A 143,606-nucleotide genomic window follows, 5' to 3' on the forward strand; every position below is an offset into this window, starting at 1 on the left:
TAATTGGTCCTGATTCACTGCAGGTCGTGGATTCAACAATGTTAAGGAGACTGCCACCCCAGCAGTTCTATTAATGCTTCCATTTGTACACATTAGTGTATCCCAGTTACCAGTTTTCCAAGTATGTGTCTCCTTTATGGGGGTGTTATTTTGAAGAAAGCACTTCTTCATCTGCAGTGGAGGCCCTATCCCTTTGATTGCACAACATTTTAAGGCAACATTCGTTATCACAGTGACATTTGTCAAATTTGAACATAATACAAAGGTCATTCCATGCCATCCCGTCAATTTATCACTCCTAGTATAGGGTTCCCACAAAGAGCAGTTTTCAGCAAACTGAACTAACGTATTGGTGTTATTTCCCCAAATCCACCAGAGACTATCAACAGATTCGCTTCTTTTCTTCAGGGGCCAACTGGGAGTAAATGTACTTATTAATTCAAGACAACAACATAGCAATATTAATGTTAGTTTCGGGTCAGCCTTATAGACGTGGGTCCTACGGGTTGGGACTTCCATGGTCCTTCAGGTGCCTTTTTAATTCTGGAATAGTGGATCCAAGCAGCGTGCTTCTCAAGCTTGACCGCAGTGTAAGTCGTAGGCAGAACTTGAAAAGGGCCGCTCCACTTCTCTTCGAGAGGATCACCTGGGTGGGATCTTGTCCTTGATATATAGTCTGAAAGGGTCTCCCATATAGAATTTCAAAAGGACTCAGTTTTTCCTTAGTTCTTGGCTTGACTCGGAGCCTTAGTAACGCAATAGGGAGGGCTTGATCCCACCTTAAATTCATCTCCTGGCAGATTTTGCTCAATTGTGTCTTTATTAAATGATTCATCTTTTCTACTTGCCCACTTGCTTGCGGGCGATAAGTTGTGTGTAATTTCCAATTAATTTCTAAAAATTTACTAACTTGTTGAACTACTTGTGCCACAAAGTGTGGTCCCCTATCAGAGGAGATCACTTCTGGCACGCCGAATCTGGGAACAATTTCTCTCAATAAGGCTTTTGTTACTTCTCGGGCTTTATTTGTTCTGCAGGGGAAAGCTTCAGGCCATCCGGAAAAGCTATCAGTTAATACTAATAGATATCTGTACCCCCCTTTTCTAGGGAGTTCCGTGAAGTCTATCTGCCAGTTCTGGCCTGGAACATTCCCTTTACCAATACTTCCAAATTTCACCCGATTCTCTACCTTTGGGTTATTCTTTAAGCATATTTCGCATCTATCAACTATAGTTTTTATAGTTTGAAACAAATTTCTAGCTATCATCTGCTTGGTGAGGGAATTGTACAAAGCTTCAGTTCCCCAATGAGTTTTATCATGTTCTGTTTTTATTAATTTCCATAATATTCTGAAGGGAACTACTATTTTGTTATCTTTTAACATTGCCCATCCTGTCGGGCCAATTTCAGCCTTTAAATCAGTAGTTAACTTCTGATCCTTTTTATCATATTCAACTATCTCAGGTAGTGGCAAAGATTTTTCAGGAATTATGCCTCATACCTCACCTTGTTCCGCAGCTTGCCTTGCCTCATGATCAGCTAATTTATTTCCCACTTCCCTGTCAGTGTTACCTTTCTGATGTCCTTTGCAGTGCATAATTGCTACTGCCGACGGAAGTTGTACAGCATCTAGAAGTCGCAAAATTATATCAGCATGTTTTATGTCTTTCCCTTGAGCGGTTAAAAGTCCTCGCTCTTTCCAAATTGCCCCATGGGCATGAACTACACCAAAGGCATATTTTGAGTCTGTCCAGATATTTACTCGCAAACCTTCAGCAAGCTCTAATGCTCTTACTAAAGCGATTATTTCGGCCCGTTGTGCAGATGTGCCCTTAGGGAGTGACTTTGCTTCCACTACTTGGTCTGTGGTGGTCACCGCATATCCTGCCATTCGAACTCCATTCCTTACAAAACTGCTCCCATCAATATACCAAGTGTGGTCAGCCTCCTCCAGCGGCTCCTCCTTCAAGTCGGGCCTACTCGCATACACAGTCTCAATGGTTTCTATGCAGTCATGCACGACAGTCTCCATTTCCTGTTTATCAGTTAAAAAGGAAGCAGGATTGATAATAGTGGATGTGACAATTTCTATATCATCCTGTTCCATCAAAACTGATTGATATTTCAAGAATCTTGATGGCGAGAGCCAGTGTCCCCCTTTTTGTTCTAAAACGGAGGTTACAGTGTGGGAAGTGTGCACAATCATCTTCTGTCCCAATGTGAATTTTCGGGCTTCTTGGATAATCAAGACCACGGCAGCTACTGCCCGAAGGCATCCTGGCCATCCTTTGCTTACTTCATCCAATTGTTTGGAGAAGTATGCAACAGCTCGTTTATAAGGACCCAATTTCTGGGCCAAAATTCCCAAAGCCACTCCTTGTCTTTCATACAAGAACAGCCAAAAGGCCTTAGTTACATCGGGCAGGCCCAAAGCTGGAGCCCTCATTAGTTCCAATTTCAGTTCTTTGAATGCCCGCCTGGCTTCATCTGTCCATATTAATTGTGTCAAGCTATTTTTCAACAGTTCATACAAAGGTTTAACCAGAAGTCCATAATTATAGATCCATAATCGGCACCAACCTGTCATTCCCAGAAAGGTTCGAAGTTCTTTTACCGTGGTTGGTTCTGGAGTCCTGCAAATGGCTTCTTTCCAGTCATTCCCGAGCTGTCTCTGTCCCTTAGAAATCACGAATCCCAAGTATATTACTTCTTTCTTCAAGATCTGGGCTTTCTGTAATGAGACTCGGTAGCCACTTAGTCCAAGAAAGTTTAGCAAACTCACAGTCCATTCTTTACATTCTTCATCCTTTTCTGTGGCTATCAAAATATCATCTACATACTGTAAAAGAGTACCATTTCCTGGAGGTCTTTCCCAGGCCTCTAATTCTTTAGCTAATTGATTTCCAAAGATCGTGGGGCTGTTTTTAAATCCTTGAGGTAACACTGTCCAGGTTAGTTGGGTTTTTCGTCCCGAGTCAGGGTTTTCCCATTCAAAGGCAAATAAATTGCGGCTTTCAGGGGCCAAGGTGAGGCAAAAGAATGCATCTTTCAGATCTAATACTGTGAACCATTCATAAGTTTCTTTTAAATTAGTTAGTAAGGTGTATGGGTTTGCCACTACCGGATATAGATCTTCAACTATCTTATTTATTGCCCGCAGGTCTTGTACCAATCGGTATGTTTTGCCATCAGGCTTTTTGATAGGCAAAATAGGAGTGTTATACTCTGAAGAGCATTCAATCAATAATCCAAATCTTATGAATTCCTCTATAATACTTTTCACTCCTCGCCTGTCCTCTAATTTCAGGGGATATTGCCTTACTTTGACAGGCTGTGCCCCCACTTTGAGTTTAACAACAACCAATTCTGCATTTTTGGCCTTTCCAGGGATTCCTGATGCCCATACTCCTGGATATACCTGGTCTTTTATTTCCTGTATAATTTCCTGTCCCCTAACCTGTGGTTCAGTGAGGGTCAAACTTAAAATTTCAATGTGGTTTTCTTCTGGTATTTTAAATTCAATTTCCCCTTCATTAAATTTTATTTCAGCATTCAATTGTTCTAATAAGTCTCTTCCCAAAAGTGGTCTAGGAGCTTCAGGCAGGTAGAGAAATTTGTGAATCCCTACACTTTTCCCAATTTTGAATTTCAAGGGTTTCAAAAAGAAAGCTTTCTCGACCTGTCCGGTTGCTCCCACAATATTAACATTTTGTTTACTTATGGGCAGTAACTCCTGATTTAATACTGAAAATGTGGCACCTGTATCTACTAGAAATTCTACAGGTTTTTCTTCTTTCCCTAGCTGTATTTTTACCAAGGGTTCCGCTAGGGAAGATTCCCCTGGTCTCCATCAACTTTCTTCCGTGCTGGCAACTGTCACTGGTTTGCTCAATCTTGGGCAATCCTTCTTCCAATGCCCCATTTGCTTACAATAAGAGCATTGATCTCTCAAGAGGGGTTGATTTCTTCTGGGTGGGGCACTTACACCACTTCTTACAACTCCTCTCCCCTCATTAGTGTTGTTTATCTGACCCCCTGTGGTGCGCAAGGCAGCCACTGTAGCATTAGCAATTGTTCTGCCCATCATTCTCTCCTTCTGACTGTCTCTGTTCCGATACACTTGCCAAGCAGTCTCCAGCAATTTTTCTAAATCTCTTGCATCTGTTCCTTGCACTTTCTGTAACTTTCTCCTGATATCATCCGCCGACTGTCCCAAAAACAGGAATATCAACTGACCCTTTCCCTCCTGGGAGGTAGGGTCTAAAGGAGTATATTTCTGCATTCCTTCTTTTAACCGATTCAAAAAATCAGTAGGAGATTCCTTTTTATCTTGTTTTATTTCGTACAATTTAGACCAATTTACTGGTTTTGGGACAGCATTTCTTATTCCATAAGCAATCCATTCCCTGTACCTCACTAATAATTCCCTGGCTCCTGTTTGGTTGGGGTCCCAGCCAGGATTGGTAACTGGAACATGATTATCCACCGTTCCTGGCAGGGTTCCAGCCAAAACCAGAGCCTGTACCTGGGCTCTGGCTGCTCTCACAACCATCTGCTTCTCCGACTCACTAAACACCACATCCAACATTGCATCCACATCCTCCCAATCAGGGTCCTGAGTTTTCACAATCAATTCAAATCCTTTAGCAACCTTTTCAGGATCGTCCCGATAATTCCCTGCAGTAATTCGCCAGCCGTCCAAGTCTGCTAAAGTAAAAGGCACTTTGATTCTAACAGGTCCTCCCACTCCCATCGCCTGCCTTAGAGGGGCCTATATAATAGGTCCCATTTTACTCCGAGTTCTGGCAGTGATGGGAGAAAATCCGATATCAGTTTCTTCCCTGACTCCTGCCTCCGATTCTTTAACCCCGACTGCACCAGCATCTCCTTCCCTATCACCTTCTTTCTCTGGCGGAGGCAAATAATCCTCCAGCCTTTCATTCTGTGAGCCAACTTTTAAACATCTCTGTCCAATGCTACACGCCGAACAACACCTCTTTAATTTTGTCTTTTGCTTATTTTTCTCTTTTTCTATCGCCAGAACCATAGGGTCCTGGGGTGTTAGATTGATTCCACATTCTTTCTGCCATTCAGGGTGATTTCGCAGGGTGGAAAACATATCGGCATAACCCACTTCATCCCATTTTCCTTCACGGCGTAGAAATAAAATGAGTTGTAACAAAGTATTATACTTTAAAGTTCCATTAAAAGGCCATTTTTCTCCTTCATCTAGCTTATATAAAGGCCACCACTGATTACAATATTTTATCAAGGTTTTACGATCCACACTACCTCCAGGTGTTCCCCGATATCTTTCCAGTGGGCCAAAATGCAGCCCAAAGGGCTCTTTTTCAGAACTCCACCCTGTTGGTTCCCCATTCTTAAACTTATACTACCCAAAGACAAAGACAAAGACAAAGGCTAGGGTATAAACACCACACACAATTAACAATTACAGCACAGACACAATAACCACTACTACCTCCCACTGATAACAAATGCCAGCATAAGCTGGTCAGAAACTTGCAAATACGCGTATACCAAACATATAGCGTATATCACATACGCATATGTAAACCAAAATCAAATACAAATGCACAAACAAACGACCATACCAATCAATTGATCAATACAACCATGCAACGTAGTAACCAAGTGATTAATACAAATCGTACATGCAATTGTATGCTACCCTGTGGGGTTCTCACGAACTGTGACTGATGGGTAGCTTCAAATGACCGGTCCCCAAAACCAAAAAGAATGTCTTATTCTTACCAGAGGTCCTTGTCTGCCCCCGCACGGATCCGCCGAATCGGAGAGTCCCTCCAGAGAATTCTCCGGGGCCGGCCAAGGGAGTCTCCGACTCAGGGGGTCCTGCAGCCAGACAGAGATGGTCCCATCTGGGTCGCCAAACTGATACAAAAATTCGCGGATACTATCTTTCAAAGTCCGAACCTCCCCGTAAGAGGAAGCGGAGTATCCAGAAAGTTCCCGAAATAAAACTCAATAGTAACAAAGTCACTATTAAGCAGGCATCCTTTATTACAGCGCTGGGCAGCACTGGGGATTGATCCACCACGAGTGCTCCAGTGATTCAGTAAACTTCTAAAGATTATATACTATAAAGTCATACATATTAATGAGATTCACGAGGATTCATTAACATATGTAAAAGCTCAAGCTGCATGCATAGTTGTCCTTTTAGTGGTCTTTGGGAGTCCTCCAGTGGTCTCTGATGGTCTTCCTCACCTATCCGCTGGCTGAACTTTGGGTTTCCTTTGCCCATATATAGTCATTGAATGAGCTCCTCGGTCCTTTAGCCTTGGACTGTCACAAGGGGTTGATTTAAACTAGTTCCTCGAGTGCTTATCTCGGCACTGATGTCCTGAGTCTCTGTTATCAATGAATTTACGAGCTTATTCACTATCTTTTTAATCCTGTCTGGCACCAAGTTGCATTCTTCAAAACCCTGAAACTATCTTTGCAAGGGAGGAAACCACAAGAGAACAAGGATGCTTACAATAAGGACTAAGTCAAGGACTGTCAGGGGTTTAGTTCTTTCAATACACCGGTTACTATTGAAAGCTCGGGATGATCAGGAGACGTGGCGGCAGGCGCGGCTGTGCCTGCACGGTGCTACAGGCGACAGTAGCCCGGAAATAGACCCAGGATCGGCAGTGGGGACGCAGACAGGGGCAAGCATCGCGGGGGATGCGGAAGAAGCGGAGAGTTCGGACGGAGTAGCCTGGCCAACTACTCAGTCTGAGGCTCCCAAAGAGGTGGATCGGGAAGCGGCGGTGTTCCCTGTTGAGCCAGCAGGACCTTTGGAATGCCCCCCGCCCCCCGCATACCCCTGGGACGATTTGGCACAGGCGCGGGGAGGGTGACGTGCCAGCGGACGCAGCGGGAGTGACGGAGCGGAAGCAGAAAGATGACCAGCGCCGGAAGCAGCGCCGGCAGCGGCACCGCCCTCTGCCCGACCCTCGAGACTGGCTGCCGGGGCAACCCTTGAGATGGGAGTCGGACGAGGAGGAGGATTGGGGTGCCTGGAGGGGAGGACAGGGGGGGTATAGATCAACCTCGAGTAGCAGCGAATGAGAAGTTGGGGGAGAAACCGATGCCCACATGTGGGAAGACGGGGCAGATCGCCTGCAGCGCGCAAAAAAGAGGCATAAGGCAGCGGGGCCTCGGAGGACCAATCAGAAGGAGGGAAGAGAGGGACCGCCAAAAGGGGAGGTCCGGAGCGCTGCAGCTCCGGAGGGGTCCGCGGAGGACGTGCTGCGGCCGCTGCAGCAGGCTATGCGCGCACTAGGGGAAGTAACTGGGAGGCAGACAGGACTCTTAACGAAGGGGGCGCCCCAGCGACAGTCGAGTTACCTAACTGGCGGCTGATAGCCAGAGATTGTAGCCTCGATGGAGTAAGGATAGAGATGCCCGGGATATTCCCTGTCCGGATAGCTCCTGGAGGAGGGGCAGGGAGCTGCAAGCGGTAACGGAGAGTTCCCGCAGAGCGTATAGCAAAGTGGGCAGGTATGAAAAAAAGCGGAACCTTGGCAAAAGATACAGCAAGGACTAGCAGAGCCGTTTACAACGTTTTGTGACAGGTTGCAGAAGGCTATTATAGAATCAGAATTGCCACAAGCAGCCAAGGAGGCAGTCCTTATGGATTGCCTCCGAAATCAAGCAAATCCGCAAACACAAGATGTCCTCCGCACCCTGGCGGTGGGGGCATCATTGGGTCAAACCATCAGGCATGTCTTGCGCCAGGAGGCGTTGAATCAGCATGGCGGTGTGGGAGCGCACATCTGCCAGAACCCTGACTGTGGAAGCGAATAAAGGGTGATGGTGCAAGCGGCCGGGGTGGGGCCGAGATGTCACTTGTGTGGACAGCAAGGGCACTTTAAAGCTGGGTGCCTGCTAGCGGAAAGGGGGGGACGTAATGGAGGAGGAGCGCGCCCAGTAGGGAGGTGCTGGGTGTGTGGGAAGCCAGGACATCTGGCAAGAGATTGTCCAACTACAAAGCCGGGAAACGGCCAAAGGAGGGCGAAGCGAGGGGGATTCGCGCCTCCTGTGAGTCAAATGGCCCCCATCATGGTGCCAGTGCCAGGAGCTTGGCCCACCATAGCGGGCCAAGGGGGAGTGAACCTTCAGGCAGGGGAGCAGAACCAGCAAGATTTGCAGGTTACAGCCCCCGCGTGGCCTTGGTCATAGGCTGTGACGAGAGACCCATGGCGGCGGTGATGATTACCCCGCAAGAGCCGAGTTGCCCGGCACGGATATGCCTGGGAATGTTAATGGATACCGGGGCAGATGTCACAGTGATGCCACTCGAACGGTGGCCACCAACTTGGCCCCTTGCCATGGGAAAACGTATAATAGGGGTAGGAGGAAAACAACAGATGAGGACTAGTACTTGCCCTGTAAAATTCGAAGTCATGGACGAGGAGGCAGGGAAGCTCCTCACGGCCGTAGTGACCATACTAGTAGCAGATGGGGTAGCAAGCCCCTTGTTGGGGCAAGACGCCCTTGCCCAGATGGGGATCGGGTTGAAAAATTTAGCATAAGGGCCACTGCCTCAGAGGGGCTTCGTCACCACAGGTTAGTGTGGAAAACCGAACAGCCTGTCTGGGTGGAGCAGTGGCCCCTGACAACAGAGAAAACAGAGGCTGTAAGAGCTATAGTAAAACGAGAGCATGAAGCAGGGCACCTAGAGCCCTCGATGAGCCCATGGAACACCCCTATATTTGCTATAAAAAAGAAAGATAAAAACCAATGGAGGATGCTGCATGACCTTAGAGCAGTAAATCAGCAAATGGAGGACATGGGGCCTCTCCAACCTGGCCTACCAGATCTGAGTGCTGTCCCGAAAGGATGGCGAGTCATTGTTTTAGATCTCAAAGACTGCTTCTTCAGTATTCCACTACATCCAGATGATAGAAAGAGATTTGCCTTTACTCTGCCCATGGTGAACCGCGCAGAACCAGGTAGTAGATGGCAGTGGAGAGTACTTTCGCAGGGGATGAAAAATTCTCCAGCGATCTGCCAGAGGTATGTGGCTTCTGCATTGCAGCAAGTAAGGCAACAGTATCAGGAGAGAATCTACATGATCCACTACATGGATGACGTCCTCATAGCTGTGCCCACCGAGGCATTGTGTGAACAAGTTTTTCAGACACCCAAAGGGGCCTTGCGGGACAGGGCCTCAAGGTAGCTGAGGCAAAGGTACAGCGAGGACCAGTGTGTGGATTTCTGGGTGCTAGAATACAAGGTGATTGCATACAAGCTCAGCCTATTAAACTTACACCTAAGGTTAAAAATTTACACGATGTACAGAAGCTGGTAGGAGCACTGCAGTGGTTGCAGACATTCGTGCGCATCACCGGTGAGGAGATGCAACCTTTCTATGCGTTGCTGAAAGGGACCGACCCATGGGAGCCCAGGAGTTTAGACCCAGAGGCAGTCGAGCAGTTGCAGACGATAGAACGTCGAATGCAAAAGGAAGGAGTATGGCGGTGGGACCCTCAGGAGGAATTAATTGCAGGTTGGATTCTGACCGCCGGTGGAGGATTAGGATTGCTATATCAAATACGGACAGGGGAAGAAAAGCCACTGCGATGGGTATATCAGAAGGTTCCCAAGGATGCGTTCTCCACAAAAGTCAAGGTAGCCGGGGGAATGATTTGGCGTCTGCGACGGGAGAGCAAGGGAATCTTTGGGAAGGAGCCAGATAAGCTCACAGTGCCGTGGAATGGGGAGAAATGGCGGAAGGTGGTAGAGAGTGAAGAGGATATACAATTGGCAGTATACTCATACCCAGGGAAAATCGTCACAGGCACGGTACAGAGGTGGGCCGAGACAGCCAAAGTGGTGGATTTGAGTGTGGATAGTAGAGTTTTGGATACCCCTCACCCAGGACCAACATATTTCACAGCCGCTTCCTCGAAGACGAACAGAGCGGCGGTAGCGTGGAAAGAAGAGAATAGTTGGATGCGCCAGACGTATGAGGAGCAGGGTAAAAGTGTGCAGTGGCTAGAAGCGAAAGCGCTAGAGATGGCCCTGCGAAAGGATATAGATCGGCATATAAATGTGTGCACGGACTCCTTATATGTGTATAAACTATTCATGTCCATGAAACGAGAGGGTGTACCACACACGGAAATTGCCTTGATGCTAGAGGTTGCTTTATCGCAGCGAGGAGCAACTGTGACAGTAATTCACATTCGCAGTCATCAGATGGGGATTGGACCACTGATTGAGGGGAATCGCATGGCTGATGAGGCAGCCGCGGGAGTCTGGACATTGATGGAGGCAAAGAAACTGCATGAAAAACTGCACCTGGGTGCTAAAGCCTTGGCAAAGGAGTGTGGCATCTCAATAAGAGCAGCAAGAGAAGTAGTAGCCACCTGTCCTTACTGTCAGCACTCGCCATTGTGGGAGGCAGGAGTCAACCCTCGTGGACTGGAAGCAAATGCCATCTGGCAGACTGACTTTACTGAATGTCCACAGTTGGCCCCCGGACGGCACCTGGCGATTACAATTGATACATATAGTGGAGTCATCATGGCTACTCAGCATCGGAAGCAGACCGCAACGCAGTTGACTGCGCATTGGACCACGGTAATGGCGTGGCTTGGAAAGCCCACCGAGATAAAAACAGACAATGGACCACGCTTTTGGGCTTGAAGTACCGAAGAATGGTGTAAAGCTTGGAATATTGTATTAAAACACGGCATTGCTTACAATAGCACGGGGCAGGCAATAGTTGAACGCGCTCATCGCACCTTGAAAGCAAAAATAATACAGCTTGGGGAGGGGGAGGGGATTAAGGGAGCTATACCCATAGCAGCTCAGCAAACTATTTTAATGCGTGCATCATGTTCGCTTAATCATTTTATACGCGGGCAGGAGCAAGTTACAGCAGTGGAGAAGCACTTTGGCAAAGGTCAAGCAGGCGAGCGCTATCCGCAGGTACGAGTAAGGTTCCCAGGCAGTGAGCAATGGGAGAGAGGATGGAAACTGAGATGCCTGGGGAGGGGCTACGCCGCGGTTGAGAATGAAGGGCGCATAGAATGGGTGCCTGCAAAGTGTGTGAAAGCAGAACTGTGCAAGGATGTACAATGAATAATCCCTTTCTGAGTTGTCTCTTTGCAGGGTCTGCAGACATGGATCCTCATGCTAGCCGTACCATTGGGAAAAGAAATGAGCTCCTTGACAAGATCGCAAGCAATATTGCAACGAGAGCGACACTGGGAAAGGGCGGCAAAAGAGAGATATGAACTGGGACTGGATAGTAATAATTGGGGGGATCTTGTTATGTGTAGTAACCATGGTTACTTGTGGGCTGCCATTGTTATGCTGTGTTATAAGACAAATCAAAGAGCGCCTGCAAGAGTTACATGAATATAGACCTGACCGCAATATGTATCCGCTTACGCAAGTAGCTCTGTAGAACTTTTAGCAGCATGGGGAGGGGGAGATGTAGGGGAATAGACAGGGATCGGCGACCGGAAGATCACGGGCTGTGACGGAAAGGTAGACTCCTCCCCATAGGAGTGGCAGGAACAGGAAGCTCAAGAGCTATATAAGCGTGTGACGCAGCTAAATAAACGGACATTTTGTATCCATCATATTGATGTCTGTGCATCACTGTCCCCAGGGTGGGTAGAGCCCTGTGTCCCGGAGATATGCGGCCCAAGATAAGTTCTCCCGTAGAAGCGTACAGCTACAGTGGTTATTAGGTGCAGCTCAGAACTTCAGTGAATACCTCCTGCATCTTCTGCTGTGCGGATGCTATTATCCCTGAATTCATGGGCTGTCTTGTGGCAGATGAGCGAGGACAGCAAATCCTGTGCCTGAGACGGGTTCCGTGTTTATCCAGGGTCCTGTGAAGTTGTAACAGAATGGGAAGGGGCGGGGGGACTAGATCACCTCTGCCTCGAAAAATAGAATTTTTAACTAAGTTGTAAGACACAAGTTCTGCTTAAAAGAGAAGTACTTGAGAAAGTAAAGACAGTAAGACTTACTCTGAATGGCCTTTGTCATGGAGAAAAGTTTTAAAAAATATTTAGTATGCTTGTCATGCTGCTTAAAATCTTGCAGAGACCAACTGATTTGACAGCAATTTTTAGACATTAAAGAAGTCATTGAGAAATGTGAAATTTTAAAATACCTTTTAGAAAGCAACAATATACACTTTTGTGTGTATCTTCTGCGCAAGTGTTCTGGCTGGAGCAGAATCGATGACTGCAGTCTGTCCAGACTGAACAGCAGTATGGCAAGCAAATCTGCTCCTAGTACACACCTCTAAAGTATCTGATGGTGGATTGGAGATAAGAAGAAAGTCTGTGAATAAGCTTTAATAGCAATCCGCGTCTGTCCTTTTAACCACACCGATGAAGCAAGGAGGCTCATGTCATAATTCTTTCCCTATTGCTGACACAGGGCAGGGAAACCTAATACCTGTTGCCTAGTTTAGGTTGGAAGCAACATCGCATCTTTCTAAAAAAATTAGTTTAGTGCTTACTATTGCTATTTCTGAGACAATGTAAAATAGGTGCAACTAGATGTTATTTATTAAAAATAACAAAACATTGGCTAGTTAAGAAGTTAGAAACAAAGCCCCTGACTGCGTCATGAGAATGCTCGTGGTTTTTGAGCCTTCAGCCGTTTTAAAAACGATTAGGTGCTGCCACCTCCTGCACATCAGCCCTCCTGCGTTGCTTTGCCCTCTCCTGCTGCGTACTCACACTGTTTTGCTGTTCTTCCCTCCATTTCCCTGCCTGTACTTGAGCACAACTGCTCTAGGAATTGCTCCCATCTACTCTACCAAGTCCTGACATAATGCCAGAAAGGGTACAGTGCTCTCGTAGGTAGCAGTCTGTATGTCAAAACAGCATGCATTGGTTTCATATGTTTTCCTGCGCTATAGTTGCTTGTGTTTGCAATGCCCCATGTTCATTTGTCTGAAGGGTTTTGGAGGAAAATGCTCCCCTGTTCTGCTCATGTAGGACATAAATAAAACAGTGGTTCAATTTTAGCGCATTTCTAGCGGTTGGGATTTAGGTGAGGTAGTTGATTTGGGGGGGGAAAGAAGGCAAAATGAGGAAGTGATCAGAAGTGAAGAAGAGCCTTGTGAGTGGGTGGACCTAAGTAAGCATGCAGGTGAATCTCTGGTGAGGCGGTGGGCAGTGCCTGTGCCTCGGTGTTTTCAGCAGCTGAGAGGCATGTTGGGTACCTCTTCAGCTGAATATTAAAGAAAGGCTTCTTTGAGCCTGGATTAGAAAGAGAAATAGAGAAATGCATAATGGGATTATCAATAGGTGTTGCTTCAACCAGGGAAGGAGCCGCCTTGGTTCCTATGCTACCCTGTAAGCATGAATTCAAGCAGCCACCTGCTACCTGACCCTTAACCTATGCCCTGCTTGTCCTCCCCACCTGCACACTTTGAGGCAAGACTTCAATTCTTGCCTCAGTATGGTATGAACAATTTCTCAACTCAGAAAAAGGAGGAGGTTTTATTGAACTCTTTGGAGGCTAATGGTCCTCCCCTAGCTGCTCCATACAGCAGCAGCAGGATCCAGGTGAATCATGACTAAGAGTAAAGCCAAATATTAGATGGGGAAAAATCAAGATGGTACATTTGTCACAACAACTGGGATAGCCTCTGTGGATCGGGGAGCAAAGGCCAGTCCCACAAAGTCTGGGACTGGAGCATTTATCGTGGTACTTCAGGCCTCTTCTTACAAAGGGTACCTTGAGCTGTCTACATGCTTGCAGGATGGAGGAGGAAAGGCGGCAGCTTGGAAGCGAGCTGTATTTCAGGTAGAGATCAGAGCACGGACTTCTATCAGGAATGTGACGGGAACTCTCTTGCTGAGCATAGTTAAATAACTTACGAGAGTTGAGCGGACAGAAGATTTTTAAGGGCAAGAAGCAATTTTGACGTTATTCTGGTGTTAGCGCCTTGTGTCTTAAACATGGACCATGTCCAAAACATGGTTTGAAATGAGTTCAGCCTATTGACATTTTAAATGTAAGTGTGGGTTCATACTGCTTTGTTGCCTGCTTGCTGCAAAAGACACCCATGTAGTCACAGGTGAATCTCTCTCCTAGAACTGAAGATCTAAACTAGTCCTCTAAACTATGCTCCATTTCACCACCACTCAAAGCAAAGATCACTTAAACAATAGTGGCTGTTAAAGAGAAACCCAAAATTGTGATAAAGATGGTAAAATCACATATAAAATATTGCGCTCTCAGCCTTGAACAGACATGCTTTGAAGTAGCAATAAGGCATGTTGTGTCATGTGTTCCAGTCCCATCCCCTCCACCCGCCAACCTATTAATTTTGGCCCTTGTGCCCAGGTACTTAAAAGAAAAGCTTTTGAAAGTGACTTTGCAGCAACTATGTATTGCAGTAGTGTCATAAGGCAAGTCAAGTGGCCTGCAGGAACCCAACAAGGTAGGTGAGCATGGAAGAGGAAGTTGCTGGCAGAGGAAGCAAGGCACTCTCGTGTTCTCATCTTTGTGAACTCTTGGAGCCTGTGTTACATCAACATGCCTGTTTGATTCCTCTTCCTTAGTGAAATGCTTAATGAACACTAGGGAATCTGTTGCAAACACAAGTAATTCAGAACCCAGGCATTACAAGGATGCAAAAGGTCTCTCTCTGAATTGCCTCTGTAAGCATTGGTGCATGTCACCCTCTTGAGTGTTGCAAATGCTCCCCACATGCTGGCCAACTATTCCTCCTTCCTTGTGGCTAATAACTCCATTCTTCCCCAAAGCGGCAGGGCAGCGCATGGCGTTGTCTGGCTTCACTAGGCTTCTTCTGCTCTGGGTTGCACAGAGAAATATTACACTTGCTTTGCTGGAGGGGAGAACAGGAAGCCAGTGAGGTTTAACCGGCCAGAGGTGTTGTTGAAAGGTTGGGTGGAGGCAGGCAAACACCGCTATGTCGCCTGTTGGTTAGCATTGCCCTCCTCTGAACTATGCACGGATTTCAAGTTTTGGACAGGAAGAATTTGTGGTTTGATGGTCACAGTGGCATCTCGGTGGGCACACTGAGACTGCATGGCTCTCAGATTAATTAAACAAGGTATTCTGGACTTCTGTTAAATGCCGGGAAGACTGACACTCTCCTGGCAGCACAGAAATGAGCAGTTACAAGCTTCTGGAAGATTGCATTGAATTAAAGATTAGGCACTTGCATTTGTTAACTCAGCATGGGCGCAGTTATGCAGGTGGCATGTGTGTCCACAGACCAACTGGAGCCTTTTTCTCTGCCTGAGTGCTTATGCTTGGAGCTGTAATGAAGTTTTTCTCAGCAGAATTCTCTTCTTTGGGTCCTGATGGTTCCTTATGCCCTGATACAGTGCCTCCGCCAGCTCTGCCTGTGCCCAATAGCTCAGCTGAGACCGGCTATTTTATATGGCTTTGCTACAATAAAACACTCACACATTTACCATTTCTAACAGGCTTCATTGAACTTGTGATTATAAAGGTAATTTACAATGAAACAATTAAATAAACAATAAGCTAAAGCACTATACATTTCAAAGGGCTCATATGACTACAACATTCCAACACATTAAAACTTTAAAACAACATTAACACTCAAATTGTACCTACACCTATACTTATCTTTCTAACACGTTTCAAGACTCTCAACAAAGTACCTTTTTGGTTACAGTCCCTGTAAACACACAAGACCGGTGAAACACTCAAGCAATTGTACAACTGAGAAGAACACTACACAAGACAGGAACAAACAATGTGCTGGAAACTGCCTGGGGAATAGGGGGTTTACCTCTAAATTGAACTGACTCTTTGGACAACGAATGGATAACACTAGCATGCTCTCTGGAATACATGTGTGACATCCTTAGCGGGAACAAGCCTCCGTGTCACTCAACACTGTAATTTCACAAAAGCTTTAGGTTAGTGCTGCCTAAAGAAATAGCCCACCTTTCTCTGGCCGTTTGCTCCCGTGCACGTCTCACGCTACTCTTGAGCCAGTGCAAAGTGCTGGTATATTTGCCCAGTGAAGCAGCCAGGGAAACTCATTGAGCTTAACAAACAACAAATTAACATTCAGCAAACAAACATGAAAGAGAACTCACTGTATTCTCCTTGATCTCCCTGGTCATGTTCACTGTGCAGATATGTTGGCACCAGAAAGACACCAGCGCGGTGGGGTGGGGGGGTGGGAACATGGTGACTGGGAGCAGGAGGACTATTTCTGTAGGCAGCAGTACTCTCAAAAAACACCAGTTACAAACATCCTGTAGAAAGGCTTTACCTTTTCCATTCTGAAACAAGTAACATGTTTTCAAACCGATTTATAGGGCAAATCAAATAGTCAAGAGCAAAACGGTGGACTAGGACAGAACTGCAAAACAACGCTCTAGTACTGTAAATGAGATCTGTTCCTGCTCCATGAGTACTGAAAGGCCGCATGATAGTTGGTACAACAGGGGCTGCTACAGCCAGATCGCTGGCGAGTCTGCTGCTCCAGTATCTCTTCTTTATTCCTGTCTGAGAAACAGTATTGACGTACCCAAAGACTTCATCATCATGAGGTTCTGTAAAATCAAGTTCTTCCACAAAATGGTTTTCATTAACTCCGTGCTCCACCTTCCTGCATGGAGGTGTCACAGGAGACAAAAGGATGGTCGAGTTTGGCTCACCTGGAGTTAAGTCCACTACGATACCAGAATCACTGAGGCTTTCGAGAGAAATTGACCCAATTCCTTCAGTGAAGAAGGCGGGCTTAGAGGACAGGCATCTTGAGCTCTGAGCTCTGAACATGTTTTGAATGAACTGCTCCCCTTCTAGGCTATATGGCACCACATCAGTCTGGGTGGTCTGCTCCACCATCATGTTTCTGACTTTCTCCTCCTCCTCCTGGGAAAAAGTTAGTTTTTCATCCAGAACATTTTCAAGCATCTCTTGATTCACAGTAGAATTGGAGGGAGCTGGCTCACTCAACTCAGAGGTTGTGGTGGTCAAACTCTCTTCAAATAAATCAGTCCCGTTAGCTGTGTCCTCATGAAGAAACAGCCCACTATCTGCCAGCTCCTCCAGAGCTTGGTCCTCTGTGGTGGGGCTGTCTGGCATCGTGGTACACAACGGCTTGCCCTCAGAGTCACACGTGTACTCCGGGCGCTGCTCATCTCTCACAGAGCTCTTCAGGGCCATCTCCATGCTCGACACCAAAGATTCCAGTTTCTTGTTTTCAATGCTTATTTCTAGGAAGTATTTCTGAAATTTTTTGTCTTTCTCAGCCAAGCTGTTCTTCATGCTCTCAATAACTTGCTTGAGTTCTTTAATTTCCCTCCTTGCTTCCAAGAGGCTCAGCTCCATCTCCACATGATTACACTCATCTTCGATCCAGTCTTCCTTCATACGTTCCACCTGAGCTTTGAGCTTTTCGATTTCTCTTTCCCTGGAGCAAAATAAAAATATCGTAACACTTCTGGTGACTGCCTAGTTAAAGAGTCAACGTGAGGCTCCACCTCACTGGGGTGGCTACGCTGCAAAGATGCTCCAAGGAAGAAGCAAATTCCTCCATGCATCATTTGCTGCCACCTCTGGGAGAACTGGCAGAGATGTCAGCTGGCTGCCAAGACACACTGGCTGATTCCTAGCTGGAGTCACCAACCTTGCCACACAGCCAGCAGCCTTGTGGGCTATGCTGTGGTCCTGGACACTTTGAGGTGAAAGTGGTGGCCTCTGGGTTAGGTCCAACCAGTACAGCGCTTAACATCTCATCTACTGCCTCACCCTGGAGGAAATGACAAACAGCTGCCTGGATGTGTCCCCTGTGCCTGCCAGCAGCTCGTCACGTATAGCCAGAGCCAACAGTGGCCTCAGACAGCAGGATGGCTCAGGGCTGCAGGCACCTGGCTTGCTTTGCACCCGGCTTGCTTTGCACCCCCCCAGCCCAGCATGGATCCAGAGGCTTCTGCCTTCACTTGCAAGCAAGTGGGGAGAAGGGCCCCCTGCGTGAGATCCAGCCCTCACAGGTACAGATGTCAGGCCACCCAAAGCAGACCAAGGGGTCGCTGGGACTCTACCTTGGGGCTCCATTCAAACAACCCTTTGTGCCCGCTTGGGTTGTGTGTGCTGGAAAGCCAGTTCTCAGAGCACAGCTTTAGTAAAAGAGACAACATCTGTTGCTGTGTAACGTACATTGTTGCTTCTTTGCTTAGCATCCATACAAAGTGCTATTGCAAAAAAGTCCATATCTAAGCAACAAAACCACAAGCGGGCACACTAGTTTGTGTCAGAGCTTTTCTTTCATTAGGGGAAAAGGGGGACATTTGTCGTCATATTTTCTGAGTGAGGTGGAACTTTTTTTATGTATAAAAGGTGTCAGTGCTAAAGTAGGCTGGTGAAGAACTATCCTTTGAAAGTCTTCTATCGGGAAAGTTCAAAAAAAGGGAAAAAGAGACAGCCATATTTGTAACGAAAGTGCACGGTACATATTCACTGAGCACACAATGAAACCTTAAATACCTGAAAACAACCTAATCAGCCCGATCATATTTCAAATCTCTTAATGAAAACTTTACATGGTCAAGAAAAGAGTAAAAATGATCAGGACTCCCATCCCTTAATGCTCCTGAATAAATCTTGTCCAGTCTTATTTCTGAAGTGAAATATACCTTTCTGTAACTTTGCACTCGGATTCCTTCAGCTTTTTTTTCAAATGCCGTATTGTAACTTCTTTCTGCTGCAGAGGAGTCAAATACCGCTCCGGATTTTCTGGCTTAGTGCTGCAATTGTGACCACAAGAAATAGATTTCCCTGATCGCCTGAAAAGAAAAAAACCATCACACCATCACATAACATCACTCCTACAGTTCTTCAGTCCTGGCAAAAAGGAACACATCCCATAGACTGATATGGCGCTTGACTCATTTTGGGCTCCTCAGTGTCCACACAAGTGACTCCCTCTGGCAAACCAAAGTACTTGAGAAAATGGCTGATTTGTGGCTATAGTACAAAATTTACTATTTATCATACTTGTTTTCAGTGCCATTACCTCAAATGAGACATTTAACTTTAAAACACCTAGCCATCTCCTCACCCAAAACGGTGCCCAAGAGCAGGCAGCTGGGCCATTGGCAAGGGCACCCAGCTGCAGACACAGCCAGGTAAGGAAGCGTACAGACTGAGTTCAGCTCCACATGTGAGTTAAGAAGCCGAGCACCCTGAAACCTACATTAATCCTGTCTAGCTTTAGGTGTGTATCTGACATGCTTGGCTGTTGAGTTGCCTGGGGTGGGAGGAAAGAGAGAGAAAGGGAGGGAGAGAAACAACAATTTCTTCTCTGCAATACCTGTCGCACGCTCCCGCAGGTATTAGTTTTCTTCCCTGTAGAGGAAACTGCACGCAGAGGTACCTAAGGCCGGGCAGGGTGAATTATTCACCCGAGCATACAATATTTTCTATACAACCCCACCCAACTCTCTCCAAAGGAGAAAGGACCTTTCTGTGAAAGAACCAGGAAAGCCACATGAGAACTGACAGCATAAAACCACGGAAAGGAGCCTGCCTTGGAGTGAAAACCAGCTACAAAGTGCTTTGACTAAAAGTAACCTTGAATTTTACAGTACTGAAACAGTAAAACTTTTACATGGGATAGAGCACACTGTTGATTGTCAAGCCACCAATATGAAGAGTCACACCCATGCTGAGGAGCAACACGACCCCTTTGGCAAGCCAGACAACCAGCTGATGCCGCATTTGAGTGCAGAGAAGGTAAGTCAGTGTGCTGAACACCAGGATGCTGAAATAAAGACTTGCCTCGTCACTTGGCTGCTGTCACTTCCTTTGTTTGAGCCTGAGTTGCTTCTGCTGGCTAAAGAAGCCCCATAATTCTGACGGGTGTTCGCAGGACTCGGCTGGTTTTTGCTCAGTGTTGACAAAGGGGCCTTTTCACGGGAAGCAGGTGGGCTGGGTCTGGACTTGTTGGATAAGGATCCATTATTCTGACCATGAAGGCCACAACTGGAGGAGAACCAACATGGTTAAAGCATACTGGATTATCTTTATCACACAACTCATTATGTGTCTTATTTCACGCACAAAGTTGTCTACACACTAAAACAGGTAGATAACTGTGAGTGGCCGGGAAGAAAGTCCTGAAGTCATCAGCCACTGCACACTCTTTCACTGACTGTGGGGCTCTCAGTCTGAATTATGTGATCTAGGGAAACGGTGGCCATTTTCACGTTTCTCTGTGGCTAGCACGGTTCCCACTGACTCCACCAGATCATCCACCTTCCCTGAACCTCTGACTCCATTAAGTAATGAGAGGACTGCAGCCTGGGCTAGTGCCAAAAGAACCACGCTTCAGCCTTCCCTGGCCAGACCTGCAGAGAGATGCCTGCTCGTGGAGGTTTGCTCTAAGACTGCTTTCATGCTCCTTGGCAAGCAGCCTGAGGGATCACAGTGTGTGATGAAAACAGATTTGTTTGAGCCACTGTTCCTTTCTCTCTTTGGCATAGAGGGTGCTTCAGCTGCCACTGTCAACTATTCATAGAATCATAGAAGAGAACCATAGAATCATTAAGGTTGGAAAAGACCCCTAGGATCATCAAGTCCAACTGTCAACCCAACATCACCAAGTCTCCTAAACCATGCCCTGAGGTGCCACATCTACACATCTTTTAAGTACCTCCAGGAATGGTGACTCTACCACCTCCCTGGGAAGCCTGTTCCAATGCCTGACCATTCATTTGCTTAGATATAGTTCAAAGCCTACTGTGAGCAGGCTGAAATAGTATTAAAATAGACAAAGAAAACCACAGATTTTTTTCTTCCTTCCTTCCTTCCTTCCTTCCTTCCTTCCTTCCTTCCTTCCTTCCTTCCTTCCTTCCTTCCTTCCTTCCTTCCTTCCTTCCTTCCTTCCTTCCTTCCTTCCTTCCTTCCTTCCTTCCTTCCTTCCTTCCTTCCTTCCTTCCTTCCTTCCTTCCTTCCTTCCGTCCTTCCTTCCTTCCTTCCTTCCTTCCTTCCTTCCTTCCTTCCAGTTTCCCTCATACGTATCTACCTTTCTTTTCCCACTCTTTATTAAATAACCTGACTGTCGACTGTGGGCTTGAAAGCAACTGGTATCTGTGCTGCTGGCAACTGCCAAAGGACTGAGGTGCTCTGAGCACAGCTTCCCAAGGTGGGTTCCTCGCTTGCTCACTTGGTTTGTCTTCCTGCACTGCTACACTGCTACCTACATCCTCTCATGGAATTGGTTCTTCTAAACTGTAATGAACGGGCTGGTTTCAGAAAAGAAAAAGGCAAATCCAGCCAACCAAAGAGGCTTGAACATAAAAATTTAAATACCACAGCACTATGAAGCAAGAACTCTTCTCAAGATTCCCTAACTTGGTTTCGTCCCTCCTCTGAAAATGGAACAGTTTATAAGGAAGGTGGCTGCTGCAAACCTTCATCACACTGCTGTGGTTTGGGTGATTTTATAATTATTTTACAATGAAGTGCTGGACTGTGGTTTGTGACAACACTGAGATTTTTCAGAGGAAGTTGAGTCAAACAGTTAAAAGAGAACATATCGCAAAGGAGACCTCTCCTTCCACTTCGTACAGTACAGCATCAACTCTTGGGTGAGGCAGAATTCACATAGACTGTGCGTAACGCAGCAATGCAATTGAAGGAGCATTATTACAGAGGACTTCTGTCTAATTAAGTGGGTCAGGATGCTCTAATTTAAAGTTACATTTAAATGCACAGAAATACATGCAATGATACAGAACCTTACTGCAAGTAAGGTGATTTTAGGGCTTCATATTATACTTAGTATTTTTCACACACACACACACACACACACCCCCGGCCAGTACCTTTACTGGTTAGATTTAATCTGGAGAGTGCTTAGGTAATGTTTATTTTTCTAACAGTCTCATGACACAGATAGGAAACTGCTCATTAAGCATCATTCTGCCAATCTCTGTGCACTGGGGCACACTCCGACCTCAGAGACATCTGTGTGACTTAAGCATAGAGGTATCCCACTGCCAGTCCCGGCCTGGCCTACCTGCCAGCACTTCCACAAAGGGCAGGAAACCCGTCCTGTCAATCTGAACTCTTTCCACCTACTCCAAAAAATGTAACCAGCAGGGATTTTGTGGGTGGAGCACAATGTGTGCTGCTCCACCCAAATGTCCTCACCCTTGCATTCACAAGCTCTCTGGATTTGCACTTCACAAATGATAGGGAGAAATCTTACAGAAATCTTTCTTGAAAGATTTGTTTAGATAGATAACTCATTTATATATTTTTTTTTATTTGCATATAGTTTTAGTTACAGAAAGGTTGGGCAAGGGTGTTGAATACAAAAGCATCAAAGGCAATATTGTCTACTTCTTCCTACAAAAAAATAAGATCATGACCTGGAAAGGGACATGCCAAGCTGACAGTTTATTACAAAGAGAAAACAGTGATAAGACCAAAAGGTTAAGGTTAACTTCTTAGAGGTACTGCTGTTAAGCAACATACACCCAGTTGTCTCCTCCTCCACTCCAGCTGAAGTCTTTTCTGTCTTACCTGAGGGTATCTCCCATTCTTGTTATGAACAAACAACAAAAAAATACCTGTCGGCTGATCTGGCCTACTGACATGTTTTGGTCTCAAAAAATATAGCTTTTTTTTCCCCTTTCTCATATTACAGTTCTCATCAGTGTAAGTGCTGCCCAAGAGCATAGTGTTAGCCAAATTGTTTCAAAACTCACACTAGTGGTATTTTATGTATTAGCTGCAAGGCCTTACATAGTAGTCTCTCTCTGCACTAGCAACTCTCTCACTCTTCAGGAAAAATTGCTTTGCTTACTTGTGAGAAAAACACCTTTTGCTTCCAGCAGCCGACACACGGGCTTCAGGCACTGAGGTACAGCCTGTGTTGCTTGAAGAGCTAAAATTGGTTTTAACCCCTGGAAAAGAAAAGGGACGAGTAAAAACACAGTGGAAATCATAACTCAAAGGCTGTTTTAAAAATGACAATGAACAACAGGCATCATCCCTTTGCCCATCCTGTGTGAATTTTAGCAGTTGCATGAATTTTCCAACATCCCTGATGTCAAGCACATGATTTGTTCTGGATTTGCAACATTTCTTCAGAAGTGGCACTTAAACAAGAGCAGAGAAAAACCATTTGGACACAAACCCCTCACACTAAAGAAGCCCTTTTAGGACACGGCTAGGAACATTTGTTGTGACAACCTGTTTGCTTTCTTACAGCCGTCAATACAAGAATCAGGCTGCTCACACGGCTCCTGCAGCAGCACACAACTGTAACTGTAGATTTCGCTTGCTTTAAACCATATGAAAAGACTACGCGCTGGGGGAAAAGCCGCTTCCATTTTGGTTTCTGAGACGATGTACACATACATGCATATGTACATATAAATGTGTATAGGCTAATAGGGTATATGTGTCTGCGTATGTACACACATATGCAGGTTCTCGTGGCACACAGAAGGACAGTAAAGCAGTTCTAATAGCCTTAAATCAATCCAATAATCACGCGCGGCTCTCAAGTGCTTCTGGGGTGTTAAGCCATCTACCTGATTTCTGACTTTCTATGGATCACAGCTTTTATTTCCCAAGCCCTGGCATGTACAGGGAAAACCGCTTTCATTTTGCTACAAACAGTAGTAGGTAGAGCTACTAAGAAAGTCTTATCACCTGGAAAAATACCCACCCTAAAGTTAGGATTTTTTTCAGTCTGTCACTCAAATGGCAGATGTCCAAAGCCATATCTGGGCCTTACACTGCAAAGCCACAATATTGTACGATGACTTTAATCTGAGGGAATGGAAATAACTTTCCCTCATCCTTTAAACAGCTGGTCGGGGGGAGCATCTCTCACCTGAGAATTTCTGGGCGCCGTCTCACGCACAGACACCCCCAGCCAGCAGCTGCAGACTTACCATGAACCCCATTTTTGCTATATTTTCCATGATGCATCTGCAGATACCATCATCCCCCACTGGGGTGGATAAACCTTCAGCTGCACAGTCTTTCTTAAATCCTTTGCAGAACTGATGGTGATGTGCACGGCTTGTACCCTAGTTGACTAGTTTTGTCGCTGTGACAATGTGATTGCGAAAGCTCACACATCTAAGTCCCAGAACAACCCACCTAAGCAGCATTAACCATGAAAGAGGCTGCCATTTCTCAAAATGCCACGCGTAGTGGCATCCAACACTGAGAGGCCCGTCACTCTGGCCCCAGCCCACCTTGCAGCAGGCTACAAGCAGCAGCACACCCACTCCCTAGGAGCAGAGCTGTGCACCGCTCTGTGCAATGGGAAGAACAACACAGTGATGGCCAGCAAAGTACTGCAACGTTTTCCAGGATTGCTTCTTGCCTGCAAGACAGTGGAGTGAAATAGTGCAGTACCAAGTGCTGTCCCTGCACTTTATTGCTCAGTGGGCAACGGCACTGAGCTAAGAGAGTGCTGCAAACAGCATCATGCTTTCTGCACTGCCTTTTAGCCTCCTTGCTGCCCTGACAGCACCACTACAGTCACCTAGCTCTAGCTGACATGGAGGGGAGAGGGGAGCCTGCAACCCCACGACTGCATGCTGTGCTGCCCATGACGAGGAGTGCAGGCAGTGCCAGCTGGCACAACCCAGGCAGAGGCAGAAAAGGCAGTGACGGTAGGTCAGACGTGTGTGCACATCTGCCCCATGGGTTGGAGGACCACTGCTTAGGGAGCTAACACCGTCCTGCCACAGCACTGCAATTGGCTGGGCAAGGTAGAACAGCTTAGGTATACTTGGTCTGCCAGGACAGTATGCAACCGCATCACATACGTACGTATGTATATGGAGCCAGTATATACATTTCTTACACAAATCCACACAATAACCATACATGCATGCCTGGATTATAGCATCCCAGTCTGCTATTTATAGCCATTACAGATGGTTGGATACCTTGTGGCATGGTCTTCTGGCCTCAAAAGTCAAATTTTGCTTGCACTTGAGCATGTAATATTTTTCCTTCTATAAGAATAAAGCTCAAACTTTCCTGTGTGCATTTGATTGTCCATGTGCTATCTAAATGGTAAGGTTACAACATAGAAAAAAGGAAGAAGTGTCAGTAATACCTGTGACAGGAACACTGACAGCTGAGCAGAACTGGATTCCTAAAACTCAGGATGCACCTGAGTTTAGTAAATCTTTTAAGCTAATTTAGTCTTTTTGTGTAAGTCTTTCTTATTTGCAACTTCACCACTCTTTCATAGCTGCCAAAGTATAGAAACCACAGAACTACCTATCTTCTGACTCCATAAACATGACCTCTTAATATATATCTATGTGTGTGTATATATAGATATAAAAATCATTCTTGATGCTAGGTTTGCATATAGTCACCCAGTGAATCAGAGCTGTAAATGAAACAGCGCTGACAGAGACAGCTTGTCCTCAGAATGTAAAACACTTCAATTTGCTGAGCCTCCGTGCCTTCAAAAGCATCCTGTTACACAGCAAAGAGACGAAAACACAAAATAATATAAGTTCACCACTCCAGTGCAGCTGCTAGAGGAATAAGTAGCATGCTGTCCCTGTAGATAGCTTTATTTAGAGACCCCAAGGGAAGAGAGGGGGCCTGACTGCATAAGAACTTCCAGCAAAGCCATTAGAAACAGCTGGAAAAGTAGAGATAATTCAGTTGTAATGCCCTTTATTGAAAGAATCTGTAGTTTTAAAAGACTAATTTATCTTAAAACTTTTAACTCACAGCTACATCTCCAGTTTCAATCTTTAACAGCATAAGCAGTAATATTTCCAGGAAACATTAATGCTACTTCTTTTCTATTTAATACGGGGTTGTTCCTGCAAGATTGTTTTTGTACACCACAAGCAATCTAGGAAAGAAAACCAGACTGCTCACATGCACGAGCAAATGTAAGAAAAAGAAGCTGCACAGAAGTGATGAAGTCTTGCTTCAGCATTTCCGGCTTTTCTTCAGATAACACCCTTTAAAAAATGACCCATGTTGAGGGCAAAGGCTGCCAGCAGGGAATGTACTCAATTCACAGTGTCAAGCTCAGCTGACAGCGTGTTTTTGTTCCAGTCCCTGGCCTTTGACTTACTATGTGATTTACTATTACTATACATGAGACTCTCGCCTTGCACTTTGCTATAAATTTCACATCCAACAGTAACTGCGTAAATGCAGATATAATCCTGGGAGCAAGGATCAGGACTCTCCTCCACGTAGACTGCTCTATTCTTTGTGTGACAGAGAAGCTGCTCCCATGTGCTCTGCCGCTGCCCATGTCCGACAGATACCCTCTACTACCACGAGGTCTAAAGCCAGTGGAGGAAGCTGATGATGCTCTGTAGGTTGCAGTGGTTGAGAACTCTTGTGAGAGGTGTGGATTTGAACTCCTTTGGTCTAAGGAGGGCACTGAACTCAGATCTTTTCCCCGAGCTCTACTTGCTCAGCTGCCACACAAAACAGGGTGGGTGGTAGCACCAGTGCTGGCCATAGTTCAAAGCAATGAAACGTGCTGGTTGCTGGCACTCACAGAGGTGGTCTGGCTCTGGTACAGAGGTTCAGAGTGAATGTGAGGCACGTGCATGGGCGCAAGCAGGGTACAAGTAGGTGGCCAAATCTGGGAGACGGGCACGCCTCTCTGGCCTCTCCTGTGGACTGGGAGAGGTGCGTTCCTGCCTGGCATGCTCTCTGCTGTGAATCTTGGATTGTAGTACCTAACCACCCCCTCTTATTTTATATGCAGTTTAGTCATCAAGCTCAGACTTGCAAGTTGTGCTCCCAGAATGACAGTGAGAACCTGAGCACAGCAATGCCTGGCATCAGCATCCCCTCCCCTATCCCACTGCGCTGGCCAAAGAAGCTATCACTTATCACTCTTGGGTGGACATCTACCTGACTGCTTGCCTGTGCTCTCTCATCAGACAGCTCTGTTAATCATGTTGCAGCTGATTGCACAGCGCAGTAACAGCTGATAAATTGGCAGCTGGCAAACATGCAGTCAGAGAAGACGTGGAGCAAAACTTTCAGTGTGGGTGACCATCAACTGTTCAAACCTGCTGGGTGAGGGGACTTCCAGCTCAATACCAGGCAGAAGACTTTGGGGAAGAACTTCAACGCAGATCCTGCTTCCCTGCATTTAGATCTAAACTTGATTTTACTTGATCCCCTCAATTCATACTGCTGGTTGTGTGATCTAAACTAATTATGTATCTTGATTTTTGCTCATCTAGTTCACCTACTTTTCTTGCTTTGGAAGAAAGTTTGTTATCAAATAATCAAAATTTATCTCATTAAGCAGTTTTCCAATCTCATCTAAATACTATAGCTTTGGTAGTAATCTGAACTGCATTCATGCAAAGTATAAGCACTGCAGATCTCAAAATAAATATGGAATGTGGCTTGTGTATGCTGTGAAACCACAGTCAGTCAAGCTCATCTCTAAAAACAGTCACTACAAACTAATTACTGAGATTGGCTGAGAGCCATCATGTAGACTCTGCATATCACTGTATCCTGAGCCAGCATTTTTCTTCATTGTTTTTAATTAATGGATTTGCAGAGCAGCCACGAGCAGATGTTGAAACAGACAAAGAGCATTACATAGTGGTTTTTTTTCCTGCTTTATATACCTTACAGAGATTCTTCGTACGGAAATTAGCCTGACCTAATTATTTTTTGTGATTCTATATGCAGTTTGAGCTCTTCTAACACCACTTTAGAACAGCTGCCAGCAATTTTCCCTTCTCATCCTGAAATGACCTTTGTTGGGGGAACACATGTTCACGGAGAAGAGAACAGTCTGGACAACTTATCTTTCTGTTCAAACCAAAAGGCTCTTTCGATCAGAGATGGAAGGATGCTACTTTGCTACTCCAACCTCATTAGAAACATTGAGACTGGAGGTTCAAGAAATACCAATAGATGTATAACATGATACTCAACTTGTATATGACAGTTTTGGAAAAACCTCCGTGATGTGTAAATCCACCTACGGACAAGTCTTTAATAAGGAAGCATGTGGTGTCACCTCAGGAGTTTTCTCATATGCCTGGCAGTACTACCTGGTCTGCTTGAATAGAAATGAATAGGCTGGTCAGAAGTACTTTTAGAAGCTGGAAAACACCATCTTTGGCAGGGATGACTTAACAGGACACAGGAAGGGAGTGAACTCGGTCATAGACTAGGTCAACATCCCAGCCGTCCCGTTATGTTGGTGGCAGAAGTTTAACAAAGGGCTTTCAGAGGCCTCTTCAACACATCTCCTAAATCTGGTTCCAATGCACAAGGAGGAGAGAGGCTGGCTGGTGCACAGCAACAAACCCCGCAGGCATGCATTCACAGCAGCAAATGCTGCAGGTATGTGTCCACAGCATATATGCGAACGCATGAATTCACATGCTAAACCTGATTCAGCTGAAAGCTTTTGCACAATCACCCTTAATATAAGGCACATGGTTTTCATTCTAATGTGCATAAAACATTTTAAATCAGTTTTACATGTTTTCAACAGGGAAGAGAAAACCACCAGAATGAGAAACATATCCGAGAGGTAACTAACTAAGCAGCCCTGCAATCCCAGGATCAAAAGCAAAATTTGTCATAAAGCTAGTCAAACATTTACTGTAACGCACACCTTGAAATTATTACAGAAAACTAATAGAGATCAAGTGCCATCTACTGAAACGAACAGTAAAACCCTACCCAGTATATTGATTGGTTGCCTAAACTATATTTCTATAGTTATAAAGAAAGACAAGGTGGGTCTCAAAGCAATGAATGTCAAGTTACGACTGCTGTCATTTGCTTGTTTTTCCCCCCAGTAGCACTCTTAGCATTAAGGAACACTAAGGACAGACATGAAGCCTGTGCTTTTTCAGCCTATTAATCCTTGAGGGTTTGCGGTCACACCGTATTCTGCCAACTTTAGCAAAGACTCATAGCCTGCCAGGTGCCCAGACTTCGAAAGCCAACAACTTCCTATTACTTAGAGAATTTCAGAAGGGAGGAACAGACGACCTGTAATGAAATGCCTCAACATGGAAGCAAGAGAAGGCTTGTAATCCAAATAAAATACAAAACAAACTCTGCAGAATTTTCATTTCCTTTAAACACAACTTACATAACAGTACACCTAAGATACGGTATTATAAGGTACATCTACTGTTTTGTTACAACACATTAAAAGTAATACATTTCAAGCTCCTTGGGGAAGCGATGTCCACCTTGCAGCGGCTGGAGCAGGATTTATGAAAGGATGCCAGGGCCCCAGCTCCACGGGGGGAATTTTGGAAGTAGCGCTCTTCCTATCTGCCACCTCACTTGAGAAATCCCGCTCTCAATCAGCAGAGTGTCTCAGCTATGTGAAACTCTTGTTTCTGGGCATGCCTAGAAGCAGGTCAGCTTTAAAAGAGCTCGGTGCCTGGCTCCTCTCCAAAGACCAGGCTGGGTGTTTCACACTACACAAAAGACATCAGGGTCCACACAAAAGCAGCCCAAGGAAAGCTCTCTTCTGCTCTCTGCTTTACTGGAGAAAGGATCCACCTGGGATTTGCAGGGCCAGATTTAGCTTTGAACTGGGAGGAGGCTGCACATCATCTCCCCATCACACCACCTGGGACATGCACTGCGTCCAGCTGTAAGAACCAGGGGAGGAGATGGGGTTCCTGTCCTCTCAGCTTATCAGGGCCTTCTCCAGCTCCTCCACAGATTCACCCAGTTTAGGGTGCCTGCACGTCTTTGTCACCCGTTGCTACATACATAGTGGAATCCAAACAGGCCTGAATTTCCCACAGCTCCCCTGCCTCCATCAGGAGACCCTGCCTAACCCCTGCACCCAACACACCTGAGAAAAGTAAGTTCTACAATCTAGAGTTTTGGGCAAAGTTGGGCAACCTCTGTCTAGTTGCTCTATCAGATGCTGGGTTTTATTTTCTTTTCATAATTGTGGTTTATTTATTGGAACAGGGACTGGGCATGCATTTCCCCCTTCTTCCAGGCTCTTCCTAATCTCGGAATCATAACGACAGGTGAGGACCAAAAGAGATTGAAGGCATCTAAAACACAGCTTCCCCAGGATTTATATAGCTAGGTATGTAAAAGCAAGCAAATGTTCAAAATGCCACCGCTATCTGCAAAGTCCTGCTTAGTTGTTTATGGCTGAGTTTCCACTGTTGAGCCCATTAACCACCAACTTCCCCAATGTCCATATACCACAGTGAAACCAAATCAGTCAGATTTGCATGACTAAGATAAAGACGTTCCCTTAGCTTTCTATGCCCGCATACAAATACAGATATATAAACAGAAGGAATACAGAGACATATCCACTCAACACTGCTCAAAAAGGATTAAAAGATGTCACTCTAAAGCACAAAAAAGAAAAATTCTGAGTGATTTGGTCACCAAAAAACAAAGTTCAGAGAGCACTGAAACTATTTCTGATTTTAATTCAAACATGGCCAGATAGTGGAAAAACAGAATTTTCTACTTTCTGTCTGAAATGATGCTTAAATTTTGATAACTGTCAAATTCCTTTCTTCTTTTAAAAAAGGGGTACAAATATTTTGATATTTTTATTGCTTTAATTTAACTAATTCCTAATTAAAACTAAATCCTTTCCGTTTTTTAATTTTTAAAATTTTACATTTAAAAATTAAAATTAAATAAATTGATTTAATTAAATAAATTTAAAATATAAATTTTAAAATTTAAAAATAAATTTAAAATGTATTAAATTAAGTACATTAATTAAAGCCTTAAAATATCTCTAAGCATTCTAAATATTTTAGATTGAAGATTGTCTTTGTTCAGTCTGAGAGAAAGGCTTTCTTTAATGTTTTGATTTGGTCAACAACAATGATGACAGGATTACAGGGCACTGTTTATGAAGGAAGATTAAGGGAATACAATTTGTGTATTCTAATCAGTCTGGCAACACTCTATCATGGGGAGGAGGAATACAGCTGGAAAACTGTAAAGAAAACCATTTAACAGCAACACAGGATTCTGGCTATGATGCATGTTATGTCATGAAAAATTACTTTAAATAAAAACGGATGTTTGGTGGAAGTGCTCATAGTAGAATGTAGCTGGAGGATGTTCAGAATATTTTAACCAGGGCATCAGAAAACTATTTTCAACATTGGCATAAATAATACAGATTGTAAATTACAAGCAGAGCACCAAGAAAAAAAAAAAAATCTCCTAAGAGAAGATTTATAATGGCCTTTCCATAGGCACAGTATTTCCTTCCGTACAGGTGAAGCGGGCTGAAAACCATGGAAAACAGCCAGAAAGAGCAGAACACTTGCTGCAGTAGATACACAAATTGCAAAGCCTGCTCCAGCTTGACCTCACACATATTTTAAAACAAATACTTAAGAGCGTGCAGTGTGTGTAGCATCGGTTTCTCTTATTTGACTCATATTCCATAACGAATGAGCAGAAGAGAGAAAAAAAGCTTCTTAAATATAAAAAAGACTTTTTTTTTTTTTACTAAAGATCACAGCTCTTGCCATCTTCCATACCTGCCTCAACTCTGACCTCTAAACCTCAGTGCCCTTCTTACGCCAGGAGCTCAGCCATCTTTTCCAGATGGAGGAGGAGCATGTCCCCACAGTCCCCAGGAGACCTGCATCTCTATCAAAAGGCATTTGGCACTAAAAGGTGAATTGGCTGGCACAGGTCTCACCTTGTCCAACAGCCCAGCGGCTGAGGTGCTCCCTGCAATAGTCCCATATCTGCATCCTCTACTTACTCAGATTTGCAGTTGGAGCCGTGGCTTTCTCACGGACCACGCGCGAGGCTGAGCTTGAGGTTGCAGGCGTCCTGAGGCGAGAATCTCCCTTTAACAGTTGGCGTCCCACTTTCAGGAGATCTGGAGTGGTATCAGGACAATTAATGGGCCAGAGAGAGAGAGAGAGAGAGAGAGGAGAGTTATGGTGTGCCTGCTAGGTACTTGGCTTCAAACCCCCAGTACAAGAGTAACTAGATTATACAAAGTGGAAGAGCTTCCCTGGGAGCAGACTCCCTGCATCCCCTCAGCCTGCTCAGCGGCCTGCTACTAGGGCACTCGTCTCCTTTGTGCTCAAGTCCAGCCTCCAAAAGAGGCAAACAGATCTAAGTAGAAGTTTCTTTTCCCTTTACTGAACTAAGTAACAGGCACCTCCTTTTAATGTTCTTTTCCTTTGTGAGGAAGGACATAAGCACCTAAGTGCGCAAGATTTGTGCCCGAGACCCTGAATTGTAGGTGGCCTGTGCCACCAGCCCAGAGCTGAGCAGATCATTGCTTAGGACAGATGGGATTCAGGCTTTCGCCTTTTACTTGCCCATTCCTCCTTTGTAACTTGCTGACTTCTTTTCGGGATCCTCTATTATCTCTGTGATGTCTGGGTGCCTGCTGCAGCCCAAGAGTCTTCTGAACAAAAGGAGATATATGTCTTGAGGGGCCTCAGCCCAACCACGTCCCTACTAAGCAACATCAACAATAATTTTTTAGAAAGGGTGGATCATACAATCTGTGACATTTTTCTAGAACACTTTAATTTAACAGGAACTTGCAGATTTGGGTTCAAAAATACAAAACACTTGAAAGCCAAAACAGTCTTTGTAGGTGCTACTTTGTTTATTCTTCTTTGAAAGAAATACGTGGCCCTTTGAATGTGTTATCCACACCAATTCAACTCAATTTGTTGAAATTCAAACTCTAAATCTAAAACATATAAAAATCCTAAATAAAAAAACATAGAGCTATGCTCATAATTTTTCAAAGATGCTTTTTCAGCATCTTTTGCTGAAAATATTTCTCTTCCAATTATATTCCGTTCTTATCTCTTGGAAGTTATACAGCACTTTTTTCACTTCAGTGCAATTCAGTTAGCTTATACCCTAAAAATTCTTCACTCCTGCTAACAAAATTCACGGTGCAACGGGAGATACAGGCTGTCCATGTGCAATGCTAGGTGCCTTGGGCAGCGGTCCTCAGAAACAGGACAAACGGACAGTGCCCAAGCCTATGAGGGATGAACAGGAGAGGAAGAGGCATCTAATTAGACTTACTTGAAGATCCAAGCGTGATCTTCAAACACAAACTTTCTTCCGCAAATGAATGTCTAAGACTGGGTTTCCTTTCTGTTAAACAAAACAAAACAAAACAAAAAAAAAAAAAGAAAAAGAGACAGAAACCGTACTTGGCTTCAGTAAAGGCTAACAGCAGAGCTGTCATAGACCTGATGAGGAACATATGAGATTGGGGTGGGATTCATCTGACTAAGCATGGATGTCTCTAATGTAGACACCCATGTCTGAGCCAGCCTCAGTCCCATATTTAGGCAACCGAGAGTTCGTCAATATAACCAGTGAGTTCAAGGTACTCCCTCACCCCCGAAACAGCTCCCACAACGGCCAGGAGAGAAATGGCAGATTCACCTGTTCAAGCTGTTCCACTTCTGACCAGCAATGGGACCAGTCACTGGAGCAGACAAGGGGGGTGCCCCCCCATCTGCAGCCCACAGCTCCTGAAGGTTGTCTAAGGAGACCCGTAGATTCGGTTTTCACCTCTTCTGAATCACAAATACCGAGGGATTTACCCCAGGCAGAGGAGCCCCAGCGGGATCCGCCGCCTGCGCTGGGTCCGTTGACCCAACTGGCAGGGACCGGTCAAAAACTGCCACAGGGGGGACCCAGGCGTTCCGATGCACGCGGTGGGGGCTGGGCTATGCAAATGAGGGAACCCCCCAGCAGCCGCTTCCCCCCTGCTGCCAGCCGCCAGACCTCACAGCACCAGCTGCTACAACACACCAAGCCTTCACAGGGTGACGCCTCTCTGTGCTCAACTCCGGGATGCAAGCTTCGAGGTTAGCGCGGGCTTCAGCCTGGGCACGGCATCCTCGCTCACGGAGGGCGACATGTGCGTGCTCATTTCCCTCTGAAAGAGTTAAAAATAACATTAGAAACCCTCAAGCTGACACAACAACATCTTCAACTCGTTTAAACTAGACACAGGAGATGTTTCTGTGATCCTAGTTTTTAAGAACAAAAATACATGCTTTTTTGAGCCTTCAGCCGTTTTAAAAACCATTAGGTGCTGCCACCTCCTGCACATCAGCCCTCCTGCATTGCTTTGCCCTCTCCTGCTGTGTTGCTTTGCCCTCTCCTTCCCCTGCTTGCCAGGCACTCACCACAGCAGCAACGTTCTCCTGGTAGACGGTCATCATCACGGCGTTGGCAGGACCAAAGCTGATATAGGTGGAGTAGGCTTCCAACACGGCCATACTGAGGTAGAACAGAGATGCTGTCTCCTGGCAGATGACAGCCTAAGAACCAAGGATGACACAGTCATTCCCAGGAGGGAGCACACTGCAAAGGGGGGAAAAAAGGAACCCACACAAGCAAGCCCCAGCCTGCAATTTGGTGTGCAGTAGCAGCAAAGGAGACCATTGTATACCAGTGGTACCAGGGAGGGGAGAGGCCCTGAGGTTTGTCCCATCCACTTACCAAGGTGACCCAGGAGCTACTGCCCCCATGTGCACCGCAGATGTAGAGGCACAGGAGGGTGATGGACATGACAAAGCAGAACACAGAGACAAACATCACCCAGCCTTGCAGCATGGGTAACTGGACCTTCGAGGATGCCACCAGGATCCAGACAAGGCCCCCAAAGATCTGCAAGTGAAAGTGGGAGAGAAAGCAAGCATGGGGTAAATCGGCTTATCCAGGGCAGAGCCAAAGGCCACGCACACCTCTGGCGCTAGCACTGCACATGGCAATAGCCCAGGGATACCTCTGAGTTCTTCCCAGCCTCCACTTGAAACTGGGTATTTAGCTGGGAGCACCTGCCTCTGATCTTGACCAAAAAAAGCCTGCCTGTGGCCCTGCCTCCTGGTGTCACTGCCATTCATGCCCTCCCCACATCAGTGTGCTCAGGAGGCTGGTTCAGACATTTCTGAAGGCTGGTGTCGATGAACAGGGAAGCTTATCCCAGTAGGGCATGTTTGCTTCACACCCAGTGTGGCAGATACCTGAAAGGAGTGCTGTCAAAGGCAGCTCAGCTGCACAAACAGCACAGACATGGCCTTAATGAAGGCCACGTGAAAATGTTACCCTGAAAGGAGAGAGAACAAGCTGAAGAGAGGTAATACCGCCAGTTTTACTCTCTGGTAGGGGAAATAAGGTTGGGGCTCCCAGCTTCTCCTGGGAAGGAGGACTTGTATTGCTGCTCCAGCTATTTGGGTCTTCCTTCGCTGGCTACACCAGAGCTGCACAATGCACCAGCTGCTGCTCCAGTCGCAGGTGGGACCCCATTCTTCTCACCCAGGCTTGGGAGTTTGCCTTGGGTTTTTTGGTGGGATGGGGAACGCAAGGACAGCTACATCTAGGCTCTACCTTTTCTCCACCAGCAGATTCCTACACCAGAGGATGAGAGCACAATGTCCAATGCTGCAGAGTGTTGAGCTGCAAACGGTGTCTTTGCACTACAACACACTCAGCAGCTTTTCTCTGCCTCAAATCAGCCCAGTTGTTTCTTGAACCTGTGCAAAGTTTAGTCTATGCAGCATCCTGTGATGAGGAGTTTCTCGGCTGAACGCACACTGCGTGGAGACTGGTGCTGCTGTGGGGACCTATCCCTCATCACTGGCTGGTCTTGGGCTCGCAGGCAAATCTCCAGAGGTAAGACAGCCTCACTGACTCTAAGAGCATTCTGATCGCCAGTGTATCCCAGGCCAGCCTTTGCCACCATCCAAGTGCCAACTCATAGAGATCACGGCATTTCCATTTCCTTGGAGGCTTTTTGCAAGTGGAGAAAAACGTTTCTGATTTACAATACTCAGAAAATGTTACATCATTTGTGTCACCCACATTTGTAGGAAAGTTCATTGGTTACATTACACAAATTGATACATTAAATCAAGGATGCGGTTGAGACCTTGCAAATATCTGAGTGCAAATAGGTTGGCCAAAGTGCTGCTGTTTTGCTGCCTCTAATAACAACCAAAGACTGACACTTGAAAACTAATCCAGTCCCTGTAATAAATCGTGCAATGACACCATGAGTGCGTTGCAGCTAAAGATCCTGGAGAAAACCTCACCGCTGCTCCATTCAAATCCAGCACAAGTGGGGTGAGATAAGAGGTTGGGGGAAGAAGTATCACTTCTCATTTCTTACCACTCCCCAACTCTCCTTTCTGCAGGATGCGATTTCTCACTCAGACAAGTATGTTTGCGTGGTTTGATTACTGGCTTTGGTTCAGAAGAGTCATAAAACTGAGGAAAGGGTCAAGAGGCTTCCAATAAACACACAGCAGGTTGGGGACAACAGTCTAAGGAAAAAAAAGTCTTTTAAATAGCCTTTACAAAGCAAACATATCTGCTTTCAGCTCGTTTCAGCTTTTCCACGTAGGCCTGGCTATCCAGATAGGCAGAAGACTCTTCAAATGAAATAGATTACAAGAATGAAACCCAGCCTCACAGAATAAAAATGGTAGCTCTTAATCAGCGCACCCCGATGTGGCAATCGTATGAGCTGCGGGCAGGACCTTCTGGCTTTTTCGCATCTGTCTTAGCAATTGAAATGACAAATATTTTTGTGGTTACCGTATTAGTCCACTGAAGGCAACCTTGGATTCCGCTACGGACTGAGAAACTCTTTGTCCTTCTGAATGCTGTGATATGAGGCAGCTGCCCCTTTTGTACACAGAGATAATACAGCTGGACGACCTAGAGTCATAACGCCTCCAGAGATGGAGAAATCCAGTTATGCAACATTCTTCTTTCCCAGGTGGTTCCTTAGCCTTTAGGATGCACATTTCCAGATCTTACCCAAACCAAAGGATAGGGTGCTTATTTTCGTCTCATTAAGCAAGCTGCCTTGCCAAATCCCCTGGAGAAAGGGATTACAAACAGTGCAAGGCACAGCCACTACTGTAATATGCTGATGCCAACAGCATGTTCAGCACCAGGACCACCGTAACCCAGTGGTAGAGGTGGCTGGCAAGTGTCTGCCCCACCAGAACCTCCACAGGGACTTTGTACCCACCTTCATGCAGCTGCAGGAAACCTAGACCATGCTCTCAGGCCCTGGGCAGAGACCAAGTCCCCAGAGCGTATTTGGAGGAGCTGAGGCAAACTTCTCCTTATACATCAGTAACGCCTGCTTTACTCCAATTCTTCTTTGCTCGACAGCTAGGAGAATGAAGTAAGTGCTGTAAATCCCAGGAGTGTGGACTGACTTGGGTGGCAAGGAAGGATTTGGTCACAAAGGGCAAAGTTGAAGTTTTAGCATTAAGTGATCTGAGTGCCATTCTACAACCCTCAGCCAAGCCCCTCAGTGCTGGATGAAAGTACTCAGGCTTTGGAACAAGCCTCTCAAACTGTTGTGAGAAGAGCAGGCTTCATGGGCAGAAGACACAGGAAAAAGACTTTAGTTGAAACTTTCCATCTTCTAGTCAGTGCTCGCAGCAACTGCTTTTAATCACCTGTGCCAAACCTATTAAGGTTATGATCTTCTCCTGCTTAAGGAAACTACAATATGGGAAGAAGTTATAAGGTGTTTGTTCACTCTTTGCTCACCCACTGTTGCCCACACACCCAGGTCCAGCGCTCTGTGTCTTCAGCTCGGGAACACTGCAGCTGAGCAGAACGGCTTCAGCAGCCTTGAGTCTTTGCTGCTGTGAACAATTACTTCAGCTTGCCTTTAGCCCCTGCTTTAAGCAAACCGTTTATCTTCTGCCTGTTTCAGCTGCTAAAATCATCTTCCAATTAATTAATCGGCTCAAATTGGCAACCTACTTTAAACCTACCAGCAACCCCTTCCATTTTGTTAGGCAGGAGATTACAAAATGTTTACAGATACACCACAAAAATCCCTTGCAGACTAAAGGAGAGCTTCAGAGCTCCCAGCTCAGGGCTTGTGCTTTTCTCTGAGAGTGAGCTAGGCATCAGGGGCTGCCCTCAGACCCGTACGTCTCAGAGACCTGGCACGGGTCCTGAACCACATGCTTTGTATGAGGTCTCATCCCTCAGGCACCTGCAGCATGAAGCGTGCTGGATGCCCTGCAAACAGGATCTGCCCTCCCCAGGAAGAAGCCAGAACTCACGATTTCAGGAATGAAGAGCACATCTGGAAAAGTTGTCAGAACAGCCAGGCCGCTGGGCAAAGAAGTGGTGGAAGTTGCTGAGGACATTGTGAGCCTCTCCCACGGTGACTGTCAGCTGCTCTGGCTCTAGCTGCTGGAGGTAGCTGCCAAATGCAACCTTCTTCCCTCCCTCTTTTCCTTCCTTCTGTCCCTCCCCTTCTTCCTGCTCTTCCTCCTGCCCTCACTCCTTCCTGTTGGCAGATGAAGAAAGCTGTGAATGGCACGGGTGTGGCCAAACCCTGTGACCAGGGGCTACTTGGTGGCTGATGGGAGCCACATGGGAGGTTTTCAGGAGATGTGAGGAGCCCTGAGGCATTTTGAGCACAGCTGTCTGTACACAAGCTGAGCGTGTAGGGCAAGTCCCTGGGTGGTGGTGGGTGGCACTGCCTTATACCTGAGGGCAGTAGGGAAGACCTGTACACATCCAGACAGGCAACCTCTCATCCCCTTTATTTGCACAGTAAATCAGCTTGTCCGCCACCCACATGAGCTGTCCACAGCAGCTGCCACAAGGGCAGCTGGTGGACAGGGCAAGACAGGACATGACAGCTACTGGCAAAGAGCAGGGCTGAGAAACCTCTCACAGATGGACATGCGTCCCAAGTGAAGGGCAGCTGAATTGCAGGATGAACCACTTCTATCATCTCAGAGGGAGATTGGATATGCCAAGGTAAGAAAAATGACATAAAATAATGAGATTTCCCAAGCCATTTGGCTTTTTCCATGACATCAATCCCTTGGCAGCCCTTTCACAGCCACACCAACACTGGAGCTCTGTACTAGCCTAGCCTCCCAGTGGACCCAACGCTCTCTCTCACTCTCACTACAACCCAGCTTTGCAATTAAAATCTTCCAGCGATTCCTCCCACACAAAAGGTGCCCTGAATACCAACTACCGCTGGTCCTCACCTTCCCTTGGCAGCCCTTTCACAACCACACCAACGCTGGGCCTCTGTGCTTGCTTTGCCATGTAAGTGGCAACCTTGCCAGAGCCCAGCAACAAAGTGGACACTCACCTGCTAGGGCTCCAACAAATAAATGACCGGGACTGAAACCTGTTGGCAGTTCATCACTGCGCAACCCTGGAAGCGTGCATTTTAAATCAGCTTCAGTAAAATGTCTCTTAGATTTGTAAATCTTTAGGAAGAACAAACATTGCATAATGCAGGTGAAGTGCTTGGAAATGTTCTGACTTAAATGTTGTTGACATGTAAAATTGTCTGAAACCTCAAAATTGAATGTTACGGTTAAAAAAGGAGGAGAGAATTGTTGGGGTTTTCCTTGCTGAAGAGTAATAGTGCTGTGTTAATTTTTAAGGAGAATTTCATACTGAAGGGGCTAAGATTGTAAACCTTTGAAAAGCCCACTCGTGATTTGCATTTTGGATTTGTTTTGAAATCTAAAAATTATTAATATTTTAGCGCTCTGTGTTTGTTTTTTTCTCTTGAGCTGTGGAGTTGTTTAGGACACTTGATGTAGTATATGTACATAGATCTGTCTTGTTCTTTTGTGTAATTCTTTTTGTAAGGTATTACGCTTACTTGTTACAAGTACAGTAATCAAGTACTCCATACAAAGTCTCAGATGATTTTTTTAGCAAGGTTGATAGGCAATACCTTCTGGGTTTACAGTTTCTCTTGCAGTATATATCTGTGGTGTAATTAACTTCTGACATTTAACATTTTGGCATAGTACACATATGGCTGTAGTTCATCATAGGTGCCTCTTTATTGAGAAACGAAACCTTTTCTGAGCCTGAAAGGTCGTAGCTTTATGTTGAATACGCATAGGAAGTTTGGAATAGAGATCAATGTTTGGAATAATGACCAAGTAAAAGAGCAGTGAAAAGGTAATCACTTTGTGGTTGTATTTATTGCTTGTATTTATTTTTCAGTGACTTCAGTTCCTCTGTCTGAGGTAATGTGAAGGTCTCCTCTCATTTGGATGCTACTGGAGTCCAATAAAATTACTCAGCCAGCGGAGTGCATGGAAACCACCTCTCTGTGCAGAGGAGTTGTGTGTTGTGCAGTTTATAGGGTGGGGCAGAAACATGATCTGCTGTGACTGTCCTCGCTTCAGAATTGCAAATGAATAGCAGCACTGCTTAACGCCTCATGTGGCTTTTTGGAATACCGCTGCCTTTACATGCAGGCTAGCGCGCATATACCGTCTTCCTTTCTGCATCAGTTCAGAGGTGCAGGGAACTTACAAAAATCTGCTACTGTAAAGTGGCAAACATTATTACTCTGCATATGCTAGACTGACAGCACTGTCACCTATCTGGCCTTCTGGTGGAATGTACAACAGTGGGACATCACCTCAAAAACACCGTTGGGAATTCCGTTAACCTGGGAGGTAGATCCTGATGCAAATTACTAATTTCATTCTTCCATGACAGACAGCAGAGCAGCTTAACAGAGCATAGGGAAACTTCTGGCCATTAATAATCAATGAAGGGAAACCGTGAAGGTACTGAATAAGTGCAGTCCTTCTCCTGTCCTGCCCAGTCCAAAGATAACATGAAGCCTTTGTACCTCAAATAGTTCTAAGTTTTGTGTGCCCAGTTTGTCCATAGTTGGCATCTACCAGACACGGCTGCATCCAATGATGACAGCTTTTAATTCTCTGCATTTTACACACTTATGTGGATGCGCACGGGTAGTTTAGGCATGTTGAAAGTTAACTCCTTACGGCCTTGTCAATGAGAATTCTTGATTCTCTTTTAATAAGCACATCTTTATTCTTACCGAATCTGTGTTAAATTTCACCTTTTCAAACTAATGAAGCTTCATTTTTATTTTTAAGTCCTCTTGCAAGCAGCTTGACAGATTTTTCTAATCTAATAAACTGAATGCGAAGCCGGAGCGACCTCCTAACATCATTCTGTTACTACTTATGCAATCGAGGAGAGAGCTGCAACGTGCCACTTGGAGTATGGATCCAGTTGTTGCCCCGGCGCCACTCAGTGATGTGTTCTAGCTGAAGTGGGGAATAAAACAAGTGGATTTGGGGGTTACTTTTTTCCTTTGCTCTAGTCAGCCATGTATTTGTTGAAATTAGAAACCTATTTCTGTCGACAGATTCTCTGAGCTAGCAGATAATGATGTCTGGGGTTTTATAGCAGTGATAAGAAATAATGCTAAAAGGATACACAACTGTAGGCTTTAATTTTTTTTTCCTTAAAGGCTATTGTTTCTATCTGTACTGAGCAATAGAATACAACACGGATGCCGAATACATGAAAAGGAACATTAGAAGTTGTCATCTCATCTGATCATGAAGAAAATGTTTGTAGTACTTGCATTACAAAGAGGATAGCTTCTGATGCCTCTGCTGAGGGGAAGGAGGGACACAAGTCAATGTCCTAGGCAAGTCAAATTGTTTTGGTCTGATTTTGAAAAAGACAGCTAGTATTGTTACTTGAAGCATTAGATTTGTCTAAATAGCTCTGGGCCTTACAACTGTCCTACGTTCTCCCTGACACACTGAATCCTTGAGAACTGAGTGGCTTTTAGATCGTAAAATATTTGGGCAAATTCTTAATTATAACCCATTTCTGACAGGAACGTAAAGTATGCTGAAAATTGGACTCGTGTTCTTTAGCAGTTCACATTTTCTTTAATTGCAGACAACAACAGGTAGCAGAAAGGGAAAAAAAAAGAAGAGAAGCAGCGCAGCAACAAAAGAAAATGGGGGAAGAAGCCCAAAGGCTAATGAAAGAAGAAGAAAACAAAACTGATGTAGAAGTGTCCGGACACAAGCCAGGCATCAGTGGCACAGTGCCAATGAAAAAGAGAATTTCAGCTCTACAACATACATATTGATATTGATTTAAGTATTTCTAGGGCTGCAGCATTTCTAGGACTCCAACTGTTTGGTTTCAGTACATTCTTCAAGGCATCTTGGAAGGCAGGGTTCTCTCCGAATATCTTCAACGACTAGTAGGTGGTTATTAAAGGAGAAAAAAAGCCTACAGAAAATCATGCCTTGATGGAATGAAGTTTCCTGCAATAGTCCTATTCCAGCACCCTTCTTTGCAGCAAAAGTGATTGAGCAAGGATGTTGACTGAAAGACATCCTTAATGAATAGTTCAAGCCTGGAGAAAAGAATGGAAATACCTAAGAGTGTGGTAAATCTCCTGTATTGTCTGTGCTTACCCGAAACATGTAATTAAACAGTTTTAAAGAACCCTTTGCTTCCTGCCTGATCGAGAATGTCTGCTTTTGCCTTTCCATAAAGGTATTTATAAATGTTTCACATTTTTCCATGGGAGATAATATTGACGCGTGAGAAGAAAATTACTTGTTAAAGGTGACCTACGGCTCTCAACGTACTCCTGGTAGAGTACGCTCTGGTAGAGCACAAGTTACAGCTGAACACAAAAGTGGATTTCTTGTCACTTTGTCACTTGCAGCCCCTGTGCTACCTTGCCCCTTTACAACACTACAGTGGTTAACAGCAGGGGCATCGCTACACAGCAGTGGTGCGTGCTGCTCCTTTCTTATGAAGGCTAATGTTGTGAACGTAGGGGAGCAATTCAATTGCTTACTTGTATTGGTAAATTTGTATTTCTAGCAGAAATTCTTCTACTTCCTACATTAAGGGGAAAAAAAAGTCTCACGCTGTATACTTGTTGCATAGGTAGTACAACTGAAAAAAAGGTGTCCTCCTGTGAATACATCTAAGTGTGAAAATTCTCAGTTCAGTTAACAGCACTTCTCAGGTTCCATTTTTGTACGCTTACTGTATGTATTTACAGTGGGATTCCTCTCAGAAAAGCGTGCAAGGTAAATAGGCAGTAGAAGACAACAGTACTTTAATGAAGAAGAAAAGTTAATGTCTGCTGGAGGGCAAGGTGTGTGGGAGGAGGAGGGTCCATGTGGTTATTAGGTGCAGCTCAGAACTTCAGTGAATACCTCCTGCATCTTCTGCTGTGCGGATGCTATTATCCCTGAATTCATGGGCTGTCTTGTGGCAGATGAGTGAGGACAGCAAATCCTGTGCCTGAGACAGGTTCCCTGTGTATCCAGGGTCCTGTGAAGTTGTAACAGAATGGGAAGGGGCAGGGGGACTAGATCACCTCTGCCTCGAAAAATAGAATTTTTAACTAAGTTAACAATGTGAAATAGGTGCAAATAGATGTTATTTATTAAAAATAACAAAACATTGGCTAGTGAAGAAGTTAGAAACAAAGCCCCTGACTGCGTCATGGGAATGCTCGTGTTTTTTGAGCCTTCAGCCGTTTTAAAAACGATTAGGTGCTGCCACCTCCTGCACATCAGCCCTCCTGCGTTGCTTTGCCCTCTCCTGCTGCGTACTCACACTGTTTTGCTGTTCTTCCCTCCATTTCCCTGCCTGTACTTGAGCACAACTGCTCTAGGAATTGCTCCCATCTACTCTACCAAGTCCTGACATAATGCCAGAAAGGGTACAGTGCTCTTGTAGGTAGCAGTCTGTATGTCAAAACAGCATGCATTGGTTTCATATGTTTTCCTGCGCTATAGTTGCTTGTGTTTGCAATGCCCCTTGTTCATTTGTCTGAAGGGTTTTGGAGGAAAATGCTCCCCTGTTCTGCTCATGTAGGACATAAATAAAACAGTGGTTCAATTTTAGCGCATTTCTAGCGGTTGGGATTTAGGTGAGGTAGTTGATTTGGGGGGGGAAAGAAGGCAAAATGAGGAAGTGATCAGAAGTGAAGAGCCTTGTGAGTGGGTGGACCTAAGTAAGCATGCAGGTGAATCTCTGGTGAGGCGGTGGGCAGTGCCTGTGCCTCGGTGTTTTCAGCAGCTGAGAGGCATGTTGGGTACCTCTTCAGCTGAATATTAAAGAAAGGCTTCTTTGAGCCTGGATTAGAAAGAGAAATGCATAATGGGATTATCAATAGGTGTTGCTTCAACCAGGGAAGGAGCCGCCTTGGTTCCTATGCTACCCTGTAAGCATGAATTCAAGCAGCCACCTGCTACCTGACCCTTAACCTATGCCCTGCTTGTCCTCCCCACCTGCACACTTTGAGGCAAGACTTCAATTCTTGCCTCAGTATGGTATGAACAATTTCTCAACTCAGAAAAAGGAGGAGGTTTTATTGAACTCTTTGGAGGCTAATGGTCCTCCCCTAGCTGCTCCATACAGCAGCAGCAGGATCCAGGTGAATCATGACTAAGAGTAAAGCCAAATATTAGATGGGGAAAAATCAAGATGGTACATTTGTCACAACAACTGGGATAGCCTCTGTGGATCGGGGAGCAAAGGCCAGTCCCACAAAGTCTGGGACTGGAGCATTTATCGTGGTACTTCAGGCCTCTTCTTACAAAGGGTACCTTGAGCTGTCTACATGCTTGCAGGATGGAGGAGGAAAGGCGGCAGCTTGGAAGCGAGCTGTATTTCAGGTAGAGATCAGAGCACGGACTTCTATCAGGAATGTGACGGGAACTCTCTTGCTGAGCATAGTTAAATAACTTACGAGAGTTGAGCGGACAGAAGATTTTTAAGGGCAAGAAGCAATTTTGACGTTATTCTGGTGTTAGCGCCTTGTGTCTTAAACATGGACCATGTCCAAAACATGGTTTGAAATGAGTTCAGCCTATTGACATTTTAAATGTAAGTGTGGGTTCATACTGCTTTGTTGCCTGCTTGCTGCAAAAGACACCCATGTAGTCACAGGTGAATCTCTCTCCTAGAACTGAAGATCTAAACTAGTCCTCTAAACTATGCTCCATTTCACCACCACTCAAAGCAAAGATCACTTAAACAATAGTGGCTGTTAAAGAGAAACCCAAAATTGTGATAAAGATGGTAAAATCACATATAAAATATTGCGCTCTCAGCCTTGAACAGACATGCTTTGAAGTAGCAATAAGGCATGTTGTGTCATGTGTTCCAGTCCCATCCCCTCCACCCGCCAACCTATTAATTTTGGCCCTTGTGCCCAGGTACTTAAAAGAAAAGCTTTTGAAAGTGACTTTGCAGCAACTATGTATTGCAGTAGTGTCATAAGGCAAGTCAAGTGGCCTGCAGGAACCCAACAAGGTAGGTGAGCATGGAAGAGGAAGTTGCTGGCAGAGGAAGCAAGGCACTCTCGTGTTCTCATCTTTGTGAACTCTTGGAGCCTGTGTTACATCAACATGCCTGTTTGATTCCTCTTCCTTAGTGAAATGCTTAATGAACACTAGGGAATCTGTTGCAAACACAAGTAATTCAGAACCCAGGCATTACAAGGATGCAAAAGGTCTCTCTCTGAATTGCCTCTGTAAGCATTGGTGCATGTCACCCTCTTGAGTGTTGCAAATGCTCCCCACATGCTGGCCAACTATTCCTCCTTCCTTGTGGCTAATAACTCCATTCTTCCCCAAAGCGGCAGGGCAGTGCATGGCGTTGTCTGGCTTCACTAGGCTTCTTCTGCTCTGGGTTGCACAGAGAAATATTACACTTGCTTTGCTGGAGGGGAGAACAGGAAGTCAGTGAGGTTTAACCGGCCAGAGGTGTTGTTGAAAGGTTGGGTGGAGGCAGGCAAACACCGCTATGTCGCCTGTTGGTTAGCATTGCCCTCCTCTGAACTATGCACGGATTTCAAGTTTTGGACAGGAAGAATTTGTGGTTTGATGGTCACAGTGGCATCTCGGTGGGCACACTGAGACTGCATGGCTCTCAGATTAATTAAACAAGGTATTCTGGACTTCTGTTAAATGCCGGGAAGACTGACACTCTCCTGGCAGCACAGAAATGAGCAGTTACAAGCTTCTGGAAGATTGCATTGAATTAAAGATTAGGCACTTGCATTTGTTAACTCAGCATGGGCGCAGTTATGCAGGTGGCATGTGTGTCCACAGACCAACTGGAGCCTTTTTCTCTGCCTGAGTGCTTATGCTTGGAGCTGTAATGAAGTTTTTCTCAGCAGAATTCTCTTCTTTGGGTCCTGATGGTTCCTTATGCCCTGATACAGTGCCTCCGCCAGCTCTGCCTGTGCCCAATAGCTCAGCTGAGACCGGCTATTTTATATGGCTTTGCTACAATAAAACACTCACACATTTACCATTTCTAACAGGCTTCATTGAACTTGTGATTATAAAGGTAATTTACAATGAAACAATTAAATAAACAATAAGCTAAAGCACAATACATTTCAAAGGGCTCATATGACTACAACATTCCAACACATTAAAACTTTAAAACAACATTAACACTCAAATTGTACCTACACCTATACTTATCTTTCTAACACGTTTCAAGACTCTCAACAAAGTACCTTTTTGGTTACAGTCCCTGTAAACACACAAGACCAGTGAAACACTCAAGCAATTGTACAACTGAGAAGAACACTACACAAGACAGGAACAAACAATGTGCTGGAAACTGCCTGGGGAATAGGGGGTTTACCTCTAAATTGAACTGACTCTTTGGACAACGAATGGATAACACTAGCATGCTCTCTGGAATACATGTGTGACATCCTTAGCGGGAACAAGCCTCCGTGTCACTCAACACTGTAATTTCACAAAAGCTTTAGGTTAGTGCTGCCTAAAGAAATAGCCCACCTTTCTCTGGCCGTTTGCTCCCGTGCACGTCTCACGCTACTCTTGAGCCAGTGCAAAGTGCTGGTATATTTGCCCAGTGAAGCAGCCAGGGAAACTCATTGAGCTTAACAAACAACAAATTAACATTCAGCAAACAAACATGAAAGAGAACTCACTGTATTCTCCTTGATCTCCCTGGTCATGTTCACTGTGCAGATATGTTGGCACCAGAAAGACACCAGCGCGGTGGGGTGGGGGGGTGGGAACATGGTGACTGGGAGCAGGAGGACTATTTCTGTAGGCAGCAGTACTCTCAAAAAACACCAGTTACAAACATCCTGTAGAAAGGCTTTACCTTTTCCATTCTGAAACAAGTAACATGTTTTCAAACCGATTTATAGGGCAAATCAAATAGTCAAGAGCAAAACGGTGGACTAGGACAGAACTGCAAAACAACGCTCTAGTACTGTAAATGAGATCTGTTCCTGCTCCATGAGTACTGAAAGGCCGCATGATAGTTGGTACAACAGGGGCTGCTACAGCCAGATCGCTGGCGAGTCTGCTGCTCCAGTATCTCTTCTTTATTCCTGTCTGAGAAACAGTATTGACGTACCCAAAGACTTCATCATCATGAGGTTCTGTAAAATCAAGTTCTTTCACAAAATGGTTTTCATTAACTCCGTGCTCCACCTTCCTGCATGGAGGTGTCACAGGAGACAAAAGGATGGTCGAGTTTGGCTCACCTGGAGTTAAGTCCACTACGATACCAGAATCACTGAGGCTTTCGAGAGAAATTGACCCAATTCCTTCAGTGAAGAAGGCGGGCTTAGAGGACAGGCATCTTGAGCTCTGAGCTCTGAACATGTTTTGAATAAACTGCTCCCCTTCTAGGCTATATGGCACCACATCAGTCTGGGTGGTCTGCTCCACCATCATGTTTCTGACTTTCTCCTCCTCCTCCTGGGAAAAAGTTAGTTTTTCATCCAGAACATTTTCAAGCATCTCTTGATTCACAGTAGAATTGGAGGGAGCTGGCTCACTCAACTCAGAGGTTGTGGTGGTCAAACTCTCTTCAAATAAATCAGTCCCGTTAGCTGTGTCCTCATGAAGAAACAGCCCACTATCTGCCAGCTCCTCCAGAGCTTGGTCCTCTGTGGTGGGGCTGTCTGGCATCGTGGTACACAACGGCTTGCCCTCAGAGTCACACGTGTACTCCGGGCGCTGCTCATCTCTCACAGAGCTCTTCAGGGCCATCTCCATGCTCGACACCAAAGATTCCAGTTTCTTGTTTTCAATGCTTATTTCTAGGAAGTATTTCTGAAATTTTTTGTCTTTCTCAGCCAAGCTGTTCTTCATGCTCTCAATAACTTGCTTGAGTTCTTTGATTTCCCTCCTTGCTTCCAAGAGGCTCAGCTCCATCTCCACATGATTACACTCATCTTCGATCCAGTCTTCCTTCATACGTTCCACCTGAGCTTTGAGCTTTTCGATTTCTCTTTCCCTGGAGCAAAATAAAAATATCGTAACACTTCTGGTGACTGCCTAGTTAAAGAGTCAACGTGAGGCTCCACCTCACTGGGGTGGCTATGCTGCAAAGATGCTCCAAGGAAGAAGCAAATTCCTCCATGCATCATTTGCTGCCACCTCTGGGAGAACTGGCAGAGATGACAGCTGGCTGCCAAGACACACTGGCTGATTCCTAGCCGGAGTCACCAACCTTGCCACACAGCCAGCAGCCTTGTGGGCTATGCTGTGGTCCTGGACACTTTGAGGTGAAAGTGGTGGCCTCTGGGTTAGGTCCAACCAGTACAGCGCTTGACATCTCATCTACTGCCTCACCCTGGAGGAAATGACAAACAGCTGCCTGGATGTGTCCCCTGTGCCTGCCAGCAGCTCGTCACGTATAGCCAGAGCCAACAGTGGCCTCAGACAGCAGGATGGCTCAGGGCTGCAGGCACCTGGCTTGCTTTGCACCCGGCTTGCTTTGCACCCCCCCAGCCCAGCATGGATCCAGAGGCTTCTGCCTTCACTTGCAAGCAAGTGGGGAGAAGGGCCCCCTGCGTGAGATCCAGCCCTCACAGGTACAGATGTCGGGCCACCCAAAGCAGGACCAAGGGGTCCCTGGGACTCTACCTTGGGGCTCCATTCAAACAACCCTTTGTGCCCGCTTGGGTTGTGTGTGCTGGAAAGCCAGTTCTCAGAGCACAGCTTTAGTAAAAGAGACAACATCTGTTGCTGTGTAACGTACATTGTTGCTTCTTCGCTTAGCATCCATACAAAGTGCTATTGCAAAAAAGTCCATATCTAAGCAACAAAACCACAAGCGGGCACACTAGTTTGTGTCAGAGCTTTTCTTTCATTAGGGGAAAAGGGGGACATTTGTCGTCATATTTTCTGAGTGAGGTGGAACTTTTTTTATGTATAAAAGGTGTCAGTGCTAAAGTAGGCTGGTGAAGAACTATCCTTTGAAAGTCTTCTATCGGGAAAGTTCAAAAAAAGGGAAAAAGAGACAGCCATATTTGTAACGAAAGTGCACGGTACATATTCACTGAGCACACAATGAAACCTTAAATACCTGAAAACAACCTAATCAGCCCGATCATATTTCAAATCTCTTAATGAAAACTTTACATGGTCAAGAAAAGAGTAAAAATGATCAGGACTCCCATCCCTTAATGCTCCTGAATAAATCTTGTCCAGTCTTATTTCTGAAGTGAAATATACCTTTCTGTAACTTTGCACTCGGATTCCTTCAGCTTTTTTTTCAAATGCCGTATTGTAACTTCTTTCTGCTGCAGAGGAGTCAAATACCGCTCCGGATTTTCTGGCTTAGTGCTGCAATTGTGACCACAAGAAATAGATTTCCCTGATCGCCTGAAAAGAAAAAAACCATCACACCATCACATAACATCACTCCTACAGTTCTTCAGTCCTGGCAAAAAGGAACACATCCCATAGACTGATATGGCGCTTGACTCATTTTGGGCTCCTCAGTGTCCACACAAGTGACTCCCTCTGGCAAACCAAAGTACTTGAGAAAATGGCTGATTTGTGGCTATAGTACAAAATTTACTATTTATCATACTTGTTTTCAGTGCCATTACCTCAAATGAGACATTTAACTTTAAAACACCTAGCCATCTCCTCACCCAAAACGGTGCCCAAGAGCAGGCAGCTGGGCCATTGGCAAGGGCACCCAGCTGCAGACACAGCCAGGTAAGGAAGCGTACAGACTGAGTTCAGCTCCACATGTGAGTTAAGAAGCCGAGCACCCTGAAACCTACATTAATCCTGTCTAGCTTTAGGTGTGTATCTGACATGCTTGGCTGTTGAGTTGCCTGGGGTGGGAGGAAAGAGAGAGAAAGGGAGGGAGAGAAACAACAATTTCTTCTCTGCAATACCTGTCGCACGCTCCCGCAGGTATGAGTTTTCTTCCCTGTAGAGGAAACTGCACGCAGAGGTACCTAAGGCCGGGCAGGGTGAATTTTCACCCGAGCATACAATATTTTCTATACAACCCCACCCAACTCTCTCCAAAGGAGAAAGGACCTTTCTGTGAAAGAACCAGGAAAGCCACATGAGAACTGACAGCATAAAACCACGGAAAGGAGCCTGCCTTGGTAAAAGTAACCTTGAATTTTACAGTACTGAAACAGTAAAACTTTTACATGGGATAGAGCACACTGTTGATTGTCGAGCCACCAATATGAAGAGTCACACCCATGCTGAGGAGCAACACGACCCCTTTGGCAAGCCAGACAACCAGCTGATGCCACATTTGAGTGCAGAGAAGGTAAGTCAGTGTGCTGAACACCAGGATGCTGAAATAAAGACTTGCCTCGTCACTTGGCTGCTGTCACTTCCTTTGTTTGAGCCTGAGTTGCTTCTGCTGGCTAAAGAAGCCCCATAATTCTGACGGGTGTTCGCAGGACTCGGCTGGTTTTTGCTCAGTGTTGACAAAGGGGCCTTTTCACGGGAAGCAGGTGGGCTGGGTCTGGACTTGTTGGATAAGGATCCATTATTCTGACCATGAAGGCCACAACTGGAGGAGAACCAACATGGTTAAAGCATACTGGATTATCTTTATCACACAACTCATTATGTGTCTTATTTCACGCACAAAGTTGTCTACACACTAAAACAGGTAGATAACTGTGAGTGGCCGGGAAGAAAGTCCTGAAGTCATCAGCCACTGCACACTCTTTCACTGACTGTGGGGCTCTCAGTCTGAATTATGTGATCTAGGGAAACGGTGGCCATTTTCACGTTTCTCTGTGGCTAGCACGGTTCCCACTGACTCCACCAGATCATCCACATTCCCTGAACCTCTGACTCCATTAAGTAATGAGAGGACTGCAGCCTGGGCTAGTGCCAAAAGAACCACGCTTCAGCCTTCCCTGGCCAGACCTGCAGAGAGATGCCTGCTCCTGGAGGTTTGCTCTAAGACTGCTTTCATGCTCCTTGGCAAGCAGCCTGAGGGATCACAGTGTGTGATGAAAACAGATTTGTTTGAGCCACAGTTCCTTTCTCTCTTTGGCATAGAGGGTGCTTCAGCTGCCACTGTCAACTATTCATAGAATCATAGAAGAGAACCATAGAATCATTAAGGTTGGAAAAGACCCCTAGGATCATCAAGTCCAACTGTCAACCCAACATCACCAAGTCTCCTAAACCATGCCCTGAGGTGCCACATCTACACATCTTTTAAGTACCTCCAGGAATGGCGACTCTACCACCTCCCTGGGCAGCCTGTTCCAATGCCTGACCATTCATTTGCTTAGATATAGTTCAAAGCCTACTGTGAGCAGGCTGAAATAGTATTAAAATAGACAAAGAAAACCACAGATTTTTTTCTTCCTTCCTTCCTTCCTTCCTTCCTTCCTTCCTTCCTTCCTTCCTTCCTTCCTTCCTTCCTTCCTTCCTTCCTTCCTTCCTTCCTTCCTTCCTTCCTTCCTTCCTTCCTTCCTTCCTTCCTTCCTTCCTTCCTTCCTTCCTTCCTTCCTTCCTTCCTTCCTTCCTTCCTTCCTTCTCCTTCCTTCCTTCCTTTTCCTTCCTTCCTTCCTTCCTTCCTTCCTTCCTTCCTTCCTTCCTTCCTTCCTTCCTTCCTTCCTTCCTTCCTTCCTTCCTTCCTTCCTTCCTTCCAGTTTCCCTCATACGTATCTACCTTTCTTTTCCCACTCTTTATTAAATAACCTGACTGTCGACTGTGGGCTTGAAAGCAACTGGTATCTGTGCTGCTGGCAACTGCCAAAGGACTGAGGTGCTCTGAGCACAGCTTCCCAAGGTGGGTTCCTCGCTTGCTCACTTGGTTTGTCTTCCTGCACTGCTACACTGCTACCTACATCCTCTCATGGAATTTGTTCTTCTAAACTGTAATGAACGGGCTGGTTTCAGAAAAGAAAAAGGCAAATCCAGCCAACCAAAGAGGCTTGAACATAAAAATTTCAATACCACAGCACTATGAAGCAAGAACTCTTCTCAAGATTCCCTAACTTGGTTTTGTCCCTCCTCTGAAGATGGAACAGTTTATAAGGAAGGTGGCTGCTGCAAACCTTCATCACACTGCTGTGGTTTGGGTGATTTTATAATTATTTTACAATGAAGTGCTGGACTGTGGTTTGTGACAACACTGAGATTTTTCAGAGGAAGTTGAGTCAAACAGTTAAAAGAGAACATATCGCAAAGGAGACCTCTCCTTCCACTTCGTACAGTACAGCATCAACTCTTGGGTGAGGCAGAATTCACATAGACTGTGCATAACGCAGCAATGCAATTGAAGGAGCATTATTACAGAGGACTTCTGTCTAATTAAGTGGGTCAGGATGCTCTAATTTAAAGTTACATTTAAATGCACAGAAATACATGCAATGATACAGAATCTTACTGCAAGTAAGGTGATTTTAGGGCTTCATATTATACTTAGTATTTTTCACACACACACACACACACACCCCCGGCCAGTACCTTTACTGGTTAGATTTAATCTAGAGAGTGCTTAGGTAATGTTTATTTTTCTAACAGTCTCATGACACAGATAGGAAACTGCTCATTAAGCATCATTCTGCCAATCTCTGTGCACTGGGGCACACTCCGACCTCAGAGACATCTGTGTGACTTAAGCATAGAGGTATCCCACTGCCAGTCCCGGCCTGGCCTACCTGCCAGCACTTCCACAAAGGGCAGGAAACCCGTCCTGTCAATCTGAACTCTTTCCACCTACTCCAAAAAATGTAACCAGCAGGGATTTTGTGGGTGGAGCACAATGTGCGCTGCTCCACCCAAATGTCCTCACCCTCGCATTCACAAGCTCTCTGGATTTGTACTTCACAAATGATAGGGAGAAATCTTACAGAAATCTTTCTTGAAAGATTTGTTTAGATAGATAACTCATTTATATATTTTTTTTTATTTGCATATAGTTTTAGTTACAGAAATGTTGGGCAAGGGTGTTGAATACAAAAGCATCAAAGGCAATATTGTCTACTTCTTCCTACAAAAAATAAGGTCATGACCTGGAAAGGGACATGCCAAGCTGACAGTTTATTACAAAGAGAAAACAGTGATAAGACCAAAAGGTTAAGGTTAACTTCTTAGAGGTACTGCTGTTAAGCAACATACACCCAGTTGTCTCCTCCTCCACTCCAGCTGAAGTCTTTTCTGTCTTACCTGAGGGTATCTCCCATACTTGTTGTGAACAAACAACAAAAAAATACCTGTCGGCTGATCTGGCCTACTGACATGTTTTGGTCTCAAAAAATATAGCTTTTTTTTCCCCTTTCTCATATTACAGTTCTCATCAGTGTAAGTGCTGCCCAAGAGCATAGTGTTAGCCAAATTGTTTCAAAACTCACACTAGTGGTATTTTATGTATTAGCTGCAAGGCCTTACATAGTAGTCTCTCTCTGCACTAGCAACTCTCTCACTCTTCAGGAAAAATTGCTTTGCTTACTTGTGAGAAAAAGACCTTTTGCTTCCAGCAGCCGACACACGGGCTTCAGGCACTGAGGTACAGCCTGTATTGCTTGAAGAGCTAAAATTGGTTTTAACCCCTGGAAAAGAAAGGGGACGAGTAAAAGCACAGTGGAAATCATAACTCAAAGGCTGTTTTAAAAATCACAATGAACAACAGGCATCATCCCTTTGCCCATCCTGTGTGAATTTTAGCAGTTGCATGAATTTTCCAACATCCCTGATGACAAGCACGTGATTTGTTCTGGATTTGCAACATTTCTTCAGAAGTGGCACTTAAACAAGAGCAGAGAAAAACCATTTGGACACAAACCCCTCACACTAAAGAAGCCCTTTTAGGACACGGCTAGGAACATTTGTTGTGACAACCTGTTTGCTTTCTTACAGCCGTCAATACAAGAATCAGGCTGCTCACACGGCTCCTGCAGCAGCACACAACTGTAACTGCAGATTTCGCTTGCTTTAAACCATATGAAAAGACTACGCGCTGGGGGAAAAGCCGCTTCCATTTTGGTTTCTGAGACGATGTACACATACATGCATATGTACATATAAATGTGTATAGGCTAATAGGGTATATGTGTCTGCGTATGTACACACATATGCAGGTTCTCGTGGCACACAGAAGGACAGTAAAGCAGTTCTAATAGCCTTAAATCAATCCAATAATCACGCGCAGCTCTCAAGTGCTTCTGGGGTGTTAAGCCATCTACCTGATTTCTGACTTTCTATGGATCACAGCTTTTATTTCCCAAGCCCTGGCATGTACAGGGAAAACCGCTTTCATTTTGCTACAAACAGTAGTAGGTAGAGCTACTAAGAAAGTCTTATCACCTGGAAAAATACCCACCCTAAAGTTAGGATTTTTTTCAGTCTGTCACTCAAATGGCAGATGTCCAAAGCCATATCTGGGCCTTACACTGCAAAGCCACAATATTGTACGATGACTTTAATCTGAGGGAATGGAAATAACTTTCCCTCATCCTTTAAACAGCTGGTCGGGGGGAGCATCTCTCACCTGAGAATTTCTGGGCGCCGTCTCACGCACAGACACCCCCAGCCAGCAGCTGCAGACTTACCATGAACCCCATTTTTGCTATATTTTCCATGATGCATCTGCAGATACCATCATCCCCCACTGGGGTGGATAAACCTTCAGCTGCACAGTCTTTCTTAAATCCTTTGCAGAACTGATGGTGATGTGCACGGCTTGTACCCCAGTTGACTAGGTTTGTCGCTGTGACAATGTGATTGCGAAAGCTCACACATCTAAGTCCCAGAACAACCCACCTAAGCAGCATTAACCATGAAAGAGGCTGCCATTTCTCAAAATGCCACGCGTAGTGGCATCCAACACTGAGAGGCCCGTCACTCTGGCCCCAGCCCACCTTGCAGCAGGCTACAAGCAGCAGCACACCCACTCCCTAGGAGCAGAGCTGTGCACCGCTCTGTGCAACGGGAAGAACAACACAGTGATGGCCAGCAAAGTACTGCAACGTTTTCCAGGATTGCTTCTTGCCTGCAAGACACTGGAGTGAAATAGTGCAGTACCAAGTGCTGTCCCTGCACTTTATTGCTCAGTGGGCAACGGCACTGAGCTAAGAGAGTGCTGCAAACAGCATCATGCTTTCTGCACTGCCTTTTAGCCTCCTTGCTGCCCTGACAGCACCACTACAGTCACCTAGCTCTAGCTGACATGGAGGGGAGAGGGGAGCCTGCAACCCCACGACTGCATGCTGTGCTGCCCATGACGAGGAGTGCAGGCAGTGCCAGCTGGCACAACCCAGGCAGAGGCAGAAAAGGCAGTGACGGTACGCCAGACGTGTGTGCACATCTGCCCCATGGGTTGGAGGACCACTGCTTAGGGAGCTAACACCGTCCTGCCACAGCACTGCAATTGGCTGGGCAAGGTAGAACAGCTTAGGTATACTTGGTCTGCCAGGACAGTATGCAACCGCATCACATACGTACGTATGTATATGGAGCCAGTATATACATTTCTTACACAGATCCACACAATAACCATACATGCATGCCTGGAGTATAGCATCCCAGTCTGCTATTTATAGCCATTACAGATGGTTGGATACCTTGTGGCATGGTCTTCTGGCCTCAAAAGTCAAATTTTGCTTGCACTTGAGCATGTAATATTTTTCCTTCTATAAGAATAAAGCTCAAACTTTCCTGTGTGCATTTGATTGTCCATGTGCTATCTAAATGATAAGGTTACAACATAGAAAAAAGGAAGAAGTGTCAGTAATACCTGTGACAGGAACACTGACAGCTGAGCAGAACTGGATTCCTAAAACTCAGGATGCACCTGAGTTTAGTAAATCTTTTAAGCTAATTTAGTCTTTTTGTGTAAGCCTTTCTTATTTGCAACTTCACCACTCTTTCATAGCTGCCAAAGTATAGAAACCACAGAACTACCTATCTTCTGACTCCATAAACATGACCTCTTAATATATATCTATGTGTGTGTATATATAGATATAAAAATCATTCTTGATGCTAGGTTTGCATATAGTCACCCAGTGAATCAGAGCTGTAAATGAAACAGCGCTGACAGAGACAGCTTGTCCTCAGAATGTAAAACACTTCAATTTGCTGAGCTTCCGTGCCTTCAAAAGCATCCTGTTACACAGCAAAGAGACGAAAACACAAAATAATATAAGTTCACCACTCCAGTGCAGCTGCTAGAGGAATAAGTAGCATGCTGTCCCTGTAGATAGCTTTATTTAGAGACCCCAAGGGAAGAGAGGGGGCCTGACTGCATAAGAACTTCCAGCAAAGCCATTAGAAACAGCTGGAAAAGTAGAGATAATTCAGTTGTAATGCCCTTTATTGAAAGAATCTGTAGTTTTAAAAGACTAAGTTTAATTTATCTTAAAACTTTTAACTCACAGCTACATCTCCAGTTTCAATCTTTAACAGCATAAGCAGTAATATTTCCAGGAAACATTAATGCTACTTCTTTTCTATTTAATACGGGGTTGTTCCTGCAAGATTGTTTTTGTACACCACAAGCAATCTAGGAAAGAAAACCAGACTGCTCACATGCACGAGCAAATGTAAGAAAAAGAAGCTGCACAGAAGTGATGAAGTCTTGCTTCAGCATTTCCGGCTTTTCTTCAGATAACACCCTTTAAAAAATGACCCATGTTGAGGGCAAAGGCTGCCAGCAGGGAATGTACTCAATTCACAGTGTCAAGCTCAGCTGACAGCGTGTTTTTGTTCCAGTCCCTGGCCTTTGACTTAATATGTGATTCACTATTACTATACATGAGACTCTTGCCTTGCACTTTGCTATAAATTTCACATCCAACAGTAACTGCGTAAATGCAGAGATAATCCTGGGAGCAAGGATCAGGACTCTCCTCCACGTAGACTGCTCTATTCTTTGTGTGACAGAGAAGCTGCTCCCATGTGCTCTGCCGCTGCCCATGTCCGACAGATACCCTCTACTACCACGAGGTCTAAAGCCAGTGGAGGAAGCTGATGATGCTCTGTAGGTTGCAGTGGTTGAGAACTCTTGTGAGAGGTGTGGATTTGAACTCCTTCGGTTTAAGGAGGGCACTGAACTCAGATCTTTTCCCCGAGCTCTACTTGCTCAGCTGCCACACAAAACAGGGTGGGTGGTAGCACCAGTGCTGGCCATAGTTCAAAGCAATGAAACGTGCTGGTTGCTGGCACTCACAGAGGTGGTCTGGCTCTGGTACAGAGGTTCAGAGTGAATGTGAGGCACGTGCATGGGCGCAAGCAGGGTACAAGTAGGTGGCCAAATCTGGGAGACGGGCACGCCTCTCTGGCCTCTCCTGTGGACTGGGAGAGGTGCGTTCCTGCCTGGCATGCTCTCTACTGTGAATCTTGGATTGTAGTACCTAACCACCCCCTCTTATTTTATATGCAGTTTAGTCATCAAGCTCAGACTTGCAAGTTGTGCTCCCAGAATGACAGTGAGAACCTGAGCACAGCAATGCCTGGCATCAGCATCCCCTCCCCTATCCCACTGCGCTGGCCAAAGAAGCTATCACTTATCACTCTTGGGTGGACATCTACCTGACTGCTTGCCTGTGCTCTCTCATCAGACAGATCTGTTAATCATGTTGCAGCTGATTGCACAGCGCAGTAACAGCTGATAAATCGGCAGCTGGCAAACATGCAGTCAGAGAAGACGTGGAGCAAAACTTTCAGTGTGGGTGACCATCAACTGTTCAAACCTGCTGGGTGAGGGGACTTCCAGCTCAATACCAGGCAGAAGACTTTGGGGAAGAACTTCAACGCAGATCCTGCTTCCCTGCATTTAGATCTAAACTTGATTTTACTTGATCCCCTCAATTCATACTGCTGGTTGTGTGACCTAAACTAATTATGTATCTTGATTTTTGCTCATCTAGTTCACCTACTTTTCTTACTTTGGAAGAAAGTTTGTTATCAAATAATCAAAATTTATCTCATTAAGCAGTTTTCCAATCTCATCTAAATACTATAGCTTTGGTAGTAATCTGAACTGCATTCATGCAAAGTATAAGCACTGCAGATCTCAAAATAAATATGGAATGTGGCTTGTGTATGCTGTGAAACCACAGTCAGTCAAGCTCATCTCTAAAAACAGTCACTACAAACTAATTACTGAGATTGGCTGAGAGCCATCATGTTAGACTCTGCATATCACTGTATCCTGAGCCAGCATTTTTCTTCATTGTTTTTAATTCATGGATTTGCAGAGCAGCCACGAGCAGATGTTGGAACAGACAAAGAGCATTACAAGGTGGTTTTTTTTCCTGCTTTATATACCTTACAGAGATTCTTCGTACGGAAATTAGCCTGACCTAATTATTTTTTGTGATTCTATATGCAGTTTGAGCTCTTCTAACACCAATTTAGAACAGCTGCCAGCAATTTTCCCTTCTCATCCTGAAATGACCTTTGTTGGGGGAACACATGTTCACGGAGAAGAGAACAGTCTGGACAACTTATCTTTCTGTTCAAACCAAAAGGCTCTTTCGATCAGAGATGGAAGGATGCTACTTTGCTACTCCAACCTCATTAGAAACATTGAGACTGGAGGTTCAAGAAATACCAATAGATGTATAACATGATACTCAACTTGTATATGACAGTTTTGGAAAAACCTCCGTGATGTGTAAATCCACCTACGGACAAGTCTTTAATAAGGAAGCATGTGGTGTCACCTCAGGAGTTTTCTCATATGCCTGGCAGTACTACCTGGTCTGCTTGAATAGAAATGAATAGGCTGGTCAGAAGTACTTTTAGAAGCTGGAAAACACCATCTTTGGCAGGGATGACTTAACAGGACACAGAAAGGGAGTGAACTCGGTCATAGACTAGGTCAACATCCCAGCCGTCCCGTTACGTTGGTGGCAGAAGTTTAACAAAGGGCTTTCAGAGGCCTCTTCAACACATCTCCTAAATCTGGTTCCAATGCACAAGGAGGAGAGAGGCTGGCTGGTGCACAGCAACAAACCCCGCAGGCATGCATTCACAGCAGCAAATGCTGCAGGTATGTGTCCACAGCATATATGCAAATGCATGAAATCACATGCTAAACCTGATTCAGCTGAAAGCTTTTGCACAATCACCCTTAATATAAGGCACATGGTTTTCATTCTAATGTGCATTTTAAACATTTTAAATCAGTTTTACATGTTTTCAACAGGGAAGAGAAAACCACCAGAATGAGAAACATATCTGAGAGGTAACTAACTAAGCAGCCCTGCAATCCCAGGATCAAAAGCAAAATTTGTCATAAAGCTAGTCAAACATTTACTGTAACGCACACCTTGAAATTATTACAAAAAACTAATAGAGATCAAGTGCCATCTACTGAAACAAACAGTAAAACCCTACCCAGTATATCGATTGGTTGCCTAAACTATATTTCTATAGTTATAAAGAAAGACAAGGTGGGTCTCAAAGCAATGAATGTCAAGTTACGACTGCTGTCATTTGCTTGTTTTTCCCCCCAGTAGCACTCTTAGCATTAAGGAACACTAAGGACAGACATGAAGCCTGTGCTTTTTCAGCCTATTAATCCTTGAGGGTTTGCGGTCACACCGTATTCTGCCAACTTTAGCAAAGACTCACAGCGTGCCAGGTGCCCAGACTTCGAAAGCCAACAACTTCCTATTACTTAGAGAATTTCAGAAGGGAGGAACAGACGACCTGTAATGAAATGCCTCAACATGGAAGCAAGACAAGGCTTGTAATCCAAATAAAATACAAAACAAACTCTGCAGAATTTTCATTTCCTTTAAACACAACTTACATAACAGTACACCTAAGATACGGTATTATAAGGTACATCTACTGTTTTGTTACAACACATTAAAAGTAATACATTTCAAGCTCCTTGGGGAAGCGATGTCCACCTTGCAGCGGCTGGAGCAGGATTTATGAAAGGATGCCAGGGCCCCAGCTCCACGGGGGGAATTTTGGAAGTAGCGCTCTTCCTATCTGCCACCTCACTTGAGAAATCCCGCTCTCAATCAGCAGAGTGTCTCAGCTATGTGAAACTCTTGTTTCTGGGCATGCCTAGAAGCAGGTCAGCTTTAAAAGAGCTCGGTGCCTGGCTCCTCTCCAAAGACCAGGCTGGGTGTTTCACACTACACAAAAGACATCAGGGTCCACACAAAAGCAGCCCAAGGAAAGCTCTCTTCTGCTCTCTGCTTTACTGGAGAAAGGATCCACCTGGGATTTGCAGGGCCAGATTTAGCTTTGAACTGGGAGGAGGCTGCACATCATCTCCCCATCACACCACCTGGGACATGCACTGCGTCCAGCTGTAAGAACCAGGGGAGGAGATGGGGTTCCTGTCCTCTCAGCTTATCAGGGCCTTCTCCAGCTCCTCCACAGATTCACCCAGTTTAGGGTGCCTGCACGTCTTTGTCACCCGTTGCTACATACATAGTGGAATCCAAACAGGCCTGAATTTCCCACAGCTCCCCTGCCTCCATCAGGAGACCCTGCCTAACCCCTGCACCCAACACACCTGAGAAAAGTAAGTTCTACAATCTAGAGTTTTGGGCAAAGTTGGGCAACCTCTGTCTAGTTGCTCTATCAGATGCTGGGTTTTATTTTCTTTTCATAATTGTGGTTTATTTATTGGAACAGGGACTGGGCATGCATTTCCCCCTTCTTCCAGGCTCTTCCTAATCTCGGAATCATAACGACAGGTGAGGACCAAAAGAGATTGAAGGCATCTAAAACACAGCTTCCCCAGGATTTATATAGCTAGGTACGTAAAAGCAAGCAAATGTTCAAAATGCCACCGCTATCTGCAAAGTCCTGCTTAGTTGTTTATGGCTGAGTTTCCACTGTTGAGCCCATTAACCACCAACTTCCCCAATGTCCATATACCACAGTGAAACCAAATCAGTCAGATTTGCATGGCTAAGATAAAGACGTTCCCTTAGCTTTCTATGCCTGCATACAAATACAGATATATAAACAGAAGGAATATAGAGACATATCCACTCAACACTGCTCAAAAAGGATTAAAAGATGTCACTCTAAAGCACAAAAAAAAAAATTTCTGAGTGATTTGGTCACCAAAAAACAAAGTTCAGAGAACACTGAAACTATTTCTGATTTTAATTCAAACATGGCCAGATAGTGGAAAAACAGAATTTTCTACTTTCTGTCTGAAATGATGCTTAAATTTTGAGAACTGTCAAATTCCTTTCTTCTTTTAAAAAAGGGGTACAAATATTTTGATATTTTTATTGCTTTAATTTAACTAATTCTTAATTAAAACTAAATCCTTTCTGTTTTTTAATTTTAAAAAAATTACATTTAAAAATTAAAATTAAATAAATTGATTTAATTAAATAAATTTAAAATATAAAATTTAAAATTTAAAAATAAATTTAAAATGTATTTAATTAAGTACATTAATTAAAGCCTTAAAATATCTCTAAGCATTCTAAATATTTTAGATTGAAGATTGTCTTTGTTCAGTCTGAGAGAAAGGCTTTCTTTAATGTTTTGATTTGGTCAACAACAATGATGACAGGATTACAGGGCACTGTTTATGAAGGAAGATTAAGGGAATACAATTTGTGTATTCTAATCAGTCTGGCAACACTCTATCATGGGGAGGAGGAATACAGCTGGAAAACTGTAAAGAAAACCATTTAACAGCAACACAGGATTCTGGCTTTTGCTGCATTTGCTGCAGTAGATACACAAATTGCAAAGCCTGCTCCAGCTTGACCTCACACATATTTTAAAACAAATACTTAAGAGCGTGCAGTGTGTGTAGCATCGGTTTCTCTTATTTGACTCATATTCCATAACGAATGAGCAGAAGAGAGAAAAAAAGCTTCTTAAATATAAAAAAGACTTTTATTTTTTTTTCACTAAAGATCACAGCTCTTGCCATCTTCCATACCTGCCTCAACTCTGACCTCTAAACCTCAGTGCCCTTCTTACGCCAGGAGCTCAGCCATCTTTTCCAGATGGAGGAGGAGCATGTCCCCACAGTCCCCAGGAGACCTGCATCTCTATCAAAAGGCATTTGGCACTAAAAGGTGAATTGGCTGGCACAGGTCTCACCTTGTCCAACAGCCCAGCGGCTGAGGTGCTCCCTGCAAAAGTCCCATATCTGCATCCCCTACTTACTCAGATTTGCAGTTGGAGCCGTGGTTTTCTCACGGACTACGCGCGAGGCTGAGCTTGAGGTTGCAGGCGTCCTGAGGCGAGAATCTCCCTTTAACAGTTGGCATCCCACTTTCAGGAGATCTGGAGTGGTATCAGGACAATGAATGGGCCAGAGAGAGAGAGAGAGAGAGAGAGGAGAGTTATGGTGTGCCTGCTGGGTACTTGGCTTCAAACCCCCAGTACAAGATTAACTAGATTGTACAAAGTGGAAGAGCTTCCCTGGGAGCAGACTCCCTGCATCCCCTCAGCCTGCTCAGCGGCCTGCTACTAGGGCACTCGTCTCCTTTGTGCTCAAGTCCAGCCTCCAAAAGAGGCAAACAGATCTAAGTAGAAGTTTCTTTTCCCTTTACTGAACTAAGTAACAGGCATCTCCTTTTAATGTTCTTTTCCTTTGTCAGGAAGGACATAAGCACCTAAGTGCGCAAGATTTGTGCCCGAGACCCTGAATTGTAGGTGGCCTGTGCCACCAGCCCAGAGTTGAGCAGATCATTGCTTAGGACAGATGGGATTCAGGCTTTCGCCTTTTACTTGCCCATTCCTCCTTTGTAACTTGCTGACTTCTTTTCGGGATCCTCTATTATCTCTGTGATGTCTGGGTGCCTGCTGCAGCCCGAGAGTCTTCTGAACAAAAGGAGATATATGTCTTGAGGGGCCTCAGCCCAACCAAGCAACATCAACAATAATTTTTTAGAAAGGGTGGATCATACAATCTGTGACATTTTTCTAGAACACTTTAATTTAACAGGAACTTGCAGATTTGGGTTCAAAAATACAAAACACTTGAAAGCCAAAACAGTCTTTGTAGGTGCTACTTTGTTTATTCGTCTTTGAAAGAAATACGTGGCCCTTTGAATGTGTTATCCACACCAATTCAACTCAATTTGTTGAAATTCAAACTCTAAATCTAAAACATATAAAAATCCTAAATAAAAAACCATAGCGCTATGCTCATAATTTTTCAAAGATGCTTTTTCAGCATCTTTTGCTGAAAATATTTCTCTTCAAATTATATTCCGTTCTTATCTCTTGGAAGTTATACAGCACTTTTTTCACTTCAGTGCAATTCAGTTAGCTTATACCCTAAAAATTCTTCACTCCTGCTAACAAAATTCACGGTGCAACGGGAGATACAGGCTGTCCATGTGCAATGCTAGGTGCCTTGGGCAGCGGTCCTCAGAAACAGGACAAACGGACAGTGCCCAAGCCTATGAGGGATGAACAGGAGAGGAAGAGGCATCTAATTAGACTTACTTGAAGATCCAAGTGTGATCTTCAAACACAAACTTTCTTCCGCAAATGAATGTCTAAGACTGGGTTTCCTTTCTGTTAAACAAAACAAAAAAAAAAAACAAAAAAAAAAAAAAAGAAAAAGAAAAGAGACAGAAACCGTACTTGGCTTCAGTAAAGGCTAACAGCAGAGCTGTCATAGACCTGATGAGGAACACAGGAGATTGGGGTGGGATTCATCTGACTAAGCATGGATGTCTCTAATGTAGACACCCATGTCTGAGCCAGCCTCGGTCCCATATTTAGGCAACCGAGAGTTCGTCAATATAACCAGTGAGTTCAAGGTACTCCCTCACCCCCGAAACAGCTCCCACAACGGCCAGGAGAGAAATGGCAGATTCACCTGTTCAAGCTGTTCCACTTCTGATCAGCGATGGGACCAGTCACTGGAGCAGACAAGGGGGGCGCCCCCCCATCTGCAGCCCACAGCTCCTGAAGGTTGTCTAAGGAGACCCGTAGATTCGGTTTTCACCTCTTCTGAATCACAAATACCGAGGGATTTACCCCAGGCAGAGGAGCCCCAGCGGGATCCGCCGCCTGCGCTGGGTCCGTTGACCCAACTGGCAGGGACCGGTCAAAAACTGCCACAGGGGGGACCCAGGCGTTCCGATGCACGCGGAGGGGGCTGGGCTATGCAAATGAGGGAACCCCCCAGCAGCCGCTTCCCCCCTGCTGCCAGCCGCCAGACCTCACAGCACCAGCTGCTACAACACACCAAGCCTTCACAGGGTGACGCCTCTCTGTGCTCAACTCCGGGATGCAAGCTTCGAGGTTAGCGCGGGCTTCAGCCTGGGCACGGCATCCTCGCTCACGGAGGGCGACATGTGCGTGCTCATTTCCCTCTGAAAGAGTTAAAAATAACATTAGAAACCCTCAAGCTGACACAACAACATCTTCAACTCGTTTAAACTAGACACAGGAGATGTTTCTGTGATCCTAGTTTTTAAGAACAAAAATACATGCTTTTTTGAGCCTTCAGCCGTTTTAAAAACCATTAGGTGCTGCCACCTCCTGCACATCAGCCCTCCTGCATTGCTTTGCCCTCTCCTGCTGCGTTGCTTTGCCCTCTCCTTCCCCTGCTTGCCAGGCACTCACCACAGCAGCAACGTTCTCCTGGTAGACGGTCATCATCACGGCGTTGGCAGGACCAAAGCTGATATAGGTGGAGTAGGCTTCCAACACGGCCATACTGAGGTAGAACAGAGATGCTGTCTCCTGGCAGATGACAGCCTAAGAACCAAGGATGACACAGTCATTCCCAGGAGGGAGCACACTGCAAAGGGGGGAAAAAAGGAACCCACACAAGCAAGCCCCAGCCTGCAATTTGGTGTGCAGTAGCAGCAAAGGAGACCATTGTATACCAGTGGTACCAGGGAGGGGAGAGGCCCTGAGGTTTGTCCCATCCACTTACCAAGGTGACCCAGGAGCTACTGCCCCCATGTGCACCGCAGATGTAGAGGCACAGGAGGGTGATGGACATGACAAAGCAGAACACAGAGACAAACATCACCCAGCCTTGCAGCATGGGTAACTGGACCTTCGAGGATGCCACCAGGATCCAGACAAGGCCCCCAAAGATCTGCAAGTGAAAGTGGGAGAGAAAGCAAGCATGGGGTAAATCGGCTTATCCAGGGCAGAGCCAAAGGCCACGCACACCTCTGGCGCTAGCACTGCACATGGCAATAGCCCAGGGATACCTCTGAGTTCTTCCCAGCCTCCACTTGAAACTGGGTATTTAGCTGGGAGCACCTGCCTCTGATCTTGACCCAAAAAAAGCCTGCCTGTGGCCCTGCCTCCTGGTGTCACTGCCATTCATGCCCTCCCCACATCAGTGTGCTCAGGAGGCTGGTTCAGACATTTCTGAAGGCTGGTGTCGATGAACAGGGAAGCTTATCCCAGTAGGGCATGTTTGCTTCACACCCAGCGTGGCAGATACCTGAAAGGAGTGCTGTCAAAGGCAGCTCAGCTGCACAAACAGCACAGACATGGCCTTAATGAAGGCCACGTGAAAATGTTACCCTGAAAGGAGAGAGAACAAGCTGAAGAGAGGTAATACCGCCAGTTTTACTCTCTGGTAGGGGAAATAAGGTTGGGGCTCCCAGCTTCTCCTGGGAAGGAGGACTTGTATTGCTGCTCCAGCTATTTGGGTCTTCCTTCGCTGGCTACACCAGAGCTGCACAATGCACCAGCTGCTGCTCCAGTCGCAGGTGGGACCCCATTCTTCTCACCCAGGCTTGGGAGTTTGCCTTGGGTTTTTTGGTGGGATGGGGAACGCAAGGACAGCTACATCTAGGCTCTACCTTTTCTCCACCAGCAGATTCCTACACCAGAGGATGAGAGCACAATGTCCAATGCTGCAGAGTGTTGAGCTGCAAACGGTGTCTTTGCACTACAACACACTCAGCAGCTTTTCTCTGCCTCAAATCAGCCCAGTTGTTTCTTGAACCTGTGCAAAGTTTAGTCTATGCAGCATCCTGTGATGAGGAGTTTCTCGGCTGAACGCACACTGCGTGGAGACTGGTGCTGCTGTGGGGACCTATCCCTCATCACTGGCTGGTCTTGGGCTCGCAGGCAAATCTCCAGAGGTAAGACAGCCTCACTGACTCTAAGAGCATTCTGATCGCCAGTGTATCCCAGGCCAGCCTTTGCCACCATCCAAGTGCCAACTCATACAGATCACGGCATTTCCATTTCCTTGGAGGCTTTTTGCAAGTGGAGAAAAACGTTTCTGATTTACAATACTCAGAAAATGTTACATCATTTGTGTCACCCACATTTGTAGGAAAGTTCATTGGTTACATTACACAAATTGATACATTAAATCAAGGATGCGGTTGAGACCTTGCAAATATCTGAGTGCAAATAGGTTGGCCAAAGTGCTGCTGTTTTGCTGCCTCTAATAACAACCAAAGACTGACACTTGAAAACTAATCCAGTCCCTGTAATAAATCGTGCAATGACACCATGAGTGCGTTGCAGCTAAAGGTCCTGGAGAAAACCTCACCGCTGCTCCATTAAAATCCAACACAAGTGGGGTGAGATAAGAGGTTGGGGGAAGAAGTATCACTTCTCATTTCTTACCACTCCCCAACTCTCCTTTCTGCAGGATGTGATTTCTCACTCAGACAAGTATGTTTGCGTGGTTTGATTACTGGCTTTGGTTCAGAAGAGTCATAAAACTGAGGAAAGGGTCAAGAGGCTTCCAATAAACACACAGCAGGTTGGGGACAACAGTCTAAGGAAAAAAAAGTCTTTTAAATAGCCTTTACAAAGCAAACATATCTGCTTTCAGCTCGTTTCAGCTTTTCCACGTAGGCCTGGCTATCCAGATATGCAGAAGACTCTTCAAATGAAATAGATTACAAGAATGAAACCCAGCCTCACAGAATAAAAATGGTAGCTCTTAATCAGCACACCCCGATGTGGCAATCGTATGAGCTGCGGGCAGGACCTTCTGGCTTTTTCGCATCTGTCTTAGCAATTGAAATGACAAATATTTTTGTGGTTACCGTATTAGTCCACTGCAGGCAACCTTGGATTCCGCTATGGACTGAGAAACTCTTTGTCCTTCTGAATGCTGTGATATGAGGCAGCTGCCCCTTTTGTACGCAGAGATAATACAGCTGGACGACCTAGAGTCATAACGCCTCCAGAGATGGAGAAATCCAGTTATGCAACATTCTTCTTTCCCAGGTGGTTCCTTGGCCTTTAGGATGCACATTTCCAGATCTTACCCAAACCAAAGGATAGGGTGCTTATTTTCGTCTCATTAAGCAAGCTGCCTTGCCAAATCCCCTGGAGAAAGGGATTACAAACAGTTCAAGGCACAGCCACGACCGTAATATGCTGATGCCAACAGCATGTTCAGCACCAGGACCACCGTAACCCAGTGGTAGAGGTGGCTGGCAAGTGTCTGCCCCACCAGAACCTCCACAGGGACTTTGTACCCACCTTCATGCAGCTGCAGGAAACCTAGACCATGCTCTCAGGCCCTGGGCAGAGACCAAGTCCCCAGAGCGTATTTGGAGGAGCTGAGGCAAACTTCTCCTTATACATCAGTAACGCCTGCTTTACTCCAATTCTTCTTTGCTCGACAGCTAGGAGAATGAAGTAAGTGCTGTAAATCCCAGGAGTGTGGACTGACTTGGGTGGCAAGGAAGGATTTGGTCACAAAGGGCAAAGTTGAAGTTTTAGCATTAAGTGATCTGAGTGCCATTCTACAACCCTCAGCCAAGCCCCTCAGTGCTGGATGAAAGTACTCAGGCTTTGGAACAAGCCTCTCAAACTGTTGTGAGAAGAGCAGGCTTCATGGGCAGAAGACACAGGAAAAAGACTTTAGTTGAAACTTTCCATCTTCTAGTCAGTGCTCGCAGCAACTGCTTTTAATCACCTGTGCCAAACCTATTAAGATTATGATCTTCTCCTGCTTAAGGAAACTACAATATGGGAAGAAGTTATAAGGTGTTTGTTCACTCTTTGCTCACCCACTGTTGCCCACACACCCAGGTCCAGCGCTCTGTGTCTTCAGCTCGGGAACACTGCAGCTGAGCAGAACGGCTTCAGCAGCCTTGAGTCTTTGCTGCTGTGAACAATTACTTCAGCTTGCCTTTAGCCCCTGCTTTAAGCAAACCGTTTATCTTCTGCCTGTTTCAGCTGCTAAAATCATCTTCCAATTAATTAATCGGCTCAAATTGGCAACCTACTTTAAACCTACCAGCAACCCCTTCCATTTTGTTAGGCAGGAGATTACAAAATGTTTACAGATACACCACAAAAATCCCCTGCAGACTAAAGGAGAGCTTCAGAGCTCCCAGCTCAGGGCTTGTGCTTTGCTCTGAGAGTGAGCTAGGCATCAGGGGCTGCCCTCAGACCCCTATGGCTCAGAGACCTGGCACGGGTCCTGAACCACATGCTTTGTATGAGGTCTCATCCCTCAGGCACCTGCAGCATGAAGCGTGCTGGATGCCCTGCAAACAGGATCTGCCCTCCCCAGGAAGAAGCCAGAACTCACGATTTCAGGAATGAAGAGCACATCTGGAAAAGTTGTCAGAACAGCCAGGCCGCTGGGCAAAGAAGCGGTGGAAGTTGCTGAGGACATTGTGAGCCTCTCCCACGGTGACTGTCAGCTGCTCTGGCTCTAGCTGCTGGAGGTAGCTGCCAAATGCAACCTTCTTCCCTCCCTCTTTTCCTTCCTTCTGTCCCTCCCCTTCTTCCTGCTCTTCCTCCTGCCCTCACTCCTTCCTGTTGGCAGATGAAGAAAGCTGTGAATGGCACAGGTGTGGCCAAACCCTGTGACCAGGGGCTACTTGGTGGCTGATGGGAGCCACATGGGAGGTTTTCAGGAGATGTGAGGAGCCCTGAGGCATTTTGAGCACAGCTGTCTGTACACAAGCTGAGCGTGTAGGGCAAGTCCCTGGGTGGTGGTGGGTAGCACTGCCTTATATCTGAGGGCAGTAGGGAAGACCTGTACACATCCAGACAGGCAACGTCTCATCCCCTTTATTTGCACAGTAAATCAGCTTGTCCGCCACCCACATGAGCTGTCCACAGCAGCTGCCACAAGGGCAGCTGGTGGACAGGGCAAGACAGGACATGACAGCTACTGGCAAAGAGCAGGGCTGAGAAACCTCTCACAGATGGACATGCGTCCCAAGACAAGGGCAGTTGAATCACAGGATGAACCACTTCTACCATCTCAGAGGGAGACTGGATATGCCAAGGTAAGAAAAATGACATAAAATAATGAGATTTCCCAAGCCATTTGGCTTTTTCCATGACATCAATCCCTTGGCAGCCCTTTCACAACCACACCAACGCTGGGCCTCTCTGCTTGCTTTGCCATGTAAGTGGCAACCTTGCCAGAGCCCAGCAACAAAGTGGACACTCACCTGCTAGGGCTCCAACAAATAAATGACCGGGACTGAAACCTGTTGACAGTTCATCACTGCGCAACCCTGGAAGCGTGCATCTTCTTGGTTTTTTGGGGGTATTTTAAATCAGCTTCAGTAAAATGTCTCTTAGATTTGTAAATCGTTAGGAAGAACAAACATTGCATAATGCAGGTGAAGTGCTTGGAAATGTTCTGACTTAAATGTTGTTGACATGTAAAATTGTCTGAAACCTCAAAATTGAATGTTACGGTTAAAAAAGGAGGAGAGAATTGTTGGGGTTTTCCTTGCTGAAGAGTAGTAGTGCTGTGTTAATTTTTAAGGACAATTTCATACTGAAGGGGCTAAGATTGTAAACCTTTGAAAAGCCCACTCGTGATTTGCATTTTGGATTTGTTTTGAAATCTAAAAATCATTAATATTTTAGCTCTCTGTCTTTGCTTTTTTCTCTTGAGCTGTGGAGTTGTTTAGGACACTTGATGTAGTATATGTACATAGATCTGTCTTGTTCTTTTGTGTAATTCTTTTTGTAAGGTATTACGCTTACTTGTTACAAGTACAGTAGTCAAGTACTCCATACAAAGTCTCAGATGATTTTTTTTAGCAAGGTTGATAGGCAATACCTTCTGGGTTTACAGTTTCTCTTGCAGTATATATCCGTGGTGTAATTAACTTCTGACATTTAACATTTTGGCATAGTACTTGGCACGCCTGCCTCTGTTCTCAGCAGACTGTAGTAAGGAACTGATCTGTAGTCTCTTAATGCTAGAAGACTGCCTCTTGGTCTACAAAATGATCTGAAGATTTCAGACAGCTAAATGGGGGACAAAGTCTCCCCAAACCCTCCGGAGTGTTAATGCTGACTGTACTCCAGCAGTGCTTATTGAGAATGAAATCCGTGTGCAGAAAAAGTAAGGATCTCCCTTAGCTGCCTGTGTCTGGGTACCTATTGGTGCTCAGTTAATATCTGGAAGTGTCTTCGACTGGAATCATTTTTGTGTAGTAATGGAGGGCTGTGTTCCGTTAAGCAACAGGGAAGACTATATCCTGTGACCTTTTCTCTGGTGGCTTGGTATTTATGTGTAGCAGTTGAAATAAGCCCAATATGGCTTCCTGGAAACCAAAGCGTTCTGGAAGACAGTGCTGAGCAGTAGGCTACTAGTGCCTGCAAAGTTCCTGTAGCCTCTTTCTTCCCCACTCCCCAGCAGATTCTGGGCTGAGATGCACCCAAATTTTCCAGGCAGTGATCAACATAGTGGACGATAAAATGGGATTTTCCTTTAAACTGGATTTTCAGTTAATTGAATTTAGTTAGAACTTGGTTGCTTCTGCAAATTGTAGATACCTATCTGCACCTTTAGACTTTCTAAATGCCAACGAATTTATTTTTTTTCCCAACAGGAACAGTCAAGCTAAATGCTCTTTGGCTGAATAAGCAGCACTGTATAAAATGTCTCGTGTGTGAAAATGTTTTTTGTACATTGTAGGGGAATAGACAGGGATTGCCGACCGGAAGATCACGGGCTGTGACGGAAAGGTAGACTCCTCCCCATAGGAGTGGCAGGAACAGGAAGCTCAAGAGCTATATAAGCGTGTGACGCAGCTAAATAAACGGACATATTGTATCCATCATATTGATGTCTGTGCATCACTGTCCCCAGGGTGGGTAGAGCCCTGTGTCCCGGAGATATGCGGCCCAAGATAAGTTCTCCCGTAGAAGCGTACAGCAACAAGTGGGGACCCCGACGTGATCGGCGGGGCGGCATGGCAAGTTCGCCGGGGGGAAAAGATAGCTTGGGGCACGCAGGGGTGGGACGGGGAGCCGCAGGACGGCGGGCGCGCCATGGAATCAGTCGTAAAGGTACTGAAGGGATTGGGGAAGGAATATGGAACTTCGATTTCGAAGGCGCCTACCTCAAAGGCCATCCAATGGATGATTACGTGGGGGCTCATACGGAGTCCCGCAGACATATTTAATAAAGATAATTGGGTGAGAATTAAAGAGGAGTCAGCCGAAAGGGCTATGATGAGAAAACGGCAGTACATACAGCTCTGAGAAAGATACACCGGTTACTATTGAAAGCTCGGGATGATCAGGAGACGTGGCGGCAGGCGCGGCTGTGCCTGCACGGCGCTACAGGCGACAGTAGCCCGGAAATAGACCCAGGATCGGCAGTGGGGACGCAGACAGGGGCAAGCATCGCGGGGGATGCGGAAGAAGCGGAGAGTTCGGACGGAGTAGCCCGGCCAACTACTCAGTCTGAGGCTCCCAAAGAGGTGGATCGGGAAGCGGCGGTGTTCCCTGTTGAGCCAGCAGGACCTTTGGAATGCCCCCCGCCCCCCGCATACCCCTGGGACGATTTGGCACAGGCGCGGGGAGGGTGACGTGCCAGCGGACGCAGCGGGAGTGACGGAGCGGAAGGAGAAAGATGACCAGCGCCGGAAGCAGCGCCGGCAGCGGCACCGCCCTCTGCCCGACCCTCGAGACTGGCTGCCGGGGCAACCCTTGAGATGGGAGTCGGACGAGGAGGAGGATTGGGGTGCCTGGAGGGGAGGACGGGGGGGGTATAGATCAACCTCGAGTAGCAGCGAATGAGAAGTTGGGGGAGAAACCGATGCCCACATGTGGGAAGACGGGGCAGATCGCCTGCAGCGCGCAAAAAAGAGGCATAAGGCAGCGGGGCCTCGGAGGACCAATCAGAAGGAGGGAAGAGAGGGACCGCCAAAAGGGGAGGTCCGGAGCGCTGCAGCTCCGGAGGGGTCCGCGGAGGACGTGCTGCGGCCGCTGCAGCAGGCTATGCGCGCACTAGGGGAAGTAACTGGGAGGCAGACAGGACTCTTAACGAAGGGGGCGCCCCAGCGACAGTCGAGTTACCTAACTGGCGGCTGATAGCCAGAGATTGTAGCCTCGATGGAGTAAGGATAGAGATGCCCGGGATATTCCCTGTCCGGATAGCTCCTGGAGGAGGGGCAGGGAGCTGCAAGCGGTAACGGAGAGTTCCCGCAGAGCGTATAGCAAAGTGGGCAGGTATGAAAAAAAAGCGGAACCTTGGCAAAAGATACAGCAAGGACTAGCAGAGCCGTTTACAACGTTTTGTGACAGGTTGCAGAAGGCTATTATAGAATCAGAATTGCCACAAGCAGCCAAGGAGGCAGTCCTTATGGATTGCCTCCGAAATCAAGCAAATCCGCAAACACAAGATGTCCTCCGCACCCTGGCGGTGGGGGCATCATTGGGTCAAACCATCAGGCATGTCTTGCGCCAGGAGGCGTTGAATCAGCATGGCGGTGTGGGAGCGCACATCTGCCAGAACCCTGACTGTGGAAGCGAATAAAGGGTGATGGTGCAAGCGGCCGGGGTGGGGCCGAGATGTCACTTGTGTGGACAGCAAGGGCACTTTAAAGCTGGGTGCCTGCTAGCGGAAAGGGGGGGACGTAATGGAGGAGGAGCGCGCCCAGTAGGGAGGTGCTGGGTGTGTGGGAAGCCAGGACATCTGGCAAGAGATTGTCCAACTACAAAGCCGGGAAACGGCCAAAGGAGGGCGAAGCGAGGGGGATTCGCGCCTCCTGTGAGTCAAATGGCCCCCATCATGGTGCCAGTGCCAGGAGCTTGGCCCACCATAGCGGGCCAAGGGGGAGTGAACCTTCAGGCAGGGGAGCAGAACCAGCAAGATTTGCAGGTTACAGCCCCCGCGTGGCCTTGGTCATAGGCTGTGACGAGAGACCCATGGCGGCGGTGATGATTACCCCGCAAGAGCCGAGTTGCCCGGCACGGATATGCCTGGGAATGTTAATGGATACCGGGGCAGATGTCACAGTGATGCCACTCGAACGGTGGCCACCAACTTGGCCCCTTGCCATGGGAAAACGTATAATAGGGGTAGGAGGAGAACAACAGATGAGGACTAGTACTTGCCCTGTAAAATTCGAAGTCATGGACGAGGAGGCAGGGAAGCTCCTCACGGCCGTAGTGACCATACTAGTAGCAGATGGGGTAGCAAGCCCCTTGTTGGGGCAAGACGCCCTTGCCCAGATGGGGATCGGGTTGAAAAATTTAGCATAAGGGCCACTGCCTCAGAGGGGCTTCGTCACCACAGGTTAGTGTGGAAAACCGAACAGCCCGTCTGGGTGGAGCAGTGGCCCCTGACAACAGAGAAAACAGAGGCTGTAAGAGCTATAGTAAAACGAGAGCATGAAGCAGGGCACCTAGAGCCCTCGATGAGCCCGTGGAACACCCCTATATTTGCTATAAAAAAGAAAGATAAAAACCAATGGAGGATGCTGCATGACCTTAGAGCAGTAAATCAGCAAATGGAGGACATGGGGCCTCTCCAACCTGGCCTACCAGATCTGAGTGCTGTCCCGAAAGGATGGCGAGTCATTGTTTTAGATCTCAAAGACTGCTTCTTCAGTATTGCACTACATCCAGATGATAGAAAGAGATTTGCCTTTACTCTGCCCGCGGCGAACCGCGCAGAACCAGGTAGTAGATGGCAGTGGAGAGTACTTTTGCAGGGGATGAAAAATTCTCCAGCGATCTGCCAGAGGTATGTGGCTTCTGCATTGCAGCAAGTAAGGCAACAGTATCAGGAGAGAATCTACATGATCCACTACATGGATGACGTCCTCATAGCTGTGCCCACCGAGGCATTGTGTGAACAAGTTTTTCAGACACCCAAAGGGGCCTTGCGGGACAGGGCCTCAAGGTAGCTGAGGCAAAGGTACAGGGAGGACCAGTGTGTGGATTTCTGGGTGCTAGAATACAAGGTGATTGCATACAAGCTCAGCCTATTAAACTTACACCTAAGGTTAAAAATTTACACGATGTACAGAAGCTGGTAGGAGCACTGCAGTGGTTGCAGACATTCGTGCGCATCACCGGTGAGGAGATGCAACCTTTCTATGCGTTGCTGAAAGGGACCGACCCATGGGAGCCCAGGAGTTTAGACCCAGAGGCAGTCGAGCAGTTGCAGACGATAGAACGTCGAATGCAAAAGGAAGGAGTATGGCGGTGGGACCCTCAGGAGGAATTAATTGCAGGTTGGATTCTGACCGCCGGTGGAGGATTAGGATTGCTATATCAAATACGGACAGGGGAAGAAAAGCCACTGCGATGGGTATATCAGAAGGTTCCCAAGGATGCGTTCTCCACAAAAGTCAAGGTAGCCGGGGGAATGATTTGGCGTCTGCGACGGGAGAGCAAGGGAATCTTTGGGAAGGAGCCAGATAAGCTCACAGTGCCGTGGAATGGGGAGAAATGGCGGAAGGTGGTAGAGAGTGAAGAGGATATACAATTGGCAGTATACTCATACCCAGGGAAAATCGTCACAGGCACGGTACAGAGGTGGGCCGAGACAGCCAAAGTGGTGGATTTGAGTGTGGATAGTAGAGTTTTGGATACCCCTCACCCAGGACCAACATATTTCACAGCCGCTTCCTCGAAGACGAACAGAGCGGCGGTAGCGTGGAAAGAAGAGAATAGTTGGATGCGCCAGACGTATGAGGAGCAGGGTAAAAGTGTGCAGTGGCTAGAAGCGAAAGCGCTAGAGATGGCCCTGCGAAAGGATATAGATCGGCATATAAATGTGTGCACGGACTCCTTATATGTGTATAAACTATTCATGTCCATGAAACGAGAGGGTGTACCACACACGGAAATTGCCTTGATGCTAGAGGTTGCTTTATCGCAGCGAGGAGCAACTGTGACAGTAATTCACATTCGCAGTCATCAGATGGGGATTGGACCACTGATTGAGGGGAATCGCATGGCTGATGAGGCAGCCGCGGGAGTCTGGACATTGATGGAGGCAAAGAAACTGCATGAAAAACTGCACCTGGGTGCTAAAGCCTTGGCAAAGGAGTGTGGCATCTCAATAAGAGCAGCAAGAGAAGTAGTAGCCACCTGTCCTTACTGTCAGCACTCGCCATTGTGGGAGGCAGGAGTCAACCCTCGAGGACTGGAAGCAAATGCCATCTGGCAGACTGACTTTACTGAATGTCCACAGTTGGCCCCCGGACGGCACCTGGCGATTACAATTGATACATATAGTGGAGTCATCATGGCTACTCAGCATCGGAAGCAGACCGCAACGCAGTTGACTGCGCATTGGACCACGGTAATGGCGTGGCTTGGAAAGCCCACCGAGATAAAAACAGACAATGGACCACGCTTTTGGGCTTGAAGTACCGAAGAATGGTGTAAAGCTTGGAATATTGTATTAAAACACGGCATTGCTTACAATAGCACGGGGCAGGCAATAGTTGAATGCGCTCATCGCACCTTGAAAGCAAAAATAATACAGCTTGGGGAGGGGGAGGGGATTAAGGGAGCTATACCCATAGCAGCTCAGCAAACTATTTTAATGCGTGCATCATGTTCGCTTAATCATTTTATACGCGGGCAGGAGCAAGTTACAGCAGTGGAGAAGCACTTTGGCAAAGGTCAAGCAGGCGAGCGCTATCCGCAGGTACGAGTAAGGTTCCCAGGCAGTGAGCAATGGGAGAGAGGATGGAAACTGAGATGCCTGGGGAGGGGCTACGCCGCGGTTGAGAATGAAGGGCGCATAGAATGGGTGCCTGCAAAGTGTGTGAAAGCAGAACTGTGCAAGGATGTACAATGAATAATCCCTTTCTGAGTTGTCTCTTTGCAGGGTCTGCAGACATGGATCCTCATGCTAGCCGTACCATTGCGAAAAGAAATGAGCTCCTTGACAAGATCGCAAGCAATATTGCAACGAGAGCGACACTGGGAAAGGGCGGCAAAAGAGAGATATGAACTGGGACTGGATAGTAATAATTGGGGGGATCTTGTTGTGTGTAGTAACCATGGTTACTTGTGGGCTGCCATTGTTATGCTGTGTTATAAGACAAATCAAAGAGCGCCTGCAAGAGTTACATGAATATAGACCTGACCGCAATATGTATCCGCTTACGCAAGTAGCTTTGTAGAACTTTTAGCAGCATGGGGAGGGGGAGATGTAGGGGAATAGACAGGGATCGGCGACCGGAAGATCACGGGCTGTGACGGAAAGGTAGACTCCTCCCCATAGGAGTGGCAGGAACAGGAAGCGCAAGAGCTATATAAGCGTGTGACGCAGCTAAATAAACGGACATTTTGTATCCATCATATTGATGTCTGTGCATCACTGTCCCCAGGGTGGGTAGAGCCCTGTGTCCCGGAGATATGCGGCCCAAGATGAGTTTTCCCATAGAAGCGTACAGCAACAGTACATTTATAATCGTGTTGAAGTAAAAGAATAGTATGAAGTTGTTCTTCTTACAGTTATTCAGTAGGTCTACAGTAAGTAAAAACAGGCTGGAATAAGAAGGTCTGCTAAGAGTGTGCTAACAGTGATTATAATTAGTGTTCTGTTAACCAATGAGTTGGGTTTTTCCGGACATAAATTGTGTTAGGAATGCAAAGCAAGGCTGACATCAGGAATGAATACTTCCCTGGTTTAAACAGCTTGCATCATTCCATCCAAACTCCGCGCAAATTCTTGCTTTGGAACCCAGAAAGAATGAGTCACATGTGGCTGTAGTTCATCATAGGTGCCTCTTTATTGAGAAACGAAACCTTTTCTGAGCCTGAAAGGTCGTAGCTTTATGTTGAATACGCATAGGAAGTTTGGAATAGAGATCAATGTTTGGAATAATGACCAAGTAAAAGAGCAGTGAAAAGGTAATCACTTTGTGGTTGTATTTATTGCTTGTATTTATTTTTCAGTGACTTCAGTTCCTCTGTCTGAGGTAATGTGAAGGTCTCCTCTCATTTGGATGCTACTGGAGTCCAATAAAATTACTCAGCCAGCGGAGTGCATGGAAACCACCTCTCTGTGCAGAGGAGTTGTGTGTTGTGCAGTTTATAGGGTGGGGCAGAAACATGATCTGCTGTGACTGTCCTCACTTCAGAATTGCAAATGAATAGCAGCACTGCTTAACGCCTCATGTGGCTTTTTGGAATACCGCTGCCTTTACATGCAGGCTAGTGCGCATATACCGTCTTCCTTTCTGCATCAGTTCAGAGGTGCAGGGAACTTACAAAAATCTGCTACTGTAAAGTGGCAAACATTATTACTCTGCATATGCTAGACTGACAGCACTGTCACCTACCTGGCCTTCTGGTGGAATGTACAACAGTGGGACATCACCTCAAAAACACCGTTGGGAATTCCGTTAACCTGGGAGGTAGATCCTGATGCAAATTACTAATTTCACTCTTCCATGACAGACAGCAGAGCAGCTTAACAGAGCATAGGGAAACTTCTGGCCATTAATAATCAATGAAGGGAAACCGTGAAGGTACTGAATAAGTGCAGTCCCTCTCCTGTCCTGCCCAGTCCAAAGATAACATGAAGCCTTTGTACCTCAAATAGTTCTAAGTTTTGTGTGCCCAGTTTGTCCATAGTTGGTATCTACCAGACACGGCTGCATCCAATGATGACAGCTTTTAATTCTCTGCATTTTACACACTTATGTGGATGCGCACGGGTAGTTTAGGCATGTTGAAAGTTAACTCCTTACGGCCTTGTCAATGAGAATTCTTGATTCTCTTTTAATAAGCACATCTTTATTCTTACCGAATCTGTGTTAAATTTCACCTTTTCAAACTAATGAAGCTTCATTTTTATTTTTAAGTCCTCTTGCAAGCAGCTTGACAGATTTTTCTAATCTAATAAACTGAATGCGAAGCCGGAGCGACCTCCTAACATCATTCTGTTACTACTTATGCAATCGAGGAGAGAGCTGCAACGTGTCACTTGGAGTATGGATCCAGTTGTTGCCCCAGCGCCACTCAGTGATGTGTTCTAGCTGAAGTGGGGAATAAAACAAGTGGATTTGGGGGTTACTTTTTTCCTTTGCTCTAGTCAGCCATGTATTTGTTGAAATTAGAAACCTATTTCTGTCGACAGATTCTCTGAGCTAGCAGATAATGATGTCTGGGGTTTTATAGCAGTGATAAGAAATAATGCTAAAAGGATACACAACTGTAGGCTTTAATTTTTTTTTTTTCCTTAAAGGCTATTGTTTCTATCTGTACTGAGCAATAGAATACAACACAGATGCCGAATACATGAAAAGGAACATTAGAAGTTGTCATCTCATCTGATCATGAAGAAAATGTTTGTAGTACTTGCATTACAAAGAGGATAGCTTCTGATGCCTCTGCTGAGGGGAAGGAGGGACACAAGCCAATGTCCTAGGCAAGTCAAATTGTTTTGGTCTGATTTTGAAAAAGACAGCTAGTATTGTTACTTGAAGCATTAGATTTGTCTAAATAGCTCTGGGCCTTACAACTGTCCTACGTTCTCCCTGACACACTGAATCCTTGAGAACTGAGTGGCTTTTAGATCGTAAAATATTTGGGCAAATTCTTAATTATAACCCATTTCTGACAGGAACGTAAAGTATGCTGAAAATTGGACTCGTGTTCTTTAGCAGTTCACATTTTCTTTAATTGCAGACAACAACAGGTAGCAGAAAGGGAAAAAAAAAAAAAAGAGAAGCAGCGCAGCAACGAAAGAAAATGGGGGAAGAAGCCCAAAGGCTAATGAAAGAAGAAGAAAACAAAACTGATGTAGAAGTGTCTGGACACAAACCAGGCATCAGTGGCACAGTGCCAATGAAAAAGAGAATTTCAGCTCTACAACATACATATTGGTATTGATTTAAGTATTTCTAGGGCTGCAGCATTTCTAGGACTCCAACCGTTTGGTTTCAGTACATTCTTCAGGGCATCTTGGAAGGCAGGGTTCTCTCCGAATATCTTCAACAACTAGTAGGTGGTTATTAAAGGAGAAAAAAAGCCCACCGAAAATCATGCCTTGATGGAATGAAGTTTCCTGCAATAGTCCTATTCCAGCACCCTTCTTTGCAGCAAAAGTGATTGAGCAAGGATGTTGACTGAAAGACATCCTTAATGAATAGTTCAAGCCTGGAGAAAAGAATGGAAATACCTAAGAGTGTGGTAAATCTCCTGTATTGTCTATGCTTACCCGAAACATGTAATTAAACAGTTTTAAAGAACCCTTTGCTTCCTGCCTGATCGAGAATGTCTGCTTTTGCCTTTCCATAAAGGTATTTATAAATGTTTCACATTTTTCCATGGGAGATAATATTGACGCGTGCAGAAGAAAATTACTTGTTAAAGGTGACCTGCGGCTCTCAACGTACTCCTGGTAGAGTAGGCTCTGGTAGAGCACAAGTTACAGCTGAACACAAAAGTGGATTTCTTGTCACTTTGTCACTTGCAGCCCCTGTGCTACCATGCCCCTTTACAACACTACAGTGGTTAACAGCAGGGGCATTGCTACACAGCAGTGGTGCGTGCTGCTCCTTTCTTATGAAGGCTAATGTTGTGAACGTAGGGGAGCAATTCAATTGCTTACTTGTATTGGTAAATTTGTATTTCTAGCAGAAATTCTTCTACTTCCTACATTAAGGGGAAAAAAAGTCTCACGCTGTATACTTGTTGCATAGGTAGTACAACTGAAAAAAAGGTGTCCTCCTGTGAATACATCTAAGTGTGAAAATTCTCAGTTCAGTTAACAGCACTTCTCAGGTTCCATTTTTGTACACTTACTGTATGTATTTACAGTGGGATTCCTCTCAGAAAAGCGTGCAAGGTAAATAGGCAGTAGAAGACAACAGTAGTTTAATGAAGAAGAAAAGTTAATGTCTGCTGGAGGGCAAGGTGTGTGGGAGGAGGAGGGTCCATGTGGTTTGTAGGGGAATAGACAGGGATCGGCAACCGGAAGATCACGGCATGTGTCGGAAAGGTAGACTCCTCCCCATAGGAGTGGCAGGAACAGGAAGCTCAAGAGCTATATAAGCGTGTGACGCAGCTAAATAAACGGACATATTGTATCCATCATATTGATGTCTGTGCATCACTGTCCCCAGGGTGGGTAGAGCCCTGTGTCCCGGAGATATGCGGCCCAAGATAAGTTCTCCCGTAGAAGCGTACAGCTACAGTGGTTATTAGGTGCAGCTCAGAACTTCAGTGAATACCTCCTGCATCTTCTGCTGTGCGGATGCTATTATCCCTGAATTCATGGGCTGTCTTGTGGCAGATGAGCAAGGACAGCAAATCCTGTGCCTGAGACGGGTTCCGTGTGTATCCAGGGTCCTGTGAAGTTGTAACAGAATGGGAAGGGGCGGGGGGACTAGATCACCTCTGCCTCGAAAAATAGAATTTTTAACTAAGTTGTAAGACACAAGTTCTGCTTAAAAGAGAAGTACTTGAGAAAGTAAAGACAGTAAGACTTACTCTGAATGGCCTTTGTCATGGAGAAAAGTTTTAAAAAATATTTAGTATGCTTGTCATGCTGCTTAAAATCTTGCAGAGACCAACTGATTTGACAGCAATTTTTAGACATTAAAGAAGTCATTGAGAAATGTGAAATTTTAAAATACCTTTTAGGAAGCAACAATATGCACTTTTGTGTGTATCTTCTGCGCAAGTGTTCTGGCTGGAGCAGAATCGATGACTGCAGTCTGTCCAGACTGAACAGCAGTACGGCAAGCAAATCTGCTCCTAGTACACACCTCTAAAGTATCTGATGGTGGATTGGAGATAAGAAGAAAGTCTGTGAATAAGCTTTAATAGCAATCCGCGTCTGTCCTTTTAACCACACCGATGAAGCAAGGAGGCTCATGTCATAATTCTTTCCCTATTGCTGACACAGGGCAGGGAAACCTAATACCTGTTGCCTAGTTTAGGTTGGAAGCAACATCGCATCTTTCTAAAAAAATTAGTTTAGTGCTTACTATTGCTATTTCTGAGACAATGTAAAATAGGTGCAACTAGATGTTATTTATTAAAAATAACAAAACATTGGCTAGTTAAGAAGTTAGAAACAAAGCCCCTGACTGCGTCATGAGAATGCTCGTGGTTTTTGAGCCTTCAGCCGTTTTAAAAACGATTAGGTGCTGCCACCTCCTGCACATCAGCCCTCCTGCGTTGCTTTGCCCTCTCCTGCGTACTCACACTGTTTTGCTGTTCTTCCCTCCATTTCCCTGCCTGTACTTGAGCACAACTGCTCTAGGAATTGCTCCCATCTACTCTACCAAGTCCTGACATAATGCCAGAAAGGGTACAGTGCTCTCGTAGGTAGCAGTCTGTATGTCAAAACAGCATGCATTGGTTTCATATGTTTTCCTGCGCTATAGTTGCTTGTGTTTGCAATGCCCCTTGTTCATTTGTCTGAAGGGTTTTGGAGGAAAATGCTCCCCTGTTCTGCTCATGTAGGACATAAATAAAACAGTGGTTCAATTTTAGCGCATTTCTAGCGGTTGGGATTTAGGTGAGGTAGTTGATTTGGGGGGGGAAAGAAGGCAAAATGAGGAAGTGATCAGAAGTGAAGAAGAGCCTTGTGAGTGGGTGGACCTAAGTAAGCATGCAGGTGAATCTCTGGTGAGGCGGTGGGCAGTGCCTGTGCCTCGGTGTTTTCAGCAGCTGAGAGGCATGTTGGGTACCTCTTCAGCTGAATATTAAAGAAAGGCTTCTTTGAGCCTGGATTAGAAAGAGAAATAGAGAAATGCATAATGGGATTATCAATAGGTGTTGCTTCAACCAGGGAAGGAGCCGCCTTGGTTCCTATGCTACCCTGTAAGCATGAATTCAAGCAGCCACCTGCTACCTGACCCTTAACCTATGCCCTGCTTGTCCTCCCCACCTGCACACTTTGAGGCAAGACTTCAATTCTTGCCTCAGTATGGTATGAACAATTTCTCAACTCAGAAAAAGGAGGAGGTTTTATTGAACTCTTTGGAGGGTAATGGTCCTCCCCTAGCTGCTCCATACAGCAGCAGCAGGATCCAGGTGAATCATGACTAAGAGTAAAGCCAAATATTAGATGGGGAAAAATCAAGATGGTACATTTGTCACAACAACTGGGATAGCCTCTGTGGATCGGGGAGCAAAGGCCAGTCCCACAAAGTCTGGGACGGGAGCATTTATCGTGCTACTTCAGGCCTCTTCTTTCAAAGGGTACCTTGAGCTGTCTACATGCTTGCAGGATGGAGGAAGAAAGGTGGCAGCTTGGAAGCGAGCTGTATTTCAGGTAGAGATCAGAGCACGGACTTCTATCAGGAATGTGACGGGAACTCTCTTGCTGAGCATAGTTAAATAACTTACGAGAGTTGAGCGGACAGAAGAATTTTAAGGGCAAGAAGCAATTTTGACGTTATTCTGGTGTTAGCGCCTTGTGTGTTAAACATGGACCATGTCCAAAACATGGTTTGAAATGAGTTCAGCCTATTGACATTTTAAATGTAAGTGTGGGTTCATACTGCTTTGTTGCCTGCCTGCTGCAAAAGACACCCACGTAGTCACAGGTGAATCTCTCTCCTAGAACTGAAGATCTAAACTAGTCCTTTAAACTATGCTCCATTTCACCACCACTCAAAGCAAAGATCACTTAAACAATAGTGGCTGTTAAAGAGAAACCCAAAATTGTGATAAAGATGGTAAAATCACATATAAAATATTGCGCTCTCAGCCTTGAACAGACATGCTTTGAAGTAGCAATAAGGCATGTTGTGTCATGTGTTCCAGTCCCATCCCCTCCACCCGCCAACCTATTAATTTTGGCCCTTGTGCCCAGGTACTTAAAAGAAAAGCTTTTGAAAGTGACTTTGCAGCAACTATGTATTGCAGTAGTGTCATAAGGCAAGTCAAGTGGCCTGCAGGAACCCAACAAGGTAGGTGAGCATGGAAGAGGAAGTTGCTGGCAGAGGAAGCAAGGCGCTCTCGTGTTCTCATCTTTGTGAACTCTTGGAGCCTGTGTTACATCAACATGCCTGTTTGATTCCTCTTCCTTAGTGAAATGCTTAATGAACACTAGGGAATCTGTTGCAAACACAAGTAATTCAGAACCCAGGCATTACAAGGATGCAAAAGGTCTCTCTCTGAATTGCCTCTGTAAGCATTGGTGCATGTCACCCTCTTGAGTGTTGCAAATGCTCCCCACATGCTGGCCAACTATACCTCCTTCCTTGTGGCTAATAACTCCATTCTTCCCCAAAGCGGCAGGGCAGCGCATGGCGTTGTCTGGCTTCACTAGGCTTCTTCTGCTCTGGGTTGCACAGAGAAATGCTGGAGGGGAGAACAGGAAGCCAGTGAGGTTTAACCGGCCAGAGGTGTTGTTGAAAGGTTGGGTGGAGGCAGGCAAACACCGCTATGTCGCCTGTTGGTTAGCATTGCCCTCCTCTGAACTATGCACGGATTTCAAGTTTTGGACAGGAAGAATTTGTGGTTTGATGGTCACAGTGGCATCTCGGTGGGCACACTGAGACTGCATGGCTCTCAGATTAATTAAACAAGGTATTCTGGACTTCTGTTAAATGCCGGGAAGACTGACACTCTCCTGGCAGCACAGAAATGAGCAGTTACAAGCTTCTGGAAGATTGCATTGAATTAAAGATTAGGCACTTGCATTTGTTAACTCAGCATGGGCGCAGTCATGCAGGTGGCATGTGTGTCCACAGACCAACTGGAGCCTTTTTCTCTGCCTGAGTGCTTATGCTTGGAGCTGTAATGAAGTTTTTCTCAGCAGAATTCTCTTCTTTGGGTCCTGATGGTTCCTTATGCCCTGATACAGTGCCTCCGCCAGCTCTGCCTGTGCCCAATAGCTCAGCTGAGACCGGCTATTTTATATGGCTTTGCTACAATAAAACACTCACACATTTACCATTTCTAACAGGCTTCATTGAACTTGTGATTATAAAGGTAATTTACAATGAAACAATTAAATAAACAATAAGCTAAAGCACAATACATTTCAAAGGGCTCATATGACTACAACATTCCAACACATTAAAACTTTAAAACAACATTAACACTCAAATTGTACCTACACCTATACTTATCTTTCTAACACGTTTCAAGACTCTCAACAAAGTACCTTTTTGGTTACAGTCCCTGTAAACACACAAGACCAGTGAAACACTCAAGCAATTGTACAACTGAGAAGAACACTACACAAGACAGGAACAAACAATGTGCTGGAAACTGCCTGGGGAATAGGGGGTTTACCTCTAAATTGAACTGACTCTTTGGACAACGAATGGATAACACTAGCATGCTCTCTGGAATACATGTGTGACATCCTTAGCGGGAACAAGCCTCCGTGTCACTCAACACTGTAATTTCACAAAAGCTTTAGGTTAGTGCTGCCTAAAGAAATAGCCCACCTTTCTCTGGCCGTTTGCTCCCGTGCACGTCTCACGCTACTCTTGAGCCAGTGCAAAGTGCTGGTATATTTGCCCAGTGAAGCAGCCAGGGAAACTCATTGAGCTTAACAAACAACAAATTAACATTCAGCAACCAAACATGAAAGAGAACTCACTGTATTCTCCTTGATCTCCCTGGTCATGTTCACTGTGCAGATATGTTGGCACCAGAAAGACACCAGCACGGTGGGGTGGGGGGGTGGGGAACATGGTGACTGGGAGCAGGAGGACTATTTCTGTAGGCAGCAGTACTCTCAAAAAACACCAGTTACAAACATCCTGTAGAAAGGCTTTACCTTTTCCATTCTGAAACAAGTAACATGTTTTCAAACCGATTTATAGGGCAAATCAAATAGTCAAGAGCAAAACGGTGGACTAGGACAGAACTGCAAAACAACGCTCTAGTACTGTAAATGAGATCTGTTCCTGCTCCATGAGTACTGAAAGGCCGCATGATAGTTGGTACGACAGGGGCTGCTACAGCCAGATCGCTGGCGAGTCTGCTGCTCCAGTATCTCTTCTTTATTCCTGTCTGAGAAACAGTATTGACGTACCCAAAGACTTCATCATCATGAGGTTCTGTAAAATCAAGTTCTTCCACAAAATGGTCTTCATTAACTCCGTGCTCCACTTTCCTGCATGGAGGTGTCACAGGAGACAAAAGGATGGTCGAGTTTGGCTCACCTGGAGTTAAGTCCACTACGATACCAGAATCACTGAGGCTTTCGAGAGAAATTGACCCAATTCCTTCAGTGAAGAAGGCGGGCTTAGAGGACAGGCATCTTGAGCTCTGAGCTCTGAACATGTTTTGAATGAACTGCTCCCCTTCTAGGCTATATGGCACCACATCAGTCTGGGTGGTCTGCTCCACCATCATGTTTCTGACTTTCTCCTCCTCCTCCTGGGAAAAAGTTAGTTTTTCATCCAGAACATTTTCAAGCATCTCTTGATTCACAGTAGAATTGGAGGGAGCTGGCTCACTCAACTCAGAGGTTGTGGTGGTCAAACTCTCTTCAAATAAATCAGTCCCGTTAGCTGTGTCCTCATGAAGAAACAGCCCACTATCTGCCAGCTCCTCCAGAGCTTGGTCCTCTGTGGTGGGGCTGTCTGGCATCGTGGTACACAACGGCTTGCCCTCAGAGTCACACGTGTACTCCGGGCGCTGCTCATCTCTCACAGAGCTCTTCAGGGCCATCTCCATGCTCGACACCAAAGATTCCAGTTTCTTGTTTTCAATGCTTATTTCTAGGAAGTATTTCTGAAATTTTTTGTCTTTCTCAGCCAAGCTGTTCTTCATGCTCTCAATAACTTGCTTGAGTTCTTTGATTTCCCTCCTTGCTTCCAAGAGGCTCAGCTCCATCTCCACATGATTACACTCGTCTTCGATCCAGTCTTCCTTCATACGTTCCACCTGAGCTTTGAGCTTTTCGATTTCTCTTTCCCTGGAGCAAAATAAAAATATCATAACACTTCTGGTGACTGCCTAGTTAAAGAGTCAACGTGAGGCTCCACCTCACTGGGGTGGCTATGCTGCAAAGATGCTCCAAGGAAGAAGCAAATTCCTCCATGCATCATTTGCTGCCACCTCTGGGAGAACTGGCAGAGATGACAGCTGGCTGCCAAGACACACTGGCTGATTCCTAGCCGGAGTCACCAACCTTGCCACACAGCCAGCAGCCTTGTGGGCTATGCTGTGGTCCTGGACACTTTGAGGTGAAAGTGGTGGCCTCTGGGTTAGGTCCAACCAGTACAGCGCTTGACATCTCATCTACTGCCTCACCCTGGAGGAAATGACAAACAGCTGCCTGGATGTGTCCCCTGTGCCTGCCAGCAGCTCGTCACGTATAGCCAGAGCCAACAGTGGCCTCAGACAGCAGGATGGCTCAGGGCTGCAGGCACCTGGCTTGCTTTGCACCCGGCTTGCTTTGCACCCCCCCAGCCCAGCATGGATCCAGAGGCTTCTGCCTTCACTTGCAAGCAAGTGGGGAGAAGGGCCCCCTGCGTGAGATCCAGCCCTCACAGGTACAGATGTCGGGCCACCCAAAGCAGGACCAAGGGGTCCCTGGGACTCTACCTTGGGGCTCCATTCAAACAACCCTTTGTGCCCGCTTGGGTTGTGTGTGCTGGAAAGCCAGTTCTCAGAGCACAGCTTTAGTAAAAGAGACAACATCTGTTGCTGTGTAACGTACATTGTTGCTTCTTCGCTTAGCATCCATACAAAGTGCTATTGCAAAAAAGTCCATATCTAAGCAACAAAACCACAAGCGGGCACACTAGTTTGTGTCAGAGCTTTTCTTTCATTAGGGGAAAAGGGGGACATTTTTGGTCGTATTTTCTGAGTGAGGTGGAACTTTTTTTATGTATAAAAGGTCTCAGTGCTAAAGTAGGCTGGTGAAGAACTATCCTTTGAAAGTCTTCTATCGGGAAAGTTCAAAAAAAGGGAAAAAGAGACAGCCATATTTGTAACGAAAGTGCACGGTACATATTCACTGAGCACACAATGAAACCTTAAATACCTGAAAACAACCTAATCAGCCCGATCATATTTCAAATCTCTTAATGAAAACTTTACATGGTCAAGAAAAGAGTAAAAATGATCAGGACTCCCATCCCTTAATGCTCCTGAATAAATCTTGTCCAGTCTTATTTCTGAAGTGAAATATACCTTTCTGTAACTTTGCACTCGGATTCCTTCAGCTTTTTTTTCAAATGCCGTATTGTAACTTCTTTCTGCTGCAGAGGAGTCAAATACCGCTCCGGATTTTCTGGCTTAGTGCTGCAATTGTGACCACAAGAAATAGATTTCCCTGATCGCCTGAAAAGAAAAAAAACCATCACACCATCACATAACATCACTCCTACAGTTCTTCAGTCCTGGCAAAAAGGAACACATCCCATAGACTGATATGGCGCTTGACTCATTTTGGGCTCCTCAGTGTCCACACAAGTGACTCCCTCTGGCAAACCAAAGTACTTGAGAAAATGGCTGATTTGTGGCTATAGTACAAAATTTACTATTTATCATAGTTGTTTTCAGTGCCATTACCTCAAATGAGACATTTAACTTTAAAACACCTAGCCATCTCCTCACCCAAAACGGTGCCCAAGAGCAGGCAGCTGGGCCATTGGCAAGGGCACCCAGCTGCAGACACAGCCAGGTAAGGAAGCGTACAGACTGAGTTCAGCTCCACATGTGAGTTAAGAAGCCGAGCACCCTGAAACCTACATTAATCCTGTCTAGCTTTAGGTGTGTATCTGACATGCTTGGCTGTTGAGTTGCCTGGGGTGGGAGGAAAGAGAGAGAAAGGGAGGGAGAGAAACAACAATTTCTTCTCTGCAATACCTGTCGCACGCTCCCGCAGGTATGAGTTTTCTTCCCTGTAGAGGAAACTGCACGCAGAGGTACCTAAGGCCGGGCAGGGTGAATTTTCACCCGAGCATACAATATTTTCTATACAACCCCACCCAACTCTCTCCAAAGGAGAAAGGACCTTTCTGTGAAAGAACCAGGAAAGCCACATGAGAACTGACAGCATAAAACCACGGAAAGGAGCCTGCCTTGGAGTGAAAACCAGCTACAAAGCGCTTTGACTAAAAGTAACCTTGAATTTTACAGTACTGAAACAGTAAAACTTTTACATGGGATAGAGCACACTGTTGATTGTCGAGCCACCAATATGAAGAGTCACACCCATGCTGAGGAGCAACACGACCCCTTTGGCAAGCCAGACAACCAGCTGATGCCACATTTGAGTGCAGAGAAGGTAAGTCAGTGTGCTGAACACCAGGATGCTGAAATAAAGACTTGCCTCGTCACTTGGCTGCTGTCACTTCCTTTGTTTGAGCCTGAGTTGCTTCTGCTGGCTAAAGAAGCCCCATAATTCTGACGGGTGTTCGCAGGACTCGGCTGGTTTTTGCTCAGTGTTGACAAAGGGGCCTTTTCACGGGAAGCAGGTGGGCTGGGTCTGGACTTGTTGGATAAGGATCCATTATTCTGACCATGAAGGCCACAACTGGAGGAGAACCAACATGGTTAAAGCATACTGGATTATCTTTATCACACAACTCATTATGTGTCTTATTTCACGCACAAAGTTGTCTACACACTAAAACAGGTAGATAACTGTGAGTGGCCGGGAAGAAAGTCCTGAAGTCATCAGCCACTGCACACTCTTTCACTGACTGTGGGGCTCTCAGTCTGAATTATGTGATCTAGGGAAACGGTGGCCATTTTCACGTTTCTCTGTGGCTAGCACGGTTCCCACTGACTCCACCAGATCATCCACCTTCCCTGAACCTCTGACTCCATTAAGTAATGAGAGGACTGCAGCCTGGGCTAGTGCCAAAAGAACCACGCTTCAGCCTTCCCTGGCCAGACCTGCAGAGAGATGCCTGCTCGTGGAGGTTTGCTCTAAGACTGCTTTCATGCTCCTTGGCAAGCAGCCTGAGGGATCACAGTGTGTGATGAAAACAGATTTGTTTGAGCCACTGTTCCTTTCTCTCTTTGGCATAGAGGGTGCTTCAGCTGCCACTGTCAACTATTCATAGAATCATAGAAGACAACCATAGAATCATTAAGGTTGGAAAAGACCCCTAGGATCATCAAGTCCAACTGTCAACCCAACATCACCAAGTCTCCTAAACCATGCCCTGAGGTGCCACATCTACACATCTTTTAAGTACCTCCAGGAATGGCGACTCTGCCACCTCCCTGGGCAGCCTGTTCCAATGCCTGACCATTCATTTGCTTAGATATAGTTCAAAGCCTACTGTGAGCAGGCTGAAATAGTATTAAAATAGACAAAGAAAACCACAGATTTTTTTCTTCCTTCCTTCCTTCCTTCCTTCCTTCCTTCCTTCCTTCCTTCCTTCCTTCCTTCCTTCCTTCCTTCCTTCCTTCCTTCCTTCCTTCCTTCCTTCCTTCCTTCCAGTTTCCCTCATACGTATCTACCTTTCTTTTCCCACTCTTTATTAAATAACCTGACTGTCGACTGTGGGCTTGAAAGCAACTGGTATCTGTGCTGCTGGCAACTGCCAAAGGACTGAGGTGCTCTGAGCACAGCTTCCCAAGGCGGGTTCCTCGCTTGCTCACTTGGTTTGTCTTCCTGCACTGCTACACTGCTACCTACATCCTCTCATGGAATTGGTTCTTCTAAACTGTAATGAACGGGCTGGTTTCAGAAAAGAAAAAGGCAAATCCAGCCAACCAAAGAGGCTTGAACATAAAAATTTCAATACCACAGCACTATGAAGCAAGAACTCTTCTCAAGATTCCCTAACTTGGTTTTGTCCCTCCTCTGAAGATGGAACAGTTTATAAGGAAGGTGGCTGCTGCAAACCTTCATCACACTGCTGTGGTTTGGGTGATTTTATAATTATTTTACAATGAAGTGCTGGACTGTGGTTTGTGACAACACTGAGATTTTTCAGAGGAAGTTGAGTCAAACAGTTAAAAGAGAACATATCGCAAAGGAGACCTCTCCTTCCACTTCGTACAGTACAGCATCAACTCTTGGGTGAGGCAGAATTCACATAGACTGTGCGTAACGCAGCAATGCAATTGAAGCAGCATTATTACAGAGGACTTCTGTCTAATTAAGTGGGTCAGGATGCTCTAATTTAAAGTTACATTTAAATGCACAGAAATACATGCAATGATACAGAATCTTACTGCAAGTAAGGTGATTTTAGGGCTTCATATTATACTTAGTATTTTTCACACACACACACACACACCCCCCGGCTAGTACCTTTACTGGTTAGATTTAATCTAGAGAGTGCTTAGGTAATGTTTATTTTTCTAACAGTCTCATGACACAGATAGGAAACTGCTCATTAAGCATCATTCTGCCAATCTCTGTGCACTGGGGCACACTCCGACCTCAGAGACATCTGTGTGACTTAAGCATAGAGGTATCCCACTGCCAGTCCCGGCCTGGCCTACCTGCCAGCACTTCCACAAAGGGCAGGAAACCCGTCCTGTCAATCTGAACTCTTTCCACCTACTCCAAAAAATGTAACCAGCAGGGATTTTGTGGGTGGAGCACAATGTGCGCTGCTCCACCCAAATGTCCTCACCCTCGCATTCACAAGCTCTCTGGATTTGCACTTCACAAATGATAGGGAGAAATCTTACAGAAATCTTTCTTGAAAGATTTGTTTAGATAGATAACTCATTTATATATTTTTTTTTATTTGCATATAGTTTTAGTTACAGAAAGGTTGGGCAAGGGTGTTGAATACAAAAGCATCAAAGGCAATATTGTCTACTTCTTCCTACAAAAAATAAGGTCATGACCTGGAAAGGGACATGCCAAGCTGACAGTTTATTACAAAGAGAAAACAGTGATAAGACCAAAAGGTTAAGGTTAACTTCTTAGAGGTACTGCTGTTAAGCAACATACACCCAGTTGTCTCCTCCTCCACTCCAGCTGAAGTCTTTTCTGTCTTACCTGAGGGTATCTCCCATACTTGTTATGAACAAACAACAAAAAAATACCTGTCGGCTGATCTGGCCTACTGACATGTTTTGGTCTCAAAAAATATAGCTTTTTTTTCCCCTTTCTCTTATTACAGTTCTCATCAGTGTAAGTGCTGCCCAAGAGCATAGTGTTAGCCAAATTGTTTCAAAACTCACACTAGTGGTATTTTATGTATTAGCTGCAAGACCTTACATAGTAGTCTCTCTCTGCACTAGCAACTCTCTCACTCTTCAGGAAAAATTGCTTTGCTTACTTGTGAGAAAAAGACCTTTTGCTTCCAGCAGCCGACACACGGGCTTCAGGCACTGAGGTACAGCCTGTGTTGCTTGAAGAGCTAAAATTGGTTTTAACCCCTGGAAAAGAAAGGGGACGAGTAAAAACACAGTGGAAATCATAACTCAAAGGCTGTTTTAAAAATGACGATGAACAACAGGCATCATCCCTTTGCCCATCCTGTGTGAATTTTAGCAGTTGCATGAATTTTCCAACATCCCTGATGTCAAGCACGTGATTTGTTCTGGATTTGCAACATTTCTTCAGAAGTGGCACTTAAACAAGAGCAGAGAAAAACCATTTGGACACAAACCCCTCACACTAAAGAAGCCCTTTTAGGACACGGCTAGGAACATTTGTTGTGACAACCTGTTTGCTTTCTTACAGCCGTCAATACAAGAATCAGGCTGCTCACACGGCTCCTGCAGCAGCACACAACTGTAACTGCAGATTTCGCTTGCTTTAAACCATATGAAAAGACTACGCGCTGGGGGAAAAGCCGCTTCCATTTTGGTTTCTGAGACGATGTACACATACATGCATATGTACATATAAATGTGTATAGGCTAATAGGGTATATGTGTCTGCGTATGTACACACATATGCAGGTTCTCGTGGCACACAGAAGGACAGTAAAGCAGCTCTAATAGCCTTAAATCAATCCAATAATCACGCGCGGCTCTCAAGTGCTTCTGGGGTGTTAAGCCATCTACCTGATTTCTGACTTTCTATGGATCACAGCTTTTATTTCCCAAGCCCTGGCATGTACAGGGAAAACCGCTTTCATTTTGCTACAATCAGTAGTAGGTAGAGCTACTAAGAAAGTCTTATCACCTGGAAAAATACCCACCCTAAAGTTAGGATTTTTTTCAGTCTGTCACTCAAATGGCAGATGTCCAAAGCCATATCTGGGCCTTACACTGCAAAGCCACAATATTGTACGATGACTTTAATCTGAGGGAAAGGAAATAACTTTCCAACATCCTTTAAACAGCTGGTCGGGGGGAGCATCTCTCACCTGAGAATTTCTGGGCGCCGTCTCACGCACAGACACCCCCAGCCAGCAGCTGCAGACTTTCCATGAACCCCATTTTTGCTATATTTTCCATGATGCATCTGCAGATACCATCATCCCCCACTGGGGTGGATAAACCTTCAGCTGCACAGTCTTTCTTAAATCCTTTGCAGAACTGATGGTGATGTGCACGGCTTGTACCCCAGTTGACTAGGTTTGTCGCTGTGACAATGTGATTGCGAAAGCTCACACATCTAAGTCCCAGAACAACCCACCTAAGCAGCATTAACCATGAAAGAGGCTGCCATTTCTCAAAAACCATTTCTTTTGTCTGAACTGGCTATAACACTTGTTTTGCCCTGATCTGAGACTCCCCTGACTAAGAGGATTGTCTTACCCACCATTTCCCACAAAGGATACCACATATTGAGTCATCAGCTTAAGCGGTATCTCAGTTGAAATTCATTCATACCTATATTTCCATGCTGCAGCCACTCAGTGTCACAGTGCTGGCAGGCAAGACAACTTGGCACTATGCTCTGATGGAAACGCTCATGCCACGCGTAGTGGCATCCAACACTGAGAGGCCCGTCACTCTGGCCCCAGCCCACCTTGCAGCAGGCTACAAGCAGCAGCACACCCACTCCCTAGGAGCAGAGCTGTGCACCGCTCTGTGCAACGGGAAGAACAACACAGTGATGGCCAGCAAAGTACTGCAACGTTTTCCAGGATTGCTTCTTGCCTGCAAGACACTGGAGTGAAATAGTGCAGTGTCAAGTGCTGTCCCTGCACTTTATTGCTCAGTGGGCAACGGCACTGAGCTAAGAGAGTGCTGCAAACAGCATCATGCTTTCTGCACTGCCTTTTAGCCTCCTTGCTGCCCTGACAGCACCACTACAGTCACCTAGCTCTAGCTGACATGGAGGGGAGAGGGGAGCCTGCAACCCCACGACTGCATGCTGTGCTGCCCATGACGAGGAGTGCAGGCAGTGCCAGCTGGCACAACCCAGGCAGAGGCAGAAAAGGCAGTGACGGTAGGTCAGACGTGTGTGCACATCTGCCCCATGGGTTGGAGGACCACTGCTTAGGGAGCTAACACCGTCCTGCCACAGCACTGCAATTGGCTGGGCAAGGTAGAACAGCTTAGGTATACTTGGTCTGCCAGGACAGTATGCAACCGCATCACATACGTACGTATGTATATGGAGCCAGTATATACATTTCTTACACAGATCCACACAATAACCATACATGCATGCCTGGAGTATAGCATCCCAGTCTGCTATTTATAGCCATTACAGATGGTTGGATACCTTGTGGCATGGTCTTCTGGCCTCAAAAGTCAAATTTTGCTTGCACTTGAGCATGTAATATTTTTCCTTCTATAAGAATAAAGCTCAAACTTTCCTGTGTGCATTTGATTGTCCATGTGCTATCTAAATGGTAAGGTTACAACATAGAAAAAAGGAAGAAGTGTCAGTAATACCTGTGACAGGAACACTGACAGCTGAGCAGAACTGGATTCCTAAAACTCAGGATGCATCTGAGTTTAGTAAATCTTTTAAGCTAATTTAGTCTTTTTGTGTAAGTCTTTCTTATTTGCAACTTCACCACTCTTTCATAGCTGCCAAAGTATAGAAACCACAGAACTACCTATCTTCTGACTCCATAAACATGACCTCTTAATATATATCTATGTGTGTGTATATATAGATATAAAAATCATTCTTGATGCTAGGTTTGCATATAGTCACCCAGTGAATCAGAGCTGTAAATGAAACAGCGCTGACAGAGACAGCTTGTCCTCAGAATGTAAAACACTTCAATTTGCTGAGCCTCCGTGCCTTCAAAAGCATCCTGTTACACAGCAAAGAGACGAAAACACAAAATAATATAAGTTCACCACTCCAGTGCAGCTGCTAGAGGAATAAGTAGCATGCTGTCCCTGTAGATAGCTTTATTTAGAGACCCCAAGGGAAGAGAGGGGGCCTGACTGCATAAGAACTTCCAGCAAAGCCATTAGAAACAGCTGGAAAAGTAGAGATAATTCAGTTGTAATGCCCTTTATTGAAAGAATCTGTATTTTTAAAAGACTAAGTTTAATTTATCTTAAAACTTTTAACTCACAGCTACATCTCCAGTTTCAATCTTTAACAGCGTAAGCAGTAATATTTCCAGGAAACATTAATGCTACTTCTTTTCTATTTAATACGGGGTTGTTCCTGCAAGATTGTTTTTGTACACCACAAGCAATCTAGGAAAGAAAACCAGACTGCTCACATGCACGAGCAAATGTAAGAAAAAGAAGCTGCACAGAAGTGATGAAGTCTTGCTTCAGCATTTCCGGCTTTTCTTCAGATAACACCCTTTAAAAAATGACCCATGTTGAGGGCAAAGGCTGCCAGCAGGGAATGTACTCAATTCACAGTGTCAAGCTCAGCTGACAGCGTGTTTTTGTTCCAGTCCCTGGCCTTTGACTTACTATGTGATTTACTATTACTATACATGAGACTCTCGCCTTGCACTTTGCTATAAATTTCACATCCAACAGTAACTGTGTAAATGCAGATATAATCCTGGGAGCAAGGATCAGGACTCTCCTCCACGTAGACTGCTCTATTCTTTGTGTGACAGAGAAGCTGCTCCCATGTGCTCTGCTGCTGCCCATGTCCGACAGATACCCTCTACTACCACGAGGTCTAAAGCCAGTGGAGGAAGCTGATGATGCTCTGTAGGTTGCAGTGGTTGAGAACTCTTGTGAGAGGTGTGGATTTGAACTCCTTTGGTCTAAGGAGGGCACTGAACTCAGATCTTTTCCCCGAGCTCTACTTGCTCAGCTGCCACACAAAACAGGGTGGGTGGTAGCACCAGTGCTGGCCGTAGTTCAAAGCAATGAAACGTGCTGGTTGCTGGCACTCACAGAGGTGGTCTGGCTCTGGTACAGAGGTTCAGAGTGAATGTGAGGCACGTGAATGGGCGCAAGCAGGGTACAAGTAGGTGGCCAAATCTGGGAGACGGGCATGCCTCTCTGGCCTCTCCTGTGGACTGGGAGAGGTGTGTTCCTGCCTGGCATGCTCTCTGCTGTGAATCTTGGATTGTAGTACCTAACCACCCCCTCTTATTTTGTATGCAGTTTAGTCATCAAGCTCAGACTTGCAAGTTGTGCTCCCAGAATGACAGTGAGAACCTGAGCACAGCAATGCCTGGCATCAGCATCCCCTCCCCTATCCCACTGCGCTGGCCAAAGAAGCTATCACTTATCACTCTTGGGTGGACATCTACCTGACTGCTTGCCTGTGCCCTCTCATCAGACAGATCTGTTAATCATGTTGCAGCTGATTGCACAGCGCAGTAACAGCTGATAAATTGGCAGCTGGCAAACATGCAGTCAGAGAAGACGTGGAGCAAAACTTTCAGTGTGGGTGACCATCAACTGTTCAAACCTGCTGGGTGAGGGGACTTCCAGCTCAATACCAGGCAGAAGACTTTGGGGAAGAACTTCAACGCAGATCCTGCTTCCCTGCATTTAGATCTAAACTTGATTTTACTTGATCCCCTCAATTCATACTGCTGGTTGTGTGACCTAAACTAATTATGTATCTTGATTTTTGCTCATCTAGTTCACCTACTTTTCTTACTTTGGAAGAAAGTTTGTTATCAGATAATCAGAATTTATCTGATTAAGCAGTTTTCCAATCTCATCTAAATACTATAGCTTTGGTAGTAATCTGAACTGCATTCATGCAAAGTATAAGCACTGCAGATCTCAAAATAAATATGGAATGTGGCTTGTGTATGCTGTGAAACCACAGTCGGTCAAGCTCATCTCTAAAAACAGTCACTACAAACTAATTACTGAGATTGGCTGAGAGCCATCATGTAGACTCTGCATATCACTGTATCCTGAGCCAGCATTTTTCTTCATTGTTTTTAATTCATGGATTTGCAGAGCAGCCACGAGCAGATGTTGGAACAGACAAAGAGCATTACAAGGTGGTTTTTTTTCCTGCTTTATATACCTTACAGAGATTCTTCGTACGGAAATTAGCCTGACCTAATTATTTTTTGTGATTCTATATGCAGTTTGAGCTCTTCTAACACCACTTTAGAACAGCTGCCAGCAATTTTCCCTTCTCATCCTGAAATGACCTTTGTTGGGGGAACACATGTTCACGGAGAAGAGAACAGTCTGGACAACTTATCTTTCTGTTCAAACCAAAAGGCTCTTTCGATCAGAGATGGAAGGATGCTACTTTGCTACTCCAACCTCATTAGAAACATTGAGACTGGAGGTTCAAGAAATACCAATAGATGTATAACATGATACTCAACTTGTATATGACAGTTTTGGAAAAACCTCCGTGATGTGTAAATCCACCTACGGACAAGTCTTTAATAAGGAAGCATGTGGTGTTACCTCAGGAGTTTTCTCATATGCCTGGCAGTACTACCTGGTCTGCTTGAATAGAAATGAATAGGCTGGTCAGAAGTACTTTTAGAAGCTGGAAAACACCATCTTTGGCAGGGATGACTTAACAGGACACAGAAAGGGAGTGAACTCGGTCATAGACTAGGTCAACATCCCAGCCGTCCCGTTATGTTGGTGGCAGAAGTTTAACAAAGGGCTTTCAGAGGCCTCTTCAACACATCTCCTAAATCTGGTTCCAATGCACAAGGAGGAGAGAGGCTGGCTGGTGCACAGCAACAAACCCCGCAGGCATGCATTCACAGCAGCAAATGCTGCAGGTATGTGTCCACAGCATATATGCAAACGCATGAAATCACATGCTCAACCTGATTCAGCTGAAAGCTTTTACACAATCACCCTTAATATAAGGCACATGGTTTTCATTCTAATGTGCATAAAACATTTTAAATCAGTTTTACATGTTTTCAACAGGGAAGAGAAAACCACCAGAATGAGAAACATATCCGAGAGGTAACTAACTAAGCAGCCCTGCAATCCCAGGATCAAAAGCAAAATTTGTCATAAAGCTAGTCAAACATTTACTGTAACGCACACCTTGAAATTATTACAAAAAACTAATAGAGATCAAGTGCCATCTACTGAAACGAACAGTAAAACCCTACCCAGTATATCGATTGGTTGCCTAAACTATATTTCTATAGTTATAAAGAAAGACAAGGTGGGTCTCAAAGCAATGAATGTCAAGTTACGACTGCTGTCATTTGCTTGTTTTTCCCCCCAGTAGCACTCTTAGCATTAAGGAACACTAAGGACAGACATGAAGCCTGTGCTTTTTCAGCCTATTAATCCTTGAGGGTTTGCGGTCACACTGCCAACTTGAGCAAACACTCACAGCCTGCCAGGTGCCCAGACTTCAAAAGCCAACAACTTCCTATTACTTAGAGAATTTCAGAAGGGAGGAACAGACGACCTGTAATGAAATGCCTCAACATGGAAGCAAGAGAAGGCTTGTAATCCAAATAAAATACAAAACAAACTCTGCAGAATTTTCATTTCCTTTAAACACAACTTACATAACAGTACACCTAAGATACGGTATTATAAGGTACATCTACTGTTTTGTTACAACACATTAAAAGTAATATATTTCAAGCTCCTTGGGGAAGCGATGTCCACCTTGCAGCGGCTGGAGCAGGATTTATGAAAGGATGCCAGGGCCCCAGCTCCACGGGGGGAATTTTGGAAGTAGCGCTCTTCCTATCTGCCACCTCACTTGAGAAATCCCGCTCTCAATCAGCAGAGTGTCTCAGCTATGTGAAACTCTTGTTTCTGGGCATGCCTAGAAGCAGGTCAGCTTTAAAAGAGCTCGGTGCCTGGCTCCTCTCCAAAGACCAGGCTGGGTGTTTCACACTACACAAAAGACATCAGGGTCCACACAAAAGCAGCCCAAGGAAAGCTCTCTTCTGCTCTCTGCTTTACTGGAGAAAGGATCCACCTGGGATTTGCAGGGCCAGATTTAGCTTTGAACTGGGAGGAGGCTGCACATCATCTCCCCATCACACCACCTGGGACACGCACTGCGTCCAGCTGTAAGAACCAGGGGAGGAGATGGGGTTCCTGTCCTCTCAGCTTATCAGGGCCTTCTCCAGCTCCTCCACAGATTCACCCAGTTTAGGGTGCCTGCACGTCTTTGTCACCCGTTGCTACATACATAGTGGAATCCAAACAGGCCTGAATTTCCCACAGCTCCCCTGCCTCCATCAGGAGACCCTGCCTAACCCCTGCACCCAACACACCTGAGAAAAGTAAGTTCTACAATCTAGAGTTTTGGGCAAAGTTGGGCAACCTCTGTCTAGTTGCTCTATCAGATGCTGGGTTTTATTTTCTTTTCATAATTGTGGTTTATTTATTGGAACAGGGACTGGGCATGCATTTCCCCCTTCTTCCAGGCTCTTCCTAATCTCGGAATCATAACGACAGGTGAGGACCAAAAGAGATTGAAGGCATCTAAAACACAGCTTCCCCAGGATTTATATAGCTAGGTACGTAAAAGCAAGCAAATGTTCAAAATGCCACCGCTATCTGCAAAGTCCTGCTTAGTTGTTTATGGCTGAGTTTCCACTGTTGAGCCCATTAACCACCAACTTCCCCAATGTCCATATACCACAGTGAAACCAAATCAGTCAGATTTGCATGGCTAAGATAAAGACGTTCCCTTAGCTTTCTATGCCTGCATACAAATACAGATATATAAACAGAAGGAATATAGAGACATATCCACTCAACACTGCTCAAAAAGGATTAAAAGATGTCACTCTAAAGCACAAAAAAAAAAATTTCTGAGTGATTTGGTCACCAAAAAACAAAGTTCAGAGAACACTGAAACTATTTCTGATTTTAATTCAAACATGGCCAGATAGTGGAAAAACAGAATTTTCTACTTTCTGTCTGAAATGATGCTTAAATTTTGAGAACTGTCAAATTCCTTTCCTCTTTTAAAAAAGGGGTACAAATATTTTGATATTTTTATTGCTTTAATTTAACTAATTCCTAATTAAAACTAAATCCTTTCCGTTTTTTAATTTTTAAAATTTTACATTTAAAATATAAAATTAAATAAATTAATTTAATTAAATAAATTTAAAATATAAAATTTAAAATTGAAAAATAAATTTAAAATTTATTGAATTAAATTAAGTACATTAATTAAAGCCTTAAAATATCTCTAAGCATTCTAAATATTTTAGATTGAAGATTGTCTTTGTTCAGTCTAGAGAAAGGCTTTCTTTAATGTTTTGATTTGGTCAACAACAATGATGACAGGATTACAGGGCACTGTTTATGAAGGAAGATTAAGGGAATACAATTTGTGTATTCTAATCAGTCTGGCAACACTCTATCATGGGGAGGAGGAATACAGCTGGAAAACTGTAAAGAAAACCATTTAACAGCAACACAGGATTCTGGCTTTTGCTGCATTTGCTGCAGTAGATACACAAACTGCAAAGCCTGCTCCAGCTTGACCTCACACATATTTTAAAACAAATACTTAAGAGCGTGCAGTGTGTGTAGCATCGGTTTCTCTTATTTGACTCATATTCCATAACGAATGAGCAGAAGAGAGAAAAAAAGCTTCTTAAATATAAAAAAGACTTTTTTTTTTTTTACTAAAGATCACAGCTCTTGCCATCTTCCATACCTGCCTCAACTCTGACCTCTAAACCTCAGTGCCCTTCTTACGCCAGGAGCTCAGCCATCTTTTCCAGATGGAGGAGGAGCATGTCCCCACAGTCCCCAGGAGACCTGCATCTCTATCAAAAGGCATTTGGCACTAAAAGGTGAATTGGCTGGCACAGGTGTCACCTTGTCCAACAGCCCAGCGGCTGAGGCGCTCCCTGCAAAAGTCCCATATCTGCATCCCCTACTTACTCAGATTTGCAGTTGGAGCCGTGGTTTTCTCACGGACCACGCGCGAGGCTGAGCTTGAGGTTGCAGGCGTCCTGAGGCGAGAATCTCCCTTTAACAGTTGGTGTCCCACTTTCAGGAGATCTGGAGTGGTATCAGGACAATTAATGGGCCAGAGAGAGAGAGAGAGAGAGAGAAGAGTTATGGTGTGCCTGCTGGGTACTTGGCTTCAAACCCCCAGTACAAGAGTAACTAGATTATACAAAGTGGAAGAGCTTCCCTGGGAGCAGACTCCCTGCATCCCCTCAGCCTGCTCAGCGGCCTGCTACTAGGGCACTCGTCTCCTTTGTGCTCAAGTCCAGCCTCCAAAAGAGGCAAACAGATCTAAGTAGAAGTTTCTTTTCCCTTTACTGAACTAAGTAACAGGCATCTCCTTTTAATGTTCTTTTCCTTTGTCAGGAAGGACATAAGCACCTAAGTGCGCAAGATTTGTGCCCGAGACCCTGAATTGTAGGTGGCCTGTGCCACCAGCCCAGAGCTGAGCAGATCATTGCTTAGGACAGATGGGATTCAGGCTTTCGCCTTTTACTTGCCCATTCCTCCTTTGTAACTTGCTGACTTCTTTTCGGGATCCTCTATTATCTCTGTGATGTCTGGGTGCCTGCTGCAGCCCAAGAGTCTTCTGAACAAAAGGAGATATATGTCTTGAGGGGCCTCAGCCCAACCACGTCCCTACTAAGCAACATCAACAATAATTTTTTAGAAAGGGTGGATCATACAATCTGTGACATTTTTCTAGAACACTTTTATTTAACAGGAACTTGCAGATTTGGGTTCAAAAATACAAAACTCTTGAAAGCCAAAACAGTCTTTGTAGGTGCTACTTTGTTTATTTGTCTTTGAAAGAAATACGTGGCCCTTTGAATATGTTATCCACACCAATTCAACTCAATTTGTTGAAATTCAAACTCTAAATCTAAAACATATAAAAACCCTAAATAAAAAACCATAGCGCTATGCTCATAATTTTTCAAAGATGCTTTTTCAGCATCTTTTGCTCAAAATATTTCTCTTCCAATTATATTCCGTTCTTATCTCTTGGAAGTTATACAGCACTTTTTTCACTTCAGTGCAATTCAGTTAGCTTATACCCTAAAAATTCTTCACTCCTGCTAACAAAATTCACGGTGCAACGGGAGATACAGGCTGTCCATGTGCAATGCTAGGTGCCTTGGGCAGCGGTCCTCAGAAACAGGACAAACGGACAGTGCCCAAGCCTATGAGGGATGAACAGGAGAGGAAGAGGCATCTAATTAGACTTACTTGAAGATCCAAGCGTGATCTTCAAACACAAACTTTCTTCCGCAAATGAATGTCTAAGACTGGGTTTCCTTTCTGTAAAACAAAACAAAACAAAAAAAAAAAAAAGAAAAAGAAAAGAGACAGAAACCGTACTTGGCTTCAGGAAAGGCTAACAGCAGAGCTGTCATAGACCTGATGAGGAACACAGGAGATTGGGGTGGGATTCATCTGACTAAGCATGGATGTCTCTAATGTAGACACCCATGTCTGAGCCAGCCTCGGTCCCATATTTAGGCAACCGAGAGTTCGTCAATATAACCAGTGATTTCAAGGTACTCCCTCACCCCCGAAACAGCTCCCACAACGGCCAGGAGAGAAATGGCAGATTCACCTGTTCAAGCTGTTCCACTTCTGATCAGCGATGGGACCAGTCACTGGAGCAGACAAGGGGGGTGCCCCCCCATCTGCAGCCCACAGCTCCTGAAGGTTGTCTAAGGAGACCCGTAGATTTGGTTTTCACCTCTTCTGAATCACAAATACCGAGGGATTTACCCCAGGCAGAGGAGCCCCAGCGGGATCCGCCGCCTGCGCTGGGTCCGTTGACCCAACTGGCAGGGACCGGTCAAAAACTGCCACAGGGGGGACCCAGGCGTTCCGATGCACGCGGAGGGGGCTGGGCTATGCAAATGAGGGAACCCCCCAGCAGCCGCTTCCCCCCTGCTGCCAGCCGCCAGACCTCACAGCACCAGCTGCTACAACACACCAAGCCTTCACAGGGTGACGCCTCTCTGTGCTCAACTCCGGGATGCAAGCTTCGAGGTTAGCGCGGGCTTCAGCCTGGGCACGGCATCCTCGCTCATGGAGGGCGACATGCGCGTGCTCATTTCCCTCTGAAAGAGTTAAAAATAACATTAGAAACCCTCAAGCTGACACAACAACATCTTCAACTCGTTTAAACTAGACACAGGAGATGTTTCTGTGATCCTAGTTTTTAAGAACAAAAATACATGCTTTTTTGAGCCTTCAGCCATTTTAAAAACCATTAGGTGCTGCCACCTCCTGCACATCAGCCCTCCTGCATTGCTTTGCCCTCTCCTGCTGCGTTGCTTTGCCCTCTCCTTCCCCTGCTTGCCAGGCACTCACCACAGCAGCAACGTTCTCCGGGTAGACGGTCATCATCACGGCGTTGGCAGGACCAAAGCTGATATAGGTGGAGTAGGCTTCCAACACGGCCATACTGAGGTAGAACAGAGATGCTGTCTCCTGGCAGATGACAGCCTAAGAACCAAGGATGACACAGTCATTCCCAGGAGGGAGCACACTGCAAAGGGGGGAAAAAAGGAACCCACACAAGCAAGCCCCAGCCGGCAATTTGGTGTGCAGTAGCAGCAAAGGAGACCATTGTATACCAGTGGTACCAGGGAGGGGAGAGGCCCTGAGGTTTGTCCCATCCACTTACCAAGGTGACCCAGGAGCTACTGCCCCCATGTGCACCGCAGATGTAGAGGCACAGGAGGGTGATGGACATGACAAAGCAGAACACAGAGACAAACATCACCCAGCCTTGCAGCATGGGTAACTGGACCTTCGAGGATGCCACCAGGATCCAGACAAGGCCCCCAAAGATCTGCAAGTGAAAGTGGGAGAGAAAGCAAGCATGGGGTAAATCGGCTTATCCAGGGCAGAGCCAAAGGCCACGCACACCTCTGGCGCTAGCACTGCACATGGCAATAGCCCAGGGATACCTCTGAGTTCTTCCCAGCCTCCACTTGAAACTGGGTATTTAGCTGGGAGCACCTGCCTCTGATCTTGACCCAAAAAAAGCCTGCCTGTGGCCCTGCCTCCTGGTGTCACTGCCATTCATGCCCTCCCCACATCAGTGTGCTCAGGAGGCTGGTTCAGACATTTCTGAAGGCTGGTGTCGATGAACAGGGAAGCTTATCCCAGTAGGGCATGTTTGCTTCACACCCAGTGTGGCAGATACCTGAAAGGAGTGCTGTCAAAGGCAGCTCAGCTGCACAAACAGCACAGACATGGCCTTAATGAAGGCCACGTGAAAATGTTACCCTGAAAGGAGAGAGAACAAGCTGAAGAGAGGTAATACCGCCAGTTTTACTCTCTGGTAGGGGAAATAAGGTTGGGGCTCCCAGCTTCTCCTGGGAAGGAGGACTTGTATTGCTGCTCCAGCTATTTGGGTCTTCCTTCGCTGGCTACACCAGAGCTGCACAATGCACCAGCTGCTGCTCCAGTCGCAGGTGGGACCCCATTCTTCTCACCCAGGCTTGGGAGTTTGCCTTGGGTTTTTTGGTGGGATGGGGAACGCAAGGACAGCTACATCTAGGCTCTACCTTTTCTCCACCAGCAGATTCCTACACCAGAGGATGAGAGCACAATGTCCAGTGCTGCAGAGTGTTGAGCTGCAAACGGTGTCTTTGCACTACAACACACTCAGCAGCTTTTCTCTGCCTCAAATCAGCCCAGTTGTTTCTTGAACCTGTGCAAAGTTTAGTCTATGCAGCATCCTATGATGAGGAGTTTCTCGGCTGAACGCACACTGCGTGGAGACTGGTGCTGCTGTGGGGACCTATCCCTCATCACTGGCTGGTCTTGGGCTCGCAGGCAAATCTCCAGAGGTAAGACAGCCTCACTGACTCTAAGAGCATTCTGATCGCCAGTGTATCCCAGGCCAGCCTTTGCCACCATCCAAGTGCCAACTCATAGAGATCACGGCATTTCCATTTCCTTGGAGGCTTTTTGCAAGTGGAGAAAAACGTTTCTGATTTACAATACTCAGAAAACGTTACATCATTTGTGTCACCCACATTTGTAGGAAAGTTCATTGGTTACATTACACAAATTGATACATTAAATCAAGGATGCGGTTGAGACCTTGCAAATATCTGAGTGCAAATAGGTTGGCCAAAGTGCTGCTGTTTTGCTGCCTCTAATAACAACCAAAGACTGACACTTGAAAACTAATCCAGTCCCTGTAATAAATCGTGCAATGACACCATGAGTGCGTTGCAGCTAAAGGTCCTGGAGAAAACCTCACCGCTGCTCCATTAAAATCCAACACAAGTGGGGTGAGATAAGAGGTTGGGGGAAGAAGTATCACTTCTCATTTCTTACCACTCCCCAACTCTCCTTTCTGCAGGATGTGATTTCTCACTCAGACAAGTATGTTTGCGTGGTTTGATTACTGGCTTTGGTTCAGAAGAGTCATAAAACTGAGGAAAGGGTCAAGAGGCTTCCAATAAACACACAGCAGGTTGGGGACAACAGTCTAAGGAAAAAAAAGTCTTTTAAATAGCCTTTACAAAGCAAACATATCTGCTTTCAGCTCGTTTCAGCTTTTCCACGTAGGCCTGGCTATCCAGATATGCAGAAGACTCTTCAAATGAAATAGATTACAAGAATGAAACCCAGCCTCACAGAATAAAAATGGTAGCTCTTAATCAGCACACCCCGATGTGGCAATCGTATGAGCTGCGGGCAGGACCTTCTGGCTTTTTCGCATCTGTCTTAGCAATTGAAATGACAAATATTTTTGTGGTTACCGTATTAGTCCACTGAAGGCAACCTTGGATTCCACTACGGACTGAGAAACTCTTTGTCCTTCTGAATGCTGTGATATGAGGCAGCTGCCCCTTTTGTACACAGAGATAATACAGCTGGACGACCTAGAGTCATAACGCCTCCAGAGATGGAGAAATCCAGTTATGCAACATTCTTCTTTCCCAGGTGGTTCCTTAGCCTTTAGGATGCACATTTCCAGATCTTACCCAAACCAAAGGATAGGGTGCTTATTTTCGTCTCATTAAGCAAGCTGCCTTGCCAAATCCCCTGGAGAAAGGGATTACAAACAGTTCAAGGCACAGCCACTACCGTAATATGCTGATGCCAACAGCATGTTCAGCACCAGGACCACCGTAACCCAGTGGTAGAGGTGGCTGGCAAGTGTCTGCCCCACCAGAACCTCCACAGGGACTTTGTACCCACCTTCATGCAGCTGCAGGAAACCTAGACCATGCTCTCAGGCCCTGGGCAGAGACCAAGTCCCCAGAGCGTATTTGGAGGAGCTGAGGCAAACTTCTCCTTATACATCAGTAACGCCTGCTTTACTCCAATTCTTCTTTGCTCGACAGCTAGGAGAATGAAGTAAGTGCTGTAAATCCCAGGAGTGTGGACTGACTTGGGTGGCAAGGAAGGATTTGGTCACAAAGGGCAAAGTTGAAGTTTTAGCATTAAGTGATCTGAGTGCCATTCTACAACCCTCAGCCAAGCCCCTCAGTGCTGGATGAAAGTACTCAGGCTTTGGAACAAGCCTCTCAAACTGTTGTGAGAAGAGCAGGCTTCATGGGCAGAAGACACAGGAAAAAGACTTTAGTTGAAACTTTCCATCTTCTAGTCAGTGCTCGCAGCAACTGCTTTTAATCACCTGTGCCAAACCTATTAAGATTATGATCTTCTCCTGCTTAAGGAAACTACAATATGGGAAGAAGTTATAAGGTGTTTGTTCACTCTTTGCTCACCCACTGTTGCCCACGCACCCAGGTCCAGCGCTCTGTGTCTTCAGCTCGGGAACACTGCAGCTGAGCAGAACGGCTTCAGCAGCCTTGAGTCTTTGCTGCTGTGAACAATTACTTCAGCTTGCCTTTAGCCCCTGCTTTAAGCAAACCGTTTATCTTCTGCCTGTTTCAGCTGCTAAAATCATCTTCCAATTAATTAATCGGCTCAAATTGGCAACCTACTTTAAACCTACCAGCAACCCCTTCCATTTTGTTAGGCAGGAGATTACAAAATGTTTACAGATACACCACAAAAAATCCCTTGCAGACTAAAGGAGAGCTTCAGAGCTCCCAGCTCAGGGCTTGTGCTTTTCTCTGAGAGTGATCTAGGCACCAGGGGCTGCCCTCAGACCCCTACGTCTCAGAGACCTGGCACGGGTCCTGAACCACATGCTTTGTATGAGGTCTCATCCCTCAGGCACCTGCAGCATGAAGCGTGCTGGATGCCCTGCAAACAGGATCTGCCCTCCCCAGGAAGAAGCCAGAACTCACGATTTCAGGAATGAAGAGCACATCTGGAAAAGTTGTCAGAACAGCCAGGCCGCTGGGCAAAGAAGTGGTGGAAGTTGCTGAGGACATTGTGAGCCTCTCCCACGGTGACTGTCAGCTGCTCTGGCTCTAGCTGCTGGAGGTAGCTGCCAAATGCAACCTTCTTCCCTCCCTCTTTTCCTTCCTTCTGTCCCTCCCCTTCTTCCTGCTCTTCCTCCTGCCCTCACTCCTTCCTGTTGGCAGATGAAGAAAGCTGTGAATGGCACAGGTGTGGCCAAACCCTGTGACCAGGGGCTACTTGGTGGCTGATGGGAGCCACATGGGAGGTTTTCAGGAGATGTGAGGAGCCCTGAGGCATTTTGAGCACAGCTGTCTGTACACAAGCTGAGCATGTAGGGCAAGTCCCTGGGTGGTGGTGGGTAGCACTGCCTTATATCTGAGGGCAGTAGGGAAGACCTGTACACATCCAGACAGGCAACCTCTCATCCCCTTTATTTGCACAGTAAATCAGCTTGTCCGCCACCCACATGAGCTGTCCACAGCAGCTGCCACAAGGGCAGCTGGTGGACAGGGCAAGACAGGACATGACAGCTACTGGCAAAGAGCAGGGCTGAGAAACCTCTCACAGATGGACATGCGGTCCCAAGACAAGGGCAGTTGAATCGCAGGATGAACCACTTCTATCATCTCAGAGGGAGACTGGATATGCCAAGGTAAGAAAAATGACATAAAATAATGAGATTTCCCAAGCCATTTGGCTTTTTCCATGACATCAATCCCTTGGCAGCCCTTTCACAGCCACACCAACACTGGAGCTCTGTACTAGCCTAGCCTCCCAGTGGACCCAACGCTCTCTCTCACTCTCACCACAGCCCAGCTTTGCAATTAAAATCTTCCAGCGATTCCTTCCACACAAAAGGTGCCCTGAATACCAACTACCGCTGGTCCTCACCTTCCCTTGGCAGTCCTTTCACAACCACACCAACGCTGGGCCTCTCTGCTTGCTTTGCCATGTAAGTGGCAACCTTGCCAGAGCCCAGCAACAAAGTGGACACTCACCTGCTAGGGCTCCAACAAATAAATGACCGGGACTGAAACCTGTTGACAGTTCATCACTGCGCAACCCTGGAAGAGTGCATCTTCTTGGTTTTTTGGGGGTATTTTAAATCAGCTTCAGTAAAATGTCTCTTAGATTTGTAAATCTTTAGGAAGAACAAACATTGCATAATGCAGGTGAAGTGCTTGGAAATGTTCTGACTTAAATGTTGTTGACATGTAAAATTGTCTGAAACCTCAAAATTGAATGTTACGGTTAAAAAAGGAGGAGAGAATTGTTGGGGTTTTCCTTGCTGAAGAGTAATAGTGCTGTGTTAATTTTTAAGGAGAATTTCATACTGAAGGGGCTAAGATTGTAAACCTTTGAAAAGCCCACTCGTGATTTGCATTTTGGATTTGTTTTGAAATCTAAAAATTATTAATATTTTAGCGCTCTGTCTTTGCTTTTTTCTCTTGAGCTGCGGAGTTGTTTAGGACACTTGATGTAGTATATGTACATAGATCTGTCTTGTTCTTTTGTGTAATTCTTTTTGTAAGGTATTACGCTTACTTGTTACAAGTACAGTAATCAAGTACTCCATACAAAGTCTCAGATGATTTTTTTAGCAAGGTTGATAGGCAATACCTTCTGGGTTTACAGTTTCTCTTGCAGTATATATCTGTGGTGTAATTAACTTCTGACACTTAACATTTTGGCATAGTACTTGGCAGGCCTGCCTCTGTTCTCAGCAGACTGTAGTAAGGAACTGATCTGTAGTCTCTTAATGCTAGAAGACTGCCTCTTGGTCTACAAAATGATCTGAAGATTTCAGACAGCTAAATGGGGGACAAAGTCTCCCCAAACCCTCTGGAGTGTTAATGCTGACTGTACTCCAGCAGTGCTTATTGAGAATGAAATCCATGTGCAGAAAAAGTAAGGATCTCCCTTAGCTGCCTGTGTCTGGGTACCTATTGGTGCTCAGTTAATATCTGGAAGTGTCTTAGACTGGAATCATTTTTGTGTAGAAATGGAGGGCTGTGTTCCGTTAAGTAACAGGGAAGACTATATCCTGTGACCTTTTCTCTGGTGGCTTGGTATTTATGTGTAGCAGTTGAAATAAGCCCAATATGGCTTCCTGGAAACCAAAGCGTTCTGGAAGACAGTGCTGAGCAGTAGGCTACTAGTGCCTGCAAAGTTCCTGTAGTCTCTTTCTTCCCCACTCCCCAGCAGATTCTGGGCTGAGATGCACCCAAATTTTCCAGGCAGTGATCAACATAGTGGACGATAAAATGGATTTTCCTTTAAACTGGATTTTCAGTTAATTGAATTTAGTTAGAACTTGGTTGCTTCTGCAAATTGTAGATACCTATCTGCACCTTTAGACTTTCTAAATGCCAACGAATTTATTTTTTTTCCCAACAGGAACAGTCAAGCTAAATGCTCTTTGGCTGAATAAGCAGCACTGTATAAAATGTCTCGTGTGTGAAAATGTTTTTTGTACATTGTAGGGGAATAGACAGGGATCGGCGACCGGAAGATCACGGGCTGTGACGGAAAGGTAGACTCCTCCCCATAGGAGTGGCAGGAACAGGAAGCGCAAGAGCTATATAAGCGTGTGACGCAGCTAAATAAACGGACATTTTGTATCCATCATATTGATGTCTGTGCATCACTGTCCCCAGGGTGGGTAGAGCCCTGTGTCCCGGAGATATGCGGCCCAAGATAAGTTCTCCCATAGAAGCGTACAGCAACAAGTGGGGACCCCGACGTGATCGGCGGGGCGGCATGGCAAGTTCGCCGGGGGGAAAAGATAGCTTGGGGCACGCAGGGGTGGGACGGGGAGCCGCAGGACGGCGGGCGCGCCATGGAATCAGTCGTAAAGGTACTGAAGGGATTGGGGAAGGAATATGGAACTTCGATTTCGAAGGCGCCTACCTCAAAGGCCATCCAATGGATGATTACGTGGGGGCTCATACGGAGTCCCGCAGACATATTTAATAAAGATAATTGGGTGAGAATTAAAGAGGAGTCAGCCGAAAGGGCTATGATGAGAAAACGCCAGTACATACAGCTCTGAGAAAGATACTGATACAAAAATTCGCGGATACTATCTTTCAAAGTCCGAACCTCCCCGTAAGAGGAAGCGGAGTATCCAGAAAGTTCCCGAAATAAAACTCAATAGTAACAAAGTCACTATTAAGCAGGCATCCTTTATTACAGCGCTGGGCAGCACTGGGGATTGATCCACCACGAGTGCTCCAGTGATTCAGTAAACTTCTAAAGATTATATACTATAAAGTCATACATATTAATGAGATTCACGAGGATTCATTAACATATGTAAAAGCTCAAGCTGCATGCATAGTTGTCCTTTTAGTGGTCTTTGGGAGTCCTCCAGTGGTCTCTGATGGTCTTCCTCACCTATCCGCTGGCTGAACTTTGGGTTTCCTTTGCCCATATATAGTCATTGAATGACCTCCTCGGTCCTTTAGCCTTGGACTGTCACAAAGGGTTGATTTAAACTAGTTCCTCGAGTGCTTATCTCGGCACTGATGTCCTGAGTCTCTGTTATCAATGAATTTACGAGCTTATTCACTATCTTTTTAATCCTGTCTGGCACCAAGTTGCATTCTTCAAAACCCTGAAACTATCTTTGCAAGGGAGGAAACCACAAGAGAACAAGGATGCTTACAATAAGGACTAAGTCAAGGACTGTCAGGGGTTTAGTTCTTTCAATACACCGGTTACTATTGAAAGCTCGGGATGATCAGGAGACGTGGCGGCAGGCGCGGCTGTGCCTGCACGGTGCTACAGGCGACAGTAGCCCGGAAATAGACCCAGGATCGGCAGTGGGGACGCAGACAGGGGCAAGCATCGCGGGGGATGCGGAAGAAGCGGAGAGTTCGGACGGAGTAGCCTGGCCAACTACTCAGTCTGAGGCTCCCAAAGAGGTGGATCGGGAAGCGGCGGTGTTCCCTGTTGAGCCAGCAGGACCTTTGGAATGCCCCCCGCCCCCCGCATACCCCTGGGACGATTTGGCACAGGCGCGGGGAGGGTGACGTGCCAGCGGACGCAGCGGGAGTGACGGAGCGGAAGGAGAAAGATGACCAGCGCCGGAAGCAGCGCCGGCAGCGGCACCGCCCTCTGCCCGACCCTCGAGACTGGCTGCCGGGGCAACCCTTGAGATGGGAGTCGGACGAGGAGGAGGATTGGGGTGCCTGGAGGGGAGGACAGGGGGGGTATAGATCAACCTCGAGTAGCAGCGAATGAGAAGTTGGGGGAGAAACCGATGCCCACATGTGGGAAGACGGGGCAGATCGCCTGCAGCGCGCAAAAAAGAGGCATAAGGCAGCGGGGCCTCGGAGGACCAATCAGAAGGAGGGAAGAGAGGGACCGCCAAAAGGGGAGGTCCGGAGCGCTGCAGCTCCGGAGGGGTCCGCGGAGGACGTGCTGCGGCCGCTGCAGCAGGCTATGCGCGCACTAGGGGAAGTAACTGGGAGGCAGACAGGACTCTTAACGAAGGGGGCGCCCCAGCGACAGTCGAGTTACCTAACTGGCGGCTGATAGCCAGAGATTGTAGCCTCGATGGAGTAAGGATAGAGATGCCCGGGATATTCCCTGTCCGGATAGCTCCTGGAGGAGGGGCAGGGAGCTGCAAGCGGTAACGGAGAGTTCCCGCAGAGCGTATAGCAAAGTGGGCAGGTATGAAAAAAAAGCGGAACCTTGGCAAAAGATACAGCAAGGACTAGCAGAGCCGTTTACAACGTTTTGTGACAGGTTGCAGAAGGCTATTGTAGAATCAGAATTGCCACAAGCAGCCAAGGAGGCAGTCCTTATGGATTGCCTCCGAAATCAAGCAAATCCGCAAACACAAGATGTCCTCCGCACCCTGGCGGTGGGGGCATCATTGGGTCAAACCATCAGGCATGTCTTGCGCCAGGAAGCGTTGAATCAGCATGGCGGTGTGGGAGCGCACATCTGCCAGAACCCTGACTGTGGAAGCGAATAAAGGGTGATGGTGCAAGCGGCCGGGGTGGGGCCGAGATGTCACTTGTGTGGACAGCAAGGGCACTTTAAAGCTGGGTGCCTGCTAGCAGAAAGGGGGGGACGTAATGGAGGAGGAGCGCGCCCAGTAGGGAGGTGCTGGGTGTGTGGGAAGCCAGGACATCTGGCAAGAGATTGTCCAACTACAAAGCCGGGAAACGGCCAAAGGAGGGCGAAGCGAGGGGGATTCGCGCCTCCTGTGAGTCAAATGGCCCCCATCATGGTGCCAGTGCCAGGAGCTTGGCCCACCATAGCGGGCCAAGGGGGAGTGAACCTTCAGGCAGGGGAGCAGAACCAGCAAGATTTGCAGGTTACAGCCCCCGCGTGGCCTTGGTCATAGGCTGTGACGAGAGACCCATGGCGGCGGTGATGATTACCCCGCAAGAGCCGAGTTGCCCGGCACGGATATGCCTGGGAATGTTAATGGATACCGGGGCAGATGTCACAGTGATGCCACTCGAACGGTGGCCACCAACTTGGCCCCTTGCCATGGGAAAACGTATAATAGGGGTAGGAGGAGAACAACAGATGAGGACTAGTACTTGCCCTGTAAAATTCGAAGTCATGGACGAGGAGGCAGGGAAGCTCCTCACGGCCGTAGTGACCATACTAGTAGCAGATGGGGTAGCAAGCCCCTTGTTGGGGCAAGACGCCCTTGCCCAGATGGGGATCGGGTTGAAAAATTTAGCATAAGGGCCACTGCCTCAGAGGGGCTTCGTCACCACAGGTTAGTGTGGAAAACCGAACAGCCCGTCTGGGTGGAGCAGTGGCCCCTGACAACAGAGAAAACAGAGGCTATAAGAGCTATAGTAAAACGAGAGCATGAAGCAGGGCACCTAGAGCCCTCGATGAGCCCGTGGAACACCCCTATATTTGCTATAAAAAAGAAAGATAAAAACCAATGGAGGATGCTGCATGACCTTAGAGCAGTAAATCAGCAAATGGAGGACATGGGGCCTCTCCAACCTGGCCTACCAGATCTGAGTGCTGTCCCGAAAGGATGGCGAGTCATTGTTTTAGATCTCAAAGACTGCTTCTTCAGTATTGCACTACATCCAGATGATAGAAAGAGATTTGCCTTTACTCTGCCCGCGGCGAACCGCGCAGAACCAGGTAGTAGATGGCAGTGGAGAGTACTTTTGCAGGGGATGAAAAATTCTCCAGCGATCTGCCAGAGGTATGTGGCTTCTGCATTGCAGCAAGTAAGGCAACAGTATCAGGAGAGAATCTACATGATCCACTACATGGATGACGTCCTCATAGCTGTGCCCACCGAGGCATTGTGTGAACAAGTTTTTTCAGGCACCCAAAGGGGCCTTGCGGGACAGGGCCTCAAGGTAGCTGAGGCAAAGGTACAGGGAGGACCAGTGTGTGGATTTCTGGGTGCTAGAATACAAGGTGATTGCATACAAGCTCAGCCTATTAAACTTACACCTAAGGTTAAAAATTTACACGATGTACAGAAGCTGGTAGGAGCACTGCAGTGGTTGCAGACATTCGTGCGCATCACCGGTGAGGAGATGCAACCTTTCTATGCGTTGCTGAAAGGGACCGACCCATGGGAGCCCAGGAGTTTAGACCCAGAGGCAGTCGAGCAGTTGCAGACGATAGAACGTCGAATGCAAAAGGAAGGAGTATGGCGGTGGGACCCTCAGGAGGAATTAATTGCAGGTTGGATTCTGACCGCCGGTGGAGGATTAGGATTGCTATATCAAATACGGACAGGGGAAGAAAAGCCACTGCGATGGGTATATCAGAAGGTTCCCAAGGATGCGTTCTCCACAAAAGTCAAGGTAGCCGGGGGAATGATTTGGCGTCTGCGACGGGAGAGCAAGGGAATCTTTGGGAAGGAGCCAGATAAGCTCACAGTGCCGTGGAATGGGGAGAAATGGCGGAAGGTGGTAGAGAGTGAAGAGGATATACAATTGGCAGTATACTCATACCCAGGGAAAATCGTCACAGGCACGGTACAGAGGTGGGCCGAGACAGCCAAAGTGGTGGATTTGAGTGTGGATAGTAGAGTTTTGGATACCCCTCACCCAGGACCAACATATTTCACAGACGCTTCCTCGAAGACGAACAGAGCGGCGGTAGCGTGGAAAGAAGAGAATAGTTGGATGCGCCAGACGTATGAGGAGCAGGGTAAAAGTGTGCAGTGGCTAGAAGCGAAAGCGCTAGAGATGGCCCTGCGAAAGGATATAGATCGGCATATAAATGTGTGCACGGACTCCTTATATGTGTATAAACTATTCATGTCCATGAAACGAGAGGGTGTACCACACACGGAAATTGCCTTGATGCTAGAGGTTGCTTTATCGCAGCGAGGAGCAACTGTGACAGTAATTCACATTCGCAGTCATCAGATGGGGATTGGACCACTGATTGAGGGGAATCGCATGGCTGATGAGGCAGCCGCGGGAGTCTGGACATTGATGGAGGCAAAGAAACTGCATGAAAAACTGCACCTGGGTGCTAAAGCCTTGGCAAAGGAGTGTGGCATCTCAATAAGAGCAGCAAGAGAAGTAGTAGCCACCTGTCCTTACTGTCAGCACTCGCCATTGTGGGAGGCAGGAGTCAACCCTCGAGGACTGGAAGCAAATGCCATCTGGCAGACTGACTTTACTGAATGTCCACAGTTGGCCCCCGGACGGCACCTGGCGATTACAATTGATACATATAGTGGAGTCATCATGGCTACTCAGCATCGGAAGCAGACCGCAACGCAGTTGACTGCGCATTGGACCACGGTAATGGCGTGGCTTGGAAAGCCCACCGAGATAAAAACAGACAATGGACCACGCTTTTGGGCTTGAAGTACCGAAGAATGGTGTAAAGCTTGGAATATTGTATTAAAACACGGCATTGCTTACAATAGCACGGGGCAGGCAATAGTTGAACGCGCTCATCGCACCTTGAAAGCAAAAATAATACAGCTTGGGGAGGGGGAGGGGATTAAGGGAGCTATACCCATAGCAGCTCAGCAAACTATTTTAATGCGTGCATCATGTTCGCTTAATCATTTTATACGTGGGCAGGAGCAAGTTACAGCAGTGGAGAAGCACTTTGGCAAAGGTCAAGCAGGCGAGCGCTATCCGCAGGTACGAGTAAGGTTCCCAGGCAGTGAGCAATGGGAGAGAGGATGGAAACTGAGATGCCTGGGGAGGGGCTACGCCGCGGTTGAGAATGAAGGGCGCATAGAATGGGTGCCTGCAAAGTGTGTGAAAGCAGAACTGTGCAAGGATGTACAATGAATAATCCCTTTCTGAGTTGTCTCTTTGCAGGGTCTGCAGACATGGATCCTCATGCTAGCCGTACCATTGGGAAAAGAAATGAGCTCCTTGACAAGATCGCAAGCAATATTGCAACGAGAGCGACACTGGGAAAGGGCGGCAAAAGAGAGATATGAACTGGGACTGGATAGTAATAATTGGGGGGATCTTGTTATGTGTAGTAACCATGGTTACTTGTGGGCTGCCATTGTTATGCTGTGTTATAAGACAAATCAAAGAGCGCCTGCAAGAGTTACATGAATATAGACCTGACCGCAATATGTATCCGCTTACGCAAGTAGCTTTGTAGAACTTTTAGCAGCATGGGGAGGGGGAGATGTAGGGGAATAGACAGGGATCGGCGACCGGAAGATCACGGGCTGTGACGGAAAGGTAGACTCCTCCCCATAGGAGTGGCAGGAACAGGAAGCGCAAGAGCTATATAAGCGTGTGACGCAGCTAAATAAACGGACATTTTGTATCCATCATATTGATGTCTGTGCATCACTGTCCCCAGGGTGGGTAGAGCCCTGTGTCCCGGAGATATGCAGCCCAAGATAAGTTCTCCCGTAGAAGCGTACAGCTACAGTGGTTATTAGGTGCAGCTCAGAACTTCAGTGAATACCTCCTGTATCTTCTGCTGTGCGGATGCTATTATCCCTGAATTCATGGGCTGTCTTGTGGCAGATGAGCGAGGACAGCAAATCCTGTGCCTGAGACGGGTTCCGTGTTTATCCAGGGTCCTGTGAAGTTGTAACAGAATGGGAAGGGGCGGGGGGACTAGATCACCTCTGCCTCGAAAAATAGAATTTTTAACTAAGTTGTAAGACACAAGTTCTGCTTAAAAGAGAAGTACTTGAGAAAGTAAAGACAGTAAGACTTACTCTGAATGGCCTTTGTCATGGAGAAAAGTTTTAAAAAATATTTAGTATGCTTGTCATGCTGCTTAAAATCTTGCAGAGACCAACTGATTTGACAGCAATTTTTAGACATTAAAGAAGTCATTGAGAAATGTGAAATTTTAAAATACCTTTTAGAAAGCAACAATATGCACTTTTGTGTGTATCTTCTGCGCAAGTGTTCTGGCTGGAGCAGAATCGATGACTGCAGTCTGTCCAGACTGAACAGCAGTATGGCAAGCAAATCTGCTCCTAGTACACACCTCTAAAGTATCTGATGGTGGATTGGAGATAAGAAGAAAGTCTGTGAATAAGCTTTAATAGCAATCCGCGTCTGTCCTTTTAACCACACCGATGAAGCAAGGAGGCTCATGTCATAATTCTTTCCCTATTGCTGACACAGGGCAGGGAAACCTAATACCTGTTGCCTAGTTTAGGTTGGAAGCAACATCGCATCTTTCTAAAAAAATTAGTTTAGTGCTTACTATTGCTATTTCTGAGACAATGTAAAATAGGTGCAAATAGATGTTATTTATTAAAAATAACAAAACATTGGCTAGTTAAGAAGTTAGAAACAAAGCCCCTGACTGCGTCATGAGAATGCTCGTGTTTTTTGAGCCTTCAGCCGTTTTAAAAACGATTAGGTGCTGCCACCTCCTGCACATCAGCCCTCCTGCGTTGCTTTGCCCTCTCCTGCTGCGTACTCACACTGTTTTGCTGTTCTTCCCTCCATTTCCCTGCCTGTACTTGAGCACAACTGCTCTAGGAATTGCTCCCATCTACTCTACCAAGTCCTGACATAATGCCAGAAAGGGTACAGTGCTCTCGTAGGTAGCAGTCTGTATGTCAAAACAGCATGCATTGGTTTCATATGTTTTCCTGCGCTATAGTTGCTTGTGTTTGCAATGCCCCATGTTCATTTGTCTGAAGGGTTTTGGAGGAAAATGCTCCCCTGTTCTGCTCATGTAGGACATAAATAAAACAGTGGTTCAATTTTAGCGCATTTCTAGCGGTTGGGATTTAGGTGAGGTAGTTGATTTGGGGGGGGAAAGAAGGCAAAATGAGGAAGTGATCAGAAGTGAAGAAGAGCCTTGTGAGTGGGTGGACCTAAGTAAGCATGCAGGTGAATCTCTGGTGAGGCGGTGGGCAGTGCCTGTGCCTCGGTGTTTTCAGCAGCTGAGAGGCATGTTGGGTACCTCTTCAGCTGAATATTAAAGAAAGGCTTCTTTGAGCCTGGATTAGAAAGAGAAATGCATAATGGGATTATCAATAGGTGTTGCTTCGACCAGGGAAGGAGCCGCCTTGGTTCCTATGCTACCCTGTAAGCATGAATTCAAGCAGCCACCTGCTACCTGACCCTTAACCTATGCCCTGCTTGTCCTCCCCACCTGCACACTTTGAGGCAAGACTTCAATTCTTGCCTCAGTATGGTATGAACAATTTCTCAACTCAGAAAAAGGAGGAGGTTTTGTTGAACTCTTTGGAGGCTAATGGTCCTCCCCTAGCTGCTCCATACAGCAGCAGCAGGATCCAGGTGAATCATGACTAAGAGTAAAGCCAAATATTAGATGGGGAAAAATCAAGATGGTACATTTGTCACAACAACTGGGATAGCCTCTGTGGATCGGGGAGCAAAGGCCAGTCCCACAAAGTCTGGGACTGGAGCATTTATCGTGGTACTTCAGGCCTCTTTTTACAAAGGGTACCTTGAGCTGTCTACATGCTTGCAGGATGGAGGAGGAAAGGTGGCAGCTTGGAAGCGAGCTGTATTTCAGGTAGAGATCAGAGCACGGACTTCTATCAGGAATGTGACGGGAACTCTCTTGCTGAGCATAGTTAAATAACTTACGAGAGTTGAGCGGACAGAAGATTTTTAAGGGCAAGAAGCAATTTTGACGTTATTCTGGTGTTAGCGCCTTGTGTGTTAAACATGGACCATGTCCAAAACATGGTTTGAAATGAGTTCAGCCTATTGACATTTTAAATGTAAGTGTGGGTTCATACTGCTTTGTTGCCTGCCTGCTGCAAAAGACACCCACGTAGTCACAGGTGAATCTCTCTCCTAGAACTGAAGATCTAAACTAGTCCTCTAAACTATGCTCCATTTCACCACCACTCAAAGCAAAGATCACTTAAACAATAGTGGCTGTTAAAGAGAAACCCAAAATTGTGATAAAGATGGTAAAATCACATATAAAATATTGTGCTCTCAGCCTTGAACAGACATGCTTTGAAGTAGCAATAAGGCATGTTGTGTCATGTGTTCCAGTCCCATCCCCTCCACCCGCCAACCTATTAATTTTGGCCCTTGTGCCCAGGTACTTAAAAGAAAAGCTTTTGAAAGTGACTTTGCAGCAACTATGTATTGCAGTAGTGTCATAAGGCAAGTCAAGTGGCCTGCAGGAACCCAACAAGGTAGGTGAGCATGGAAGAGGAAGTTGCTGGCAGAGGAAGCAAGGCGCTCTCGTGTTCTCATCTTTGTGAACTCTTGGAGCCTGTGTTACATCAACATGCCTGTTTGATTCCTCTTCCTTAGTGAAATGCTTAATGAACACTAGGGAATCTGTTGCAAACACAAGTAATTCAGAACCCAGGCATTACAAGGATGCAAAAGGTCTCGCTCTGAATTGCCTCTGTAAGCATTGGTGCATGTCACCCTCTTGAGTGTTGCAAATGCTCCCCACATGCTGGCCAACTATTCCTCCTTCCTTGTGGCTAATAACTCCATTCTTCCCCAAAGCGGCAGGGCAGTGCATGGCGTTGTCTGGCTTCACTAGGCTTCTTCTGCTCTGGGTTGCACAGAGAAATATTACACTTGCTTTGCTGGAAGCCAGTGAGGTTTAACCGGCCAGAGGTGTTGTTGAAAGGTTGGGTGGAGGCAGGCAAACACCGCTATGTCGCCTGTTGGTTAGCATTGCCCTCCTCTGAACTATGCACGGATTTCAAGTTTTGGACAGGAAGAATTTGTGGTTTGATGGTCACAGTGGCATCTCGGTGGGCACACTGAGACTGCATGGCTCTCAGATTAATTAAACAAGGTATTCTGGACTTCTGTTAAATGCCGGGAAGACTGACACTCTCCTGGCAGCACAGAAATGAGCAGTTACAAGCTTCTGGAAGATTGCATTGAATTAAAGATTAGGCACTTGCATTTGTTAACTCAGCACGGGTGCAGTCATGCAGGTGGCATGTGTGTCCACCAACCAACTGGAGCCTTTTTCTCTGCCTGAGTGCTTATGCTTGGAGCTGTAATGAAGTTTTTCTCAGCAGAATTCTCTTCTTTGGGTCCTGATGGTTCCTTATGCCCTGATACAGTGCCTCCGCCAGCTCTGCCTGTGCCCAATAGCTCAGCTGAGACCGGCTATTTTATATGGCTTTGCTACAATAAAACACTCACACATTTACCATTTCTAACAGGCTTCATTGAACTTGTATTATAAAGGTAATTTACAATGAAACAATTAAATAAACAATAAGCTAAAGCACAATACATTTCAAAGGGCTCATATGACTACAACATTCCAACACATTAAAACTTTAAAACAACATTAACACTCAAATTGTACCTACACCTATACTTATCTTTCTAACACGTTTCAAGACTCTCAACAAAGTACCTTTTTGGTTACAGTCCCTGTAAACACACAAGACCAGTGAAACACTCAAGCAATTGTACAACTGAGAAGAACACTACAGAAGACAGGAACAAACAATGTGCTGGAAACTGCCTGGGGAATAGGGGGTTTACCTCTAAATTGAACTGACTCTTTGGACAACGAATGGATAACACTAGCATGCTCTCTGGAATACATGTGTGACATCCTTAGCGGGAACAAGCCTCCGTGTCACTCAACACTGTAATTTCACAAAAGCTTTAGGTTAGTGCTGCCTAAAGAAATAGCCCACCTTTCTCTGGCCGTTTGCTCCCGTGCACGTCTCACGCTACTCTTGAGCCAGTGCAAAGTGCTGGTATATTTGCCCAGTGAAGCAGCCAGGGAAACTCATTGAGCTTAACAAACAACAAATTAACATTCAGCAAACAAACATGAAAGAGAACTCACTGTATTCTCCTTGATCTCCCTGGTCATGTTCACTGTGCAGATATGTTGGCACCAGAAAGACACCAGCGCAGTGGGGTGGGGGGGTGGGGAACATGGTGACTGGGAGCAGGAGGACTATTTCTGTAGGCAGCAGTACTCTCAAAAAACACCAGTTACAAACATCCTGTAGAAAGGCTTTACCTTTTCCATTCTGAAACAAGTAACATGTTTTCAAACCGATTTATAGGGCAAATCAAACAGTCAAGAGCAAAACGGTGGACTAGGACAGAACTGCAAAACAACGCTCTAGTACTGTAAATGAGATCTGTTCCTGCTCCATGAGTACTGAAAGGCCGCATGATAGTTGGTACAACAGGGGCTGCTACAGCCAGATCGCTGGCGAGTCTGCTGCTCCAGTATCTCTTCTTTATTCCTGTCTGAGAAACAGTATTGACGTACCCAAAGACTTCATCATCATGAGGTTCTGTAAAATCAAGTTCTTCCACAAAATGGTTTTCATTAACTCCGTGCTCCACCTTCCTGCATGGAGGTGTCACAGGAGACAAAAGGATGGTCGAGTTTGGCTCACCTGGAGTTAAGTCCGCTACGATACCAGAATCACTGAGGCTTTCAAGAGAAATTGACCCAATTCCTTCAGTGAAGAAGGCGGGCTTAGAGGACAGGCATCTTGAGCTCTGAGCTCTGAAAATGTTTTGAATGAACTGCTCCCCTTCTAGGCTATATGGCACCACATCAGTCTGGGTGGTCTGCTCCACCATCATGTTTCTGACTTTCTCCTCCTCCTCCTGGGAAAAAGTTAGTTTTTCATCCAGAACATTTTCAAGCATCTCTTGATTCACAGTAGAATTGGAGGGAGCTGGCTCACTCAACTCAGAGGTTGTGGTGGTCAAACTCTCTTCAAATAAATCAGTCCCGTTAGCTGTGTCCTCATGAAGAAACAGCCCACTATCTGCCAGCTCCTCCAGAGCTTGGTCCTCTGTGGTGGGGCTGTCTGGCATCGTGGTACACAACGGCTTGCCCTCAGAGTCACACGTGTACTCCGGGCGCTGCTCATCTCTCACAGAGCTCTTCAGGGCCATCTCCATGCTTGACACCAAAGATTCCAGTTTCTTGTTTTCAATGCTTATTTCTAGGAAGTATTTCTGAAATTTTTTGTCTTTCTCAGCCAAGCTGTTCTTCATGCTCTCAATAACTTGCTTGAGTTCTTTAATTTCCCTCCTTGCTTCCAAGAGGCTCAGCTCCATCTCCACATGATTACACTCGTCTTCAATCCAGTCTTCCTTCATACGTTCCACCTGAGCTTTGAGCTTTTCGATTTCTCTTTCCCTGGAGCAAAATAAAAATATCGTAACACTTCTGGTGACTGCCTAGTTAAAGAGTCAACGTGAGGCTCCACCTCACTGGGGTGGCTATGCTGCAAAGATGCTCCAAGGAAGAAGCAAATTCCTCCATGCATCATTTGCTGCCACCTCTGGGAGAACTGGCAGAGATGTCAGCTGGCTGCCAAGACACACTGGCTGATTCCTAGCTGGAGTCACCAACCTTGCCACACAGCCAGCAGCCTTGTGGGCTATGCTGTGGTCCTGGACACTTTGAGGTGAAAGTGGTGGCCTCTGGGTTAGGTCCAACCAGTACAGCGCTTAACATCTCATCTACTGCCTCACCCTGGAGGAAATGACAAACAGCTGCCTGGATGTGTCCCCTGTGCCTGCCAGCAGCTCGTCACGTATAGCCAGAGCCAACAGTGGCCTCAGACAGCAGGATGGCTCAGGGCTGCAGGCACCTGGCTTGCTTTGCACCCGGCTTGCTTTGCACCCCCCCAGCCCAGCATGGATCCAGAGGCTTCTGCCTTCACTTGCAAGCAAGTGGGGAGAAGGGCCCCCTGCGTGAGATCCAGCCCTCACAGGTACAGATGTCAGGCCACCCAAAGCAGACCAAGGGGTCGCTGGGACTCTACCTTGGGGCTCCATTCAAACAACCCTTTGTGCCCGCTTGGGTTGTGTGTGCTGGAAAGCCAGTTCTCAGAGCACAGCTTTAGTAAAAGAGACAACATCTGTTGCTGTGTAATGTACATTGTTGCTTCTTTGCTTAGCATCCATACAAAGTGCTATTGCAAAAAAGTCCATATCTAAGCAACAAAACCACAAGCGGGCACACTAGTTTGTGTCAGAGCTTTTCTTTCATTAGGGGAAAAGGGGGACATTTGTCGTCATATTTTCTGAGTGAGGTGGAACTTTTTTTATGTATAAAAGGTCTCAGTGCTAAAGTAGGCTGGTGAAGAACTATCCTTTGAAAGTCTTCTATCGGGAAAGTTCAAAAAAAGGGAAAAAGAGACAGCCATATTTGTAACGAAAGTGCACGGTACATATTCACTGAGCACACAATGAAACCTTAAATACCTGAAAACAACCTAATCAGCCCGATCATATTTCAAATCTCTTAATGAAAACTTTACATGGTCAAGAAAAGAGTAAAAATGATCAGGACTCCCATCCCTTAATGCTCCTGAATAAATCTTGTCCAGTCTTATTTCTGAAGTGAAATATACCTTTCTGTAACTTTGCACTCGGATTCCTTCAGCTTTTTTTTCAAATGCCGTATTGTAACTTCTTTCTGTTGCAGAGGAGTCAAATACCGCTCCGGATTTTCTGGCTTAGTGCTGCAATTGTGACCACAAGAAATAGATTTCCCTGATCGCCTGAAAAGAAAAAAACCATCACACCATCACATAACATCACTCCTACAGTTCTTCAGTCCTGGCAAAAAGGAACACATCCCATAGACTGATATGGCGCTTGACTCATTTTGGGCTCCTCAGTGTCCACACAAGTGACTCCCTCTGGCAAACCAAAGTACTTGAGAAAATGGCTGATTTGTGGCTATAGTACAAAATTTACTATTTATCATACTTGTTTTCAGTGCCATTACCTCAAATGAGACATTTAACTTTAAAACACCTAGCCATCTCCTCACCCAAAACGGTGCCCAAGAGCAGGCAGCTGGGCCATTGGCAAGGGCACCCAGCTGCAGACACAGCCAGGTAAGGAAGCGTACAGACTGAGTTCAGCTCCACATGTGAGTTAAGAAGCCGAGCACCCTGAAACCTACATTAATCCTGTCTAGCTTTAGGTGTGTATCTGACATGCTTGGCTGTTGAGTTGCCTGGGGTGGGAGGAAAGAGAGAGAAAGGGAGGGAGAGAAACAACAATTTCTTCTCTGCAATACCTGTCGCACGCTCCCGCAGGTATGAGTTTTCTTCCCTGTAGAGGAAACTGCACGCAGAGGTACCTAAGGCCGGGCAGGGTGAATTTTCACCCGAGCATACAATATTTTCTATACAACCCCACCCAACTCTCTCCAAAGGAGAAAGGACCTTTCTGTGAAAGAACCAGGAAAGCCACATGAGAACTGACAGCATAAAACCACGGAAAGGAGCCTGCCTTGGAGTGAAAACCAGCTACAAAGTGCTTTGACTAAAAGTAACCTTGAATTTTACAGTACTGAAACAGTCAAACTTTTACATGGGATAGAGCACACTGTTGATTGTCGAGCCACCAATATGAAGAGTCACACCCATGCTGAGGAGCAACACGACCCCTTTGGCAAGCCAGACAACCAGCTGATGCCCCATTTGAGTGCAGAGAAGGTAAGTCAGTGTGCTGAACACCAGGATGCTGAAATAAAGACTTGCCTCGTCACTTGGCTGCTGTCACTTCCTTTGTTTGAGCCTGAGTTGCTTCTGCTGGCTAAAGAAGCCCCATAATTCTGACGGGTGTTCGCAGGACTCGGCTGGTTTTTGCTCAGTGTTGACAAAGGGGCCTTTTCACGGGAAGCAGGTGGGCTGGGTCTGGACTTGTTGGATAAGGATCCATTATTCTGACCATGAAGGCCACAACTGGAGGAGAACCAACATGGTTAAAGCATACTGGATTATCTTTATCACACAACTCATTATGTGTCTTATTTCACGCACAAAGTTGTCTACACACTAAAACAGGTAGATAACTGTGAGTGGCCGGGAAGAAAGTCCTGAAGTCATCAGCCACTGCACACTCTTTCACTGACTGTGGGGCTCTCAGTCTGAATTATGTGATCTAGGGAAACGGTGGCCATTTTCACGTTTCTCTGTGGCTAGCACGGTTCCCACTGACTCCACCAGATCATCCACCTTCCCTGAACCTCTGACTCCATTAAGTAATGAGAGGACTGCAGCCTGGGCTAGTGCCAAAAGAACCACGCTTCAGCCTTCCCTGGCCAGACCTGCAGAGAGATGCCTGCTCGTGGAGGTTTGCTCTAAGACTGCTTTCATGCTCCTTGGCAAGCAGCCTGAGGGATCACAGTGTGTGATGAAAACAGATTTGTTTGAGCCACTGTTCCTTTCTCTCTTTGGCATAGAGGGTGCTTCAGCTGCCACTGTCAACTATTCATAGAATCATAGAAGAGAACCATAGAATCATTAAGGTTGGAAAAGACCCCTAGGATCATCAAGTCCAACTGTCAACCCAACATCACCAAGTCTCCTAAACCATGCCCTGAGGTGCCACATCTACACATCTTTTAAGTACCTCCAGGAACGGCGACTCTGCCACCTCCCTGGGCAGCCTGTTCCAATGCCTGACCATTCATTTGCTTAGATATAGTTCAAAGCCCACTGTGAGCAGGCTGAAATAGTATTAAAATAGACAAAGAAAACCACAGATTTTTTTCTTCCTTCCTTCCTTCCTTCCTTCCTTCCTTCCTTCCTTCCTTCCTTCCTTCCTTCCTTCCTTCCTTCCTTCCTTCCTTCCTTCCTTCCTTCCTTCCTTCCTTCCTTCCTTCCTTCCTTCCTTCCTTCCTTCCTTCCTTCCTTCCTTCCTTCCTTCCTTCCTTCCTTCCTTCCTTCCTTCCTTCCTTCCTTCCTTCCTTCCTTCCTTCCTTCCTTCCTTCCTTCCTTCCTTCCTTCCTTCCTTCCTTCCTTCCTTCCTTCCTTCCTTCCTTCCTTCCTTCCTTCCTTCCTTCCTTCCTTCCTTCCTTCCAGTTTCCCTCATACGTATCTACCTTTCTTTTCCCACTCTTTATTAAATAACCTGACTGTCGACTGTGGGCTTGAAAGCAACTGGTATCTGTGCTGCTGGCAACTGCCAAAGGACTGAGGTGCTCTGAGCACAGCTTCCCAAGGTGGGTTCCTCGCTTGCTCACTTGGTTTGTCTTCCTGCACTGCTACACTGCTACCTACATCCTCTCATGGAATTGGTTCTTCTAAACTGTAATGAACGGGCTGGTTTCAGAAAAGAAAAAGGCAAATCCAGCCTACCAAAGAGGCTTGAACATAAAAATTTAAATACCACAGCACTATGAAGCAAGAACTCTTCTCAAGATTGCCTAACTTGGTTTCGTCCCTCCTCTGAAAATGGAACAGTTTATAAGGAAGGTGGCTGCTGCAAACCTTCATCACACTGCTGTGGTTTGGGTGATTTTATAATTATTTTACAATGAAGTGCTGGACTGTGGTTTGTGACAACACTGAGATTTTTCAGAGGAAGTTGAGTCAAACAGTTAAAAGAGAACATATCGCAAAGGAGACCTCTCCTTCCACTTCGTACAGTACAGCATCAACTCTTGGGTGAGGCAGAATTCACATAGACTGTGCGTAACGCAGCAATGCAATTGAAGGAGCATTATTACAGAGGACTTCTGTCTAATTAAGTGGGTCAGGATGCTCTAATTTAAAGTTACATTTAAATGCACAGAAATACATGCAATGATACAGAACCTTACTGCAAGTAAGGTGATTTTAGGGCTTCATATTATACTTAGTATTTTTCACACACACACACACACACACACCCCGGCTAGTACCTTTACTGGTTAGATTTAATCTAGAGAGTGCTTAGGTAATGTTTATTTTTCTAACAGTCTCATGACACAGATAGGAAACTGCTCATTAAGCATCATTCTGCCAATCTCTGTGCACTGGGGCACACTCCGACCTCAGAGACATCTGTGTGACTTAAGCATAGAGGTATCCCACTGCCAGTCCCGGCCTGGCCTACCTGCCAGCACTTCCACAAAGGGCAGGAAACCCGTCCTGTCAATCTGAACTCTTTCCACCTACTCCAAAAAATGTAACCAGCAGGGATTTTGTGGGTGGAGCACAATGTGTGCTGCTCCACCCAAATGTCCTCACCCTCGCATTCACAAGCTCTCTGGATTTGCACTTCACAAATGATAGGGAGAAATCTTACAGAAATCTTTCTTGAAAGATTTGTTTAGATAGATAACTCATTTATATATTTTTTTTTATTTGCATATAGTTTTAGTTACAGAAAGGTTGGGCAAGGGTGTTGAATACAAAAGCATCAAAGGCAATATTGTCTACTTCTTCCTACAAAAAATAAGGTCATGACCTGGAAAGGGACATGCCAAGCTGACAGTTTATTACAAAGAGAAAACAGTGATAAGACCAAAAGGTTAAGGTTAACTTCTTAGAGGTACTGCTGTTAAGCAACATACACCCAGTTGTCTCCTCCTCCACTCCAGCTGAAGTCTTTTCTGTCTTACCTGAGGGTATCTCCCATACTTGTTATGAACAAACAACAAAAAAATACCTGTCGGCTGATCTGGCCTACTGACATGTTTTGGTCTCAAAAAATATAGCTTTTTTTTCCCCTTTCTCATATTACAGTTCTCATCAGTGTAAGTGCTGCCCAAGAGCATAGTGTTAGCCAAATTGTTTCAAAACTCACACTAGTGGTATTTTATGTATTAGCTGCAAGGCCTTACATAGTAGTCTCTCTCTGCACTAGCAACTCTCTCACTCTTCAGGAAAAATTGCTTTGCTTACTTGTGAGAAAAAGACCTTTTGCTTCCAGCAGCCGACACACGGGCTTCAGGCACTGAGGTACAGCCTGTGTTGCTTGAAGAGCTAAAATTGGTTTTAACCCCTGGAAAAGAAAAGGGACGAGTAAAAACACAGTGGAAATCATAACTCAAAGGCTGTTTTAAAAATCACAATGAACAACAGGCATCATCCCTTTGCCCATCCTGTGTGAATTTTAGCAGTTGCATGAATTTTCCAACATCCCTGATGTCAAGCACATGATTTGTTCTGGATTTGCAACATTTCTTCAGAAGTGGCACTTAAACAAGAGCAGAGAAAAACCATTTGGACACAAACCCCTCACACTAAAGAAGCCCTTTTAGGACACGGCTAGGAACATTTGTTGTGACAACTTGTTTGCTTTCTTACAGCCGTCAATACAAGAATCAGGCTGCTCACACAGCTCCTGCAGCAGCACACAACTGTAACTGCAGATTTCGCTTGCTTTAAACCATATGAAAAGACTACGCGCTGGGGGAAAAGCCGCTTCCATTTTGGTTTCTGAGACGATGTACACATACATGCATATGTACATATAAATGTGTATAGGCTAATAGGGTATATGTGTCTGCGTATGTACACACATATGCAGGTTCTCGTGGCACACAGAAGGACAGTAAAGCAGCTCTAATAGCCTTAAATCAATCCAATAATCACGTGCGGCTCTCAAGTGCTTCTGGGGTGTTAAGCCATCTACCTGATTTCTGACTTTCTATGGATCACAGCTTTTATTTCCCAAGCCCTGGCATGTACAGGGAAAACCGCTTTCATTTTGCTACAAACAGTAGTAGGTAGAGCTACTAAGAAAGTCTTATCACCTGGAAAAATACCCACCCTAAAGTTAGGATTTTTTTCAGTCTGTCACTCAAATGGCAGATGTCCAAAGCCATATCTGGGCCTTACACTGCAAAGCCACAATATTGTACGATGACTTTAATCTGAGGGAAAGGAAATAACTTTCCCTCATCCTTTAAACAGCTGGTCGGGGCGAGCATCTCTCACCTGAGAATTTCTGGGCGCCGTCTCACGCACAGACACCCCCAGCCAGCAGCTGCAGACTTTCCATGAACCCCATTTTTGCTATATTTTCCATGATGCATCTGCAGATACCATCATCCCCCACTGGGGTGGATAAACCTTCAGCTGCACAGTCTTTCTTAAATCCTTTGCAGAACTGATGGTGATGTGCACGGCTTGTACCCCAGTTGACTAGGTTTGTCGCTGTGACAATGTGATTGCGAAAGCTCACACATCTAAGTCCCAGAACAACCCACCTAAGCAGCATTAACCATGAAAGAGGCTGCCATTTCTCAAAAACCATTTCTTTTGTCTGAACTGGCTATAACACTTGTTTTGCCCTGATCTGAGACTCCCCTGACTAAGAGGATTGTCTTACCCACCATTTCCCACAAAGGATACCACATATTGAGTCATCAGCTTAAGCGGTATCTCAGTTGAAATTCATTCATACATATATTTCCATGCTGCAGCCACTCAGTGTCACAGTGCTGGCAGGCAAGACAACTTGGCACTATGCTCTGACGGAAACGCTCATGCCACGCGTAGTGGCATCCAACACTGAGAGGCCCGTCACTCTGGCCCCAGCCCACCTTGCAGCAGGCTACAAGCAGCAGCACACCCACTCCCTAGGAGCAGAGCTGTGCACCGCTCTGTGCAACGGGAAGAACAACACAGTGATGGCCAACAAAGTACTGCAACGTTTTCCAGGATTGCTTCTTGCCTGCAAGACACTGGAGTGAAATAGTGCAGTATCAAGTGCTGTCCCTGCACTTTATTGCTCAGTGGGCAACGGCACTGAGCTAAGAGAGTGCTGCAAACAGCATCATGCTTTCTGCACTGCCTTTTAGCCTCCTTGCTGCCCTGACAGCACCACTACAGTCACCTAGCTCTAGCTGACATGGAGGGGAGAGGGGAGCCTGCAACCCCACGACTGCATGCTGTGCTGCCCATGACGAGGAGTGCAGGCAGTGCCAGCTGGCACAACCCAGGCAGAGGCAGAAAAGGCAGTGACGGTAGGTCAGACGTGTGTGCACATCTGCCCCATGGGTTGGAGGACCACTGCTTAGGGAGCTAACACCGTCCTGCCACAGCACTGCAATTGGCTGGGCAAGGTAGAACAGCTTAGGTATACTTGGTCTGCCAGGACAGTATGCAACCACATCACATACGTACGTATGTATATGGAGCCAGTATATACATTTCTTACACAGATCCACACAATAACCATACATGCATGCCTGGAGTATAGCATCCCAGTCTGCTATTTATAGCCATTACAGATGGTTGGATACCTTGTGGCATGGTCTTCTGGCCTCAAAAGTCAAATTTTGCTTGCACTTGAGCATGTAATATTTTTCCTTCTATAAGAATAAAGCTCAAACTTTCCTGTGTGCATTTGATTGTCCATGTGCTATCTAAATGGTAAGGTTACAACATAGAAAAAAGGAAGAAGTGTCAGTAATACCTGTGACAGGAACACTGACAGCTGAGCAGAACTGGATTCCTAAAACTCAGGATGCATCTGAGTTTAGTAAATCTTTTAAGCTAATTTAGTCTTTTTGTGTAAGTCTTTCTTATTTGCAACTTCACCACTCTTTCATAGCTGCCAAAGTATAGAAACCACAGAACTACCTATCTTCTGACTCCATAAACATGACCTCTTAATATATATCTATGTGTGTGTATATATAGATATAAAAATCATTCTTGATGCTAGGTTTGCATATAGTCACCCAGTGAATCAGAGCTGTAAATGAAACAGCGCTGACAGAGACAGCTTGTCCTCAGAATGTAAAACACTTCAATTTGCTGAGCCTCCGTGCCTTCAAAAGCATCCTGTTACACAGCAAAGAGACGAAAACACAAAATAATATAAGTTCACCACTCCAGTGCAGCTGCTAGAGGAATAAGTAGCATGCTGTCCCTGTAGATAGCTTTATTTAGAGACCCCAAGGGAAGAGAGGGGGCCTGACTGCATAAGAACTTCCAGCAAAGCCATTAGAAACAGCTGGAAAAGTAGAGATAATTCAGTTGTAATGCCCTTTATTGAAAGAATCTGTATTTTTAAAAGACTAAGTTTAATTTATCTTAAAACTTTTAACTCACAGCTACATCTCCAGTTTCAATCTTTAACAGCGTAAGCAGTAATATTTCCAGGAAACATTAATGCTACTTCTTTTCTATTTAATACGGGGTTGTTCCTGCAAGATTGTTTTTGTACACCACAAGCAATCTAGGAAAGAAAACCAGACTGCTCACATGCACGAGCAAATGTAAGAAAAAGAAGCTGCACAGAAGTGATGAAGTCTTGCTTCAGCATTTCCGGCTTTTCTTCAGATAACACCCTTTAAAAAATGACCCATGTTGAGGGCAAAGGCTGCCAGCAGGGAATGTACTCAATTCACAGTGTCAAGCTCAGCTGACAGCGTGTTTTTGTTCCAGTCCCTGGCCTTTGACTTACTATGTGATTTACTATTACTATACATGAGACTCTCGCCTTGCACTTTGCTATAAATTTCACATCCAACAGTAACTGTGTAAATGCAGATATAATCCTGGGAGCAAGGATCAGGACTCTCCTCCACGTAGACTGCTCTATTCTTTGTGTGACAGAGAAGCTGCTCCCATGTGCTCTGCTGCTGCCCATGTCCGACAGATACCCTCTACTACCACGAGGTCTAAAGCCAGTGGAGGAAGCTGATGATGCTCTGTAGGTTGCAGTGGTTGAGAACTCTTGTGAGAGGTGTGGATTTGAACTCCTTTGGTCTAAGGAGGGCACTGAACTCAGATCTTTTCCCCGAGCTCTACTTGCTCAGCTGCCACACAAAACAGGGTGGGTGGTAGCACCAGTGCTGGCCGTAGTTCAAAGCAATGAAACGTGCTGGTTGCTGGCACTCACAGAGGTGGTCTGGCTCTGGTACAGAGGTTCAGAGTGAATGTGAGGCACGTGAATGGGCGCAAGCAGGGTACAAGTAGGTGGCCAAATCTGGGAGACGGGCATGCCTCTCTGGCCTCTCCTGTGGACTGGGAGAGGTGTGTTCCTGCCTGGCATGCTCTCTGCTGTGAATCTTGGATTGTAGTACCTAACCACCCCCTCTTATTTTGTATGCAGTTTAGTCATCAAGCTCAGACTTGCAAGTTGTGCTCCCAGAATGACAGTGAGAACCTGAGCACAGCAATGCCTGGCATCAGCATCCCCTCCCCTATCCCACTGCGCTGGCCAAAGAAGCTATCACTTATCACTCTTGGGTGGACATCTACCTGACTGCTTGCCTGTGCCCTCTCATCAGACAGATCTGTTAATCATGTTGCAGCTGATTGCACAGCGCAGTAACAGCTGATAAATTGGCAGCTGGCAAACATGCAGTCAGAGAAGACGTGGAGCAAAACTTTCAGTGTGGGTGACCATCAACTGTTCAAACCTGCTGGGTGAGGGGACTTCCAGCTCAATACCAGGCAGAAGACTTTGGGGAAGAACTTCAACGCAGATCCTGCTTCCCTGCATTTAGATCTAAACTTGATTTTACTTGATCCCCTCAATTCATACTGCTGGTTGTGTGACCTAAACTAATTATGTATCTTGATTTTTGCTCATCTAGTTCACCTACTTTTCTTACTTTGGAAGAAAGTTTGTTATCAGATAATCAGAATTTATCTGATTAAGCAGTTTTCCAATCTCATCTAAATACTATAGCTTTGGTAGTAATCTGAACTGCATTCATGCAAAGTATAAGCACTGCAGATCTCAAAATAAATATGGAATGTGGCTTGTGTATGCTGTGAAACCACAGTCGGTCAAGCTCATCTCTAAAAACAGTCACTACAAACTAATTACTGAGATTGGCTGAGAGCCATCATGTAGACTCTGCATATCACTGTATCCTGAGCCAGCATTTTTCTTCATTGTTTTTAATTCATGGATTTGCAGAGCAGCCACGAGCAGATGTTGGAACAGACAAAGAGCATTACAAGGTGTTTTTTTTTCCTGCTTTATATACCTTACAGAGATTCTTCGTACGGAAATTAGCCTGACCTAATTATTTTTTGTGATTCTATATGCAGTTTGAGCTCTTCTAACACCACTTTAGAACAGCTGCCAGCAATTTTCCCTTCTCATCCTGAAATGACCTTTGTTGGGGGAACACATGTTCACGGAGAAGAGAACAGTCTGGACAACTTATCTTTCTGTTCAAACCAAAAGGCTCTTTCGATCAGAGATGGAAGGATGCTACTTTGCTACTCCAACCTCATTAGAAACATTGAGACTGGAGGTTCAAGAAATACCAATAGATGTATAACATGATACTCAACTTGTATATGACAGTTTTGGAAAAACCTCCGTGATGTGTAAATCCACCTACGGACAAGTCTTTAATAAGGAAGCATGTGGTGTTACCTCAGGAGTTTTCTCATATGCCTGGCAGTACTACCTGGTCTGCTTGAATAGAAATGAATAGGCTGGTCAGAAGTACTTTTAGAAGCTGGAAAACACCATCTTTGGCAGGGATGACTTAACAGGACACAGAAAGGGAGTGAACTCCGTCATAGACTAGGTCAACATCCCAGCCGTCCCGTTATGTTGGTGGCAGAAGTTTAACAAAGGGCTTTCAGAGGCCTCTTCAACACATCTCCTAAATCTGGTTCCAATGCACAAGGAGGAGAGAGGCTGGCTGGTGCACAGCAACAAACCCCGCAGGCATGCATTCACAGCAGCAAATGCTGCAGGTATGTGTCCACAGCATATATGCAAACGCATGAAATCACATGCTCAACCTGATTCAGCTGAAAGCTTTTACACAATCACCCTTAATATAAGGCACATGGTTTTCATTCTAATGTGCATAAAACATTTTAAATCAGTTTTACATGTTTTCAACAGGGAAGAGAAAACCACCAGAATGAGAAACATATCCGAGAGGTAACTAACTAAGCAGCCCTGCAATCCCAGGATCAAAAGCAAAATTTGTCATAAAGCTAGTCAAACATTTACTGTAACGCACACCTTGAAATTATTACAAAAAACTAATAGAGATCAAGTGCCATCTACTGAAACGAACAGTAAAACCCTACCCAGTATATCGATTGGTTGCCTAAACTATATTTCTATAGTTATAAAGAAAGACAAGGTGGGTCTCAAAGCAATGAATGTCAAGTTACGACTGCTGTCATTTGCTTGTTTTTCCCCCCAGTAGCACTCTTAGCATTAAGGAACACTAAGGACAGACATGAAGCCTGTGCTTTTTCAGCCTATTAATCCTTGAGGGTTTGCGGTCACACTGCCAACTTGAGCAAACACTCACAGCCTGCCAGGTGCCCAGACTTCAAAAGCCAACAACTTCCTATTACTTAGAGAATTTCAGAAGGGAGGAACAGACGACCTGTAATGAAATGCCTCAACATGGAAGCAAGAGAAGGCTTGTAATCCAAATAAAATACAAAACAAACTCTGCAGAATTTTCATTTCCTTTAAACACAACTTACATAACAGTACACCTAAGATACGGTATTATAAGGTACATCTACTGTTTTGTTACAACACATTAAAAGTAATATATTTCAAGCTCCTTGGGGAAGCGATGTCCACCTTGCAGCGGCTGGAGCAGGATTTATGAAAGGATGCCAGGGCCCCAGCTCCACGGGGGGAATTTTGGAAGTAGCGCTCTTCCTATCTGCCACCTCACTTGAGAAATCCCGCTCTCAATCAGCAGAGTGTCTCAGCTATGTGAAACTCTTGTTTCTGGGCATGCCTAGAAGCAGGTCAGCTTTAAAAGAGCTCGGTGCCTGGCTCCTCTCCAAAGACCAGGCTGGGTGTTTCACACTACACAAAAGACATCAGGGTCCACACAAAAGCAGCCCAAGGAAAGCTCTCTTCTGCTCTCTGCTTTACTGGAGAAAGGATCCACCTGGGATTTGCAGGGCCAGATTTAGCTTTGAACTGGGAGGAGGCTGCACATCATCTCCCCATCACACCACCTGGGACACGCACTGCGTCCAGCTGTAAGAACCAGGGGAGGAGATGGGGTTCCTGTCCTCTCAGCTTATCAGGGCCTTCTCCAGCTCCTCCACAGATTCACCCAGTTTAGGGTGCCTGCACGTCTTTGTCACCCGTTGCTACATACATAGTGGAATCCAAACAGGCCTGAATTTCCCACAGCTCCCCTGCCTCCATCAGGAGACCCTGCCTAACCCCTGCACCCAACACACCTGAGAAAAGTAAGTTCTACAATCTAGAGTTTTGGGCAAAGTTGGGCAACCTCTGTCTAGTTGCTCTATCAGATGCTGGGTTTTATTTTCTTTTCATAATTGTGGTTTATTTATTGGAACAGGGACTGGGCATGCATTTCCCCCTTCTTCCAGGCTCTTCCTAATCTCGGAATCATAACGACAGGTGAGGACCAAAAGAGATTGAAGGCATCTAAAACACAGCTTCCCCAGGATTTATATAGCTAGGTACGTAAAAGCAAGCAAATGTTCAAAATGCCACCGCTATCTGCAAAGTCCTGCTTAGTTGTTTATGGCTGAGTTTCCACTGTTGAGCCCATTAACCACCAACTTCCCCAATGTCCATATACCACAGTGAAACCAAATCAGTCAGATTTGCATGGCTAAGATAAAGACGTTCCCTTAGCTTTCTATGCCTGCATACAAATACAGATATATAAACAGAAGGAATATAGAGACATATCCACTCAACACTGCTCAAAAAGGATTAAAAGATGTCACTCTAAAGCACAAAAAAAAAAATTTCTGAGTGATTTGGTCACCAAAAAACAAAGTTCAGAGAACACTGAAACTATTTCTGATTTTAATTCAAACATGGCCAGATAGTGGAAAAACAGAATTTTCTACTTTCTGTCTGAAATGATGCTTAAATTTTGAGAACTGTCAAATTCCTTTCCTCTTTTAAAAAAGGGGTACAAATATTTTGATATTTTTATTGCTTTAATTTAACTAATTCCTAATTAAAACTAAATCCTTTCCGTTTTTTAATTTTTAAAATTTTACATTTAAAATATAAAATTAAATAAATTAATTTAATTAAATAAATTTAAAATATAAAATTTAAAATTGAAAAATAAATTTAAAATTTATTGAATTAAATTAAGTACATTAATTAAAGCCTTAAAATATCTCTAAGCATTCTAAATATTTTAGATTGAAGATTGTCTTTGTTCAGTCTAGAGAAAGGCTTTCTTTAATGTTTTGATTTGGTCAACAACAATGATGACAGGATTACAGGGCACTGTTTATGAAGGAAGATTAAGGGAATACAATTTGTGTATTCTAATCAGTCTGGCAACACTCTATCATGGGGAGGAGGAATACAGCTGGAAAACTGTAAAGAAAACCATTTAACAGCAACACAGGATTCTGGCTTTTGCTGCATTTGCTGCAGTAGATACACAAACTGCAAAGCCTGCTCCAGCTTGACCTCACACATATTTTAAAACAAATACTTAAGAGCGTGCAGTGTGTGTAGCATCGGTTTCTCTTATTTGACTCATATTCCATAACGAATGAGCAGAAGAGAGAAAAAAAGCTTCTTAAATATAAAAAAGACTTTTTTTTTTTTTACTAAAGATCACAGCTCTTGCCATCTTCCATACCTGCCTCAACTCTGACCTCTAAACCTCAGTGCCCTTCTTACGCCAGGAGCTCAGCCATCTTTTCCAGATGGAGGAGGAGCATGTCCCCACAGTCCCCAGGAGACCTGCATCTCTATCAAAAGGCATTTGGCACTAAAAGGTGAATTGGCTGGCACAGGTCTCACCTTGTCCAACAGCCCAGCGGCTGAGGCGCTCCCTGCAAAAGTACCATATCTGCATCCCCTACTTACTCAGATTTGCAGTTGGAGCCGTGGCTTTCTCACGGACCACGCGCGAGGCTGAGCTTGAGGTTGCAGGCGTCCTGAGGCGAGAATCTCCCTTTAACAGTTGGCGTCCCACTTTCAGGAGATCTGGAGTGGTATCAGGACAATTAATGGGCCAGAGAGAGAGAGAGAGAGAGAGAGAAGAGTAATGGTGTGCCTGCTGGGTACTTGGCTTCAAACCCCCAGTACAAGAGTAACTAGATTATACAAAGTGGAAGAGCTTCCCTGGGAGCAGACTCCCTGCATCCCCTCAGCCTGCTCAGCGGCCTGCTACTAGGGCACTCGTCTCCTTTGTGCTCAAGTCCAGCCTCCAAAAGAGGCAAACAGATCTAAGTAGAAGTTTCTTTTCCCTTTACTGAACTAAGTAACAGGCACCTCCTTTTAATGTTCTTTTCCTTTGTCAGGAAGGACATAAGCACCTAAGTGCGCAAGATTTGTGCCCGAGACCCTGAATTGTAGGTGGCCTGTGCCACCAGCCCAGAGCTGAGCAGATCATTGCTTAGGACAGATGGGATTCAGGCTTTCGCCTTTTACTTGCCCATTCCTCCTTTGTAACTTGCTGACTTCTTTTCGGGATCCTCTATTATCTCTGTGATGTCTGGGTGCCTGCTGCAGCCCAAGAGTCTTCTGAACAAAAGGAGATATATGTCTTGAGGGGCCTCAGCCCAACCAAGCAACATCAACAATAATTTTTTAGAAAGGGTGGATCATACAATCTGTGACATTTTTCTAGAACACTTTTATTTAACAGGAACTTGCAGATTTGGGTTCAAAAATACAAAACACTTGAAAGCCAAAACAGTCTTTGTAGGTGCTACTTTGTTTATTCGTCTTTGAAAGAAATACGTGGCCCTTTGAATGTGTTATCCACACCAATTCAACTCAATTTGTTGAAATTCAAACTCTAAATCTAAAACATATAAAAATCCTAAATAAAAAACCATAGCGCTATGCTCATAATTTTTCAAAGATGCTTTTTCAGCATCTTTTGCTCAAAATATTTCTCTTCCAATTATATTCCGTTCTTATCTCTTGGAAGTTATACAGCACTTTTTTCACTTCAGTGCAATTCAGTTAGCTTATACCCTAAAAATTCTTCACTCCTGCTAACAAAATTCACGGTGCAACGGGAGATACAGGCTGTCCATGTGCAATGCTAGGTGCCTTGGGCAGCGGTCCTCAGAAACAGGACAAACGGACAGTGCCCAAGCCTATGAGGGATGAACAGGAGAGGAAGAGGCATCTAATTAGACTTACTTGAAGATCCAAGCGTGATCTTCAAACAGAAACTTTCTTCCGCAAATGAATGTCTAAGACTGGGTTTCCTTTCTGTTAAACAAAACAAAAAAGAAAAAAAGAAAAAGAAAAAGAAAAGAGACAGAAACCGTACTTGGCTTCAGTAAAGGCTAACAGCAGAGCTGTCATAGACCTGATGAGGAACACAGGAGATTGGGGTGGGATTCATCTGACTAAGCATGGATGTCTCTAATGTAGACACCCATGTCTGAGCCAGCCTCGGTCCCATATTTAGGCAACCGAGAGTTCGTCAATATAACCAGTGAGTTCAAGGTACTCCCTCACCCCCGAAACAGCTCCCACAACGGCCAGGAGAGAAATGGCAGATTCACCTGTTCAAGCTGTTCCCCTTCTGACCAGCAATGGGACCAGTCACTGGAGCAGACAAGGGGGGTGCCCCCCCATCTGCAGCCCACAGCTCCTGAAGGTTGTCTAAGGAGACCCGTAGATTCGGTTTTCACCTCTTCTGAATCACAAATACCGAGGGATTTACCCCAGGCAGAGGAGCCCCAGCGGGATCCGCCGCCTGCGCTGGGTCCGTTGACCCAACTGGCAGGGACCGGTCAAAAACTGCCACAGGGGGGACCCAGGCGTTCCGATGCACGCGGAGGGGGCTGGGCTATGCAAATGAGGGAACCCCCCAGCAGCCGCTTCCCCCCTGCTGCCAGCCGCCAGACCTCACAGCACCAGCTGCTACAACACACCAAGCCTTCACAGGGTGACGCCTCTCTGTGCTCAACTCCAGGATGCAAGCTTCGAGGTTAGCGCGGGCTTCAGCCTGGGCATGGCGTCCTCGCTCACAGAGGGCGACATGTGCGTGCTCATTTCCCTCTGAAAGAGTTAAAAATAACATTAGAAACCCTCAAGCTGACACAACAACATCTTCAACTCGTTTAGACTAGACACAGGAGATGTTTCTGTGATCCTAGTTTTTAAGAACAAAAATACGTGCTTTTTTGAGCCTTCAGCCGTTTTAAAAACCATTAGGTGCTGCCACCTCCTGCACATCAGCCCTCCTGCATTGCTTTGCCCTCTCCTGCTGCGTTGCTTTGCCCTCTCCTTCCCCTGCTTGCCAGGCACTCACCACAGCAGCAACGTTCTCCGGGTAGACGGTCATCATCACGGCGTTGGCAGGACCAAAGCTGATATAGGTGGAGTAGGCTTCCAACACGGCCATACTGAGGTAGAACAGAGATGCTGTCTCCTGGCAGATGACAGCCTAAGAACCAAGGATGACACAGTCATTCCCAGGAGGGAGCACACTGCAAAGGGGGGAAAAAAGGAACCCACACAAGCAAGCCCCAGCCTGCAATTTGGTGTGCAGTAGCAGCAAAGGAGACCATTGTATACCAGTGGTACCAGGGAGGGGAGAGGCCCTGAGGTTTGTCCCATCCACTTACCAAGGTGACCCAGGAGCTACTGCCCCCATGTGCACCGCAGATGTAGAGGCACAGGAGGGTGATGGACATGACAAAGCAGAACACAGAGACAAACATCACCCAGCCTTGCAGCATGGGTAACTGGACCTTCGAGGATGCCACCAGGATCCAGACAAGGCCCCCAAAGATCTGCAAGTGAAAGTGGGAGAGAAAGCAAGCATGGGGTAAATCGGCTTATCCAGGGCAGAGCCAAAGGCCACGCACACCTCTGGCGCTAGCACTGCACATGGCAATAGCCCAGGGATACCTCTGAGTTCTTCCCAGCCTCCACTTGAAACTGGGTATTTAGCTGGGAGCACCTGCCTCTGATCTTGACCCAAAAAAAGCCTGCCTGTGGCCCTGCCTCCTGGTGTCACTGCCATTCATGCCCTCCCCACATCAGTGTGCTCAGGAGGCTGGTTCAGACATTTCTGAAGGCTGGTGTCGATGAACAGGGAAGCTTATCCCAGTAGGGCATGTTTGCTTCACACCCAGTGTGGCAGATACCTGAAAGGAGTGCTGTCAAAGGCAGCTCAGCTGCACAAACAGCACAGACATGGCCTTAATGAAGGCCACGTGAAAATGTTACCCTGAAAGGAGAGAGAACAAGCTGAAGAGAGGTAATACCGCCAGTTTTACTCTCTGGTAGGGGAAATAAGGTTGGGGCTCCCAGCTTCTCCTGGGAAGGAGGACTTGTATTGCTGCTCCAGCTATTTGGGTCTTCCTTCGCTGGCTACACCAGAGCTGCACAATGCACCAGCTGCTGCTCCAGTCGCAGGTGGGACCCCATTCTTCTCACCCAGGCTTGGGAGTTTGCCTTGGGTTTTTTGGTGGGATGGGGAACGCAAGGACAGCTACATCTAGGCTCTACCTTTTCTCCACCAGCAGATTCCTACACCAGAGGATGAGAGCACAATGTCCAATGCTGCAGAGTGTTGAGCTGCAAACGGTGTCTTTGCACTACAACACACTCAGCAGCTTTTCTCTGCCTCAAATCAGCCCAGTTGTTTCTTGAACCTGTGCAAAGTTTAGTCTATGCAGCATCCTGTGATGAGGAGTTTCTCGGCTGAACGCACACTGCGTGGAGACTGGTGCTGCTGTGGGGACCTATCCCTCATCACTGGCTGGTCTTGGGCTCGCAGGCAAATCTCCAGAGGTAAGACAGCCTCACTGACTCTAAGAGCATTCTGATCGCCAGTGTATCCCAGGCCAGCCTTTGCCACCATCCAAGTGCCAACTCATAGAGATCACGGCATTTCCATTTCCTTGGAGGCTTTTTGCAAGTGGAGAAAAACGTTTCTGATTTACAATACTCAGAAAACGTTACATCATTTGTGTCACCCACATTTGTAGGAAAGTTCATTGGTTACATTACACAAATTGATACATTAAATCAAGGATGCGGTTGAGACCTTGCAAATATCTGAGTGCAAATAGGTTGGCCAAAGTGCTGCTGTTTTGCTGCCTCTAATAACAACCAAAGACTGACACTTGAAAACTAATCCAGTCCCTGTAATAAATCGTGCAATGACACCATGAGTGCGTTGCAGCTAAAGATCCTGGAGAAAACCTCACCGCTGCTCCATTAAAATCCAACACAAGTGGGGTGAGATAAGAGGTTGGGGGAAGAAGTATCACTTCTCATTTCTTACCACTCCCCAACTCTCCTTTCTGCAGGATGTGATTTCTCACTCAGACAAGTATGTTTGTGTGGTTTGATTACTGGCTTTGGTTCAGAAGAGTCATAAAACTGAGGAAAGGGTCAAGAGGCTTCCAATAAACACACAGCAGGTTGGGGACAACAGTCTAAGGAAAAAAAAGTCTTTTAAATAGCCTTTACAAAGCAAACATATCTGCTTTCAGCTCGTTTCAGCTTTTCCACGTAGGCCTGGCTATCCAGATATGCAGAAGACTCTTCAAATGAAATAGATTACAAGAATGAAACCCAGCCTCACAGAATAAAAATGGTAGCTCTTAATCAGCACACCCCGATGTGGCAATCGTATGAGCTGCGGGCAGGACCTTCTGGCTTTTTCGCATCTGTCTTAGCAATTGAAATGACAAATATTTTTGTGGTTACCATATTAGTCCACTGAAGGCAACCTTGGATTCCGCTACGGACTGAGAAACTCTTTGTCCTTCTGAATGCTGTGATATGAGGCAGCTGCCCCTTTTGTACACAGAGATAATAGAGCTGGACGACCTAGAGTCATAACGCCTCCAGAGATGGAGAAATCCAGTTATGCAACATTCTTCTTTCCCAGGTGGTTCCTTAGCCTTTAGGATGCACATTTCCAGATCTTACCCAAACCAAAGGATAGGGTGCTTATTTTCGTCTCATTAAGCAAGCTGCCTTGCCAAATCCCCTAGAGAAAGGGATTACAAACAGTTCAAGGCACAGCCACGACCGTAATATGCTGATGCCAACAGCATGTTCAGCACCAGGACCACCGTAACCCAGTGGTAGAGGTGGCTGGCAAGTGTCTGCCCCACCAGAACCTCCACAGGGACTTTGTACCCACCTTCATGCAGCTGCAGGAAACCTAGACCATGCTCTCAGGCCCTGGGCAGAGACCAAGTCCCCAGAGCGTATTTGGAGGAGCTGAGGCAAACTTCTCCTTATACATCAGTAACGCCTGCTTTACTCCAATTCTTCTTTGCTCGACAGCTAGGAGAATGAAGTAAGTGCTGTAAATCCCAGGAGTGTGGACTGACTTGGGTGGCAAGGAAGGATTTGGTCACAAAGGGCAAAGTTGAAGTTTTAGCATTAAGTGATCTGAGTGCCATTCTACAACCCTCAGCCAAGCTCCTCAGTGCTGGATGAAAGTACTCAGGCTTTGGAACAAGCCTCTCAAACTGTTGTGAGAAGAGCAGGCTTCATGGGCAGAAGACACAGGAAAAAGACTTTAGTTGAAACTTTCCATCTTCTAGTCAGTGCTCGCAGCAACTGCTTTTAATCACCTGTGCCAAACCTATTAAGATTATGATCTTCTCCTGCTTAAGGAAACTACAATATGGGAAGAAGTTATAAGGTGTTTGTTCACTCTTTGCTCACCCACTGTTGCCCACACACCCAGGTCCAGCGCTCTGTGTCTTCAGCTCGGGAACATTGCAGCTGAGCAGAATGGCTTCAGCAGCCTTGAGTCTTTGCTGCTGTGAACAATTACTTCAGCTTGCCTTTAGCCCCTGCTTTAAGCAAACCGTTTATCTTCTGCCTGTTTCAGCTGCTAAAATCATCTTCCAATTAATTAATCGGCTCAAATTGGCAACCTACTTTAAACCTACCAGCAACCCCTTCCATTTTGTTAGGCAGGAGATTACAAAATGTTTACAGATACACCACAAAAATCCCCTGCAGACTAAAGGAGAGCTTCAGAGCTCCCAGCTCAGGGCTTGTGCTTTTCTCTGAGAGTGATCTAGGCACCAGGGGCTGCCCTCAGACCCCTACGTCTCAGAGACCTGGCACGGGTCCTGAACCACATGCTTTGTATGAGGTCTCATCCCTCAGGCACCTGCAGCATGAAGCGTGCTGGATGCCCTGCAAACAGGATCTGCCCTCCCCAGGAAGAAGCCAGAACTCACGATTTCAGGAATGAAGAGCACATCTGGAAAAGTTGTCAGAACAGCCAGGCCGCTGGGCAAAGAAGCGGTGGAAGTTGCTGAGGACATTGTGAGCCTCTCCCACGGTGATTGTCAGCTGCTCTGGCTCTAGCTGCTGGAGGTAGCTGCCAAATGCAACCTTCTTCCCTCCCTCTTTTCCTTCCTTCTGTCCCTCCCCTTCTTCCTGCTCTTCCTCCTGCCCTCACTCCTTCCTGTTGGCAGATGAAGAAAGCTGTGAATGGCACAGGTGTGGCCAAACCCTGTGACCAGGGGCTACTTGGTGGCTGATGGGAGCCACATGGGAGGTTTTCAGGAGATGTGAGGAGCCCTGAGGCATTTTGAGCACAGCTGTCTGTACACAAGCTGAGCGTGTAGGGCAAGTCCCTGGGTGGTGGTGGGTGGCACTGCCTTATACCTGAGGGCAGTAGGGAAGACCTGTACACATCCAGACAGGCAACGTCTCATCCCCTTTATTTGCACAGTAAATCAGCTTGTCCGCCACCCACATGAGCTGTCCACAGCAGCTGCCACAAGGGCAGCTGGTGGACAGGGCAAGACAGGACATGACAGCTACTGGCAAAGAGCAGGGCTGAGAAACCTCTCACAGATGGACATGCGTCCCAAGACAAGGGCAGCTGAATTGCAGGATGAACCACTTCTATCATCTCAGAGGGAGATTGGATATGCCAAGGTAAGAAAAATGACATAAAATAAAGAGATTTCCCAAGCCATTTGGCTTTTTCCATGACATCAATCCCTTGGCAGCCCTTTCACAACCACACCAACGCTGGGCCTCTCTGCTTGCTTTGCCATGTAAGTGGCAACCTTGCCAGAGCCCAGCAACAAAGTGGACACTCACCTGCTAGGGCTCCAACAAATAAATGACCGGGACTGAAACCTGTTGACAGTTCATCACTGCGCAACCCTGGAAGCGTGCATCTTCTTGGTTTTTTGGGGGTATTTTAAATCAGCTTCAGTAAAATGTCTCTTAGATTTGTAAATCTTTAGGAAGAACAAACATTGCATAATGCAGGTGAAGTGCTTGGAAATGTTCTGACTTAAATGTTGTTGACATGTAAAATTGTCTGAAACCTCAAAATTGAATGTTACGGTTAAAAAAGGAGGAGAGAATTGTTGGGGTTTTCCTTGCTGAAGAGTAGTAGTGCTGTGTTAATTTTTAAGGAGAATTTCATACTGAAGGGGCTAAGATTGTAAACCTTTGAAAAGCCCACTCGTGATTTGCATTTTGGATTTGTTTTGAAATCTAAAAATTATTAATATTTTAGCTCTCTGTCTTTGCTTTTTTCTCTTGAGCTGTGGAGTTGTTTAGGACACTTGATGTAGTATATGTACATAGATCTGTCTTGTTCTTTTGTGTAATTCTTTTTGTAAGGTATTACGCTTACTTGTTACAAGTACAGTAATCAAGTACTCCATACAAAGTCTCAGATGATTTTTTTTAGCAAGGTTGATAGGCAATACCTTCTGGGTTTACAGTTTCTCTTGCAGTATATATCCGTGGTGTAATTAACTTCTGACAT

At 45.8% G+C, this 143,606-nt stretch overlaps 4 protein-coding genes across 4 annotated transcripts; all 4 read right to left on the reverse strand.

Annotated features, from left to right (window-relative positions):
* Nucleotides 1–1,602: 1,602 nt before the first annotated feature.
* LOC142055632 (myelin and lymphocyte protein-like) lies at nt 1,603–38,207 on the reverse strand. Its single transcript, XM_075089749.1, has 6 exons — nt 38,121–38,207; nt 34,522–34,689; nt 34,175–34,340; nt 4,526–4,707; nt 1,910–2,035; nt 1,603–1,629 (listed from the first exon to the last, which is right to left on the reverse strand). Exons 1-6 carry the CDS (start codon nt 38,205–38,207, stop codon nt 1,603–1,605), a joined length of 756 nt encoding a protein of 251 aa, XP_074945850.1.
* Nucleotides 38,208–38,547: 340 nt separating this feature from the next.
* Nucleotides 38,548–68,706, reverse strand: LOC142055633 (myelin and lymphocyte protein-like). The gene is made up of 4 exons (XM_075089750.1): nt 68,620–68,706; nt 65,020–65,187; nt 64,693–64,838; nt 38,548–38,662 (listed from the first exon to the last, which is right to left on the reverse strand). Exons 1-4 carry the CDS (start codon nt 68,704–68,706, stop codon nt 38,548–38,550), a joined length of 516 nt encoding a protein of 171 aa, XP_074945851.1.
* A 340-nt stretch (nt 68,707–69,046) lies between these two features.
* LOC142055634 (myelin and lymphocyte protein-like) lies at nt 69,047–106,783 on the reverse strand. Its single transcript, XM_075089751.1, has 4 exons — nt 106,697–106,783; nt 103,096–103,263; nt 102,780–102,914; nt 69,047–69,052 (listed from the first exon to the last, which is right to left on the reverse strand). Exons 1-4 carry the CDS (start codon nt 106,781–106,783, stop codon nt 69,047–69,049), a joined length of 396 nt encoding a protein of 131 aa, XP_074945852.1.
* A 30,999-nt stretch (nt 106,784–137,782) lies between these two features.
* Nucleotides 137,783–142,134, reverse strand: LOC142055635 (myelin and lymphocyte protein-like). The gene is made up of 4 exons (XM_075089752.1): nt 142,048–142,134; nt 138,448–138,615; nt 138,132–138,266; nt 137,783–137,878 (listed from the first exon to the last, which is right to left on the reverse strand). The coding sequence occupies exons 1-4, from the start codon at nt 142,132–142,134 to the stop codon at nt 137,783–137,785; spliced, it is 486 nt and encodes a 161-aa protein (XP_074945853.1).
* Between the last annotated feature and the right edge of the window lie 1,472 nt (nt 142,135–143,606).

Source organism: Phalacrocorax aristotelis, chromosome 3 (assembly GCF_949628215.1).
Source record: "Phalacrocorax aristotelis chromosome 3, bGulAri2.1, whole genome shotgun sequence".
Classification (NCBI taxonomy): Eukaryota; Metazoa; Chordata; class Aves; order Suliformes; family Phalacrocoracidae; genus Phalacrocorax; species Phalacrocorax aristotelis.

Excerpts from the sequence above, each read along its gene's own strand:
- LOC142055635 (XM_075089752.1), bottom strand. The coding sequence starts at position 142,134 with ATGTCCTCAGCAACTTCCACCGCTTCTTTGCCCAGCGGCCTGGCTGTT. Across the intron at positions 138,616-142,047 it reads TGCTCTTCATTCCTGAAATC|ATCTTTGGGGGCCTTGTCTG; the intron begins GTGAGTTCTGGC and ends TTTCACTTGCAG. Across the intron at positions 137,879-138,131 it reads CGGAGAACGTTGCTGCTGTG|AGGGAAATGAGCACGCACAT; the intron begins GTGAGTGCCTGG and ends TAACTCTTTCAG.
- LOC142055632 (XM_075089749.1), bottom strand. The coding sequence starts at position 38,207 with ATGTCCTCAGCAACTTCCACCACTTCTTTGCCCAGCGGCCTGGCTGTT. Across the intron at positions 2,036-4,525 it reads TGAGAGCAGCCAGAGCCCAG|GAAATGGAGACTGTCGTGCA; the intron begins GTACAGGCTCTG and ends ACTGATAAACAG. Across the intron at positions 1,630-1,909 it reads ATATTGATGGGAGCAGTTTT|ATGCTGTACAACTTCCGTCG; the intron begins GTAAGGAATGGA and ends TGCGACTTCTAG.
- LOC142055633 (XM_075089750.1), bottom strand. The coding sequence starts at position 68,706 with ATGTCCTCAGCAACTTCCACCGCTTCTTTGCCCAGCGGCCTGGCTGTT. Across the intron at positions 65,188-68,619 it reads TGCTCTTCATTCCTGAAATC|ATCTTTGGGGGCCTTGTCTG; the intron begins GTGAGTTCTGGC and ends TTTCACTTGCAG. Across the intron at positions 64,839-65,019 it reads GTAGCTCCTGGGTCACCTTG|GCTGTCATCTGCCAGGAGAC; the intron begins GTAAGTGGATGG and ends CTTGGTTCTTAG.
- LOC142055634 (XM_075089751.1), bottom strand. The coding sequence starts at position 106,783 with ATGTCCTCAGCAACTTCCACCACTTCTTTGCCCAGCGGCCTGGCTGTT. Across the intron at positions 103,264-106,696 it reads TGCTCTTCATTCCTGAAATC|ATCTTTGGGGGCCTTGTCTG; the intron begins GTGAGTTCTGGC and ends TTTCACTTGCAG. Across the intron at positions 102,915-103,095 it reads GTAGCTCCTGGGTCACCTTG|GCTGTCATCTGCCAGGAGAC; the intron begins GTAAGTGGATGG and ends CTTGGTTCTTAG.